General features: G+C 36.6%; 14 protein-coding genes across 14 annotated transcripts; 5 read left to right on the top strand and 9 right to left on the bottom strand.

The window, feature by feature from the left end:
- Window positions 1–2,021: 2,021 nt before the first annotated feature.
- Window positions 2,022–3,693, bottom strand: LOC133329120 (digestive cysteine proteinase 1; the record flags this gene model as incomplete). Its single annotated transcript, XM_061537617.1, has 2 exons — window positions 2,022–2,632; window positions 2,694–3,693. Coding segments are annotated over 2 exons (1,611 nt in total), but the record flags the coding sequence as incomplete, so codon positions are not given.
- Window positions 3,694–11,879: 8,186 nt separating this feature from the next.
- Window positions 11,880–15,546, top strand: LOC133329117 (CDAN1-interacting nuclease 1). Its single transcript, XM_061537614.1, has 4 exons — window positions 11,880–12,148; window positions 12,224–12,506; window positions 15,050–15,261; window positions 15,339–15,546. The coding sequence occupies exons 1-4, from the start codon at window positions 11,880–11,882 to the stop codon at window positions 15,544–15,546; spliced, it is 972 nt and encodes a 323-aa protein (XP_061393598.1).
- A 358-nt stretch (window positions 15,547–15,904) lies between these two features.
- Window positions 15,905–21,170, bottom strand: LOC133329116 (gram-negative bacteria-binding protein 1). The gene is made up of 5 exons (XM_061537613.1): window positions 21,044–21,170; window positions 20,356–20,980; window positions 16,603–16,763; window positions 16,189–16,532; window positions 15,905–16,090 (listed from the first exon to the last, which is right to left on the bottom strand). The coding sequence occupies exons 1-5, from the start codon at window positions 21,168–21,170 to the stop codon at window positions 15,905–15,907; spliced, it is 1,443 nt and encodes a 480-aa protein (XP_061393597.1).
- Window positions 21,171–22,119: 949 nt separating this feature from the next.
- On the top strand, window positions 22,120–29,543 carry LOC133329115 (gram-negative bacteria-binding protein 2). Its single transcript, XM_061537612.1, has 4 exons — window positions 22,120–22,138; window positions 28,007–28,753; window positions 28,981–29,285; window positions 29,343–29,543. The coding sequence occupies exons 1-4, from the start codon at window positions 22,120–22,122 to the stop codon at window positions 29,541–29,543; spliced, it is 1,272 nt and encodes a 423-aa protein (XP_061393596.1).
- Window positions 29,544–32,941: 3,398 nt separating this feature from the next.
- LOC133329114 (cilia- and flagella-associated protein 45) lies at window positions 32,942–40,928 on the top strand (the record flags this gene model as incomplete). Its single annotated transcript, XM_061537610.1, has 5 exons — window positions 32,942–34,547; window positions 37,767–38,130; window positions 38,854–38,943; window positions 39,007–39,337; window positions 40,884–40,928. Coding segments are annotated over exons 1-5 (2,436 nt in total), but the record flags the coding sequence as incomplete, so codon positions are not given.
- LOC133329098 (SAGA-associated factor 11 homolog) lies at window positions 37,711–38,378 on the bottom strand. Its single transcript, XM_061537597.1, has one exon. The coding sequence runs from the start codon at window positions 38,374–38,376 to the stop codon at window positions 37,711–37,713; it is 666 nt and encodes a 221-aa protein (XP_061393581.1). The 5' UTR covers window positions 38,377–38,378.
- Window positions 40,929–41,643: 715 nt separating the features above from the next.
- On the bottom strand, window positions 41,644–42,488 carry LOC133329097 (charged multivesicular body protein 1b). Its single transcript, XM_061537596.1, has 3 exons — window positions 42,383–42,488; window positions 41,834–42,299; window positions 41,644–41,767 (listed from the first exon to the last, which is right to left on the bottom strand). Exons 1-3 carry the CDS (start codon window positions 42,402–42,404, stop codon window positions 41,644–41,646), a joined length of 612 nt encoding a protein of 203 aa, XP_061393580.1. The 5' UTR covers window positions 42,405–42,488.
- A 2,793-nt stretch (window positions 42,489–45,281) lies between these two features.
- Window positions 45,282–46,415, top strand: LOC133329102 (small ribosomal subunit protein eS12). Its single transcript, XM_061537600.1, has 4 exons — window positions 45,282–45,364; window positions 45,465–45,507; window positions 45,724–45,858; window positions 45,939–46,415. The coding sequence occupies exons 2-4, from the start codon at window positions 45,491–45,493 to the stop codon at window positions 46,204–46,206; spliced, it is 420 nt and encodes a 139-aa protein (XP_061393584.1). The 5' UTR covers window positions 45,282–45,364; window positions 45,465–45,490; the 3' UTR covers window positions 46,207–46,415.
- Window positions 46,416–46,494: 79 nt separating this feature from the next.
- LOC133329113 (zinc finger MYND domain-containing protein 10 homolog) lies at window positions 46,495–60,908 on the bottom strand. Its single transcript, XM_061537609.1, has 4 exons — window positions 60,460–60,908; window positions 59,910–60,327; window positions 59,384–59,832; window positions 46,495–46,552 (listed from the first exon to the last, which is right to left on the bottom strand). Exons 1-4 carry the CDS (start codon window positions 60,906–60,908, stop codon window positions 46,495–46,497), a joined length of 1,374 nt encoding a protein of 457 aa, XP_061393593.1.
- A 2,421-nt stretch (window positions 60,909–63,329) lies between these two features.
- On the bottom strand, window positions 63,330–65,236 carry LOC133329112 (Golgi reassembly-stacking protein 2). The gene is made up of 3 exons (XM_061537608.1): window positions 65,161–65,236; window positions 63,714–65,083; window positions 63,330–63,339 (listed from the first exon to the last, which is right to left on the bottom strand). The coding sequence occupies exons 1-3, from the start codon at window positions 65,221–65,223 to the stop codon at window positions 63,330–63,332; spliced, it is 1,443 nt and encodes a 480-aa protein (XP_061393592.1). The 5' UTR covers window positions 65,224–65,236.
- A 2,576-nt stretch (window positions 65,237–67,812) lies between these two features.
- LOC133329101 (probable prefoldin subunit 6) lies at window positions 67,813–68,352 on the bottom strand. Its single transcript, XM_061537599.1, has 2 exons — window positions 68,219–68,352; window positions 67,813–68,122 (listed from the first exon to the last, which is right to left on the bottom strand). Exons 1-2 carry the CDS (start codon window positions 68,289–68,291, stop codon window positions 67,818–67,820), a joined length of 378 nt encoding a protein of 125 aa, XP_061393583.1. The 5' UTR covers window positions 68,292–68,352; the 3' UTR covers window positions 67,813–67,817.
- A 3,021-nt stretch (window positions 68,353–71,373) lies between these two features.
- On the top strand, window positions 71,374–74,506 carry LOC133329099 (26S proteasome non-ATPase regulatory subunit 2). The gene is made up of 4 exons (XM_061537598.1): window positions 71,374–71,495; window positions 71,567–72,687; window positions 72,754–73,581; window positions 73,645–74,506. Exons 2-4 carry the CDS (start codon window positions 71,602–71,604, stop codon window positions 74,470–74,472), a joined length of 2,742 nt encoding a protein of 913 aa, XP_061393582.1. The 5' UTR covers window positions 71,374–71,495; window positions 71,567–71,601; the 3' UTR covers window positions 74,473–74,506.
- An 849-nt stretch (window positions 74,507–75,355) lies between these two features.
- On the bottom strand, window positions 75,356–77,380 carry LOC133329110 (matrix-remodeling-associated protein 7). Its single transcript, XM_061537607.1, has 3 exons — window positions 77,245–77,380; window positions 76,823–77,166; window positions 75,356–75,473 (listed from the first exon to the last, which is right to left on the bottom strand). Exons 1-3 carry the CDS (start codon window positions 77,374–77,376, stop codon window positions 75,356–75,358), a joined length of 594 nt encoding a protein of 197 aa, XP_061393591.1. The 5' UTR covers window positions 77,377–77,380.
- Window positions 77,381–83,073: 5,693 nt separating this feature from the next.
- LOC133329109 (protein Exd1 homolog) lies at window positions 83,074–84,345 on the bottom strand. The gene is made up of 2 exons (XM_061537606.1): window positions 83,479–84,345; window positions 83,074–83,400 (listed from the first exon to the last, which is right to left on the bottom strand). The coding sequence occupies exons 1-2, from the start codon at window positions 84,343–84,345 to the stop codon at window positions 83,074–83,076; spliced, it is 1,194 nt and encodes a 397-aa protein (XP_061393590.1).
- Between the last annotated feature and the right edge of the window lie 37,551 nt (window positions 84,346–121,896).

Genomic DNA, 121,896 nt, shown 5'->3' with positions numbered 1-121,896 from the left:
AGTTGTAGCGAGCGCGAAGCAGTTGCCTGCTTCGGTTGGGCCTGTCTCTGCGGCGATTGTGACCCCTGGGAGCCGAATCTCGATCACAGCTCACAGCTGTGAAGAGAATGAGGTTCTCGGAGGAACAACAACCTGCTGCTAAGAGACCCACGCAGTCGTCAGTTGCACAAAGTTCTGTTTCGTTCGCGTCGGTAGTAGTGTCGATGGAGAAACCTGCTAAGAGCGGTGAGGGTGTGGTGAAAGCCAAAACCGCTGTCTCGAAGCAGGTAGCCCAGAAGCCTACAACGGCGCCTAGCGATCATGGATCGAGCTGACCCTGACGGGATTATCAGCGAAGATAAACGGTTGCTAGTCGACAGCTATTTGAAGGACCTCTTCCTATCCGACGAAATTTATCGACAGAACCTACGATTTGGCCAGATCACCTTATACAAATGGGTCAAGGTTGTTAATTGTCTAACTCAGAAGTCTGCGGGTTTCCTTAGGAAGACAATTAACAGCTGCGACCCTCTTTGAGAAGGTAGCAGCCTGGAAGCCGTAGCGGTCCACGAAATATAAAGCGGAATGGTAACATCTGTGTGGATCCCACCTCTGTGTGGAAGGACCTCTTCCTATCCGACGAAATTGATCGACGGAACCTACGGTTTGGCCAGATCACCTCATACAAAGAGGTCTAGTTAGTTACTTGTCGAACTAAGGAATCTGCTGACTTCCTTAAGAAGACAATTAACAGCTGCCACACTCTTTGAGAAGGTAGCAGACTGACAGCCGTAGCGCAATGGTGGATTTCACCACCTTTTAAGGTACTGGAGAATACACTACGGTAGTGGAAAAGCAGAACGACGGTTTACAGATGAGAAGGTGGATAATCCTCGCCTTATTTGAAAGGAACGGCGTTATGGTCGCAAAGTTCCCTATCTGCTGGTGAGCAATATTTAGGGAGGAACAGGGGGGAGTTTACGATTCACTTCATCCCTCTGGATGACGTTCTTCAGATTCAATCGACTGACAACCAATTACCTTCACAGATACACCCATCATGATCCCCTCCGAAATCCGTTAGAGATCATTGACCACTGCTGTGGTTGTTGTTCATGAGAGAAATGCATCTACTTCACTTTGGTGGTAGATTAATCATATATTTGTTCAATGGGAAAATTTTCGGCAACAACATCCAACATTATCGACTTACCACCTGCAGCCATGGAGTTCGGTTTTCCATCTCTGCCCTACCGCCCTTTCATGATTCATGGGGGATTTTTGAATTAGGGGAGTCACAGCGATTACCGTTGTGTTAACCACAGTAGCAGCCATGGCGTCATCCTCGTCCGTCAAGGGCGAATCATCCCAGAGGTAAGTCGGAATTATTTCCACTATCTTTAATTAGATTTTCTGAGGAATATGAGATATTTGGTAAGGTAATTTAGCTGCTAAGCCTAAAAAACCTTATTGAGGCGTCAAGGTATCATGAAGGGTGCATTCTAATATATTTGGTAACCTGACTGCAAACTTCGAAACACTAATGGATCCTCAGGTTACATTAGGTGGGAAGTGATAAAAAATGTTATTTAGGGGGCGCCCCGACAATCTTGGGATAATAAACAGTCGATAATTTCCTCCAAGTCTCTCAATCAAACCCCTCTGGCTGTCCATGAGGGTAAGTCTGTTTTTGATAGTAGTCTTCTTTTTTACTTGGCATAGAAATTTCTATTTTAAAGCTTTCCGATATATTTTCCTTTCTTTCGAATCTCTTAGTCACCAAAGGAGTTTCGAAGGCAATTATATTTTAATTCCATGCACAGCAAATAATTTTGAATTTAATTTATTTATCAAATGAATCTGTAAGTATTAAAAAAACAACAATTTTATTTACACATGTATTTCAATCTTTATTCAATACAAATTCATATATTTCATATTATGAATAATAATTATAAAAACTTAGTAGATATTCAAATAACAGAAAAAAATGCCGGCATTTTTTGTCGTGCATTAAATGTTCACCGCATTCCTCCTTCCGCTTACATTTCTACATAAGTTGGCATTGTCATAACACCACAATTATTTTTACGTGCTGACATTAAAATGTAACCATCATTACCCCAATATGTTGACCAGGAATTCTTCACAAGCCAATAGTCTTCACCATTTATGGTGCCATAACCCACCGCCAATACGGCATGATCTAGTTCATCTAAACCATTTTTACATGTGGCCTCATAATAGACACCATGTGAATAGAAACTGAATGTTTTGGGTGAGGCATCAATGGCCACCGACAGGGGGCCATGTTTAAGTAGGGCAATTTTAAAGGCTTCTGGATCGTTGGAGGTAACATTTACGAAACCTTTAATTGGGGCCACAAGTGAAACATTTTTGGCATGACAATATCCATCTTGACCCAAATATGGACCATATTCCTCTTCAGTGGGTACACCACCCATTTCCATAATCCATTGATAGGCACGGAAATCCTCACCACCATCACAACCATTGTTGCCATATTGCCAGGAGCAATCAATTAAAGCTTGTTGTGATAAACGCACCAAGTTGCCGCCATTCTTAAGGAAGTAGGCACCCTCAATGTGGCCAATGGTGCCAAACGACCAGCAAGAGCCGCAAACCGATTGATCTGTAATTATACAAACAATTTAATTTCAAAATGTGAGAATAAAAATGTAAATTCCCTTTACCCTTAACTGGAGTCACAGCACCAAATATACGCCAATCATATTGTTCGGGAATTTGATCCCTCAATTTGGCCGTGTTGTAGGGGAATGGTTTACCGGTATTGTAAACACCCGTTGATCTAAAACCACGACGTGCCTTCAACTCCTCATCGGTCTTATCAGCCAAATGATTTACAGCCAAGGTGTAACTTAATTTTGCACGATTCTTGGAATTGATGAATCTCAAATTCTGCCTGAAAACATTCTTCCTATATTCATGTTCATGCTCAGTCCTGTAGTCAATGTTGTGTTTGTTTTTAAACTCTTCAAAATGATGATCCACATGATGATCAACGGCAGGATGGACAAATTCTTTCATTGGATTAAATGTGGCATAATGACCTTTACCGGGTCCCGGGAATGCAACACACTGCATATCATCATCCAATTCGAAAACTTCATTGGGAATATCATCATGTTCATAGCTATCATAATCCAAATAGTAGTGATCATAATGTGAACCCAATAGAGTGTTGTAACCGCGCATTTCATAACGTACTGGTATTGGCATACGCGATGCGGGATATTTAGGAGATTTCTTATAGCGCACCCACAACGTATACACATTTTTCTTTTGTCCTATCGTTTCTTCCAAACGGAATTTATCACATGTAAAACCCAAAAATGTTTCAGTTCCAATTAGCGTGAAATCCTTGACATATGGTAGTATTGATTGTATCTCAACGGGACTGTCAGCTGTACCATTCAACTGTAGACATGTTACTTTATTCAGCTCATCGCGTGTCGTTATTGGTGCCAATTTCAATGACGTTCCATAGGGATGCTCATTACCCAATTGATATGTTTTCACCATACCACCATAATAATCGATACGTGAACGGTTTGTATTCTTATCATACCAGGCATAGAATGGTTCAGCAATTTCAGCATATGGTATATACAGAGTACCTTTGACAATGTAATTTGGATCCCATCGCGGTGGTTTAGTGGCCAGTGCTGGAAAAGAGAGAAGATAAGTTGGAGAGTTAGATTTTAATCACATATTTTAAGAGAGATAACATGGAAATTTTTATTAACTACGAAAAAAATTGTTGACGGTTTTAAGCTAAGTTTTTATAATTCTTCCCAGAACCGAATATTTTATATCTTACGGACATTTATATGCAATACTGCTTTCCTTCTCTTGAGACTATTGTGCAACGAATGATGTTGGAAAGTGTGGCTAAAACTGTCGGTATAGTTAAAAACGACATTTAAAAATGTGCAGCGTAACGTGAGGTCCAAATCCACATGCAGGGCATGTGCCTAGTATTGGACAGCACCAAAAGTATGATTGATTATAATTGGGCTAAAATCACTCTCGTTTGTCGAGGCATCTAACGCTTTTCTGCTGGTGGTGGTGGGTGGACTTAAAGGATTGTTGATCTAGGGGTTATTTCTTATACCATTAGACCTCTTTCTCCATCGTCTAGTCTAATTCTGGTGATAGGTTTCTATTGTTGTTGTAGCTTAAACCGGGTTCCATAGTTGAAAAAAGCTTAGAGATGGTGGAAAGTGAGCACCCGCTAGTCTGTGCCGTCTGTAGGCCAGTACTGGACAGCGATACAGGAGTTGCTCAATTGTTTCCTTCTCCTCCTCGTCAGCAAAGAGTCTGCAGTAATCAGTAACACCATGGTTCCATTTACTGGTAAGGGCCCTGATATTGAAATGACCTGCCATTAATCTAATTTAAGCTTTGCCCAGGTTCTACAGTGAGTTTGTTCTCTTGGTTGACAGAGTCGGCCAGATAGATCTTGACACATTGCACCTAGGTTCGTTGTGCCAGAGTTCATTGGCACTCGAGGACGACCTCAGATTTGATATTTCAGGATTTGAGGGCTTTAAGAGCCGCCTGACTATCCACAAAGATAGTCACCGGTTCAACGACCTTCCAAATAGTGAAGATTTCAACTTGGAAAACACTACAGTTGCTATTCAGCTTGTATGTAAGCTCAAGGCCTAGCCTTTCACAGTAGACGCCAGCCCCTGTACCTTCTTCCATTATGGAACTGTCTGTATAAAAAGCCAGACCGTCCAGAGGAGGGTTGCTACGATGGTTACAGTCGTCTCTACTAGGGATAACGAACTCTATATCGTCAAAGCTCAGGACATTGGTCCAATGTCATAACTAGTTCGTTCAGGATACATAGCTACAATTTCGGCATAGATTTTGTTCATGCAGACTTAGAGCACTATGCGCTACCTGACACTTAATGCCTTAAGTTCAGCATTCCGTTCAGAGCTGCTTGTGCGGTGCTCCTCGTGGCTCCTGTTATTAAAATCGAGATGTCTCTTTGTACCTTTGTAAATACATGTTAGCAACGTACGAATTTTATAAAGCCATAGCCCTTACAACTCAATGGAAAGGTATTTTTATAACCTTTAAAATTATACCCATTTTATATATTAACCGGATCCGTAGAACCGGATATGACCGGATCCCGTACCCGAACTTCCGGGTCAAATAACCGGGTAACCGCGTACATCCCCCAAGAAAAAAGGATATCCCCATTATTAGGGTAAAAATACCTACCTCTGAAAAAAATTTCAGAAAAATCTGATCGTTTTTACTAAACTAGAGTTGTTCCAATCGATCTTTAATATTGCGAGCTTTATAGTGAGTTCAACAGACGGACATTTCTAAATCGAAATATAATTTGTACCGTGACCATATGTGTTTAATTTACAGGGTCTACGACTAGAATTGCAAAGGAAATAAATTTAATATACACTCCACCTTATGGTAGAGGGCATACCTATATACCCATCACGCAATGGATTAATTGACACAGACTTGTTTGTTGCATTTGTATGCATATATTTGCTGTACTTCTATGAATATGCAAAAAAAACACTCGCCATTTATTAAATTGAACCTCTCAACACTTTTTTCTTGCACACCTTCAAATTATAACAAAGCAATTAATATTAAATTACAATTAAATTTTTATTTACCTGTAGCAGCACAACAGCCAACAATGAAAACCAAAATCAATGCACAACGCATTTTCGATGTTGCCGAAGAACACTTTTGTTTGCTTGCACTTTTATCAGTCTTTTTTTCCTTTGTTTCTCAAATAGATTTTATACTTTTCCTTTCTTGGTGAGTTTTTTGATTTTTTAATTATACAAAAAGCGGCAACAACACCAACTATGACAACACTTTCTTCTATGCCACTGCCACCGTTGGAAATAAAAATGAACCTCTAAGCTTGAGGTTAAGTTCGCTAATAATCTATTGTGCTGGGAATTATTTATTTATTTGCGAATTGAAAGTTTCAGTCAGATTTGGTTTCAGACATTGCTATGCATGTGTGTCACTTGGTTCTTTTTTGTTTTTTTTTTTTAATACAGTTAAAAGGCGGCGAGAGAGATAATGAGAGTCTCTCTCCCATTTAACTGCAACAGTGTTGGGCAATTGAAAGAATTTTTGCAATGCCATTGCAAAGTAGGAATAAATTACAGAAATAAAATCATTTCAAAATAAGAAATTAATAAATAAAATTTAAATATATATGACATTTTTAAAAGGTATTTAATTTATAATTATTAAAACTAAATGTAAATAAAATGCCAATAAAACTAACCTTAAAAATTTGTTTTGCCATCACTGTTGAGTGTTGTGGGCTACACAACACACACACACGCATTCATATTTGCAGTAAAAAATAAACAAAAGCCGGTGAATCGTCGTTTTTTATTTTATTTTTTATATTTTTGCAAATATGAATGTATGTATATTTGTTGTACTATTTATTTTGTGTTCATCATATTTTTTTCTAATCGTCAGCTTTTATCATTTTATTTAATTAAAAGCTGACTCCAACTAAACAAATTTTTCATAAAAGGTCATCTTCGTTGCTCTCTTTGAGGCCATCATTTGGAAATTTGTGAAACATTCGTACAGTAGTGATTAAAACTATGTACAATTTGGCATAACATGAATATAAGACATGAATTCGGATTGAACTGAATTTTTTAAATTATAGTCCAGACAATAGTGAGCTTGAGTTTTATTTAGGGATCGCGAATCGTTTCGAAAATTTTACCCAAATTGACTTAGTGCATTTTAAAAAGCATGCATTTTAAAATAGTCACAGTCGTACTTTGGCCCATATCTCAGGAAATATATACAGTAGATATCGGATATAAGAAACTCAAAAAAAGCCGGAGATTTCGTTCTTATAGGCGGTTTTTTCTTATATGGAATTATTGGATATAAGAAAGTATAACCTCGGTGTTTTGATAATCTTTCTTATATGAGATGTGATTATATCCGATATCTACTGTATTTCTGCAAGAAAAAAATTATGTCGTTGTAACCCTGGCCCAGTTTTGCAACGTTTTATATGAAATACTTCTAACGAAGTCCGTTAATTTTATGCAGAACTATCAACATTTAATTAAAAGGATTAATAGAAAATAGGCCTAAACTATACAATTGACCCGTGCCCGAAAATTCAGATCAATCCGAATATATCTCTATGTTTTGGTACTGCACAACAATGAGGGTATATGATTGTGTTGCCCCAAAATATTGTAACGCAACGAAATGTAGGACCAACTCACATTTTAGTATTTAGTGTGTGAAAAAAAGAAAAAGCGTGAGCCAATCGAGATGTACAGGAGTTAGAATGAAGTCCGGAAATTTCACCAACGAGTAAAACACCAAACCGATGGCTTTACAATCTTAGTGTAGAGATGAAAATTGACAGATAATATAGCGTGTTGAGGATCTGCAAGGACAATGCTATGAAAAGCTTCTGGTATCAAATAGTGGCGGTGAAGAAGATACCCCAGAACCAATAAGAGATGATAGTATAGATTGTATACCACCTAGCCAATAGGAGGTCAGAATAGCAACCAAACGGCTGAAGAGCAATAAAGCAGCAGGAGCCGATGGGCTACCATCCGAACTATTCAAGGCTGGTGGTCAGACGCTGATCAATAGCATGCACCAGATGATTAGTATAATTTGGTTAGAGGAATGCATGTCCAATGATTGGAACCTCAACATCCTGTGTCCCGTGAACAAAAAAGAGACAAGACAACTATAGAGGAATTAGTATTCTTCCCATCGCAATCCAGTGTGGTGTGTGAACGACTGAAGACAATGGTCAATGACTTTATTGGACCACACCAATGCGGCCTGAGACCTGGCAAATCAAACAGTGACCAGATTTTCACTCTGCGCCAAATCCTGGAAAGGACACACGAAAAAGTCATCGACATATTCCATCTATTCGGACACTATAAAACCCTATCCGTTCAGAGGTGTTTAAAGCGATGTCTGCGTTCGGGATTACTGCAAAATTTATACGCCTATGCAGGATAACTTTAAATGGCACAAGGTCAGCAGTTAAATTCGGAAAGGACCCATCGGAGCCCTTCAATACCGAACGCGAATTCAGACAAGGTGACAGTTTGTCGTGTGATATTTTTAACATCCTTCTGGAAAAGTTCATACGAGACGTAAAGGCGAACAGAAATGGCGCTATGTACACAAAACAACACATCTTACTCGCCTACGCCAATGACATCGATATAATGGGTCGAACATTGCGAGTCTGCCATAGTGGGTCTGGCAGTAAATGGCGAGAAGACCATCCTGATGGTATCAACGCTCAAGACGTCCAGTAGACTCGGAACTTGAGAATTACAGCTTCGAGGTATTTTAAGATTTGATATACCTTGGTAACGTCATAAATAAAACAAATGACATCAGTTATGAAACATCATCATTTCCTTATTATCTTTTTTTAGAGACCCTGGTCTTATTTAAGGCACATTTTCATTGTACGGCAGTATTGTTCCGAATTGTAACTCTGCGACATCGTGCATCACTGTTGTGGTCACTCGTATGGAAAAGTTTAAAAAGTCAATGACCTCTAATACGATTCAATAATATTAAAAATACCATATATTCTTATCAAACTATAAATATGAGCAGAGAGAGAAAAAGAAATAATTAAGAAAATAGTAAAATAAACTTCATAAAAACAAATTAATTAAATTGATAAGGACACGATATAGGCCATCGACCACAGAGCAAAATGATGACCAAACAATAATAATAATAAGAGTATAGAAATATGTCGTACATTACAACTCTTTGATAAGGATATGTATTTTTTTAATTGCGTTTCAAGTGTAAGAAAAATAATCAATTTTCTGATATTTATTTAGAAGAAATGTAAAATTGAAAAAGTGTACCATCTGTCTAAAATCCTCACAGAAGACGTAGGTAAGGTTAGGTTTGGGGATATTACAAACTCTTTGATAAGGATATGTATTTTTTTAATTGCGTTTCAAGTGTAAGAAAAATAATTACTTTTCTTGAATCTTCTGATATTTATTTAGAAGAAATGTAAAATTGAAAATCCTCACCGAAGACGTAGGTAAGGTTAGGTTTGGGGATGTGCAGTCACTAGTGTACTTTGAGACCGTCCGGTCCATTGTGATCATCCATGAAAGATATGGAGAGAAAGGGGAAATAAAGTATAAGAAACTAATAAGAAGTATTAGGAGGAAGGCGGGAATAGTTCCGATGGCTATAGAAATTGGACACTTTCCCAACCACTTTAGGTTTCTAATGATGCTGTAGATTAAAGCAGTTTCCATAATTGAAAAAAAGCTTAGAGAATGTGGAAAGTTAGCACCCACTAGTCTGTGCCGTCTGTAGGCCAGAACTCGACAGCGACACAGGAGATGCTCAATTGCCTCCGTCTCCCCCTCGTCAGCACAGAGTCTGCAGTAATCAGTAACATCATGGTCCCATTTACTGGTAAAGGCCCTGATATTGCAATGACCAGTAGTGACTCCTGCCATTACTCTAATTTCAGTTTTGCTTAGGTTCAACAGTGGGTTTTTGCTCTTGGTTGACAGAGTCGGCCAGATAGATCTTGACACATTGCACCTAGATACGTTGTTACAGAGTTCATTGGCTAGTTCGTCGAAGAACTCCTCAAAATTCCGAAAAAGATGACAGATGGGTGGTTTCGATTGCTAGATCTGTAGATTGTGATCCTCGTCTAGATAATCCGTCTGCTTTTTCATTACCCATGATGTCACGGTGTCCCAGTACCCAACATAGCCGATAGCTGTGAGTGTTTTCAAAACTGCTCTGCACTCGAGGACGACCTCAGATTTGATATTACAGGATTTGATGGCCTTAAGAGCCGCCTGACTATCCACAAAGATAGTCACCAGTTGTTTGTTTACTTTTTGCAATTTTCTCCCTTAAGAAAATTCTTACTGAGTAAATGTTACTGGGAAAGTAAACGAACGAACCTATTATTGTAATGTTCAAATGAAAAATATGTGTTTTGACAGATAATAAAGATATTAGTTGTTCCATATGTACTACCTATTTATTGTACCATGGGCCATGGTAGATATATAACATGGTCCAATAAACAGATCGTGTAAGAGGCGAATATTATCGGCCATTTTAGTAGAAAATCCCTCAAACTGTTAAAAATCATGGCCCAAATAGCAGGTCATCCAAAAGACTAAATTTAGGAAATATACAACCATGTATCTATATTTTCAGTCAAAATTTGTTGTTGTGGCGAAAATGCCACTACATTCGATAAACATTTTGTGTATTTTTGAATAATTTTTAAACAAATGGAAAATTTTATCGATCCCTTTGTCAAAGCTAACTGTGGTTATTATTCTGAATTCAATATGTTTTAAAAAAAATTCAGATATCAGATGACCTTAATATATATATATATATATATATATAAACCATGATCCAATTAGCAGGTCGTGTAAGAGGCGAATATTGTCCGCCATTTTAGTAGAAAATCCCTCAAACTGTCAAATTTTTTGTTTACGTTTTCACACGATCAAGGTATATTTAATAAGGTAGCCGCATCGGGCCAGCTGTTGGACAAATAAATGTCAAAAATGTTGTTGTAATGTTGAACGAAAAAATTAAAAAACAAAATTATAAATGAAAATCTCCGAATTTCTAATAGCTTTTTTGGCAATACTTTTATTAACAGTTTCTACAATAATTTGTGTAAAAAAAAATTATTGGTCTTGCCAATCTGTTTTTTTTTTGGCAAAAGGAAAAAAGTGTTATCGTAGTAAAAATTACTAGATTACATATCAAAATACAACAACCGATGTTTGTTGTAGAAATTCGCCGATGCGGCTACCTTGTATATCTACCTTGCACACGATTAAGTCAAATTTTGACAGTTCTGGTGAAATCATTTCGCCTCCACCAATCATGGTGGTCAAGGTATATTTAATAAGATAGCCGCATCGGCTCAGCTGTTGGTGCAAATAAATGTCAAAAATGTTGTTGTAATGTTGAACCAAAAAATTAAAAAAACAAAATTATAAATGAACATCTCCGAATTTCGAAGAGCTTTTTTGGCAATACTTTTAATAACATTTTCTACAAGAATTTGTGTAAAAAAATCATTGGTCTGTTCCCGTACTGCAAGAATCTACTAGTTTTTACTATTTTGTTCGATATCATAAAGGAAAAAAGTGTTATCGTAGTAAAAATTACTAGATTCTTGCACATGTCAATCTGTTTGTTTTGGCAAAATATTTTTGACATCAAAATACAAGAACCGATGCGGCTACCTTGTATATCTACCTTGATGGTGGTTCTATTAGTTCATCTATTCGTCGATGAAAAAATCACGTGGTGTGATCCCGGTTTGTTCTGATCAGCTGTTTTCTATATTTTGTCTTTTCCCATTCGTAAATATTATTTCTTTGCTTTCTTTCTCCCTCTTTCGTAAACATGATGCTATTTTTGTCATTTGCTTTCATCCTTCATTCGTAAAAAGTCATTTGCCACAGCTAGAGTTTGTTCGAACACACAATCACCACCATGGATAATAAATGGTTTCAAGGATATTAACATTCCAGAAAGCCATTAGGATAACACTTAAATGTGTTAATTTATTTAACATTTTCTTGTGGAATTTCGAACAAAAAAACCTCTTCAAATTCATTCAGGCAAGTATGATAAGTCAGTGTGAATATTTTCCCTCACACAATTATAAAGGACGCACATATGACTAATAGTTACCCACTTTTTCTGTTTTATAGAAACCCGATCCATTGGATATTTGTGCAATATTTTTCAAACTCGAATGAAAAAAATAAACCCAGAACAAAATGTGTGATTCCATTCCAAATTGTCCATCACCGTCTAGTATAAACAACAAAAACAAACGACGCATTGTCAAAGCGCCAGAATTTGAAATGATAAGTGATTTTATTGATAGATATAAAGGATTGGCGATTGATTGTGAAATCGAGCTGCTGGAGAAATTTCCACAATTCGAAAAACTTACACTGAAAAGTATTTTGGAAACAATATATACAAATCGTATGCGACATCAATATTGGCGTTATGATGCCAATGCCAAGGCATTTTTAAAAATGTAAGTAACATCCATTAGGGACTATTTTAACTAATGAAGATTTTTTTTTATTTTTTCACCTCCACCCAAAAAAAGGTATGAGGAACGTTGCCAATTAACATATCCAATGGATCGTAATATATTACTTAACATTGCCCGGGAATCAGATATGGGACCAGTTATGATGTGTCGTTCATTGCTAAAGCTTAAATATAAAATTACCAATAAAGTGGAGTTGACCCAGCTGATACGTTCACCGCATTTAATTGAGGATCCCATGCTATCGGCTAATGTTGCTCAATGTATTTGTAGTGATTCCACCGATGGTCCTTTGATCGATTTAAAACGTAGGGTACTTGGCGAAGAATATGAATTTCGGGTAAGCAGAAACAAATTTACGACTTGTCATATTCCTTTATATTTTAATATTTTTTTCGGAAGAGGTACAGGTATTCAAAAACAATGAAAACAAAAATTCCAAGAAACAATGTCTTTGGTTCTGCAAATAAGTGTATAGGCGGTTCATCTGATTATTCGTTTCGATCAATTCCTTTATGATTGGCACCAAAAGTGTAGGTCGGGACATAAAATTCCATTTACAACAACCTGTCCGATACATACCTATCTTGCTTTATGTAGATTCGTACATGGAATGAATGGAGGCAGCTTTCAAATTTAATACTGCCGAGATCGAGGGGTTGAACAGGCATTAACAATGGTGAACCACGTTAAAATTAGTGGAGGATAATAACCGTCATGAATTGTGGCAATCCATTCTAGGTAATGACCAGAGGGAAGCAGGTCTGGTAGAGCAAATAGATAGTTGCACGTTTTGCCCGGTGAATAAGAATGACCTCATCAGAATATGAGGGAGAGTTTCACAGTCCTCCAGATGCAACATGTTTTGATGAATGACACTAAATGACAGCCCATTTTTCTCTAGGAACAGGGGTAGACTCTCGCAAGTCTACAAAGCGAAGGAAGCGTAGAGCTAGTTGACCGACCTACCTGCCGACAATAAACTTCAGAGGCAATCGGCCGCGGAGGCGATGGCCGACGATGGGGAATCTATCGAGACCCCAGCAAAGGACAACGGCTCAAAGTTTGGAAATGCCCGAGAAGTATCAGATGCAAAGCACTACAAACGTGCTGTTTCATATCTTCGCAAATTCGTGGGGCGAGACGCGAATATGCTTTCTGAGAGGGAGGTTCACCTCATCAAGGGCAAGTTGAGGTTCGTAAGGAAGTTCGAAAGAATTTAAACGTTGACCCCGACGGAATCTCTATGATTATGCTGAAACAGCTGGGTAAGTCAGGAATCAAGTATCTGGCAAAAATCCTGAATTCGCCGAATTGACAGCGCGGTACCAAAAACACATGTCCTTCTTGTGGCTTGGACCTCACGATACGCTGCATCTCCTTAACTGACCATCTAAACTCACTCGTCTGTTTCCATAATCTCTTTGGACGCAGCCGATACAAATTGCAACCTTGCACAACCGGAATAATGGAAAAAATACAACAAATATTTAGGCAGTTGCTACAACAACAACTCTTGTGGTATTTCTCCTCCCAGCGTTGTTCGACATCTTCATGATTCGAGGAATAAATCAAACCTTTGAACAAAACAATACCATTCCCGAAGTCAAAAAAAGCTAGCGTGATCCCGTAACTAAAGTTACCCTGTTTGAGGACATCGAGAATTCTTCCCTTCGGCCAAGTTTGGAACGATGGATAATCAATTATATTTTTTGGAGCCAGTCGTATTTGGAGTTCCGGAATAAGAAATACTAATTCCGTAGATTGAAGTAAAATATTCCCCAGGGTGGGTTGATATGTCTGTAGCTATTCAACCTTTATGAGAAATATTCGGTCACACTGCATACCACATGTACTCCGCAGTACATGAATATCCCTCTAAATGTACAGGTGAAGATATATAAAATTGGGACCTCTAACTACCCCAAAAAATCTAGAGAGGCTTGTGGTGGCTACCAATGTAGTTGATGGTCACTTTTACTTTTGTTTTTATCCCCTTACAGCGATTGTTCCATTGTTGAGAGCCTGCAAATATTAGTTTTAATGGTGGTAGCTTTGGCTGAGAACCTGGCCAGAACCAGAACCTGACCGAAGGTTTCGGTACCAAGGCAGTCAGGGACCCTAGGTCTGCGGATCTAGCCTGGCAGTTGGTGTTGACCCTTCGGGCAGCACCGTGCTGGATGTGGTTTATATCCATATTGCGGATAGAGTTTCGTCTTGTTGTGGAGGTGCATTACAGCTACCCTATTCACCTCCTGGACGTAAACTAAATCTAGAACTTGACGATGATAGAATAATTCCGAACTGTCCAACACCCAAAAATCCTGGGTGTTGCGTTCGATAACCTGCTAAATTTCTCCAAAAACGCAGCGTACATTAAATCTAGACAAGAAATAAGGTCCTGAAAGCGCTGACAGGAACCTCTTGGAGAAAAGTCAAGGAAACTTTAGTAGCGATATATAAGGCTCGGTCTTTGGCTTTGATGTCGAGCGTGGATCATTTACATGAGGAGACGAGGATATTGTCGATATGACAATATAATATGTTGCTTGCTAGACAGTTCCTTCAGGCCTGCCATCTACCTAGTCACCCTACGTTGTGATGCAGGATCCTCCCCCACAACATATCCGAAGGACATCAGTCACTTCGGCCCGGACATCTAGACATAATACCAACTGACGTCAACATATTGTGAATAGCGGCAGGTCTGAAGCGCCTACAGCTAGAGACATCTTCCCAGACCTTCCAGAACCATCTTAGCACAAGTCAGGTGTGGATGAAGCAACATTTTATATATATATATTTGTCTTAAAATTTTACCTTGGTTTACAATTAAAATCTTATTATTGCTTTTTTTTAATTATTGATTTTTATATTTTCCAGTTAAAACAAATGGCCACTAAGGCCGGTATGCATTTCTATGACGAAAATGATCTCAGACGATTGGGTTATGATAAGACACCCGATATTAAAATGTTATTGCCGTTTTTCTATAAGGGAGAAATTATCAATTGGATAGAAAGTAAAGCAAACTTTGGCTGTATAAAAACACATAAAACTTATATACAACAACAATTGAGTAGTTATTGTAACAGGTTGGTAAACCAAAAAAAAAAAAAAACCCATACTCAAATGTAAATTATTTTAATTTGCAAACTTTTTTCTTTTTTAGATTTGGTCCCGGAATTGTTATCTATTGGTTTGGCTATCATGAAGATATTGCCACATCAACTCAAAATGGTATAGGCATAACTGTACTCGACGACTTTCCTGCCAATGAAGATATTCAATTATTGGATTTAAGCGAAGCCTGTGAATCTTATGATACAACAACAACAACGACAAAAACTGATGATCCAAAGCAGTTACAAATTACATGATATTTAAATAATATGAATAGTTGGATGATACCATTGTTTCACTTAGTTAGAATACTCATTTGACTTATTTGTAGTTATAGATATTTTTATTTAACATACAAACGAATAATTTTTTTTGTTGCTCACAATGACCTTTTTTAAAATTCATCTCATAAAAAATGTAGTTGTTAAGTATAAAAAAAATGTTACAAGCAAAGTAAAATGTTGTATATTTAAAAGAAAACTCAAACACACATTAAATCAAAGTGTTTCATTTTTTATTTACAAAGGCCTATATAATAAAAAATAAGGTTATATTTTATGTATTTATATATTGTTTTTGTATTTTTGAAGATAAATTAAAATTAATCTAATAATTTTAAATGGCATACACCCTTACATAATCCACTTCCAAGGAAGGTTGTTCCCATGTCCTGGACCATTCATTGCGTTTTTCATTGAAACGTAATGCCGCCTTTGGATCGGTATTCTTCCAGGGTTTATTTGCAACATCCAAAGGAAAATCACCATGTCCACCAGCTGACAAGCCCAAGGTTATGAAAAACTAAGAAACAAATAAGATTATAACCTAAAATAAAAAAAGTTTTTATATTTTTTTACCATATCATCTAATGGCGCATCATCTCCACCCAAACTCCATGCCGGTTCTTGTATCGAATTTTTAAAATCCGTTTTAATACGACCATATTGATAACCATCGACAGACAACAGTAACTCTGTTGGTTTCCAAATCAATGAGTAGACATGATAAGCATTGCCAAAATGTTCTTTAGCACCGTTAACATCATCCAATGTTGTGTTGGCCATAAATTGATGTCTAAGATCGGCATCAGAATTAACAATGGCACCACCATATAAATACGAACCATCAATATCTAAACTATTCCATTTCAGCTGTGTGTTGCCACGAACAAAAGCAATGCGTATTTCACCGCTTTTATAACCGCTATTACCATATCGCTTTGCATTTGGCTGGAGCATCAGTACTGCAAAATAGTTCCAGAATAAAAAGTTAAGATTCAATATTGAATTGTAATAATCTGTAATAGGTCTTACATGGTACCAACCAATCTCCTTTGGGTACTTTTGCCCTTACTTCAATCCTTCCATATTTAAAATTGAAAAATTTCCTTGTATTTATACGGCCCGATACTATGGGTGGTATATAGAAATTGGGCCTAGCTTGTAGATGACATTTGTCATATATGTCGGTACATCTGAAAATCAAAAGATGGAGAATAAAATAAAATTAAAATAGGACAAGTTCTGGTCCACAGTAGAATTATTTCATTGAAAATAGGCGTTCTTTAAATCAGTTCCCCACTACTCGTCTCTAAATTTGCCTGAAATTATATACACAAGTGGTCGATATTTGACTTCCGGAGTGACAACTGCTGTAGAGATTGACCCAGCTGATTCAGGCACCTGCTTCGCGCTGCTACTTTCGGTTTATGCACCAACATGTGCCCAATTGTCACAATCTTAGATTTCGGTTTCGGCACTTCAGCAGAGGTTGGATTTCAGGCACCTGCTTCGCGCTGCTACTTTTGGCTTATACACCAACATGTGCCCAATTGTCATAACCTTAGATTTCGGTTTCGGCATCTCGGCAAAGGTTGGATTTCCAGAGAGAGTTTGTGCTTTATAAGCTTTCATAGAGGCCTTTTTAAGGGGTCTCCTTCGACAGTCTCTTACCTTCAGTTTTCGTGGATGATGGTTTTAGGGATTTCTCAGCGCTCAGTTTACCCTTGCGGGGTACTGAGGGCTCAGACGACCCAGTAACCAACATCCTAGATGTGCTAGGGCCACTAACAGCCTTCTCCTCTTTTGGAGAGTTCACCGTGGTGGTCTCCACACGTTGTTTAGAAATCCTTTTAATCAAGAAAACCCTCGCAATAGCGTTCGAATAGTCCCTGGAGAGCTTCCGAATGAATTTGAGGTTCCTCTTGATCAAAGGGAACTACTTATCTGATCAACCGGTTGCAGTAGTTAACCGCCCTCCGGTACATATTCTTGACAGAGATCTCTTTGTCAGTGGAGCGTCTAACAGTTCCCTATTCTGATGATTGCGATGGGAAGCTCATCAGCCCCAGTCTCCGCTTCGACGGCTAACTGCCTAAGAAGTCTCGAAATTTCACTACAGCCCGTGGAGATGGAATTAGGATCCTCTACCTCGCTCGGGTTAACACCCGGGCTCCATAGAAGTTGATTTTAGTGAAGATTTGAGGTCGGCCATGGCATAGCCTCTTACCATATTAAGGACTCGGCAACTAAGCTTGAATAAACTTGTTGAGGCGCCCAGGTATCAACAATGCTCCGTTCTAATACAGTCGGACCCTGGTTTCAGCCTTGTTAGGAAATACAGCTACTTCCACAGATCTTATGGAGTAAATTGAGAGGGTTTAGCAGGGCAATTGAATAAGTGCAGTGTGGGGCCTGTACCACATGCTGTGCAGACATCCTGTACGTGGTCATCAATCTGTGCCCAATACAAATTAAGAGGACTATGTCATCCTGAATGTAATTGAGCCAAAACTACTCTGGTTTGCTTTGTCAGCTGACGTTTTTCAGTTGCGATGTGTGTTGGCTGAGCTCCGAGGAAGGCATTCACTCTGTATTCATTCAGCGCTGCGGCGACTGTATCAGTATGAATACTTAGAAGCAACTTGATCTACAGGCTCATTTTATAACGTTGGACCTCTCTCTAAATTATGCATATCCTTCCTTACACGCCTGGTTCTTGATGGTTAGGATTATTGCCCTTGAAGCACCCAATTATTATGCTGACATAGGGGAAAGATCTTCGCCTCCTCATAAAGATGGTCCACTGATGTCATGTTTTCAGGCCAGCGTTTCTGACAGGTATGAATACTTGTCCTTTGCGTAAGACTAGTTGCGCAGCATTGCTAGCCAAAGTCTTGATCAAAAAAGGCTTCCTTATCTGCGCCCCAAGCGCTAACAGTAAGGAGGACCCTGTTCCTTCTTTTCAACAATTTGAACATTCTGTCGGATGTGACCGCGAGAATTTTGGGATAGTTGGTTGTCGGAATTGTGTGCCCCTCGACATGTACAGTCAATGGCGTTCTAATCCTCACAGTCCATGTGGTACACAATGTGACAAAAGATATCGTGTCGGATATTTTCATATTCCGCGCGTGAAAGAAGACTGCTAAATCGGCTATGTCGGCGCCCAACATTACACATAAGTACTCAACTGTAGGAAAAGGCGTCGGGCATGATTATACAATCATCTGCATACGTAACGGCCTCAATTCGCTCTGGAGGGCGTGAAATACCGTAAAGGTTCCGGAGATATCACTTCGCCCTAAGGAACTCCCTTCTTCACTCTACGGGGTTTGGACTTATTATTCCGCAACTCTACGTATGTCTGGCGTCCACACATATAATTGATTATCCAACGATTCAAACATGGCCGATGAGAAGTGTTCTCGATATCCTCAAACAGAATGGTATGATTGACTGATTGATCAACGCCGTTCTATGGCACATCCTCTTCGGCTTTATTCCTCGACTTATTTGTGTGACGATGGCGTACAACGCTATTGTATTTTACTACAACAAGATGATCTGCCACTGGACAGCATTCCCTAATTTTGGGAAGGAGTAATACCTCAAGGGTTTTCGATACTAGCGACAATTGACCTTTGCTTGCGTTCTTACCTTGATTCAGAAGCGGGAAAACCATTTCAAGTTGGTGGTTATTAACGAGTTAAGGGGTTTTTCACCTTTGCCATTGAGATATAGTCCTTGTCCAACGCTTTAGATGCTTTAGTGGTTTGAATAACATTTGAAACATCATCCCATCTGTCACCGTTAAATGTGATATGGAGTTCAACAATTTAACTGTTGCCCCCAGTTTACTCACATCGGTTCCAATGTTGCAACATTCAGATGATCTAACCATTTATTCCGCTTATGCTCCACGACTAATTTGATGACCTCCAACGAGAGTTCCCTGACTTTGGGATCTTTTGGGTGAGAACGACTGAGTTCATCATGCTTTTTCCCCAGTCCAACTTTCTCTGCTGGGAAATCAGATCTCAGTTTGGGTATTCGACCAGCAAAAAACTAGCAAATCTCGTCAGATCAGTGATACTTTCGCATAAAATGTGAATGAGAACCTATAACTCTTCTTTCCATGGGGTTGAGAACGACTTAGCCGTTGTACAAAGTTTACTCACACCGGTTCCAACGTTGCAACACATGTTTCTACATGAAGGAGTTGCCAGATCATAACAGAGATTGAATTTTCCAATACACTTAACTTTTTTCTGTTTATATCGCGCTTTATGTGATAGGCTAAGAAATTTCCGAACTTCCCTCGTATGTCCGTCGGCCTATCTGTCTGCCCATGTTAAATTGTGAACGAAGTACAGGTTTCATTTATGATCCGAATGAGATACAATTTGGCACAGCCTACTTACTTGGCCCAAGGACAAGCCCTATTTACAAAATCGGCTCACTTTTAGCTTTAGTTCCCATATAGTTCACACAAGTCAGATTATCTGACCGATCAGATTTATATCCTTGTATTATTGTACCATGGAATAGCAAAGTCAAGACAATTGGGTTGAAAAACAAGCCCAAATGCCAAAAAGTGAATATAGGCTACACCGAAACTTCAGCCAATATTCATAAAGGAGATTTTATACCCAAATAGAATTCGAAATATCTCATCCTAACTCCCCAAAATACCGAATGTATGTATTCCGAGGTGTTGCAAATTCAAAATTTTTTTTCCTTTTTTTCAAATAAATTACAGTTAGAAATTTCACTTCTTTCACTTACCTACTGCCCAAATTAATATTATCTATATTAATCGATCCGCCATACAGCGTTGGAGTTATTCTCAATATACCATTATCCACATACGCAGTTCCATTGTACATAACAAATTCATCATCTGTCGTCCTTATGGGTATACGTACTTCATTTGTCCAACGATTCTCATCAAGGCGGGAATCAAAAGTCTCTTCAAAGAGCAGATCACCCTTACAATGTTTATTATTTCCATGGGGCAATTCCGTTTGTGAGGCATAACAATTTTCGGTCTGTTCGGTAGTAGCATCTACACGATTATTACCAACTTCAATTGGAGATGGTGGAGGTGATGCTGTCGTGGTCGTCGTTGTGGTTGTTGTTGAAGACGTTGTAATGGCCATTATATTCGAATCACCCCGTCGTATGGCAGCAACCGAAAATGGTCCTTGTTTATCACGAAATATAACACGATCATGTTGTATGGCCAACCAAATATAAATAATATCCATATCGGAGAGGGAACGTGTAAATTCATGTGACCACTTGTTGTCTCTGGGCATACCGACCAAACCGGATAGCTGGCCAGCTTCGAATGATTTAAAGGCTTTGTTGATGTTGACATTGAAAGCCACCCATTTGATGTCGGGATCATCTGGTGAAACAAGTGTTTATTTTTTAGAATATTTTCTTTATCCTTCTTTAAATAAAAACTTACTTGGTATCGAGGCTTGAAACTTATCATCAAACACATCCAATTTTACCGTATCCACAGTATAGCCATAATTAAAGACAAATCGATTTAAAAAATATAAAATGCCAACAATTAAGTGCAATTTATTCATTTCTAAGAAGAAGCGCACATCAATCTGACCGTAACCTTAGCTTGATCTTATTTGAGAAGAGACTGCTCGTATCAAGAAAGCATCAATGTATAGATTTGCTTTCTTGGGATTTCCATCAGTGTTATCAGGGTGAGAAGAGAATAAGTTAGCAAATGCTGCAGAGAGAGAGAGAGTGAGTGAGAGGAAGAGTACACAATTGTAATTATATAAACGAAGCCGAATACGTGATACCCTATATAAATTAATTTTATAGAATCGATTATACGAATGATGAGATATTATGGAAAACTTAGGGCTCACATCCTATTTTGGTATTGCCTCCATTTAAAGTTACCTTTCAAAATTCGTTATTTTGGCGAGTCGAACGGGAGATATACTGATGTCAGGTAAATGTTACCATCCGCTGCTTCAGTACTGTGGCGTCCGGTGTTGACAACTCTGGGAAGAGGATAAAGCATACATTTTTGTGATATATTATGCAGGTTCTCGGATGAGAACCCGTATTTGCATGGAAGAGTTGGTAATTTATATTGCTTAATCCAGAGACCTTGTTTTTAATTGTCCAAGGTTCCTAGATCAGTCCGATGTGTCTCGCTCCGATGGAGTTTCAAATTCCAGCATTAGATAATCCTCTCTGAAACCGCATCTATCTAAGTCAACGTTGACGTTGGTTTGACTCGGCTTTCTTTTATTATCGGTCGACGGGGAGCTCTTTTTCTTTTTGACAGTCGCTTGCTCACAGATTTGACAGTCGCTTTCGCAGGAAACTTCGAAGCCAATGTAATGAGGCGTCAACTTATTGTTCCTTAGGTATCGACCTTTCGATAAACTCCTTTCAAACCAAAATAATGAGAGGGCAACTCCGTAAATGTTCCCAGATGACCAATCAATAACCATCATTATTGCAGATCATCGGTATCGTACGCATCGGTAGCTGCTAAGGAGGACAATGAAAATCATACCAAGTGGTAAGTCTTCGCAGAAGCCAAGACAAGGGGGACTTTAACTCGACAAAAGTGGGACCGTAAGCAAAGGTTTGCCATCATTGGGAGTTTTTGGTTGCTACTTGACCGATATCTGAAGTTTTTTTTTCTATTGCTTCCTATCGTGGTTGACAATAAAATCTAACTGTTTGGAAGGATTCTCCTATATAAGTGTGTTAAGGCCATAAACTTCGAGGATAAGGAGTCAGCAGGCCTTCAATCATCTTAGACTCCTTTAGAAGGGTAGTAATCAAGCATTTATATATGCTGATAAGATCCCGAGCAGAATGGTGGCATCTATATTGTTCCTACAACTTTTTGGAACTGGAGCAGATGTAAATGAACATAAACCTCTTTGGGAGAGTATTAATCTAATAAATGAACCTGTTGATTGAATCCCGTGCGTCTTGGTAACCTCTGTCTGCTCCCTACCACCTCGTTTTAAAAAGAATGCAGAGGTTGGTCGAGAAGTAGAACTTCGGTCTTCACATTGTTTATACGCGAGCTTAATGAGTACTGGGGACTGATTTCAAATAAGCCACGGGCATAGCAGGAGGCGAGTTTCCGAGGAGCAGATTTATTTTATCCAAATTCGGTAAATCGATAAAATTGCGCTGTATATCGAACTCATTATCCTGCACCACTGCCCTTTTAAAATAACATAAACCAATTTTCTGGGAATCATAATAGGTTATTACAGAACTAGATTTCATATTTTAAAAAAGTACGTTAGTAAAGTAGACTACTGTCGTCTATGTGAAGATAATATGGACCCAAATATACTGTTGAAAATATACTTAGAAACACGTTTTTGGGTCGATTTACGTGTCCGTTCGGGTTTACAAGTACAGATCGCTTTTAATACCCATTTGCGATTCGAGTCAATTCATTTAATTAGCACAAAGAAGAATACAAATTGGCGAGAATCGATTCAGATTCAGAACACTGAGGACCTAACGCACTGAATTGAGCCATGGAGGAAGCGTGTCAAGCTTTTTAGTCGGTTCAGATTTAAATGTAACTTCCATTTATTATTTCATCTGATTTCTTATAAATGGCACCGAAAAGACACTAAGTATTTCCAATTGACACGAAACTTTCCCTAGCGTATAGAATTGAGTCTACAATGATTAGCAACAAGTTTGCCTTTAATCGGTTCCGATTTAGATATTGCTCTCATGCATAACTTCTACTGACTAGAATTACGTGTGCTGAGTTTCGTTCTAATCGGTTCAGATTTCTATATAACTCCCATATGCAATTCAACCGTTTTTTTATGAATGGTGCCCGATATACTCTACGTCCGACCAACACGAATCTTTAAGGTGTAAAGAAGTCTACCATTTAATAATAGCGACAAAAGCCGAGATAATTTTTACAAACCCGAATTGAAATCTAAAAAATCAAGTTTCCGAATATCATACCTGTTCACATATTACCAACACAATGCAATACACCTCGATTGTACAGTGCATCTTTCAAGTTCTGACTGAGTACACGCTCCAAACAAAACAAAAAGAAAACAAGTTTTGAGAGATCATAACTTTCTGATTCATACTCACAGGTACAATATTTTTTAGTCTGCCAGAATTTCTTATCAGTGAAGCTCAGAAACACGGTTGTGCGATTCAGTTCGGGGTTTTTGTTTGATTGCAAATGTCTTCCTTTTGTTTTTGGAAAATACGACTACTACTACTATTATTTGTTGTCTTGATTATAAAGACAGCATGTTGGTCATATGAGACACCCAACGTAAAATTGGAACCAATAAATAATGGATTTTCTTTAAGTTTGTCAGGTATGTCGGCAAGTATTTTCCAAAGTTTATTCGAACATAAAAAAGAAAAGAACAATTAATAATATCCAACAAAAGATTCAATTTGGGTATAAAGAAATTTGTAAATCCCCTCCAATTGATGACAAACATACGCAAAGAAATCATATATATGTATGTTTGTGTGTATACAAACTGTTCGGCGCCAATTCATTGATTATTCGGAATGAATTTTTGTTTATAATAATAATCGTTTTGGATGATTGCTTTTGATTTTGAAATTATTCAAGAACAATTATACCAGTTTTTAAAGGGTTATTGAATTTGGAATCATGATTTCCAAAACGAAGATTTCTACTAATTTTGAAATTATTAAGGAACTATTGAACGACATTTTAAAAGACTATCAGATGTTGATCTTTCCATCTAATTCTTGGCCTTCCCATTCTGCGGAAGCCATCAGTAGGCTCGCTTTTATATGTCTTTTGTGCTGGGACATCCTCATTCATTCTCAACGTAGTCTCTGCAGCTTGGTCCGTCCGACTATGTCGATGTCCGAGAATAGATGGTACAACTCATGGCTCATTCGGCGGCGTCAACGCAGATCGGTCCATAGATCTTTAGGAGAAATTTTCTCTCAAGCACTCCAAGAGCTGCCACATCTGCTTGCGTAAGTTCCCATGCTTCAGATCCATATAACAGCACGGATAGTATCAGCGTCTTGAAGTGTGTGAGTTTTGTCTGGCGGGAGGTGGCCTTGTTTCTAAACTATTAACTTGGACCATCTGATGGCCCTCTCCCTCTCCGAATTTCCAAACTGATGTCATTAGTTTTATTTATGGCGGTACCAAGGTATATAAAATCGTTCACTACCGCGAAACTGTAGTTGACAAGTTCCACAGTTGGTTCGAGTATACTGGACGTATTGGGCGTGGATACCATCAGCTTGGTCTTCTCGCCGTTTACTGCCAGACCCACTTTGGCAGATTCCTTCTCAATTTGTTCAAAGGTGGCTGTCATGGATGGATGTCATCAGCGTAGGCGAGTAACATGTGTTGTTTGGTGTACAGAGTACCATTTCCGTTCACCTTTGCGTCTCATATGACATTTTCCAGCAGGTCACACGACAAACTGTCACCTTGTCTGAAACCTCGTTCGGTATTAAAGGGCTCCGAAAGGTCCTTTCTGACTTTAACTGCTGACCTTGTGTCACTTAAAGTTATGCTGTATAGTCGTATTAATTTTGCAGGAATGACAAAAGTACTAATCAGTTAGTACATTGTCCTGATCAGCGTCTGAACACCGGCCTTAAATAGTTCGGCTAATAATCTATTCGCACCTGCTGCTTTATTATTATTGTCACATCTTGGTTAGATGGTATACACTGTATACCGTCATCTCTTATTGGTTCTGGGGTATCTTCTTCACCGCCCCTATTTGATACCAGAAGCTTTGCAAAATTCTCCTTCCAGATCCTCAACACGCTGTCTGTACCTGTCACCAGGTTTCCATCTTCATCTCTAAGGAGGATGTGCCTGCGCCAAAGCCTTCGGTTTGGTGTTTTATTCGTTTTTAAAATTTCCGGACTTCTTTCTGACTCCTGTACATCTCGATTTTCTCACGATCAAGTTTGTCTTCTTCTTTTTTCTGAAAATACGTGTCTCCTCTCTCCTTTCCCCCCGATAATTCACAATCGCATTACGTGTTGCTACTGTCTGATTGCCCTACACGCTGCGTTTTTCACATCAGTAGCATTACGACACTCCTGATCGTACCATGGGTTTCTTGATGGAGGTTTTTGGTACCCATGTGTTGCTTTTGGTGCAGTTTCTATGGAATGGTTAATTCTTTCTTTTTAGCAAGGACGTGTCATGCTCATTTATAACTGCTAAAGCAAAATTACGGCCTATTCGGTCCGAAAATGTCCGTATCAGAAAATATTTGAAAACAAACATGAAACACGTCATTGTAGTCCTAATCCAGAGCCTTATCTAAAATGTATTATAAATAGTACAGACATTATGTCTTTTGGGCGCCATTTACATAAAATCTGATGAAATTATATATGAGAACAGTATATTGATCTGAACCGATTTAATATTAACTAGTCTCACATCTTTCTACGAACAGACATAGTGGAAGCTATTTTCAAAACTGAACCGATTTTTTATCTCTGCAGTTTATGTGGTAAAAAATTTGACGAAGATTTTCATATTCCTCGCATGACAACGAGACGACAAGATTTGGTAGAGTTCTTGACGGTAGGCTCGAGATATTTTCCCTGCCTCACTCTATGGAGTTGGAACATCTTATTCCGGAACTCCACTTCAACTAGCGTTCATACATATAATTTATTGCCCATTGTTTCAATCTTGTACGAAGGGAAGTGTTCTCTCCATAACGTGCCAGTATGACATGATTGATTGTATCAAAAACTTTCGGTGGGTCAAGCGCAACCAACTCTGTTCTATTCCCGGCTTGTTCCAGCTGGGTTTTGAAAATCTTATTCCGGAACTCCACTTACCACTGGTGTCCATACATATAATTTATTATCCATCGCTTTAACCTTGGTCGAAGTGAAGTGCTCTCAACTTTTAACGTTTTCAACGTAAAGGCTCTTGATAGATCAAGAGCTATCGACAATGTTTGATGACAGAGCCTATTCCGGTTTAGTCATACAACGCTGTTGTTGTACTGAGTTGCGTACAGAAAATATAATAATAATCCGCAACTGGATAATTTTCCCTAATACTGGAGAGAAGTAATCCTCAAAACTTTTCGCTACTGGCGCCCAACATGAGGCCTGCACGATTCACCTTCGCTAGTACAGTTGACAGACTTCAGAAGTGGGACCACCTAGCATATTGTTAAGACTTCAGGAAGGATGAACGAATTTCATCGACAAATTAAGATACTCGACTTATATAGCGGTTTTAGCATTACCATAGATATTCCGCCAGAAACAAACGATTTAGTGCTATGGAGGCCTCTTTCAACATCACCCAGTGTAGTGGATACCTTCTCGGCGGGAATAGATCTTATATGACGTAGTAGCTCGGTTAAAATATCTCGCGCATCTCTTCGGGTAAGTCACTGATTCGTCGTTAAATGTCACTAAGGCCCTATCATCCATATTTTCCTGATTAGAGAGTAACTTGACCGTTGTCCCCAATTTACTCACATCGATTCCAATGTTGCATCAATATTCAGACGCTTCGCCCATGGATTCCCAAATCTTCTTTCCAAAAAGGATAAATATTCCCCAATTTTCGGGATCGACCCCATTAGCCTATATTATGTTAACTTTTTATAGCCGAGTTGACTTGTATTTTTGGTTGTAAATGGGTAGCAAATTAGTCTAACAAAAATATTGGTTCATTTTCTAAAGTAGTCCCAATACAGCGGTACCTTCCATATTTTAGTAACCTCGCTATTTTGAGGATCTCAGTTATCTTTTTCAAAGATCACGCTTCTTTTTCGGTATAATCAAGGTCCTTGGACTTTCCAGTTTACATTTATAGTACGTTTACATTTAACCGGATTTCGTTAAACCAGTGGGTTCCAATTATAAATTCCTTAGCATATATGTGAAATAAATCCTCATAGAGTATGTTAACCCGGTAAAAAGATCTAATGGATATGCCGTTTTATTTTAAATATCACATACGATCTTTTCCTGGTTATATATTATTCGAGAGCAGTTCGGAAAGTTCTTAGCCTAGCACAAAAAACGCTGTATAAACAGAAAAAAGTTAAGTGTTTTAGAAACGTCCATCTCTGTTATAAACAAATGTTAAAGTTTTTTCGATCTGGCAACCCATTCATATAGAAACAGGTGTTCCGCAATTTTTTTACAATGAAAGCAAGCATTTCTAATTTCTTCCATTGTAATGCCTTTTTTGGAATACTTGTTTCTATATGAAGGAGTTGTCAGATCGAAACAAAATTTAATATGTGTTCTTTTTTCTGTTTATACTGCGCTTTTTGTGCTAGGCTAAGAACTTTCCGAACTGCGCTCGTATATATGACAGGGGTCCACCATATGTAATAATGTGTTTGATTTCATTTCCTCTTTTCAGATGACCCAGGTATTCGCAAAGTCATTTATTACATAAAAATCAATGACAAATGTCCGGGATATATGGATTTAGTTTTGGAAGGAAATCCTGTTTGGAAAATAACTCAGACCTCGAATACTCCCCTCAAAGATAAGGATAAAATAAATATTTCAATATTGGTGGACCACAATGGAGAGGCATATAAAGACAAACAATATATTGTTGTGGGTGAAAATAATAATGTGGCCATAAAAACCCCTAACAATACTCCCACAACACCATGCGGTGGTATTAGTGGTGATGAGAAACCCCAACCTCCCACCGAAGTGTGTGAACCATCTCAAACTATAGTCAAGGGTCTGAAAAAGATTTGCAAAAATCAACTAATTTTTGAAGAGAATTTCAACGATGCCCAAATCGATCTCTCCAAATGGTCATTTGGTATACGCAACCTGTTGACGGCACGTCAAAACGAGGAATTTGTTTTATACGATAATAGTCATGAGAATATTTTCATCGCTGATGGAATTTTAAATATTAAACCCACCTTTACACAAGTCAATGCCAGAATGGCGGCCATTGATTTTGGTAGCCGATGTACTCCCGTGGAAAATAACATCAAAGAATGTAAAGCTAGCACACAATTCCCATTCAATTATGTACCACCCATTAATTCATCGAATATTAATACAAGAAATACTTTTCAATTTAAATATGGTCGAGTTGAAATACGAGCGAAATTACCAAAGGGTAATTGGTTATTGCCATGTAAGTATTAAGAGTTAGGGGGGAGACACATTCGAGAATTCTTATGTTGCCATCGTTTATTGTAAATAAAGGATAAAAGGGTCCAAACTCAAATTTGCCTTGGATACTCCTTTAAAAATTCGCATTTAATAAAATTCAAATAAAAGAAGCATGCCTGAAATCCTAGTATGTGTATCCCCCTTTCCAAATTTGTATTTTTGCTTGATTCAAACTTATCTATTCTCTAGATATAACCTTGGAAAACTATGGTACATTTCAACGCAGACAAATGCGTATTGCCTTTGCCCGTGGCAATGAACAGCTGTTGATTACAAATCCCATGAAGGATATTGGCGGACGTCGTCTATACGGTGGTCTTGTAAAATATTTTGACCAATACGAAAACAATCTTAAAGAATTATATGCCAATGAACATTTTGGAAATGATTTTCATATTTACACCCTGACATGGACAAATAACTCAATAGCTGTTAGTGTTGATGGTCGAACATATGGTGAATTTCAGGAAAATCTAAATGAATTTAATGATGAGGTAAGATTTGGTATTTTTACTTTAAAGAAATCTAATAAATATTTTTCTTTTTTATAGTTTTTCATATCTGTTGGTGTCTCGGCGGGTGGTCATCTGGAATTCCCAGATACTTTAGTAAATCCTGAACACAAGCCATGGAAAAATACATCACCCAAGGCTATTGGTATTTTTTGGCAAAATATCAAGGATGGTCTTATTTCATGGGCTGATGACAATCAGACAATGCGTATAGATTATGTCAGGGTGTATGCGGTTTAGTTAACTTATTAATAATATAGGAACTTTATTATAAAATATGTGTTTTATTATTATTTTGTGTTAAATTAAATTACCATAAATCTTAGAATTTTAATATTTTCTAATTAGAATGTGGATCAGATTGGGTGACGTATGGGATGATAGAAATTAAGCAACGGCTCTGATTGCTTTCACATGACGAAGCCCAGGCTTATCTTGGTCCCTCTTTCATCTCAATTGTGGACACTGACCTCCCCACGGTGTCACCCGGGGTAACTATTTTCATCGTCCATTGAATAGTCAGCTAATATGTGCCGCGAGTTCACCCATAATAACTATAAAAAAATGGGTTGAGGCGTCGTTTAGTTGCCCACATTCGGAAAAAAAATAATACTATGAAAAATCAAGGAAACAGAAAACCAAACCCCCCTAATGTTGACGACCCCCGCAATCGTATAAGGGACCACGATCAGCGAATCTGCACTTGGAATGTGCGCACGTTGTACAAAACAGGCATAGTTTTCGCTTAGGGGGGTGTACTCAAGAAGTACAAAGCCGATATTATTGCCTTACAGGAAATGCGATGGAAAGGGACTGGCGTAAGTAAATCAGATGATTACGATACGTGAATTTGGCTGCGGATTTATGGTTAATAGGAGAATAAAAGACCTCGTTTCCAGATTCACTCCAGTAGACGAGCGAATTGCTATAATCCGCATAAAAGGAAAGTTCTTCTACATCAGTCTCATTTGCGCCCATGCTCCGACCGAATATACAGATGAACAGACCCTGGCCATGACATAACAATTCTGCTAGGAGATTTTAATGCAAAAATCGGAAGGGAACATATTTTCAGAAAAAAGAATCAAGGACAAGTAAAGCGTGAGCAAATCGGGATGTACAGGATTTAAAATAAAGTCCAGAAATTTTACCAACGAGTAAGACACCAAACCGAATGCTTTGTCGCAGGTACATCCTCCTTTAGAGATGACGATGGAAATCTGGTGAAAGATACAGATAGCGTGCTGATGATCTGCAAGGAGTATTTTGAAAAGCTTCTGGTATCAAATAGTGGCGGTGAAGAAGATACCCCAGAACAAATAAGAGATGGCGGTAGAGAGTTATTGAACGAAGAATCTGTTCTTGTTGACGCGGATATTGTCCTCGGAGTGAAAGCACGTCTTTATGTTTTGCTGTGCATTTACACACTAAATATCACAATATGACTTAACCTATCATAGACTAATGTGCAAAAGAGAGAGAGAGAAAGAGTACGTGAACCCATCTGACAAACACATGGAGTGGACACACACATTTCTTTATCTCACATGTGGCAAGCACGCTACACATTCTTATGAGTCTGTTCATTATGCGAAACCCATGTTCGCTACGTGAACAAGAGTGTTTACCACCTAGCCAAGATGAAGTCAGAGTAGCAATCAATCGGCTGAAGAACAATAAAGCAGCAGATGTCGATGAACCAGCTGAACTATTCAGATGATGGTCAGGAGCATGCACCAGCTGATTAGTACAAGTTGGCTAGAGGCACTGAATGTCCAATGATTGGAACCTCAGCATCCTGTGTCCCGTGAACAAAAAAGAAGACAAGACGACTATAGGCAATTAGTCTTCCTCCCATCGCATATAAAATGCTATCCAGTGTGTTGTGTGAACGACTGAAGCCTGGTCAATGTCATTATTGTACCATACCAATGCGGCTTAGGGCCTGGCAAATCCACCATTGACCAATCCCAAAAGATCCACGAAAAACATATCAACACATACCACCTATTCGTAGACTATAAATCCCATTCGGCAGCCCTCTCCGTTCGGAGGTGTTTAAAGCCATGTCTACGTTCGGCATTCCTGCAAAATTAATACAGCAATGCAGGATAAGTTTAAGGGGCACAAGGTCTGCAGTTAAAGTCGGAAAGGACCTATCGGAGTCCTTCAATACCGAACGAGAATTCCGACAAGGTGACAGTTTGTCGTGTGATCTTTTTAACATCCAGCTGGAAAAGGTCATACGATGACATCGATATAATGGGTTGAACATTGCGAGCGACAACAGCCACCTTTGAACAAATTGAGAAGGAGTCTGCAAAAGTGGGACTGGCAGTAAATGACGAAAAGACCAAGCTGATTGTGTCAACGCGCAAGACGTCCAGTAGACTCGTACCAACTGTGGAACTTGAGAACTACAGTTTCGAGGTAGATAAAGATTTTATATACCTTGGTACCGCCATATATAAAATGAATGACATCAGTTTTGAAATTCGGAGAAGGATTGCGATGGCCAACAGATGCTACTACGGTCTAAGTAAGCAGTTTAGAAACAAGGCCACCTCCCGCCATACCAAACTCACACTTTACAAGACGCTGATACTACCCGTGCTTTTATATGGATCTAAAGCATGGGTACTTGCGCTCTTGAACCACGAGCTTTACAATTTATACGCAGACATCGACATATCCAGTCGTATTGAGCTGCAGCGACTACTATGGCTAGGCCATGTTGTGCGAATGAATCAAAATGCCCCAGCTCAAAAGGCATATAAAAGCGAGCCTACTGATGGTTCCCGTAGGCTACGAATCAGACGGAAAGACCAAGTAGAAAGCAACATCTGGGAACGTGGTCTTTCAAATTGGAGGAGATGCGCACAAGACCGACGCGCTTAGAAATCTTTTTAAAGCTCGGCTTATGGAACAACCGTTCTGTAAGAAGCCAGCTAAGTAATTAAGTAAGTATGACAAATGTCGTCTCTATAGGGCAAACCTTGGAAGTTTGGTGCGCCATTTATTTAAAATCAGATGAATATATGAGGGCTATATCTACATTTGAATCGATTTCTATAAAACGATATTCTAGACTGACTTCGGTATACTATGAAAAATGTCGACTTAATCAGACAAACCCTGAGAGTTTGGTGCACCATTTACCGTAAATCGGACTTAAATATATATGGGAGTTATATCTAAATCTAAACCAATTTTCACCTATTTCATTAGGTTTCATCTTTCGGCCAAAAAAATTAGCTGAATCAAATTTGCATATTTTTGTATCGATTAAGACCAAACACAACTTCCTAGTAGAGCCATATTGTTAAAGATCATTTCTAATTTGGAATTTTGAGTGATTTGTAACCCCATCATGTTTTACAGTGTTTATAAAAAATGCTGGACCATTCCCTGTGTATATTTTTTATATATTTCCCTGAAAACAACAACCACTATTCCCAGCTAACAACCAGTTGCTAGATATATTACCATAGTTGCAATAAACAACTATTGGAACTGAAAGTGTTTCTTTTTCTATTACTTTTTTATTGGCAACCAGACAGTCGACATACGAATATAATTTAAATAAAACATATTTATTTTTTATTCACTTCTCTACATATCAACTTTCCCCCCAAAAAATGCCCTGTTTTTCGGCATGTAATCGACGTTCGGTTACACATTTTCCGCAAACAACAAGCAACACAAATCGAGCCAAAACTGCAGTACGTCATCGTAGTTCTGATATTCAATATCCCAGCTATGCTTGCAAACAGGATATATCATTTAATCCATGTTCGGAAGTTTTCTATACCCGAGGCCTAACGCCAAACTATCATAACCAAACTCGTAAGAAACAACCACGCTCAAAGGATGTACGAAAAGTCTCTATACCACCAAGAGAATTAGAACGTCTTAAGACTGCCTCTAAAGTGGTGACAATTGAGGAACGTTTGGATGCTCTGATGAAACGTGAAGAAGAGGCAAAACGTTTGGAAGAGGAAGCTGAGCGTGCCAAACAACGTTTCAAAGAAATTGACGAGGAACGTAAAAAGCTTGAGGCAGAACGTAATAAAACCCTTACACCCGATGAGGGTAATGACCAAATACGTATATTGGAAAGGGCCTTCCTTGCCAAACACGAACAGGAGGAAGAAGTCAAAAAAGCCAATCGTATTATATTGGAAGCAAAATGCCATGCTGTGCGTGATGCACAGGTCCAGGAGAAAACTCAAATACAACGGGAACTTAAGAATCACGAACAACGTTTGGAACGTCAGGTAATCGACAATGCCATAAAGGCTCTCTCCGAGGAAGATGAAAAATTTAATAAACTTCACGAAAACAAACAAAAATATGCCGACGAAATTAAAAAGCAGCTTCACGAAAGAGAAAATTTACGTTTCCTGGAGGCAGAACGCATTGAAGAGGAGGCCCAAATGTTGCGAAAAGCCAACGAAGCCATCAAACGTGATGAAGAGCGTCGCCAAAAAGAATCCCAAGAAAGACGTCGCAAATATCGTGAAGATCTAGCTAAAGTTGTAGAAATGTCCACACAATTCCGTAAAATGCTTTGGCAGCAGGAGCGAGAAGCTGAAATGAAAGTAGCTGCCTATATGAAAGAGAAAGCGGAGCGTCTAAAGGCACTGCACAATGAGAAAATGTTGGCCAAACAGGAATTTGAACGTAAACAACAACGTATCTATTCTCTGGCCGAAAAGATTCTACAATCAAAATCGGATCGTGAAGAAATGTCCTATCTGCGTGAACAGGAGAAAATCGAACGAGAATATAGGCGTAAGGAACGTGAAGCCGCTTTGCGTAAAAAACAAATCGAAAAAGAATTGGCTGAGGCACGTGAACGTCAAATGCAAGAGACCAAACACCGTCAAGCGCTGCAAATAGCTCGTGCCGAACAAGATTTCAATGTACTCATTGAACGGCTTAAAAATGAAGAGGCCAAGGAACGGCGGGCCCAGGAGGAAAGAGATCGTAAGCGAGATATGTATCGTCTTGAGATTATACGACAAATGGGCGATAATGAAATGCAAAGACGTCGTCTGAAAGAATTGGAAAAGAGTCAAGCGGATGCATGGCGTGAAAGTGAAAGGCAGCGAGATGCTAATATACGTGCCGTCATTAATGCTAAATTATCAGCTATGCGTGAGGCCTGCTTGCCGGAAAAATACATTAAGGATGTGGAGAAACAGCTATCACGTATTATTAGTAGTGGTGGTGGTGGTCAAGGTAACAGTCATGTTACAAAGTTACAGTAAATATTCATGCATGTATGAATGACATATATATTTTTTATTTGGAGCTATTAAATATCACTGAAAGCATTAATCATAATTTGTTCCAAAACATTATCACCATGACGATAGCAAAAACACATAGCGAACAAAACAGGGTTTAAAATCAAATATTTACTTGATGTATTTTATTAACCATAACAGATAAATATCAAATTGGAAATCCTTTTTTGTTCCAAAACACTATCGCCATACATTGTTGAAGATTAATCCTTGTCTTGTAATCTGAAGTATTACCTCTGTGTGTAATTTCCTATATTTGGCGAATTTTTAAACAATACGAACAATATTCCTATTATTGCTTAAAAAACATTATTCGTATTGTCTGAGTGAATGTGAATATAGTTATGGTGATAATGTTCTGGATTTTAGAATAACATCTATGTCGAATCTAATGCTATTCAGGCCTATAAAAAATAAACTATTATTAGCGACATTCTTTCGTTTTCTTATTATGCCTCTGTTAGTCTTAATTTTATGCTCACTAGGAAAAAGTTGTACCAGAAGGCTTGATTTTTATTAAGTGAATTAGGACATTTATTTGTAATGAATAGGGGAGAATGAAACAGGACCCTTTAGTATTTCAATTGTCTTAAGAAACACTTTTGATGGTTATATTTATTAAAAAAAAAAATCTTACAAACCTAAAATCCTCAAAATGCCGAAAATCGGAGGGTGGGAGCTATAAAAAACCATGGATGTTATATTTAGCAATGGACCAATATTAACAACTTTTGGTACACACAATAGATGCTCATATGTACAATATTCTGTAGATAGAATAGATATAGCATCTTTTGGGGCAATTGAAATGGAATCGGACGAAATTAACTTTGTGAAGTACAACCCATACACATAAAATTCTGAAATTTATGAAAAATTTGAAGTCAATAACTTGTATGAAATGGTACGTTGTAAACTAATTCGTCCGACAAACTTTAGTTATTTGGTATACCATTTACATGAAATCGAATGGAAGCTAAACCTGAAACGACTTCAATCCAGTACGCAATGGAATATTTCAAATAGCTGGCTTGTGACAGAACTTTCATTCCATCTTATTCGTGGCTTTCCCCTTCTGCGTGAACCATCAGCTGGTTCGCTTTTATATGCCTTTTGGGCTGGGGCATCTTCATCCATTCTCACAGCATTACCTAGCCAACGTAGTCGCTGCAGCTCAATATGTCTAACAATGCCTACGACCGAGAATAGCTGGTACAACTCATGGTTTATTCGCGATATTCACCGTCAACGCATATCGGTCCATAGATCTTTCGGTGTTTTTTTTTCTCTCAAACACTCCAAGAGCTGCCTCATCTGCTTTGTTAAGTACCCATGCTTCAGATCCACATAACAGCACGGGTAGTGGCCTTTCTTTTGATTTGCTTACTCAGACCATAGTAGCATCAGTTGGCCGACACTATTCTTCTACGATTTTTGATGACATTAGTTTTATTTATGGCACACAGAAAATGGCACACATCATTCTAGACCTAATTCAGTATTCCATGCAAAATTTCGTGCAAATCGAAAGATATATAGGCACTTTGGTATACCATTTAAATTAAATCGGACGAAAACTATTTATAACTATATCTAAATCTGAACCGATTTTCACGAAACTTAAAACACATCATTCTAGACCTAATTCAGTACACTATGCCAAATTTCGTGCAAATCGAAAGATATATAGGGACTATACATTAAATCGGACGAAACTATATATGGGAGCTATATCTAAATTTGTACCGAGTTTCTCCCATTGCAATAGGGTTCGTCCTTGGTCCAAATAAGTGACCTGTGGCTAAATTTAAATCGGATCATAAATGCTTTGTATAGAATTAAAAGTGGACAGACGAACGGGCATATATCGAAAGTGATTCTATGCATATTCTAAAAAGGAACAATGGGTCTATCTCGATTCCTTTTACCTGTTACAAACATATGCACAAAGACATAATACCCTGTAACACGGTGTGGTGAAGATTATAAAGAACCTAATCAGAGGACTAATCCAAATAATTTCGGTCTGAAAACTTTACATAAATCTTAAAAACATCGAAAATCGGAAGTTTGGGAAAGAGAATTTTTAATAACCAGCCAATTCGTTTGGAGAACGTATCGCACCATTCTTAATATATCGAAAAGTTAACGCTAAAGATAAATCAATATTTCATATGTCTAACTCTAATCAATTTCGTTTGAAAAATAGCCCTATGTCTTAAAAATGTCGTAAATCGGAAGCTTCAGGAAGCCCTTAACGGGAATATCTAAAATCTTATTGCGACATTTTGTAGAATATTTGGTGGTAAAAAAACTCATCCTGTGGTAATAGCTTTATGGTTTAAAAAATAAGGACGAAAAAATCGCAAAAGTACTCGAAATATGAGGATATGTTTTACAAAAAAAGATTCTCATGACCGAAGACATGTTATCCCAAAAAATCAGCAATAGCCGCAAACAAAGATATAAAGCTTTTCCTTTGTGAACATTAATGTTACCAGCAATAAATTCATCACACCGGATCTACACAGACCATTTTTAGCTAAATTATTTTCGGCTCTCTAAAAACTACGAAAGCTCTACAACAGCCATTTCAATTGGATAATGTGGCCCATCTTCGAACTTTGCATGGTGTGATTACAACGGATGAAATCCCATAAATGGAATCCTCCCATCTAGAGGGGATGTAGGTATAAATATTTTAAAAGTAGTTCTTAATAATTATCTATAAAAATTAAACTAAATATTAAGTATTAATTGGCCCACACCCTATAAATACACCCTTACAATACTCACTACCCATACAGAAAAATATCCCTTTAATAAAAAATAAATTTTACCTTGGCCATCAAGGCTTTTCCATAAAATATATATTAGCCTTTAAATTTCCATATTATTAATAGATATTTTGTTTTTTTTTTATATAAAAAAAGATGTGTAATGAATAGTATCATATTCAAAACTAAATAATTAAAAATACATTCATAAATTAAACTAAAATACGATTATAAAAAAATTGGTAATGAACTATATACTAAAATTAGAGAATCATATAGGAGAATAAAATGGAGTCGTGGTGTCGAGAAGTAGTGCCCTTAAAATGTTTTACCATTATTCTTTTTGGAACCATTGTTACGAGAATTTTGGCTAGACTTCTTGCGACGTTTCTCCGACGACCAATCCACATCGTCTTCATCATCACTTCCGGCATTTGTTGTCTGCAGATATGATGACGACGACGAAGAGCTGGCACTGTTACTCTCCTTGGTGGCCAGTCGACGGCTAGCAATGCGGCTGGATATACGACCCATGCCCATACACTTTTCCAAGTGTGGAGCAAAACGAGCCGCCGACACAGGCCTATCACAGTTGGGGCAGGTGCAGTCCATTGGTTTTTTGGCGGTGGATATGCCAAATATATCGAAATTTGGCATGTCGACAATACGAAATGAGGTTTCTGCATCGTCTTCGTTCACACCGTCCATCGCTGTCAGATTGCCAGTCTTGCGCAAATGGTGAATTTCCAGAAATACACCGACAACGGCATCGTCCAACAGCGACTGATACAAATAGTTGGCAGCTTCGTCCAGGGTTTTGGGGTCGTTTACAATTTCACGATACGATTTGATAATACTGGCAGTTGAGGTATTTGCATTCTGAGAGTTGTTGTTCGATTTTTCGTTGACAGGAACTTTAGATGATGAGGTTGTTGAATTTGTCGATTTGCTGGAAACAGCAGCATTTGCAGTGCCGGTTGACATCTCCTTGCAAATAAATTTGTAAGAGCAGCGGAACAACAGAGCAGCGCTAGAAGAGTTTATAGGCGGTATGGATTGTGAGAGACGGCGTCAAATGGGGTTTTATATATTTGCAGGGGCGTTGAATGTTTTTATACCAAATATATTTTGTGACATCCATGCTGTTTATAACATCGCCATGGGTCAGAGCCGTCGAAGGAGTCCTTAATATCTACATATATGGTCATATAATATAAAGAAATAAAAATTCTTATCCCAAAATAATGTTGCGGCCGTTCAAAATACTTGTGGCGGCTTGGTTGACTTTTTATGGCTTTGTTGTGTTAGGGTAACCTAGGTCGAAATCATTGCAAGGCAATCAGCTGAGAATCATTTCTATTTAACGGCGTTGCAAATAGACAACGGCTGGCTTTTCAATATTCTAGTGTTTATTTTTTTAGCATTTTATTGAAAACAATTTGCAAACAACATGTTACTCAGTGAAAAAGATAGTAAATATAAACAATTTGTGGAAAAATTATTGGCACGATGCCAGGAAATACAAACGGAGAACGAACGATTTGTTTTGAGGTAAGATTTACATGCATATCCCTCCTCTTTATCCCGAATTCAAAATTTTACTATCAATTTCAGAATAAATAATATCAAAAAAATGATAAGGCGACGTGAACGTGATGTTGAAATACTCAAGGCAAGACTCGATAGGCACAATGATGGCTGGAGAAGTTTACCAATGGTGGCACCACATCCCAAGCGAAAAATCGAACAGAAGCGTGGGCCGAAACCAAAAAATAAGGACAATACCACTGCTAATACCACCGAGTCGACACCCAAAGAAAAGAAACCTCGTAAGCAACGGGTTAAAAAGTCAGCTAGTGATGATAAATCATCAATTACATCAACGACCCAGGGAATAAATATGACAGCAATGGATGTACAAGATATGCTCTATCAGGAGAGTCAAGCCCAACAGTTGCTAATGATGCAGCAGCGGCAAATGAATCTTAAAAATGATCAGCTACTGTGATTTAGTTTTTCCATATTTTGTAAACTATCGATTTAAGTTATAGTATTAATCATTTAGGATATTTAATAAATAATAGCAATTATTTTGAAATGAACATTTTTTTGAGAAGATATTTTTAAAAATTATGCAATGGTTAGTACAAAATGTCTCAAATTACCGGAACTTTACAATTCTAGCTTTTATTATCGTTTGTGTAGCGTACATCGCATTAGCAATTCGTCTACTTCAATCCTTAAGTCTGAGCTTCTGATCTCTACGATTCTCTTTTGAATTCCTTCTCTCTTGTCAATTTTTATACCTCTCTCTTCTAAGAACTCAGCAGAGTTACTTACAAAAGTTACATGTATAAACCCAAACTAATGCGGGTCTGGTTCTATGTTTATTTGATTTTAAATGATATTCTTTTTTAAGATTATTCCTTAATTTGTTGGCAGGCACTTAGGTTGAAAAATGAGCCGAAACCTTTAAAATGGTGTCATTTTTATATGCGGGCTTGGAAATATAGAAAATCGGATTTGGTTTTATATTTCACAATATACCATACTAAGACTGAGGGTATAAGAAGATACTTTACACATATTACGCCAACCAAAATTGTGTGCTCTTCCTCTGCTTTATTTGTATTTTAAGTTAAAAAGTAATAAAGAACAAGTGAAAAAATCGTTAAGTTCGACCGGGCCGAACTTTGGATACCCTCCACCATAGGTATAATGACAGATACTTGCAGTGAAAATATAGGGAACATACCAAAAAGTAGGCATATACCGATAATTGTACAAACCGATTTATGTAAATCATTATGTACAACAAATACAAATTTCAGTAAATTTAAAGAGAATTTTTCCTATAATCTGAAAGCTTCAAAACGTGGTCTGATATTGATAACTCATGGTAGAGTATAAAATCCTTAAACTACTGCAATTTAGATTACAATGTTATAGTGTAGCAAATAGCGAATATTTGGGGATATCATTATATGAGGACTATGCCTAATTAGTGACCGGGATATGTCAATTTTAAACCCAATATTTTAATTTTTTATCTCAATTCTTCCCTTCAAGAGATATCATTATATGAAGGAGATGCCTAAATGCCTGCCAATATATTTCATTATTGTCAGGTTTGAGTTTTTTATCACGAGTTTTTATCACGGAATGATTAAAACAAAATGGCTTTGTAGGGTAAAAACTGACTATTCCCAGTAACGACTACCCCCATATTATGGCACAATAGTGGGAAAATTTGTTACCATATACGACTACAAAATACCAAATTTCAGCGAATTCTATTGAAAAAACGCGCTCAAGAGCCCCAAAATAACGAAAATTGACCTATATTTATAATTTTTTGTGGAGAGATTTGATACCCAATAGGAACTCAAAGTACTAAATTACAGCTAATTCGGGCGAAAAATGTGAATAAAACCCCCCAAAACCCGTTATATGGGAGAGAGAGAGATTTGCTACTCAATAAGAACTCAAAGTACCAAATTTCACCGAAGTCAGTTGAAAACGCGCTCAAGAACCTCAAAATACCGAAATTTTGGGGGTACCCTTATATGGGAGCTATGTCTAAATGAGGACCGATGTAGCCCGTGGACAAAATACGACTCTATGCAAAATTTTGGCTATCTATATATATATATATATATATATATCAAGAATATATATTACAAACGGAAAAACGAAAGTAATATACCCTTCATACTATGGTGGAGGGTGTAAAAAACAAGTCACATTAGATCATTTTCCCTTTAAATCTATTTTGTATACGTTTTAATATTAGCTTCGCGATAGTGAATGTCAAAAAAATGTTTGTTTATAAGATCTAATGATTACATAGGTATAACATGTCGTTGAATTTATGTTATCATTACTATATGAGTCATTCATAGTAAAAACAAAAATTAAGATAGCGGGGAATCTCTTCATAAATCAATATCAACAGATTATATCAATACGGAAAAAAATGCCAACACTAAAAAAGTACAAACACAATTTCATAAACAATGCCTAAAAGCATATATTTTTGCCAAATTCAATGGAGTGCGTTGTGTCTAACATGCATTCCATACCATATACTTTTTCAAATTTTATTATTATAGACGGTGAGAAGTGAGCTTAAATTATAAAACTATAAAATATATGTATATATCTTCCCTTGAGGGCTCGAAAGACGACGACAATCATATAAGCATAACAATCAAATATTCCTTAATTGGAGAAACAATATAAACTAACATTTTATTCAGTTTGTCTCAAACGGGCCAATCGTTGAGTCAATTCGTCTTGTTCCTGTGATACCTGTGTGGAGGCGCCAATTGTCGATGATTGTACACCACTGGGCAGTTCCATGTTCAGCTCCAAACTGTAAGCAATTAAATAAAATGTATTTAATTCCACAGTCCGAAATTTACAATTTCTAAGTACATACCCTGCCTCATCGGCCACTTGTTGCAGCAGATTATCAACATCACCTTGTGGCACTGAGGTTGTTGTGGTATCGGACATTGTATTCTCCATGACAGAACTTTGAACATCCAAATCTTCGAATTGTTGTTCGAATTTCTCCATCAATGAGGAGATCTTTTCCAAATTCATACCCTTCATGGCAGCATCCATAGCCTTAACAACTCCAGCCATTGAACCGGTCACCTTACGTGTGGTCAATGCCGATTGAACACGACTGGCGACAGCATCTACTCGGGCGCTCATTCGCAAATAATTCACAGCTTGATTTTTCTGTCGTATTGCATTTTCGGCATGTATTCGAGCCACATCCATATTACCCTTCTGTATGGCCTTCTTGGCTTTGGCCTTTTCCAATTTCTCCTCTTTTTCACATTTTTTGCTATTGCGTTCTAGCTCCTTGACAGCAAATTTTAAATTGAATAAATGTTCTAAGAAAATTGAAGAATCAAAACAAAGACGAGACAACATATAAATTTGTTGAGGAAAATTAGCGACGATGTTTACTACATACTTTCCATTTGTGCCGACGACATTTCGTTCCCCAGTTTGATAGATTTTTAAGAAAAAACAGAAAAGAAGATAAATTTGTTTGTTTTTAAACTACAAGTGTTGTTTTTCAACTAAAAAAGTTTATATTTTTTCTCTTGCAATTTGTCTGATCAATGAATCACTGATGTACGTCATATTCTTATTGCATCTGTAATGGCGACGTATGTCTTGTGTCAAAAAAGTGTTGCCACTTTATGAAATGCCAAATTTCTCCATATAATCAAATTTATTTTGCTGAAAGAATACTGTTCTGGTAAAAATAACATGCAAGAAATTACAATTTTTTAAATTTGTCGATTTTTCTTTCAAACATTAAGAAAATACACGCTAATTGAACCATCCTTTACAAAGTATAACTAGTAAAAGGGCGGAAACAGAAAACTTGTGAGCGTTTTCCAGCTAAAAATTGCAGATTTGGGAACACAACTGTTGCGTTTTACCCCATATAAATTTTCTATATTTGTTCTGTTCCTATACTTAAAAAGTGGTAAAATTATTCAATTTTCTAAGTACAAATGATTTTATTTCATATGTTGCCAAATTCTCTAGTCTTCGTGGAGACTAGTAGTAGGAAATTATGGTATTTACCACCTTTATTAGGTTAAGCATATCATAGAATGGGCCTCATGTTAAATAAAATTGAATTGAAAATATGTCCACCATAGAATGTCATGTTCCTCGTTGTCCTGATCCACTTCTCGGTTAAATTACATGGTGTTAGGTCTATAGGTCTATAGAGCGATTATATTCAGACAAAGATTTTGGTCCATTTAATCCAATAAATATTATCTAATTAATACAGAAAACTATAGGTTCCCCCAGGAACATAATATATTTTGTAACGTTTGGCGCTATATTTGATAGTGGTAAAAAGTTGGACAATAGTTCCCAAATTCGAGTATAAACATCAATATTCTTTGTATAAATTTAAAGATCAATCACTACACTTGGATAAACTGTGACCTTCCGCACTCTACGTTTTTCTGGAGTACATTTTGTCATTTTTCACACAAAAGTTTGAGTCAATTTAACCGGCCAAATATTAAATGATATACAGGAAAACTTCCATGCTTTTTCCTGAGCAGATATCCTTCCCCTTCTTCCGCGACCAGAATAACAGACAAAGAAAAAAGTTTTAGGTGCATTTGAATAGATGGTCTTGAAGCAACATTTCGTTGTTTAACAAACTCTTGGGACTAAACTAATCCTCACAACATAGTAGTGTACAGTAAAAAAATATAGAAAAAATGTATTTGTTCCGGAAAAAAATGTCCTAAATCCGCCCAAGTCCTAAATTTTTCATTTTTGATGCCCACATTCGGCAACACTGATAGGGAATCAAATTCATACCGAGTACAAGTAACAAGAAAGGACACTATTTTTCAGCTTCTCCAGTCATATCTGTTCCTCAAAAATCAAATTTTTTCGTTGCTGATAATAATTAAAACATATTTCTCGTATTTTGAATTTTGACAAAATTATGAAAAAATTGGAATCATGAAGTCATTGTTTTGATTTACGAAATCCACTCGATCTGATATGTCAATTCCATAGCGTATACGTCAAATATAATCCACTATAAGAAGTCACACAGACAAAGTCAGTTTTTTCATGTGGCAATATACTCCTACCTCTCAAAAAGAGAGGTACAATCCCCAACTCGCTTAAATATATATGATGAACATAATTAAGGTGACGTATACGCTATTTAGTAGTCTAAACGAGCTCATATGTCTTCATGACATCAGCTGCGCAAATGTCATAAATACAAGGTAGGAAAGCTTGAGGTGAATAACAAAAACGCAACTATGGAGATAGTGACTTCTTCTGTCAAATATAACATAAAGAAATGCAACGATTTTTTGTGTTGATGTGACATTTTTTCAATACATAACCAAAAAAGAGAAAAATTAATGAAAGATTATTATTTCTTCATAAAATTCATTAGAGAATAACTTGAAAATATTTGTTTCATTCATAAATCTGCTTTTCCTCAGGCAACTTTTTATTTGGCAAATACTGAGTTTGTTGTTTGGGTGCGAGGAAGAAAAAAAAATTTGCCTGTCCAGAATTTGCCGTACACGCAAATTCTGCTTTGCTCTGTTTGTTGAAAACAATTTTGTTGATATTTCCTTTTGAACCTATTCGCTTTACTGACACACAGTCGGCTTTTGTTTACAAACCTGTTGCTTTAATTTGTGCAAGTGAAATTTAATTTTTAATTTTTGCAATTTATATAATAAAATATATAAAAAATAAATAAAATATTAAAAAAATCTTTAAAATGCAAACACTTTTGACTTTTATTTTCTTTCTTTTGTATTTTGATTCGCAAAATTGACAAAGAAAAATTTGCTAATGGAAAAGCAAGCGAAAATTTCAAAAGAGAAAACAAAAAATTTGCCAAATAAAAATCTGCCTGTGGAAAAGCAGACTAATAGGACGTTTACATTTAAGCGGATTTCGTTAACCCAGTGGGTTTCAATTGTCAAAGCCTTTGTATATACGTCAAATAAATCCTCATAAAGTAGGTTAACCCGGTAAAAAGTTCTAATGTACAAGGAGTTTAAGAGGGTAATTAATTTTGGACGAATGCGGTAAAGAACTACTTCTTTTCAATTAAATATTAATATATTTCTATTTAATTTGAATTTATTTCAAATGGTATTCAAAACACGTGAATTGTGAAAATGATAAAAAAATGTTTCATTTCAAAATAACATAATATAATTGTAATAAAAATTAATTAATTGTAATAAAAATTACTTTTTAATTAAATAACATTCATTCAATTCGATACTTTCCTTTCATACCATGTGATCTCCCCGTATACCAACTGAACACAGCTTAACGAAAGTGTCAAAAAATTTAACGAAAATGTCAAAAAATAAATAACATGAAGTTGGCAGCAAAACCACCTTCTTTCTTTCCGGTTGTCAAAAAGGTACGAAAGCAGTGAATTTTTTTCCCGAAATTATTAATAAATAATTTTCAATTATCAACAATATCAATGAAATAATGTGTGAACTTGTTTGTAATTTCAGTGCAAGGACGACAAATACATATAACAATGGCTGACGTTGATGTGTAAGTTGTGGAAATTAAATGTTAATGCAAGTTGAACCAAAAGGAGCCGCCTTTCCTCAAGATGTAAACAATTCCCTCCCAATTAATGAATGAATTGTTGTGGTCTTTCTAAAGTGTTGGACTCAGCTGGCATATAACATGAAAATAGTTTACAAAAATTGTGTTTTCGCTCAGAATTTGATTAATAATTTGTGTGTTTTTCTTTGGTGTTTACAGAGATGTACCCTCCGCTGCTCCCGCTGTTGGTGGCGCCATGGACATTAATCAAGCTTTGCAAGAAGTCTTGAAGAAGTCCCTCATTGCTGATGGTCTTGTTCATGGTATTCACCAAGCCTGCAAAGCTTTGGACAAGTAAGTGTTAACAAAAACATGTGTTTGCAATCCCCAAGTACACGTTTTCATGTTTATTTTTCTTCTTCTTCCTCGTCTAGGCGTCAAGCCGTTTTGTGTATCTTGGCTGAGTCTTTTGACGAACCCAACTACAAGAAGCTCGTTACTGCCCTCTGTCACGAACATCAAATCCCTCTGATCCGTGTCGATTCACACAAGAAATTGGGTGAATGGTCCGGTTTGTGCAAAATCGACAAAGAGGGCAAGCCCCGTAAGGTTTGCGGCTGTTCCGTTGTTGTCATCAAGGACTTCGGTGAGGAAACCCAAGCTTTGGATGTCGTCAGGGAGCACCTCAGACAAAACAGTTAAACTGACCAAATCAGTTTACACTGTGATGGGGTTCAGTTGATGATAACGATTGCTGCTTGTTTTTGTTTTTATCAAAAACACATCAACCAACCAAACCACAAACAACAACAAAGTGACTAAATCCAAAATAGATTTAAAAAAAGTGAACAACATTTTTTATGTGTTGAGACGTTTTTATTAATAAAAAAGCAACAAAAAAACTGAAAAAATATGTATTTGGAAAAAATGTTTTATAAATTAACTAATGGTGGTGAATGTGGACGGCATTGGAATTATGATAGAGATTCCTTATTCGATTTTAATGCATTTGGTTTTGTGTTTAGGCCAGTCATCCAGTTGACATTTCCTGTAAATATGAAAAATGAGAGAAAAATTAACTAAACTTATCAAGCAAAAGAAAATACCAACAAGGCAGGACAGGCATATAATTTCTTTTATATACAAATGTACTATAATAGGTCATCTAGAGGTATATTAGTATATAAACGCTTATAAAAATTATTCTACAAATACCCGTAGAAGGAGCCCAATATACAGTATCAATTTTAAATATATATATATATATATATATATATACAGAATATAATATATATATACAGATGGTCTATGGAAGGTTTTATAGAAGCACTTCCACATTAGGATTTCTACAAGCTTTCCATCCTCCACTATAGTATTGAGTATTTTTCAATTGTATTGTTCCAAAATTATTTTGGACTAAGGCTATTTTGCCAAGTCCATACCATAGGTTGTAATCACGTTATCTTATGACATGGTGTCAGTGTTGCCAATTTAGCACTTTTAGTGCTAGATTTAGCATTTTTTAAACTCGTTTAGCACCGAAAAAAATGACCTAGCACCTAGCATCTTTTTTAGCACTTTTTTCAGGGTTTTTTTTTAATGTTGGGTATTTTTGGATTCATGGTATTAGTTTGATTTAAAAAAAATGTCCGAACATATTTAAATAAATAACATAACCTTAAAGTTCGGCCGGTCCATGTCAATAATAGACCTAATTCGATTTTTTAATTACAGCCACTTCGGTTCTTAAATTGTAAAATTACCCAAATAGGATGGAAACTTTTAATGGGAAATAGGTCCCAACATTGACCTATGTAGAACATTGTCCGCATAAATATGTTCTATCCTACAAGAATGCGGCTAAAACCTTCAAAATATCAAATCTTGATCTAAATTGATAATTTTCTTTATTTTCCCAAAATGTACCGAAATGGTACCGTTATATAGTACCTATAGTAGTATATGGTACGGTATACATTTTTGTAGGAAGTTTTGCCATCCCCTTAGAATCAAAAGTATGAAATTATAGTCGATTCGGTTGAAAATGCCAAAATGCCGAATTATGGGAGTACCGCTCTCTGGTGGCTACTCTGAAACATGGAGCAACATTGATAATTTTTAGTAGAAAGATTTTCTGCAAAATAAGAATGCAAAATATAAAATTGGAGCCATTGAAGCCTTCGTTTGAAAAACGTGCTCACAGGACCAAAATAATGTATAATGGAGGTATCGCTCTATGGAGGCTAAACCGAAACATGTTCCAAATTGATAATTTTTAAAAATGATATTTATCACAAAAATAGGGCTCTTCTAAAAATGAACCAGTATTGATCCTTTTTAGTAGGAAGACTTTCTACCCATGGAGAATGCAAAATACAAAAGATCAGCAAAATATGGAATATTGGCTACCCTAAAATGACCGATATATCCTATTTTCAATACCAAACCTTCTTGAATTAGTAGCAATGTATATGCACAATTTCAAATTCTGACGACGGCTAAATTGACATAGAATTTTATTCCGATTATGAATAAATGGGGTCTTAGGAGAATATTTCCAGGTGATGGAAACAAATTTAATATTCACCCACCCGCCTTGTGAATGGCATAATAATTTTTTAAGTAATATATATCTCATAATGTTGTATAAATACATTTCCCTATAAATTTTTAGCACTTTTATTTGGCACTTTTTAAAAATTTTTAGCACTTTCTAGCATTTTTTTAAACCAAATCTAGCATTTTTTATCAACAAAGTTTTGGCAACACTGCATGGTGTTGAATTTATGAGAATATGTTTATTTTGTTAAGTTTAAAGCTAAAACTTAGGCATTAACAGCATCGAATTTGTTGTAATTTAGCTTTTGCAATTCATAGAAATCAGAAAAATTTCCTTGCAAATAAATATCGATATAAATACACTTTCTTTAGGCATATATTAGATATCTACTGCCAATCAGAGATGTTTGGCGTTCCTGATTACGATGATATGCGCATTTTAGAATATATGGGCCTCCAAAGATCAAGAGCTATCTTTTATTTCTTATGTTTTTTTTTAATTCACAAAGGCATTTGAAGTTCTGATTACAAAAATGAAATTTTGTTATTGAAGAAATCCATATTTCCTGAGACGTGGAACGCAAAAATTCCACGAGGTCCCCTTAAAAAACTCTCTAAAGCAACATGGGTATCAATTGCGAGTGACTGAAGTTCGAATTGTATTTTTTACCAAAAAAGTACAAACGTCCTTAGATATGGGTCTCCAAAATTTCGTAAGTACCTTCCGTGTAATATTAACCAGGACGATGGGTATAATTTACTAAGGCAATTTAAAGCAGTTGAAGTTCTTATGCAAAAATGTAATTTCCTTATGGAAGAATTTTATATTTCCTGAGATATGGGAAGCCAAAATTCCGCGGGACACTTTTTAAAATTCTCATAAGCAATATGGGTATCAAATAAGAGTGACTGAAGAACGGATTACAGAAATTTAATTATTTTTATCAAAAAAGTCCATGCTTGCTGAGATATGGGTCTCCCAATTCGGTAAATACGTTTCGTGTAATATAAACAAGGCAATATGGGTACCATTTTAAAGGTCTAAGAAATTTACCTAAGAATAAATGTATTGATCAGCCTACGGCGAGCAGAGCTGAAGGCTAAGGTCTAAGAAATTTATTTAAGAATAAATGTATTGATCCGCCTACGGCGAGCAGAGCTGAATGCTAACACGGACGCGTCCATAGCTTGCGGATAGGGAAAAGCCCAATATTATTCATTGGGTTGCTACGAATATAAACAGTGGCAGCAGGAAATCAGCGGGTCTTGGGGGAGAGTCACGGTGGAAATGACCAAGTGGCTATAGGTTGTAGATAAAAAAAAACATGTATATGTTGTAAATTATATGCAGCCGATTTTTTAAAATACAAATGCCGATTATGCCGAAATTTAAGATTTTTCATGAAATTTATCTAGCAGCACTGGCCTTGTTGATACCAGAGGAGCTCAACAAGTTTTTCAGGCTCAACTGTCAAGTCCTTACCATGGTAAAAGGTTATGTCATGACTGGCCTCAAGTCTTAACTTCAACAACTTTCTATGAAGCCGACTGCGAGAAAACCGACAGCAGATGGTCGTCGGAATCTGGATGCAGGATTTCAAAAATGCTTTCTCATAGTAAGGGAGAGAGAGATAAAAACCACTGTAAGAATCATAACTGGTCACTGTAGGAAATGGGACATCAATGAAGTGGATTATTGCCGTTTATGTGAGGATACGGAAGATAAATGGTCATCGCTAAGTAGGTTGAAGACATCGACTCTTTGGCAAATATGAAATTTATACTCTAGCATTACTCTCCGTAATAGACCCCAAGAAGATCTTTAGATCTTTTACCTTCCCTCCCTATTTCGTTTTATTCCATTCCTTTTTTTCAGGTACCTTGGATGACTACAACGGACATATGTCCCCGATACGGCTACTAAACAACTGGTACATCCTTTAACCTAACCTTAAAAACCCCGGCCAAAGGGCAACTCCCAAAAAATATTATTCTAATGGAAAGAAGATTATGCCACGTAGCCGGAGTTAATGTCTGTCCATAGGAGAAAGACGTATTTCATATTTTGGAACTCCACATCTCAGAAAGTGTTGAAATTTTTGGAAGAGATTTGAAATAGATCCTCGTTTTTTTGATATAGGACAATATACATAGGTCCATGTTTTTAATTTACCATCTGATTTATGGAGGGTGAGCAATTTGCATTGTTGTTGCATTAGATTTTCACTATATGTCCATGACATATCCACCTTATATAGGTTCAGCATAAATTTTAGATATTTTTAAAGTTTTTATGGCATTTTCCAACCGCATTATACCCTTCACTACACTGCGGTACAGAGTATTATGTATTTGTGCATATGTTTGTAACAGGCAAAAGGAATCGAGATAGACCCATGATACCAAGTGGGTCCGTACTTAACGACGTTTTTACTTGGTTATTACATTCAAGTAGGGTTGAAAATTTCATTGCTAAAAAATTTCAGGAACCCTGTGGTGGAGGGGATAAAAAGGTCGCCATGTTTTACATACAGAATATTTGTGAAAAGTGTCTTGAATATAGTTAATTTATTTTCAATGTAGTAATGATTGGAATTTGAGCCCTCAGAGAGCTTCCAGAATGTACCAAAAATGGTATGGTAATCTTTTTCAATTTATTATTAGAAGTAATTTTAATCTTAAAAGCGCTTTGTATATATCTGATATGGTACAGTGAATTAATTATATAATCTATCCCGTTCGACTTCTGCCCTAATGAATTATAATAATCTTATTAATGACCACCATTTAACGGTCACTGCTTTAAATTTTCCCAATTCAAATGTAACATGCGCCCACCATATGATTTTCCTAGCTGTCAGCCAGTTTGGCATAATGTTTACAACCTGCGCCTGTCTTACAAATGGCGTTATACGTCATCATAATAATCATCATCATTATCCACAGCAGTTTGACATATACAAGTCTCTAAATAATAGGATGGAAACTTTTAATGGGAAATAGGTCCCAACATTGACCTATGTAGAACATTGTCCGCATAAATATGTTCTATCCTACAAGAATGCGGCTAAAACCTTCAAAATATCAAATCTTGATCTAAATTGATAATTTTCTTTATTTTCCCAAAATGTACCGAAATGGTACCGTTATATAGTACCTATAGTAGTATATGGTACGGTATACATTTTTGTAGGAAGTTTTGCCATCCCCTTAGAATCAAAAGTATGAAATTATAGTCGATTCGGTTGAAAATGCCAAAATGCCGAATTATGGGAGTACCGCTCTCTGGTGGCTACTCTGAAACATGGAGCAACATTGATAATTTTTAGTAGAAAGATTTTCTGCAAAATAAGAATGCAAAATATAAAATTGGAGCCATTGAAGCCTTCGTTTGAAAAACGTGCTCACAGGACCAAAATAATGTATAATGGAGGTATCGCTCTATGGAGGCTAAACCGAAACATGTTCCAAATTGATAATTTTTAAAAATGATATTTATCACAAAAATAGGGCTCTTCTAAAAATGAACCAGTATTGATCCTTTTTAGTAGGAAGACTTTCTACCCATGGAGAATGCAAAATACAAAAGATCAGCAAAATATGGAATATTGGCTACCCTAAAATGACCGATATATCCTATTTTCAATACCAAACCTTCTTGAATTAGTAGCAATGTATATGCACAATTTCAAATTCTGACGACGGCTAAATTGACATAGAATTTTATTCCGATTATGAATAAATGGGGTCTTAGGAGAATATTTCCAGGTGATGGAAACAAATTTAATATTCACCCACCCGCCTTGTGAATGGCATAATAATTTTTTAAGTAATATATATCTCATAATGTTGTATAAATACATTTCCCTATAAATTTTTAGCACTTTTATTTGGCACTTTTTAAAAATTTTTAGCACTTTCTAGCATTTTTTTAAACCAAATCTAGCATTTTTTATCAACAAAGTTTTGGCAACACTGCATGGTGTTGAATTTATGTGAATATGTATGTTTTGTTAAGTTTAAAGCTAAAACGTAGGCATTAACAGCATCGAATTTCTTGTAATTTAGCTTTTGCAATTCATAGAAATCAGAAAAATTTCCTTGCAAATAAATATCGATATAAATACAATTTTTTTAGGCATATATTAGATATCTACTGCCACTCAGAGATGTTTGGCGTTCCTGATTACGATGATATGCCCATTTTAGAATATATGGGCCTCCAAAGATCAAGAGCTATCCTTTATTTTCTTATGTTTTTTTTTTTTTAATTCACAAACGCATTTGAAGTTCTGATTACAAAAATGAAATTTTGTTATTGAAGAAATCCATATTTCCTGAGACGTGGAACGCAAAAATTCCACGAGGTCCCCTTAAAAAACTCTCTAAAGCAACATGGGTATCAATTGCGAGTGACTGAAGTTCGAATTGTATTTTTTACCAAAAAAGTACAAACGTCCTTAGATATGGGTCTCCAAAATTTCGTAAGTACCTTCCGTGTAATATTAACCAGGACGATGGGTATAATTTACTAAGGCAATTTAAAGCAGTTGAAGTTCTTATGCAAAAATGTAATTTCCTTATGGAAGAATTTTATATTTCCTGAGATATGGGAAGCCAAAATTCCGCGGGACACTTTTTAAAATTCTCATAAGCAATATGGGTATCAAATAAGAGTGACTGAAGAACGGATTACAGAAATTTAATTATTTTTATCAAAAAAGTCCATGCTTGCTGAGATATGGGTCTCCCAAATTCGGTAAATACGTTTCGTGTAATATAAACAAGGCAATATGGGTACCATTTTAAAGGTCTAAGAAATTTACCTAAGAATAAATGTATTGATCAGCCTACGGCGAGCAGAGCTGAAGGCTAAGGTCTAAGAAATTTATTTAAGAATAAATGTATTGATCCGCCTACGGCGAGCAGAGCTGAATGCTAACACGGACGCGTCCATAGCTTGCGGATAGGGAAAAGCTATTATTCATTGGGTTGCTACGAATATAAACAGTGGCAGCAGGAAATCAGCGGGTCTTGGGGGAGAGTCACGGTGGAAATGACCAAGTGGCTATAGGTTGTAGATAAAAAAAAACATGTATATGTTGTAAATTATATGCAGCCGATTTTTTAAAATACAAATGCCGATTATGCCGAAATTTAAGATTTTTCATGAAATTTATCTAGCAGCACTGGCCTTGTTGATACCAGAGGAGCTCAACAAGTTTTTCAGGCTCAACTGTCAAGTCCTTACCATGGTAAAAGGTTATGTCATGACTGGCCTCAAGTCTTAACTTCAACAACTTTCTATGAAGCCGACTGCGAGAAAACCGACAGCAGATGGTCGTCGGAATCTGGATGCAGGATTTCAAAAATGCTTTCTCATAGTAAGGGAGAGAGAGATAAAAACCACTGTAAGAATCATAACTGGTCACTGTAGGAAATGGGACATCAATGAAGTGGATTATTGCCGTTTATGTGAGGATACGGAAGATAAATGGTCATCGCTAAGTAGGTTGAAGACATCGACTCTTTGGCAAATATGAAATTTATACTCTAGCATTACTCTCCGTAATAGACCCCAAGAAGATCTTTTAAATCTTTTACCTTCCCTCCCTATTTCGTTTTATTCCATTCCTTTTTTTCAGGTACCTTGGATGACTACAACGGACATATGTCCCCGATACGGCTACTAAACAACTGGTACATCCTTTAACCTAACCTTAAAAACCCCGGCCAAAGGGCAACTCCCAAAAAATATTATTCTAATGGAAAGAAGATTATGCCACAGCCGGAGTTAATGTCTGTCCATAGGAGAAAGACGTATTTCATATTTTGGAACTCCACATCTCAGAAAGTGTTGAAATTTTTGAAGAGATTTGAAATAGATCCTCGTTTTTTTGATATAGGACAATATACATAGGTCCATGTTTTTAATTTACCATCTGATTTATGGAGGGTGAGCAATTTGCATTGTTGTTGCATTAGATTTTCACTATATGTCCATGACATATCCACCTTATATAGGTTCAGCATAAATTTTAGATATTTTTAAAGTTTTTATGGCATTTTCCAACCGCATTATACCCTTCACTACACTGCGGTACAGAGTATTATGTATTTGTGCATATGTTTGTAACAGGCAAAAGGAATCGAGATAGACCCATGATACCAAGTGGGTCCGTACTTAACGACGTTTTTACTTGGTTATTACATTCAAGCAGGGTTGAAAATTTCATTGCTAATAAATGTCAGGATCCCTGTGGTGGAGGGGATAAAAAGGTCGCCATGTTTTACATACAGAATATTTGTGAAAAGTGTCTTGAATATAGTTAATTTATTTTCAATGTAGTAATGATTGGAATTTGAGCCCTCAGAGAGCTTCCAGAATGTACCAAAAATGGTATGGTAATCTTTTTCAATTTATTATTAGAAGTAATTTTAATCTTAAAAGCGCTTTGTATATATCTGATATGGTACAGTGAATTAATTATATAATCTATCCCTGTTTTCTGCCCTAATGAATTATAATAATCTTATTAATGACCACCATTTAACGGTCACTGCTTTAAATTTTCCCAATTCAAATGTAACATGCGCCCACCATATGATTTTCCTAGCTGTCAGCCAGTTTGGCATAATGTTTACAACCTGCGCCTGTCTTACAAATGGCGTTATACGTCATCATAATAATCATCATCATTATCCACAGCAGTTTGACATATACAAGTCTCTAAATAATAATAAAAAAACACAATAATAATCACAAAAAATAAACTATGCCCAAAAGTAAATCCGGTATTAAACGACCTATTATGAATATTGAAAGTATAAATTCTGCAATTTTGGACATAGAAAAAGGAATGACCATTGAGATGGCAGCAAAAAAGAATATGATTGCAAAAACTACACTGTGGCGGCATTATAAGAAACGTAAACTACAAATAGGAGTCTGCTCGAGTGGTCGTGTCGGTGGTGGTGGTGGCGTTGTTGTGGTGCCCAATGTCGTCACAGGTACCCCAACCACAAATAACAATGCTAAGGATGCTGTTTTTAATAATGAAGAGGAAATCTTTTTGGCTGAATATATCAAGACATTGGCCCAATTAAAATGTGATCTTAATCGTAACGATGTCATGAAATTCGCCTATCTAATAGCACATAAAAATCAAAAACAAATACCATTAACATGGACGACAAATGGCACAGCCGATGAGCAGTGGTTAAATGGTTTCCTTCAAAGGCATCCCAATATACCAATTGAAAAAATCGAAGAGAATACCATACAAAAGGCTAAGGAATGTTTATCGTTGCTATTGTTTAATCAAATTTTCAATTATTTAAATATGACAGTGAATAGTGGTGGCGGTGGTGGCCATATTGGTAGCACAAAATCGAAAAAGGAGTAAAATGAGGAGGAGGCAATGTGACTGCTTGCCCATATGCAAAGTGTGTACAAAGTTTAGTATATAAAAAAAATATGTGAAGATATATTATCATATCACTGTGTAGAAAGTTAGTTTTAGTATCAGAAGATAAAAAATAAGATATCTTAAGCCGGCCATTAAGATTATAAACATATTTTGAAATGAGAGGAAATGTACGGAACAGGTTGCAATTGTTACAAAAAGTCTTGTGTGCTATTAAAATGTGTCGCTCCAAGCGGAACAAAAGGGATGTTCTTCTTTCTTACAGTAACAACTTCTAAAGACTATGGAATGTAAGAGTGGATTAAAATAAAATCTACTGAGAGATCTTCCAGCTTTGGCAGTTTGATATGAAAGCCTGAAACTTATGCCATAGAAAGCTATAAAGAATGCATTTATCAAGGACAGCTGTTTCTGAAATATTATTTACCTTTACAGGACTTAAAAGGGACATATTTTCTCCACTAACTGTATCTACAAATTTGATTAAGAAGAAGGTTTTTCATTTGGCTTTGGAACTTATTGTATTGTGGACCTTATGGATAATTCAAAAACTAATTTTAACAGAATATCCTAGGCCATCAAGTCGAAAATGGATTATACTATCATAAGATCCCTGCAATATATGCGTTACGTGTGTCCTATTAATTCAATATAATTAATTCCACAAGCTCGATTAAACTTTGCCTGCAGGAAGTTTCTTATTTGGAACTTAAATTGAAGATTTGAATCGCCTGCAGGAAGTTTCTTATTTGGAACTTAAATTGAAGCTTTGAATCGTGAATCCGATAGCAGCAAAAAAGATTCATAACACAACAAATATAGTTGATATTAAGGCCAATTAAAATTATATTAAGGTCAATTAAAATAAAAAAATTAAAATGAATGGCCTAGCAGTCGAGTTAAATATGGAAGATATCATTATGGGATCTGATCACTGGAACATATGAGTTACTTGTGGGTCAGGAATTCAATATAATAGTTAATATTTATGATTACAAGCTTCCGATCAGACTTAGTCTAAAGGTAAAACCTGTTCATTTTTTAGTTGGGAGGTACTCGCCGTATTTTTCATACGAAGTGACTGCAATCTTTTCCGTGACTAGGTTATATCAAGACCGAACTTCTCACAAAAAAAAAAAAAAAATACTCAGAGTAGTTTTTAGTTTCGATATCTTCCACAAAATATAAGGCTCCGTTTTTGAAGATCTCAAACTGGTTTTACAATCAAAAAGGGTGTAACTTTTTTTTGCAAAATAGTTAGGCTGAATCCCAGTTTGTTGTTTTTATAAAAAACAACTATTTTTATTACTTATGTATGTAACTTTACATAAAGGAAGCAGTACAGATTTTCTAGATTGTGTTTTGAAGTTGAGTATAAAGTTTTGTCATCCTATATGGCTGTAATTTACATATTAAGTCCTTTACGGATGAAGAATTTGATGCAATAAGTATAAGCCTACCTTTTGTCCTGAAATAAGGAAATTGATACAATTTCATATTTCGAATTTAGAAGGTCATATCCACATTTTTCAATGGAATTGGTTATCGGTAGCTGATTACAGATTTTAATGCTGAATTCTTCAGACTAAGTGTAAAGTCAGAAAACTATATATTTCTATATGTCTTTCAAAAATAATCCTTCAAGACAGAATATAAGTTCTGAGAAGGTTCTATTTATTCAATCAATTATAAAAAGTTTGTACAAATGATTATTTATCAGTTTAGTAACAGGAAGTGAGGGGAAAATATTTTTTCACATTCAGACTTCAGGTCTGTCATATTTTTACTGGACAAATTTCCATAGTAAAATTCAACTGTCAAAACCGATTTCCTACTATGCTCAATTTGGACTTTTGAAGATTATTCAATATTCTTCAGTAAGCATGTATGGACCTATAGACCATATCTCTTAATGGATAGGATTTCTTCCATAAAAAATTAACTTTTCAAATTCTCTCTCATTTCACTCTCTTCTAATAACAGCCGAACATTCGAGATTTATCTACAAAGAAGGTAAGCCCACAACTGAATATTTCAGATAAATAAAACAACTTTTTCGGTTCGCCTTCCGACGGCTCACAAGAAAGACACATTTAAAGAGTTATTCACGCCTACGAGCTTAACAAATTAGAAAATGGCGCTGTGTTAAGCGTTCGCTTAACTTGCCACGGGTTCTATCGAACGAAACGAAAAATATAAGAAAATCTCGTTCATATGGTGTATAGTCCTATACCTTCTATTCTAATAGAAAGTGGACTAGCTGGAGGAGGACCAGCCTCCAATTTTTAAAGAGAAAAAAACTTTTTCTTAACATTCCTCGAATGGTACAAAAAATGTGTCACCGTTATTAGGAGATGTTACATGTATAGTGTGCAATCCTCGAATATTAAACATGCAAATAAAACAAAAATATTTTTAAATTGAATATAATTTAAATAATATACAATATTAATAAATTATTTTACTATGTATATAAAAGTATTTATTTTAAATAGCTATAGTGCACTTTAGATTATAAACCATTAAATATCATGGATTATATTAAAAAACTGTAAACGTTTATTGATCCTATTTTAAATATATAGAGAATATATGATTCCATATTGAAAAATAAATTAAAAAACGAATAAAAAACATATATAAACTTTTGAAGTTTTAGTATTATTTGATGAAATAAATAAAATAATACTGGGGCCTATATGGTTTTTTTTTTCAAAATTAGTACGTGTTTTATTTTGCCAAATTTTAAAAACTGAAAGCACTTTAAAAGTTTTTTCCTTATCAAGGCCAAATCAGAATGGTTTCTTTGAACGTATTCCTAATTAACTTAAGAACAATATTAACCGAACAAGTTATTTAAAGTACTTTTGATTGTCTTCAAATAGTTTTGCTTCAAAGGCAAGGGTATTGCCGAATATTATTTAGTAATTCCTCCTCGAATAAAATTTTCTAAAAGGATGCTAAATATTGCCGCCATATTCTATAAAAATATTCTAATGAAATATAAATAAAAAATGTCAGCAACTGTTTCACTGTAATAACTTTGGTTCAGGTTTTTTATACCCTTCACCACACTGTGGTACAAACAAGCAAAAGGAAACGAGTTAGACACATAGTTCCTTTTAAGAATATGCATAGAATCGTTCTTATTACTGTTTGCGTAGTCGTGTTGAAAATTTGGCACTGCCGTATTTATACGACAAATCGGTATTATACAAATTGTTACAATACTCAAAATTTGTCGTGAAAGATCCAGTTGACGACAGCATAAAAATAACTAGGAACGTATTATCGCAAGAGAGTAAAAAAGGCTTACTCTCTGAACTGGAACTTACAGAATAAATGTTACTGGAAAAATAACTAGACACACCTATTATAAAAAAATGCGGATGGTAGTTTCCAAAGCACTTAACTTTTTTCTGTTTATACCGCGCTTTCAGAGCTAGGCTAAGAACTTTCCGAACTGTGATAAAGATCACATATTTTAGTTCATCCAATTTTATGTTACTGTTCCTTCAAAAATGTGACTTCTGTTTAATATACCCATAGTTATGAAGGATATCATGTAGTCGGCCCGGCCGGTCTTTACTTCTTCAAGAATATTTTTAAACGAACCATTAGTTTTATAGGCTTGATTTTTTTTATATTTTTTCAATGTTCATTAGTTATATAGGCTTGGTTTTTAAGAATATATTTGTAAAGACTTTTGAGAGAAATTGTTTTGATGGACCATTTTTTTAGGCGTGGATTTTTACACGTCCGACATCACTCATGACATGAAACAACGCTTAACGCTTTGGCATTTGAGATCATAAAATATTCCTTTATGCTACACTGCCACTGCTTTACTATTTTTTCAAAATTTTGAAATCAGAAATGTACATATAACTTACCTCGAACAATAATAGACCGATTTGCATTGTGAGCATTTTTTCTCAGCATTTCCATGACAATTGCCACATGTTTGTTGACCGTTTTTATTCGATTCCACATTGGAAGCTTCTTTCTTCATTTCTTTAGTTGCGGCTACCTTTTCTTCTAATTCCGCCATTAGATCCGTATTATAGGCTATATTAAGACGCTGGGCTACATTTAAAATATGATCCTTATCATTGCAGAGGAATATCTTTTCTTGCATTTGTGCAATACCCAAGAAACCACCATATTTTTCCGTTTCAGCAATTAGATTTTCTTTTATTTCCGGTAATTCTTCCAAAACTAGATTGGATTTTTTGGAAGGCGGCGACGTGTTACCCGACATTGAAAGTTGACATAGATATTGTTTTAAATCGATCAGTGGTGGTAATTGATCCAATAACGATTCATGCAATAAACCGAGGCACTTAAAAGTAATTAACAAAATTATTAAAAAATAAGATTTAAAAATGTTGGAATCACATTTGAATTTTACTACTATACCTTTCCCAAATGTTTCCTTCTCTCATCGTTCAGTTCATACGACTGCATAACATTCGGATTGAACAGTAATTGCCGCAAACAAAACCATGCCTGAGCTTCATGCTTCACCACTTTTGCCACATTTTCACCATGGACCACTGTCCATTTTTCATCCAAATATTTTTCAAGACCTTTTTTGGTTTTTCTTTGCCATGGTCGAAATTGTAATAAATCGGCCATTAACCATATAATATCGTGGGTTACAATCATACGTCGCATAGCACTTATTGGTAAGGAATTTAAATTATCGGCCAAATAACTGAGAATGGATATACAACGTATACCGATTTTATAAATTAAATCCCGCTTTTGGCGTTCCAATTCTGTGAGTATTGCCTCATCGACATCAATGTTGTCCTCATTCTCATGATAGCCCATGCTGTGGGGGGAAATAAGAAAGGCGTTAGGTTTAAAGGTATGAGGAGTTTGAAGGGTAGATTATTGTATTATGGGGTCAGATGAACAGACCCCCTACAGCTTGCCTGTCATAAATCTGAATTCATGCACTTACCTTACCAAACCGATAACTTGTGCCACACCTTGGGCGCAATAATCAATTAAATCCAATGACGTATCCTGTAAAGCCTCACAACCACTCGAATGATATAAAGCAACATCGAGCAGTGTAATAACAGCACCCTCATGATATAGCACAGTATAAATTAAAAATGTGGCCTGTGGATTAGGATCGATGTCCAAAAGATGCGGCAATACCTTTGTCTTCCATAAATACACACAATACGCTTCGTGTATTAGAATTTTTAATTTATCACATGATATTAACATTTCTTTCACTTCTTCTTCACGGTGTTCGGCAGCCTCCAATATTGCCTGCTGACTTAATTTTATAGTCATTTCATGGACATCGAGCCATTTATCAGAGCCCACATCACGAATTTCAAACGGGCGTATACTTTCAACGAAAAAACTCAATTCTTCGGGAAATACGAAATTATTCATTTCGAAATTGGGAGGGATAGGTGTGATCGCTTATTGGGGTTTAGAAATAAATGAGAAGCTGGTTTTATTTATTTATTATTATTATTTTTTTTTTTTTTTTGAAAGATAAAATATTGTTATTTTTTAAATAAACAAAAGTGTGTTTGGTTGCTATGGTTTTCTTATAACGATTCTTTTAGATAGCAGGGTGGGAATTTTACTCAAGTGGCGATGCAAGGTCAGCAGGTGCAATATAAATTTTAATTAATAACATTGTGATTAAGTAAGGGCAGGGGGACTATGTGCTACTCTACTCCACTTAATATTTTCCCCAACAACCATCAGTTTTATAGGAGTGGATTTTTTAACAATCTTTTTCCAAGGTCAATGTTTTGACATAGACTTCTTGTAAAGGTCCTGGCCCCATTTCCAAGGTCAATACTGAACTTAAAGCCTCTGGGTCTCAGCATTAAGTGTCAGCCCTAAGGCTGCCTGAACAAAATCTTTGGCAAAGTTGTACCTTTGGGCATGGTTTAAACTTGAACGAACCAGCTATGACATTGGACCAACGCGTAAAACTAAGCGACTATAAATCACCAGTTCTCAGATTTGACGATGTAGATGTCGTTATTCCTAGTAGAGACGACTGGAAACGGAGTAACCCTCCTCTGGACGGTCTGGCTTTGTATACAGATGGATCGAAGATGGAAGAAGAAGGTACATTGAACCGCTAGCTATATTTTTGTGTATAGTCAAGTTCAAGGCTCTTTAAGCCATTAAATCCTGTTACATCAAATCAGAGGCCGTCTTCATGTGTATAACAGTTTTGTGATATTATGGAAAATGAATGAGCAGACGAATTAACTAGACGAGGATCCCAATCTACAGATCGAGCAATTGATGGCTTAATCAAACCACACCTATGTCATCTTTATCGGATACTGTAATCTACAGCATCATTAGAAGTCTAAAGTGGTTGGGAAAGTGCAACCTTGGCACGTAATATATTTTCTGTCCGAACTCTATAGCCAACGATACTCTCTCATACTTTCTTGTTAGATACTCATCTCTCTCTATCCCCTCTTTTTCTGCTCCCATAGATCTCTCCATATATTTTTCTTTTCTGACTGGTCTGCGGTCTAGGTGGGGGCTGCCATCTATCGTTACATAGAAACAATGTCACATTGTGTTTGGCGCAGTGGTTGTGGTTCTTTTGTATTGCATTTTCCTCTGGGTGGCGCTATAACTGACTGGTCATAGGCAGCTTATTCTAGGTGGTGCGACCGACATCTATCGGTGCATAGAAACAATGCCTCACTGTATTTGGCACCTTGGTTAGGGTCCTTTTGTATTGCATTTTCCTCTGAGTGGCGCTATGACTGACTGGTCATCGGCAGCTTATTCTATGTGGTGGAACCGACATCTATGGCTGCATAGAAACAATGTTGTTGTTGTAGCAGCCCTATTGCTCTGTCGTAGAAACAATGTTTCATTGCGTTTGGCGCCGTGGTTGTGGTCCTTTTGTATTGCATTTTCCCCTGGCGCTATGACTAACTGGTCATTGGCAGCTTATTTTAGGCGGTGGGGCTGCCATCTATCGTAGCATTGGAAGAATAACTCATTGTATTTGGCACCGTGATTGGTGTCCTTGCTTATTTTGTGTTGCCATTTTCCTCTAGGTGGCGCTATCAAGAGGTCGGTAATTATAATGTCAGGAGACTTTGGGTACATTTTATCTGGAGGGGAATGTAAGCCTCTTTTTACAAGTATGCGAAGAATATTTGATAATATTTTTCTTCCTTTGCTGGGATTTAAGCCCCAGTCACATTTATTTGTAGTCTGGCAAACTATCTACTGCATAGTATTTCGCTCATTTCTCTAACATACCGTCCCACAAAAATATTTAAGTTTGTTATATTTATATTTTAACCTATCTTCACCAATTTCAAGAGGATTTATCCATGAGCCAACTTTGAGATTTTGCTTCTAAATATAACCCCAAAGATATAAAGGAGACTAGTATGTTTGAAACTAATTCACATAAATATGAAATTTATACCACAGTATGGTGCAGGATATTCAAAATTCATTCTGAAACGCTATACTTGTTAAAATAATAAACAATATGAGCAATAAAAACAACACTTAACTTCGGTTAAAAAGTGACGTGTTAATTTTGACTTAGCTAAGCTCTTAAAAATATGAGAAATAAAACTTAAAAAAATATTTTGAAACCAATTATTGGAATAACAAAATTTTAATAAATCATTTCATTTTTTTTTTTTGTATAACGATAGCCATATATTTATTTATTTATTTTTAGGTTTATATAAATTATAAAATTTTATTTTTGAATATTGCATGTTATTCTTTGTTATTACATGAAAAAGATTTAATATATTTTCTTTTTCAGTCCAGATAGTATACCAAGCCGATGAAATATCATGGTAAACTGGAAACATAGAGAGAGAGAGTTAAAAATAAACGGAGATAACTCTATTTTCCTCCACATACATATACTAGGTATATCAACTACAAGTTGTAGTAGACTAATGAATCCAAAATCTAAGTAGAGGAAATAGGCAATGAGACATACATACATATAAGAGCAAACAATAATATTGAATCGTAAAAGAAAGAAAAAATGTAGAAACAACAAAAAAATTATTTAAATTTATATCACTAAGAACTTAATTATTAAATGCTGTCGAAGCGGATGTAGGTGGTGGTGGGGGTAGATTAGAAACAGAAGTTGGTACTGCTGATGGTGTCATAATGGGTGCTAGAGGTGAATGTTGTTGTTGCTGATGCTGTTGTAAATGTTGCTGCTGCTGATGTTGAAGATATGCAGCCATTTGTGGAGGCATAGGTGTTGGTTGTGTTGGATAAAGACCACCCATTGATGGTTGTATTTGGGGATAGCTGGCAACAGTTTGAGCTGCTGGATATGATAGTGCAGCTGGAGACGACATATATTGTTGTTGTTGTTGACCAGTAGTGTACATGGGTATCGTATTCTGTGGAATAGCCATATTAGTCGGCATTTGTGGTGGTTGTTGTTGAGGAGCCGTAGCTTGTGGGTATGGGAGTTGTATGTTGCTAGTTGTGGGTGCCTCGATTACTCCGGGTATGTATAAATTCGTTGGGGGTGGTAATGTTGTTGCTGGGGCTGGAACTGGAACAGTTGGTTGAGAAGGCGACGAAACTTGCACAGGTTCTGGTGATGGCACAACAACTGGTGGTACAGTTATTTCAGGAGCCGCTGTTTCTGCCACCTTTTCAGGTTGTTCCTTTTGTGTATCTGTTGTTGTCGTTGTTTGGGCATTTTCGTTAGTATTGCCACGAGTCGAGTCTTCAGGAGTGGTTATCAATTCAGGTGTATTATCATCGGGATTAAAGTATTGTTTGAACACACTTTGCTGTTGTTGTTGTGTCTGCTGCTGCTGCTGAGTTGTAGATGTTGTTGTTGCAGCCGATGTACTGGCAAATGTATTGCTCAATGGAGGCACATATGGCAATGTAGGAGCAATAACAGTGGTGGTCGCCGTAGCCGGTATTACAGGTGTGGTAACAGATGCTGGAATTGTTGGTGCTGCTGTAGGAATGCTCTTAGGTGGCTGAGCAACCGTACCAGGATTTCCAGCTTGTAATGGTATACGATGAAGATACCCGTAACCAATACCACATCCCAAAGCTCCCTCTCCACCCCAATTCGAATTGGGTTTAATGGTTACCTCGCGACAGGCATCATCATCGATATTGTAAACATACATCTTGAGCGGCTGTTGTTCATGTGTCATTATCAATGTAAACAAGTCGTCATTTTCATGACGAATAGCATCGGCACCAATGACATAATCTGAATAGGCCCGCAGACCAGCCAACTGGGCTGGGGAGTCTGGATACACTTCCAAAATATGCCAAACATGTTCGTTGGCACCCTCAAACGAACAGAAACGTATGCTTACCCCCAACAAGCCTTGGCCACCCCAGCCCGTGCTAGGGGTCAGTGTCAGTTCACGAACACTTTGAGTTTTACTTGAGTATACCACCAGTTTGACCGGCTTATCAACATTTTGTTTTAACAACTCTTTCAGCATATCATTATCCTGATCCAGTCTAGTGCCAGCAATGGCAATAATAAAGTCGAAAAATGCCTCAAGACCAGCTTTCTGACCGGGTGAGTTATCTTGAACCTTATGTGAATGTTGGAGAAAAATACAAATACGAAATAGTATCCAATTATATTGAGTATATGTGAAATTATAATTACCTTTAGTACATGATATCCCTCGGTACCACCACCAGGAATTTCGACACTGTGTCCTGATCCCATTTCAAATTAATCGACGTTTTTTCGTTTCTTCTCAAGATTCCAGAAATTAAGATGATCTGATGTGGCACTATCAGAAAAATAAGCAAATAATTCTAACTCTGTCACTCCCTGTCAGATGTGTCGTCACTGTACAGTGAATGGAAAGTGTCAGTGATTTCATGCAAATGCAGTTACGATTTATCGTACGACAAATAAAAAACCTCTGTGGAAGGGGTCATAGGCGGGTGGAAGCGACTTTTTTATGCCCTACACCACGATTAGTATTATATGCAGGGCATACTCTTAATCATCGTTTTAAAACCCATAATAAAATAAAGAATTGGGTATCGTCCATTAGAGCAATATCTGAATTTGAAATCATTAAAAATGACTCTACTAATTCTTGAGGAAATTAGATAGGTCAGGAAAAGATCCCCCTTTGATAAAACGTATAAAGAACCCGTAGAAACCTTAACATGAAATCTGACGGATTTAGGGTCAATATGACTGCGGATCTTTGGTACACCTAATTTCAACCAGATAAACTTTTTTAGATGATCAAACAGGAGTAGCATTTTTTTGTATATAGGAACTGTATTAAAATCTGGGTCAAATTAGACCAAAAAGGCCCCTTGTCTTTCTTGGCTCAATTCGGATGCCAATATTCAAAGATACTGAATAGTTTTTACTGGAAAAGAAATTGATAAACTGTATATATATTCTCAAGTTTGATCCGGGCGATCAAATATACACACCTTCAGTTAAAGTCAGGACCCTTGAATTGGGGGCTATATCAATAACATAGTCCTACATTGTAGATTATCGACCAGAAGGTATTTCCTACCCGAAATTAGCAAATTGCTGACTTTTAGGTTAAAGTATCGGTTAGAATCTACAACATACCGAAAATAGGGTGGAACCTTTAAATGTCATAACATGGAAGTATATCGACTAATTTCTGCGAATAAATTTGGGTGAGGGTCACTCTTGGTCCAAAGGTGACAGATAAGGCAGGGTTTTTGTAAATTCGTACTAGAACGTTACGAAAAGTACTAAATATGGTATCATTTGTATTTGGCGAACAATTAGAGCTAGAACTCTGATATTTGGATTGAGGGTCATTGATATAATGCAGGATATATATACCAAAGGGTTTTTTGGAAATTCAAACTATAAGTATCCGAAAAGTATTAAAAAAAATGTTGAGAAGTAAGGTCGATAAAAAGAGGTGGTTTTAGAAGTTTATACGAAACGTTCTAACAGTACTAAATGTGGTATAATTTGAGTTTGAAGAAACTGATGGAGCAGAAATTTTGAAATCACATTTCCGTCGCAGTGTAGGATTAGAATATGTAAGTCGTTTTGGAATATTTTTACTTATGTGTACAAAACTAAGTCGTACTATAATTGGTACAATTTTGATTTGGGTAAAGTGTAAAATGAATACTTGAACAATTTCGAATTGGTATGGATGTAAATCAAATCAGCTGGGACTTGCTGTTACCTTTTATAATTGTACCATGGACTTGGGTATGGAAATTGACACTAATGAGTACTAAATTTGGTACAATTTGAATTTTTGGTGGACCGATAGAGGTGGGAGTTAGGATCATTGTTGTGCGATAGGAATGGGGTTATGTAGGAAGTTTCGGAAATTCATACTATTGAGTATTAAATGGTACCAAATTTGGATTTGGGTGAACCGATAGAGCTTGAACACTGAATTTTGGAAATACGGTTACTGTTGGAGTGTAGAATATGGATGTAGTTTTGGAAATTGGAAAGTATACTCAATTGCACTAACATAATCATGTAGATGCAAAGAGTACACATATCGTATTATTTTTCTGAATATTTTTTCTATTTTATCAATATTATATGACCAAGTACCTGAATAAATTTCAAGTAGATATGTACTTTAACTTTCTGACAAATATTAGAAATGTTTAAAGCGATTGACAAATGTAAAATTAAAATATATTTAAATGTATAAGACCAAAAGAACTTCTATACGGAATCCTCTTTATTTGCCTTAGACAGATTTTCGAAAATTTAAATGTAAGAGTTGATATTCCAAAACTTATTTCCGTTAGATTTTTTTTATTCGAACGTTCCTACGCCTCACTTTCCCTTCCCTGCCAACGGAGGGGGCGACCTCTCCTTTCGTAGGGATCGCGTACACATAATATATACCAGATCGAAAAGGAAAATTTTTTCTAATAGGTGAAATTAGGAAATCAAAGGGTATATAATCATTTTATATTTTTGGTACCATCATAGTGTTCAACACAATACGTCTACTTTTTAATGTAGGTAATCGAATTAATTTTAAACTGCTAGTGTAAGAAGGCAACACAAAATCACTATTCTAATGTAAACCTCTCCGCTATAAGAAAATAGAATATCTTCTATAGACCTTACAGACAAAATACCTTCTATAGACATAAAAGAGCTATTGCAGTAATCAAAAATTATTTCATTTGAGCAATTAATACATTAAATATTTTTGTTTATTTTATTTTTTAAACATTTTTTCACATTTGCCAATTATATGTGTAGCTTATTTTAAATACAGACTGGTGGTGGTTTGAATGCAGCAGCAACACACATTCAATTTATTTCATGGCCAAAGCTACTTGATATTGTTGTTGCAACTTTTGCACAGATTCCCGATGTTTAGCCATATCCTTTTCCATACTTTCCAGAGTGTCGGTGGAGCTCTTCAATTCTTTGGAAATGTATTCAATACGTTTACCAACATTTTGACGAGATTCCTCGAGCTCTTGTTTTACCAACACCGGTCCATATAATTTGTAGACTTTATTGTCGGGGCCCAAAAGATTCAATTCGTCCAAGACACATTTGTTCTCATTCAATTGGCTTTCCAGCAGTGTACGTTGTTTAACCAATTTCATGCATGCTGAAGGAATACAGACACACAAACATTAGTATTTTGTGGTTAAGTTAGTTTGGAGGTGTACCATAGCATGGAAAACCTCTCGTTAGGAATACATACTTTTTTGCAAGTTTTGATAGACTTCCAATTCGGATTGTAGTTTCTTTACCAAGGCAGCACTGTTTTTATCCATTGTGTTGTGTGACTTTTAGGTATTCTAATTGATTTTTTATAAAATATAAAGCAGATGCTTTGCTACAAAAAATTCCTCCGAAGAGAATTGAGTGTTTTTTGGACAAACACAGTTGTAATAATGTGGAGTAATATTTCTGTGAATCATCATCTGTTCCGCCGCCTACAGAACATATGATACACTGAAAGAAATTAATGTTAGAAAAACTGCTATTATTTAATTAAGTTATGTTTACATTAAACAATTTGGGAAAAGTCTAGTATAGGATGCGGATTACCATAATATATTTGTTTTCAAAGAAATCAGAGGTGACCAGACATCCACGCGATAAACTTTTTCGATATGGAGGGAAACTTAAGCAAGTGGCCGGTCAACAACGGATTCTGATCATACATGTGTGGGATCTAGATGGTTAATAATTTACATTTTTTTATTATTTTTTATTATTATTTATTTATTTAACAATTCCAAAGTCCGAAGACCACATTTAAGAAATTGACAATCGACAGAATATACTTATAACAACAATAAAAAAATTTAAATTAAATCTATATATGCAAGAACAAGAAAATTAAATTCAACATTTACTTATCACAAATAACCAAAAGGATAAAAAGTGAAAGTAAAGAGAAAAAATGACATAAACTCTGCTAGCAGTCTAAATAACTACTCGGTTTGCCGAGCAGAAATAGCTCATCAACAGGCATTGCAACAAAAAAAAAACATAATTTACAAACTTAGCATCAAACCCAGCATTAAAAAATAATATAACAGCTTAAAATAAAGATGAGGATTGTAATTACTACATCGATTTTTTAAATCGTGAATATTTAAAAATTTATTACAGAATTAATAGTTTTCGATTAAAAGGGTTTTTTATCTCAAAATATTGGCTTAAAAAATCTTCATATGAAAGCTGTTTTTATGTTAGTAACTGAACCCCACATTTTGCTCTCTCTGCATGTTTAAAATTTATAGTTTTTCGATATATGATTTGCACCATTAAATCCTGTATTTTGATATTCTTTTCTGGACATTCAGTGGGATTTGGGGGAGAGTCTAGGAGGTGCCAATGATCCCAAGATCAAAGAGCAGTATTACTTACTTACTTAGCTGACTTGTGACAGAACTTTCGTTTCATAATCCGAGTCTTAAGCTTAGGCGCGTCGGTTTTTTGCGCAGTTTTTCAAATTTGAAAAACCATATTCGGCAATGTTGTCTTCCACTTGATCTTTCCAACTTATTCGCGGCCTTCCCCTTCTGCGTGAACCATCAGCTGGTTCGCTTTTATATGCCTTTTGGTCTGCGGCATCTTCATCCATTCTCGATTTCCGAGAATAGCTGGTACAACTCATGACTCATTCGACGGCGATATTCACCATACGCAGATCGGCCCATCGATCTTTCGGCCCATCGATCTTTCGGCCCATCGATCTTTTCTCTCAAACTCTCCAAGAGCTGCCTCATCTGCTTGCTAAGTACCCATGCTTCAGATCCATATAACATTACGGGTAGCATCTGTTGGCCAACACTATCCTTCTCCGAATTTCAAAACTGATGTCATTAGTTTTATATATGGCGGTACCATGGTATGTTTCAAGTTTCACAGTTGGTCCGAGTCTACTGGACGTCTTGCGTGTTCATACCATCAGCTTGGTCTTCTCGCCGTTTACTGCCAGACCCACTTTGGCAGACTTCTTCTTAATTTGTTCAAAGGTGGCTGTTACCGCTCTCAATGTTAGAGCAGAATTAGCGACCTTCAGTAACCAATTCCTAGGTCTGATGTCTTTCCTACCTATTTGAGAAAACCGACTCTTGACGTCTTAGCCAAAAGAGTATCCCGAAGAGGATGACGCTATGGGGATGATGTGGACGTGAGGTCGTCAATCTTACCGCAGATTATAGAATCATCTCCATGTCGGTCGATGGTAAATTGGTGCTTCCAAATTCATTGGAATGGATGGCGCCTATTGTTGATTCAATCAGCTGGACTTTCTTGTAACCTTTTTATAATTGTACCATTGGTGGTGATATAGACCTATTATAACATTTCAGGTCCAGCATGGCGTCTGTTATAATAACACCAGCTTCTAAACGAATTGAGATAGATCGATAGATCCCATTTCCCCATTTTCAGTATTTTGGGGTTCTTCTCTAGTCGCTACTTTTACGATCTTGTAATCATTTGGCCTTCTAAGGATATTGAGATAAAAAACTCGAACTTGACGATAATTAAGTATATCGGCCAGTATTTAAGTATCTTGCCCATACCTCTTGAAGGAAAGAATTGAAGATACAAAACAAAAATATATATAGAAATTGACATTTATCGGTCATTAATTAGGCATAGCCCTCATATAATTATAACCTCAAATATTCGCTAATTCCTATACTATGTAATCAATATTGGTCCCTCTTTTGACATAGCCTCACATAATTTTGCAAATCTAAATTGCAGTAGTTTGAGAATTTGAATACTCTACCATGCGTTATAAGTATCAGTCCACGTTTTGGGGTATTCAGATTTTAGGAAAAATCATCATTGCTGAAATTTATATTTGGTGTATATAATGGTTTACATGTAGAATTATAGGTATATGTCCACTTGTTGGTATGTTACCTATATTTTCAATGCATGTATATGTCAATATATGGTGAGGGTATCCAAAGTTAGACCCGGCCGAACTTTACGTTTTTTTTCACTTGCTCATATTTTGAACGTTTCAGCCGTATTTTCTGACCTATAATTTGTCATTCCATATTTTTCGAGTTTAAACATGTGTTGACAGAAAATACAGTTTCATGTTTTTGTCCTAGTGTCATTATAAAACCGAAGTGATTATTATTAGGCAATTCGAGTGATTGTAGAAGAAAAAACTTCTTCGAAATTTTTGCACATTTATTTAGCCTCCCCATATAACGTTAACGGCCCATATTAGGTATTCAGGTTCTTGAAGAACGAATTTTGAATAAATTTGAATTTTGCTCTGTGTAGATTTAGACAGTTTCCCCTGTGTATGTATTGCTATCCCTTTCTACATTGCAATACCGATACAACACTGTTTGCGACTCAGCAAATTTACTGCCAAACATTTGAGGCTGGCAACACCAAACATTTCTGACAAACGAAAACTTGCACTGTAATTGTTGAAAGAAACGCGAATTTTTGCAATACAATTACAATTTGTAATTGAAAAATTAAAGGTAATTTCTTTGTCTTTTCACAATAATCATCAATAGATTTGTTCAATCTTTACTTTTCCAACAATCGACAGATATTCAAGAACATCAGTCGAGATAATCTATCAAAATGCCAAGCGAAGCCGCAAAAGCCGAAAAGAAACCCACTGCTGTTAGCACAAATGAAAAGAAGGATGACAATCCCAAATCGGCGGCAGCTACGGACAAGAAAGATCCCAGCAAAGATGAAAAAGAACAGGAATTGTCCGATGAAGATCAACAGCTGCAGGAGGAATTGGATATGTTGGTGCAGCGCCTACAGGAGCCGGATACTAAATTGTATATGCCTGCGCTGGAAATGATGGCAAAATTGATAAGAGCCTCCACCACATCAATGACATCGGTACCAAAGCCATTGAAATTCATGCGGCCTCACTATGAGACCATGAAAACTCTGTACAAGCAGATGCCCGACGAGAAGACCCGCTATTTGTGTGCCGATATTATTTCCGTTCTATCCATGACAATGGGTAGCGGTAAAGATTGTTTGGCTTATCGTTTCTTGTGTGACCGATCACAAAAGATCGGTGAATGGGGTCATGAATATGTTCGCCATTTGTCGGGTGAAATTGCTGCCCATTATTTGGACACCTCAGGGGAGTTTCGGTCACAACTGATTGAGTTGGTAAAACAAATCATACCCTATAATATGGAACACAATGCTGAGGCCGATGCATGTGATTTACTCATTGAAATCGATCATTTGCATTTATTGCAAGATTATGTAGATGAGTCAGCATATCCAAGGGTCTGCTTATATCTGCAATCATGCTATCCCTATGTTCCCGAGCCAGATAATACAATTATCTTGGAAACGGCTTTACAATTGTCGAGGAAATTTAATCAATACACCCAGGCTATGCGTTTGGCATTGATGCTAAACGATATGGATAAGATTACGGAAATCTTTAAGGAAACCAAGGATGCTGCTGTACAAAAACAATTGGCATTTATGTTGGCACGTCAACAAGTTTGTTTGGAACTGGATGAATCATTCCCCGACTATGATGATTTAATGGAAATAATGTCCAATGCCAATTTGAATAAACACTTTTTGAATTTGGCTCGTGAATTGGATATCATGGAACCCAAGACCCCTGAAGATATTTACAAATCTCACTTAGATAATGCCAGGACACGGTTTGCTTCTATCCAGGTAACATTTATTGCTAATTTTCCGTAAAAACATAAATACTGAAATTTGATTTTTCTATTACCTTAGGTCGATTCTGCCAAACAAAATCTAGCTGCCAGTTTTGTAAATGGTTTCGTCAATGCCGGTTTTGGTGTTGACAAACTCCTCTCCGAAGATGGCAACAAATGGCTGTACAAGAACAAAGAACATGGCATGTTGTCGGCCACAGCCTCATTGGGTCTGATTCTGTTGTGGGATGTTGATGGTGGTCTGACCATGATTGACAAATATTTATACTCCACTGAGGATTATATTAAATCTGGTGCCCTGCTGGCCTGTGGTATTGTCAATTGTGGCATCCGCAATGAAGTCGATCCTGCCCATGCTTTGCTCTCTGATTATATTCACAATCAGAACACTTCCATGCGTATTGGAGCTATCCTTGGTCTGGGTATTGCCTATGCCGGTTCAAATCGTTCCATTGTCATCGATACATTAAAGACTGTTTTCTCACAAACACCAAGTGTGGAAATAATGGGTATTACTGCTCTGTCCTTGGGCTTGATTGGTGTTGGCTCCTGCAATGCGGAGATCACAGAGATTCTTTTACAAACCATTATGTTCTTAACAAAATCCGATTTAAAGGATACCTTTGCCCGTTTCTTGTTCTTGGGTTTGGGCCTACTCTATCTGGGACGTCAAAAGGCCACGGAGGCGGTTATGTTAACTTTGGAGGTTGTTGAGGAACCCTACAGATCCATGGCCATGACCATGGTTGATATTTGCGCCTATGCTGGTACCGGCAATGTTTTGAAAATTCAACAATTGTTGCATATTTGCTCGGATCATTATGAGACCTCAAGCAACAGTGAAAATGAAGACAAGAATAAGAAGGATAAGAACAATAAGGAAAAGGTAATGTTTAGAGAGTGGAAGGAGATTTAGAAAATATGGCTAATTAAATTTGCTTTCTTTTAGGAAAAGGCCGAAAAGGAGAAGGAGAAAGAAAAGGATCTCTCTGCCACCCAATCCATTGCTGTTTTGGGTATTGCCTTGATTGCCATGGGTGAAGATATTGGCGCCGAAATGGCCTTCCGTTCCTTTGGCAATTTGTTGCGTTACTGTGAACCCTGTATACGACGTGCTGTACCCCTGGCCTTGGGTTTGATATCTGCCTCCAATCCTAAGCTTAACATTTTGGATACACTGAGTAAATTCTCACATGACAGCGATGCTGAAGTTGCCCACAATGCAATTTTCGCTATGGGTCTTGTTGGTGCTGGCACCAATAATGCCCGTTTGGCCGCCATGTTGCGTCAATTGGCCCAATATCACTCCAAGGATCCCAGCAATTTGTTTATGGTACGCATTGCCCAAAGTTTAACACATTTGGGTAAGGGTACTCTGACCCTCAGTCCATATCACAGTGACCGCCAGCTAATGAATCCCATGGCAGTGGCTGGTCTCATGGCTACATTGGTGTCGCTGCTCGATGTTAAAAATCTCATTTTGGGACGTTCACATTACCTGCTCTACACTTTGGTGCCCGCCATGCAGGCTCGCATGTTAGTTACCTTCGATGAAGATCTTAATCAATTGCAAGTACCCGTACGTGTCGGTATGGCCATCGATGTGGTGGGACAGGCTGGCAAACCGAAAACAATTACCGGTTTCCAAACACACACCACACCTGTACTCTTGGCAATGGGTGAACGTGCCGAATTGGCTACAGAGGAATATATCGCCCTGACACCAATAATGGAAGGTTTCGTTATACTTAAGAAAAATCCCAATTATGTTAAATAAGAGTGCAGTTATAATTAAAAAAAAAAAACAAAAATATGGAAATTAACAAAATGTATTTGTACTAATTATTAAAAGAAAAAATAATTGTATTGTGCTTTTCTTCTACAATTTTTAATAATAATTTTTCGATTTTCTGAAGGCTTAATGCATTACAATATTTAAGTGGTCTTGTGAATAGCCAGCCCACAATGCTACAGTTAAGTCGAGTGAGTCCTTTGCTAGATAACAGAGAAAAGGACATTAAAATAAACATTTTTTAAAATGATCAAACAATTTTAGTCGTTTATTTGAAATGGAGGAAATTATAAGGAACATATTTAAGGGGATATAAATACAAAATCGAATGATATTTATTAAAAAAGTATAGAATTCTGATTTCATTTCAAATTTCTTCCATTTTCAATCCATTTTTTTTAATTCAATCATCTCCAAATTAATAGAACACGATTTGAAACCCCATAAAAGACCCTATACAAATAAAACTTTGGTTCTTCTAAAATTTTATTTTCAACGTTTTTTTTTTTTTTTTAGTTTGCAACAATATTGTTAAATGACTAAACAATTCTAAACTAATAACACATTCATACATTTATCTAATATCACTGAATTAACATTAAATTAAACTAAAAAAATCGTTGACATTTTTTTTATCATTTTCAAGAGATAGATTTGTTTTGAGGCCACCCTAATGTACATCGTATTTATTTTACACAACAATCTGTTAAGGTACTTCTTAATCTAAAATAGTACGCTGTTATAAAAAATAGAACACTGCTATAACATTATGTCTAAAATGGTCTAAAAACTGTAAGGTGGTTTATGTTCATTTTCTTATAGTACTTTTCTTTGGACTTTGTGTGATTTTGTGCGGACATGGTTTCTTTTAACGATATAGACTTAATTGGGCATTTAATTCGCTCTCGTCTATTTCTTTCATATTCAATTCGGCTTCTTGTTTTTTCAGCAGCTCAAATATTGCAGCCAGTTGTTCTCTTTCAATTCTGGAAAAAGGTAAGAAAATAATGTTAGAGATAAAACCTTGAGTAGCAATTAAAAAAATCTTAATTCTCTATTGAGATGACTTTAGTTTATGTTAAATTGCCCATCTGTCATATAATTTTTATTTTCGATTACATTTTTGCGATTTTTTCCCTAGACAAACCCTAATTTAAACCGCCAAATTAATATTTTCTAAAAAGAGCCCTAATTCAGCCAAGCAGAATAAAGGTTTTCCTACAGGAAACCTAATTCAGCCAAGCAGAATTAAAGACTTTCCTATAGGAAAGCGAATTCAGCCAGCCAGAATTGAAGTTTTCCCATAGGAAACCTTATACAGAATTAAAGTTTTCATATAGAAAACCTAAATCAGCTGGGCTTAATTTTAGTTTTACTATAAAAACCATAATTCAGCCGTACATAATTGAAGTTTTTCTAGAGCAGCCGGGCAGAATTGATTTTTTCTCATATGAAACCTAATTCAGACAAGCAGAATTAAAGTTTTTCCCATAGGATACCAAATTCAGCCGTGCAGAATTAAATTTTTCTTATTGGAAATCTAGTTCAGCCGGGCAGAATTGAAGTTTTCCTATAGGAAATCTAATTCAGCCGAGCGGATTTGAAGTTTGCCTAAAGGAAATCTAATTCAGCAGAACAGAATTGAAATTTTCTTACAGGAAATCTAATTCAGCCACGCAGAATTGAAGTTTTCCAATAGGAAACCTAATTCAGCGGGGCTAAATTGAAGTTTTCTCATAAGAAAACTAATTCAGCCGAGCGGAATTAAGGTTTTCCTACAGGAAACCTAATTCAGCCGGGCTTAATTGAAGTTTTCCTATATGAAACCTAATTCAACCGGGCAGAATTGAAGTTTTTCTTTAGAAAATCTTATGCAGTTTTCTTATAGGAATCCCAATTTAGGCAGGCTATATTAAAGCTTTACAATAGAAAACCTAGTTCTGCCTGGCTAAATTGAAGTTTTTCTGTATGAAATCTTATTTAACCGGCGTAAATTGATTTTTTCCTGCAGAAAATCAAATTCAGCCACGATAATTACAAATTTCTTAAAGAAAATCTAAATAAGATGAGCAAAATTTATTTTTTATAAAATTTCTAAGTTTGAGGTTAGGGGCTCATCTGGGATTTATAACTTTTATGGGTGAAGTCTATACTAGCTTTTGAAGGGGCTTAATTAAAAATTTCCTATAGATAACGTAGACTGAATTGAAATTTGCCTATCAAAGCCCGGCTGAATTGAAGATTTTCTATAGGAAACCTAAATCCTTGAGAAAATCTAATTCAGTCGTGTTGAATTGATTTTTTTATAAAATATCTCAGGTTGATGTTAGCATACCTTCTCTCTTCCTCTAATTGATCCCTTGTCAGGTTGGCCTCCAATTCCTTAACACGATTCGATTTTATTTTACTAACCAACCCGTCCTTATGTATATCATGATCAACATCGATCTCATCATCGGTATTCGTTTCTGTCGATGTTCCATAATTACGTTTAAAATATTCCAAATCTTCATCATCATATTCATCACTGCTCATTTCATCAGCCGAATAGGTTTCCATATAACGTTCATCATTGTTGGTATATAAAAGTTTTTCCATTTGTGATTCCTTGGACAAATATTCATCTTCTATATCATCACCTTCATGATAGCTACTACTAGCACTTTGGACAACTATACCCTGGAAGGTAAACAAAATCAATTAGGATAGTATAGGTATCGGGTTTTGGCTATATGCCAACATCATTTGTTTACTTACATTTTCATCTTCCTTGAGTAAATTGCTAAAGTACAGGGCAATAATAACCGCTAAAAGGGCTGTTGCAATGCTTACCAAATAAATATTGGATACACCGCTTAAAATTGAATCGGAAGCAGCATAATCATACATTTTTCGAAAAAAGATTACTTATATTTTACTCCAAAACAAAGTTAAAGTGTCAGCTAACTTCTCCAGTTGTTGTCGTTTAGCAATGAACTAGTTCAACTGTATTATTCCATGAATGGAACCTTCGGAACTATTTGCAGACCTTTTTCTTTTGTTTTTTAATTTGAGCAAATTTTATTTAAAAATTTAAAAAATTTTTTTATAAAATAAATCATGAAATATAATAAAAAGACAAACGAACAATAAAACTTGTTCTATTTATTTAAGGGAGAATAATAATAGTCGAATAATCAAAAATAGTTTTTTTGGAGATTTTCGTTTTTAAATTAGAAGATTACGAAGTGCACATTTTTGTACTAAAATCAAAATTTAAGGTAAAAATGCGTCAAGTTTTCATGAGATACTGGCCTCCAATGATCCGCTCGGATCCTCTCATGCCTTAAAAAAATCCTAAACCAATATGTAGCCTTGGAATAAAGGTAGCCTATGCCGAATGATGTAGTCTTGGAAATTTCTAACGACCATTTCAGATATTATGGAGGGCGCCCCTTCAATTATGTCTAACTGTCTCCAGGCTCGTCGGTCTTGTGCGCATCTCATCCAATTTGGGAGCCCTTGTTCCGAGATGTTGTCTTCTACTTGATCTTTCCATCGGATTCGTGGCCTTCCCTCGCTTCCTTCTGGCTCGCTTTTATATGCCTTTTGAGTGGGTTAATCCTCTTCCATTCTCACAATATGACCTAACCAACGTAGACGTTGCAGTCCGAACCGTCTGACTATGTCGATGTCCGAGAATAGATAGATGGTTCCTTCGACGACGATATTCAGCATCGACGCAGATCGGTCCATAGATCTTCCAAAGAAGTTTTTTCAAACACTGCCTAATCTGCTTGCGCAAGTAACAATGCTTTAGATCCATACTACAGCACGTGTAATATAGGCGTCTTGTAGACTGTGAGTTTGGTCTGTCGAGAGGTGGCTTTGTGGCTTTTAAGTTGCTTACACACACCATAGCAGCATCTGTTGGCCAACACTATTCTCCTCCGGATTTCAAAGCTAATGTTATTAGTTTTATTTATGGCGATAAAATCCTTCACTACCTCGAAACTGTCGTTTACAAGTTCCACAGTTGGTCCGAGACTACTGGACGTCTTGCGCGTTGATACCATCAGCTTGACTTTCTCGCCATTTACTGCCAGACTCACTTTGGCAGACTCCTTCTCAATTCGTCAAAAGGTGGCTGTTACCACTCGCAATGTTCGATCCATTATGTCGATGTCGCCGGCGTAGGCAAGTAACATATGCTGTTTGGTGTACAGAGTGTCATTTCTGTTCACATTGGCATCTTGTTTGACCTTTTCCAGCAGGATGTTAAATAGGTCACACGACAAACTGTCACCTTGTCTGAATCCTCATTCGGTATTGAAGGGCTCCGAGAGGTCCTTTCCGACTTTAACTGCTGAACTTGTGCCACTATCCTGCATAGCCGTATTAAATTTGCAGGAATGTCGAACGCAGACATGACATTAAATACCTCTGGCTGACGAAGTTTGAAATCAAGAAATGACATTTTTTGTGTTCAGTTCATTGTTCGTTTTTTTATTTATTTATTGTATCATTTTTTAATAGGTATATGATAAAACAATATTTTGTTGTCATATAAACATTTTAAATTAACAATAAAATATTTCAAATTATAAAACTAAATTAAAATTCATTAAATAATAATTTTATAGTAATAAATCATTTAATGATACAGTCTTTTCTTCAGTAATTATTAAAAAGTAGTATTATCAATAAATTGCATTCAATACATATCAGATTTAAACATAAATAATAATAAACAAAAAATATTGTTAATACAAGAATTAAAGGAGAAGCTAAAAAAATAAATGATAATCCATGTTTACTAAATTTTAAAATTTATAAATCAATTAATTTGTATATGATTTTTAGTTAATTCATTTTGTAATATTATTAAGGCTTCAGCATGACACAACTGCCAATCAGAAGTAGGCATTCCTGTTTACCATTTTTACTCGGTCAAATTTCTCGAGTACAAAGTTTACAAAGAGAAAGCCATTTTGTTTTGTATTCTCTTCAATTTGGTAGATCATTTTACTAGTTTTGTGGGTTCAGGAACGTTTTTCGAGTAAAAAAGTTGGAAAACTTAGTAGAATAGAAAAAATTAGTAGAATCTTTTAGGTTCTGGAGCGGAACTAATGAGAATCAAATGTTTGAGTACAAAAAAACCCAGCTAGTCCCAGTTCATCTTCGGACGGCTCACAAGAAGGACACAATGTAAAAAGTATAATACGCCCACGGGCTGAAAAATAAAATTTACACTTAACTAACAAGTGTTTCAATTATCAAACGAATAATCAAGTCTTAGTGGGCCTGCACAAAATATCAACTTATTGAAACTGAACACGTTTTTTTAAGATTTTTAGATTTTGTCTAAGCATGATATATGGTTATATACCTTCTCAATTCAATTCAAGTTATTTCATAAACGAGAACACTAGCACAAAGGGCCTTCTATACTAAATAGAAAGTGGACTAGTTGGAGGAGAAGTAAAGCGAAAAACCCGCAGCTAACAATTGTTGCCGAGGTCTCTGATATCACATTTCTTTCTGAGATTTCTAAAGTTTTTTGCCGATTATTTCCCGAGTTATTTATACATATTCTGAAGGGAAATTTCAATGTGTGTATAATGTTGACAGAAATAAAAAAAACAGTGAGCGGAGCAGTATAGTCGGGTGGGGCCGACCATACTATATCCTACAGAAGTACCACGGAACTATAACTGTCTGCGGATGTTTATTCCGAGCCTGGGTAATATTTCGTGATATTTGCACCATCTTGTCCGATTAGAGTCAACTACATCTCTGGCATATTTTACGAATATTACTAATATTCAGTAATGCCCTTCTAATTACTTGGCAAGATTCCCTTCACCGTGGATTGGGTTGTGATGTCCGGCTTATAATTGTGGCATATAGATCGACTCGATAATACAGAAAGAAATTAAGTTTTCCGTCCACTTCATCCCAAAATTATTTTCTGATAATTTCCGAAAATTATAGGCGTTGTCCTTGACCATAACTGGAACCTCATGGAACATTCCAGAGCGATTAGCGCTATATTTTCGCCCTACAGTATGATAATAGGTTACTAAATAATATATGAATACGTCCGAGTACATACGACAATATAATTGGTACCAACATAAAGGTCAACCACTCTTCTTGTCCTTCAGGATTAAATATATACACCATAAAATGCAATTTTTGTAATTTTTCACATTTGACCCGCTAAATATTGACCGATTTTTATCAAAACAGGCATATTCTAGCAATTTGGAGATATTCTAGCATTATGAAGGCAGTAGATATAGTCAAGGAGTTATATATATAGATAAAAGCCACAAAAGAGCGGTCACTCACGCGACTTCAAATATACATGACTTTAGACATCACTGCTAATAATGGGAAAACTCTGCGAATTGTGTTAATATTTTGAACTTTTTATATTCTTTACATGCATAAGAGATATCAAGCATTATAATTGCACTTTCAAAAGGTTTTTTCTCGGTCACTCACGCGACGTAACTCACGCGACATTGTTGATTTTGCAGTTTTTATTTCTGCAGTCTCTGATTTATAGTCTTTAAGTTAGTACTTATGCTAAGAACAAGAAGAAAAAATGACAAATGTGGTCTTTCTTTGTATTTTTTGCCTTTACGAATTTAAGCTCATATAAAGAAACAAATTCTTTGACTTTGGTTTACCTTTTTGCGGAAGTGCCCATATATATACATATGTGAATCGCATTATCAGATGTCTCTATCCACAATGATATATTAATGATGTGGAATACTGCCGTCTATATGAGGATGAGAAAGCTGCCAACCGATGGCCAGCAGAAGATTTAAAGAACTATCTGCCTCATGGTAAGAGGGGTAAAAATGATTGTAGGGATCATAACCGGTCACGCCAGGATTAGATCGTTCCCATCCAAATGGGAAATTAACGAAGTGGACTATTGCCGTTTATGTAAGGATGAGGAAGAGCTGGAAATAATTGAAAATATACTCTGCAGATTTCCATCATTATGTAGCAAAAGTCATCGAAAATATGAAATTTACACTCTAGCTTTCTTCTCCGGAGTAGATCCCAACAAGATTTTTAGCTTTGTAAATATTTTGACATGGCTAAAATAGCCAACAACTATGCACTTTATAAAATTCTTCTATCTCTCTTCCGCTTTTATTATTTTTTGAAACTGAGAATGGGTAGGATCCCCTTAAATGACAATATATGTATATATTCAAAATAAATTATATACCCTACATCATGGTACAATTATACAAGGTAACTACAATACACATCTGATTTGATTGTATTGTAATACTCGTCTCAAGTTTCATATGACATTTTTGATTTATGTAAAACGACCCAGTAGGAAAACTTTGTACACATTATATGTGAAATAAATAATAGGATAATACAATATATAGGGAACCAGAAAAAAAATACAACACAATTTTGTGAAGTATTTGACATTTATTTTTGATATATTCCCAAATCTGCAGACGATGGAAACATATAGTATCAGCGTTTAATTTTTTCTGAAACGGTTTTCAACCATGAATTGGCATGAGACTTCCAATTATATTAATTAAAAAGTTAAATTAATTAAAAAGAGTATTAATCGCGCGTTAACTATTATATATTATCAAATCAAAGAAATCGCAACAGAAGTCCGTTGCCCTCTGATTCACAATTTACTTCAATTTCCTAACGGGAAAATGTGAAGCAGCAAATCCTTTTCCAATGAAAAAAATCCTATTTTCAACGCCATTTTAGCGGTTTCTGTATGAGTTACCTCTACATATGGCAATGATTCAATTGCAGTAATGATCTGGAAGCTATAGAATTAAAAATATGCAAGATTTTCATTCATGTTTTTCAAATTTATTCTGAAAATTCAAAAAAATTACATTTTGAATATAAATAAAATTTATTGAAATTTTGTATTTTTGTTTACATTTTTCGACATATCAGACTGACACTATAGTGTTACATACAATAATAATTTTCAATGTGGTTGTTGTTGAATTGTATTTGTTGTAGTTTTGCAGTTACCTTGTATAATTGTACCATGGGTTAGATATTCGAAAAAAACATTTTTGTTTTGTTTTTCTTCGAAAGGGAAAATAAATGATCAGTTTACCCTCTTCATGGGTTTAATATTCAAAACCATAATAATTCAGTATTTAATAAAGGGAATAAAATAAGCAAATAATTCAATTCTTTGTTGAAAAGCTCTCGTATTTGTGTTAAAATTGTTTCATTTTAAAATATAATAAAATGATTAGCTACTAATTTGCTAATTGTATCATGCTGCATACTTTTTAAAAAAATAAATATTCTTTTTTTTTTATAAAATACACTTTTTTTAAAATTTCAAAGGTATTTAAGCTGCCTTATGACGATCCTTTGGGATTTGTTGTTTGGCGTTAAAAGAGTATTAATTATCTTGCTTTAAATAAATTATATATTACAGAAAAGAAAATAAATTGATACTCTCTTTGAAATTTGAAACTCAAAATGTCATTACTAAAATTTTGAGATTTTAAAAATCTTTTAAAAACTAGTAAAAATTCTTCTAGTTAATAATATGAGAGAAGCATTTAACTACTTGATTACTTTTTTCTTGAGTGTTATTTCTTGAGTGTTATTTTGTTGAAATTCAAAATTACTTTCTAAAATATCTTTCCAATTACCCTGAGGTTGTATATGTTCGTGTCCGGTGGTACATTTCGTATGCAGCTGTTGAGCTACATCATAATCATCTTCATTGTGCGCCAAGGTTTGGGAGAATTTCTGACATTGTTTGTAGAAATTTCGCAGCATATGTTCGTGTAATAAATGTTCATAGAGTTTGAGTTGAAAGGCAACCAATTTTGCCAGCCTTAAACGGTATTCGGGAGATAAGGGACGGCAATAGGCATTTGTGGTAATCTTCAAAAAAAAAAAAAATAAATAAATAAATAATAATAATTACAAACATTTTAAACATTTCTTTAAAGATCTTCTTACATTTGTATCCTTTTCCCCATCTCCAATATGAAAATAAACATTGGAAATATTGAAAACTTGTTGTATGGTCTGTTCCAGCGATTTGTTGGTTTTGTCATCGCTTACCAAACAATATGCCACAAATGTATCAAATATACCTGACAATTCTATGCCGTGGCGATTTTTAAAATGATCCACAATACGATTGCTAAAGTGCACCACTTTTCTTGGCCTCTCCGCCGATTCGAGGATTAGACGCAACTCTTTGAATATCTTACCCAAACTTAAAATATCAAATAAATATATTGAACTCGCAGTGGAGATGGCAATCAATGATGTCTTACGATGTCTGGCACATTCCAGGGGATCGATGAGTAAACCAATAATTGTTTGAGATTTAATATCCGCAACAGCTTTGTGATATTTTTGATCTGTTTGTGTTATATACACCAGCGAATCGTATTGAGTTTGCAGCAATTGAAAATCCAATGCTGAGAGTTGTATACTAAAACCCTCACATTGTTCTTTACTGCTAACCGAATGATCACGTTGCTCTTTTGTTTTATTTTTGCTGGGTAATTTAATTTCTTCTTCTTTTTCTATGTGGGGGCTATTTTTCATTTCATCCGATTCGGTTGTTATATCACTTGAAGTGTCGACTGATGATTCTTCGGCAACAATTTTAATGCTTTTCATTTGTTGATATGCCAACATCTGTGGTGATTGATATGTAAAATTTGTTTTCACATCTCGCGCGTTGTCCAGTTCCAACATTAAATGTTTTATATCGATATAGGTTAAGGTGCCCATTAATAGTTCACGATTTGTTTCGATCAGCAAAGTCTGACCCAGACTTAGGCTGTTGATTATATTATTTGGTGATGTCATTTTATTCGGTGATTCTAAACTGTAGGAAATGATATAAAATTGGATATTAGATTGAATATTTATCAAAAATAAAAGAGAGTGTATTTTTAAAGATAATTGTTAGATAAATAAGATAACTTAACCCTCCTCCTGTAGGATCGAATTGTGATCTGGAAGGGAAAGGTTTTCGATTCTTCAATGAAAAATCCCTGATTGGGCTTTCCTAATAGATGGGAGCCATATGTGTAGGTTAGGTTTGGAGATGTACCGTATTTTCCGTAAACCGTATACACAGATAGGCACGAGGACGACACCCCAGCGTTAGATAGTCATCCATTAGAGTAGGAGACTGAAAAACTACGTCGTTTGTTTATTTATAGGGCGTGCAAAATCTTCTCCTTGTCAGTCAAGAAGTTCCATGGCACTCGCTCATTTCCTCCTCACTCACTTAAGAATTGCCGAACAGACGGGCGTTTAATCGGGGTTCTGCTTCGAACTCAAAAACTGTCGCGATCTGTGGATCCACAGTGAAAATGGTGTTAGTGGGGTGGGTTTGGCCGGACAATTGAAGAGGTGTAGCGTGTCCATCAGTACTACTTACTTAGCTGGCTTGTGACAGAACATTCGTTCCATAAGCCGAGCATAAAAAAGATTTCCAAGCGCGTCGGTCTTGCGCGCAGCTTTTCCAATTCGAAAGACTATGTGCCAAATTGTTCTCTTCCACTTTATCTTTCCATCTAATTCGTGGCCTTCCCCTTTTGCGTGAACTATCATTAGGCTCGCTTTTATATGCCTTTTGAGTTGGGCCATCCACTTTAGTCGCTGAAACTCGATACGATTGACTATGTCAGCGTATAGATCGTAAAGCTCATGGTTCATTCGACGGAGGTCGGCTCGTAGAACTTTCGAAGAATTTTTCTCTCAAACACTCCAAGAACTGCCTCATCTGCTTGCGCAAGTACCCATGCCTTAGATCCATATAACAACACGGGTAGTATACCAGCATACTTGTATCAGTACTAGCTATGCGCGCAGATATCGAGCAAAGCTATTGTCCTACTATACTGCTTCCGATATATTTAAACCCATTTTAAATAAGACAGTATTTTCTATTTTTTTAAATATCCTGCCCTCATTTTCACCTCCCAATGGACCTCCGTTGGAAATAAGAGAAGTTATTCGCGTTTAAAATTGAAAATCTATGAAACCACGTTTTTCTCTACATTTACCGTCATAAAATTAATTTTCGAAGTGACCCAAAAAAACCAAAGGTATTTTCGTGGTCCTGGGACTCCAACTAAACAGAATTATTACATTAGAACCCCTGAATAATTTTCGTGTCGCACAGTGTTATTAACGTGTAATTTTGGATCTATGAAAGCGCCAAAGATCAGCGAATGAGTCTCCAATTGATAAAACCGAAGTGTTAATATTATATTGTCAAAAATTAGATCTGGAAAACGACATGTTTAAATCAAAATCCATTGTTCTGATTAGTAATTTACCTGTTATAATTATAACGGCACTTTTATCTAATTTATCGAATAAATTCATTAGGTATTTCATTTATCACAAGAAACCACACCTAGTTGAGAGAATCGCTTTTCAGACTGAAGAGCCAAACACTGGAGCCGTATAGTTTACCATAGACCGACCTATTTATATTGTTTTAAGCTGCCATCAAGATTTCTTTGTCTGCTCACCAAGTACTACCGATTGTTTTTGAGGTTATGTATTGGCGTTACATGCAACAATTGCTATTGTATATGGTATAGAGCACATTTTTGATGAATGCAGGGAAAAAAGAACTGTCAAAAAGGTTTAAGCTGTATTCCAAATGAAAATGTATTGGTACGAAGAGAGAGAAGAGGATAAAAAGGAAAATAGGAGGAGATCTATCAACAATAGAAGTCAAATATTGTGATTGAATTTATTGCACACCACAACAGCATTACCGCGTTGATGAGAAACGGTTGGCTTATGTTCTCGTTGTGAAGATATGAGAGTTCTACATCCTCGTACATCGCTCTTATTATTCGGATTATTTTCTGGGGTACTCCCTTTTTTGCTCAATGCTTCACATATGACAGTCTGATTATGTCGAAAGCTTTCTTGAAGTCGATGAACAGAAGATACGATTGATTATTCTATAGGCTTCTAATTGGTCTGAACTCTGTTTGTAAATTTCTCAGAACGTTTTCTACTTTTATCTTCATAAAAGACAGACATTTCTACATAGTACGATAAATCAAGTTCGATTTATAACTGATCGTCGCAAAGATCAAAATCTAGACAAACTAATTTCCTATAGCAAATCTTCTATGCTATAGAAGCAATAACTTTCAAAACTCTCAAATCCAAGCTCTTCATGAGTGCATAAACACAATTAACTAAGTTCACCCAATGCGGACTATGGGTAGGTACTGGGTTACCCAGAAAAAATTAAAAAAATCTGTCCTCGCTTAGAAATAACCGAGTCAAAAGTTGGGCTATTTTCTAAATTTGATACCCCATATTTCCGGTTTAATAATATAAAAAAAAATGTTGTTATAATTAGCTGCAATATGTACTTGTACTTTTGGGTCAAATAATCGGGTACGTCCCCCAAGAAAAATATCCCCCTAATTATGCTAAAAATCAGGGATGGTCCGTGTGACGAATTTTTAGGTTTACGACTGTCAAAAAGGTGTAAACGTCGAAAACGTCATATACCTGTATAAAATGTAATAAACGTAGTAAACGTCATTTATATCAATATTATCAGCATATACAGTTATTTTCACGAATATATATTATTTTTACATATATCTGACTATTCCTTACTAGAATTGATAAAAATTTTGAAATTTTATATGGATTTGAGTAAAGCATGCGTAATTTTCAAATTGATTAATGGCAATAGCTATTTTGTCAAAAACGTAATGGATTTGGGTAGGTTTCCGACGTTTCTGACGTATGTACTATACGTCGGAAATGTATGTCATTTAAAAATACCTACCTCTGTAAAAAATTTCAGAAAAATCCCATCGTTCTTACTAAACTAGATTTGCTCCGCAAATGGTTTCCTTTATGGTGTCTCCGAAATATATTCAGGTATTGCAAACGGAATGGCAAATTTAATATACATTCAAAATTATTGTACATTAAGTTATAGTTATTCGTTTACTGTTTCAAAACACTGTCTTCGAATATTAGCACTCGTACTATTGCGTTTTTCCAAAGAGCTTTTCCATTGCATGCTGAATCTTGTTTTTTACGAATGCTGTTAGATTTTTAGATCAGAATGGTCTTTCTGACATGTTTTTTTAATGATTTAGCATTGTTTTTCTAAATTATACATTATTTTTTTTATTAATATTTTAATAATTATTAAACTGACTAACCGGCCAAACACACACTGCAAATTTTGTAAACAACGTTTTAGGGATCTAATGATCGAAAACCGACTGAAGTGCGTGGTGGCATATCAAACCATGAAATGAATTAGTACTGTTCCAGTACAACAGGAATCTACTAACTGAACCAATTTAAACCCACAAAACACTACAATGCACCCCAAAAGGAGTTCAAGGTCATTCGAATCCTTTTCAAGGTTGCCATCGGACTCCCTATTTTCATTGTTTATGACCTTGAGCCAAGCTGCCTCGTCCTTGGCTTCGAATCCTGCGGGGATTTGCCAATGAAGGTATCAGGGCAACAACATCCGTTTCAGTTGAAAAGTTTTGTTTTTTGAGGACTTTGTTTAAAATTTTCTGAATTTATTCATCATCGATCTCATGGCCTCGAAAATATAAAATTACAATCAACTTGGTTGAAAAACGTGCCCAAACTCCCCTTAATACCGAAATTTCGGATGTACCATTATATGGGGACTACTTTTAAAAAGTTGATAGTCGATAGTTTTTTGGTAGGAAGAACCTAAATTACATAAATACATGCAGGGGGCTTGATCAGCCCAATTTTTTCACAAATCCATTTTTCTTACATTCGAATTCTACACTTCAAATTTGGAGAAGTTAGCTTATCGGGAAATATTTTATCCCGCTAAAATCGCGATTTCAGCCATAGTGTGTCACAAGGACTTGGTAACTGAACCAATAATACGCTTACATTGTACCAGATTTTGTTAACCCAGTGGGTTTCAATTGTGCATTCCATGTCAAATAAATTCCTAATAAGAAATCAATGTACAAAATTTCAGCGAATTCGGTTGAAAAATAATCTCAAGTACCCCAAAATACCGAAATTTGGGGGGTATATGGGATAAATATGGGAGCTATGCCTTTACGTGGACCGATATAGCCCATCTTCCAACTTGATCTGCCTGCAGACAAAAGACAACTCTATACAAAATTTTGGCGATCTATCTCAATTCGCTAGACAGACGGACATGCTTAAATCGTGATTGAATTTTATGCTGATCATGCATATATATACCTTATAGGGACGGAAATGATTATTTCGTTTACTTACAAACGGACAAACAAAATTAATATACCCTCCATTCTAAGATGGGGGGTATAAAAAGCGTTCCAAAACCAGATATTGGAGAAGGATTTATTATTTGGTCAAAAATATATTCATATCCAAAGAAAATGTATGCGGGGATTACAGCATACCTTTGTTTGGGATTGTCTTTCGTCACCTCTAAAAATTTCCGCATTGGTTGTAGCATTGACTATTGCTTTAATAAGTTAAGACAATTACCATTTCACTATCACACATTTTAATTCGTTATTTACACAGCAGATGTCATAGCTAACTAAAAATTAGATATTCTTTGAGAATACTTTTTATACCCTCCACTATAGTATGGAGTGTATATTAATTTTGTCATTCTGTCTGATGAAATTATTCATATGATGTGGTTGTAATTAGAACTTGAATATTCTTTTAGGTTGGGAAACATTATTGTAGAAATTTGTTTATATAGGTCCATGTTTTGACATGAACCATATAAAGGTTCGGCACCATTATCAGTGTTTTTGGAAACTAATAGAAGCATATTTCTTACCTTATAACACATTTCCCCATCGAAGAGGCTGAAACCGTTTTTTCTTGGAGGTGGTGAAACATATTTGCAGGCCATGTTTTGACATATCCCCCATATAATGGTTTCTTCTATTTTCGACATTTAAATCAGTAAGGAAAGTAGTAAAGTCGGACTGGGCCGACTATATGATACCCTTCACCACTTTGTGTATATTCTACATATGTTTATTAAATCGATTTTATTTAAATAAATTTAATCTCAATCAGATATCTGTTTGTAATATAAATGGAAGCTGTGGCTGCATCTGCACCGATTAAAAAAGCTATAACGTCATTCTAGTCTCAATTTGATACGTTTCGTGTCAACCGTTGCAACATTTACCTAAAATCCAATGAAAATATAAATGGGAGCTATATCTAATAGTACGTTTACATTGTACCGAATTACGTTAACCCAGTGGGTTTCAATTGTCAATGCCATTGTATACATGTCAAATAAATCCTCATAGAGTAGGTTGACCATGTAAAAAGTTCTAATGTAAATGCCGTTTAAATCTGAACCGATTTCAAAAAAATGTGTGTCAATCGTACAAACTTTGGGTCCTTAGTGCTCACTTTTCATAAAATCGAAGGAAAATATATATGAGAGCTATATCTAAATCTGAACCGATTTTCACGAAATTAAACACACATTATTCTTGACGCAGTTCAGTTAAAATCTGACGTAAATATACACGGAAACTATATCTAAATCTGAACCGATTTTTATGCAACTTAAAACGAATGATATATAGGGACTTTGGTGCACCATTTGCATCTAAATCCGAACCGATTTTCACGAAACTTTCCACACATTGTTCAAGACTTAATTTAGTACGCTATGCCAAAATTTGTGCAAATCAAAAGATTACCAGGGACTTTGGCGCACTATTTACCTATAATAGGGCGAAACTATATATGGGAGCTATATCTAAATCTGAACGGATTTTCAGGGAACTTAACAGATGATGTGTGTTAGACCTAATTCATTACGCTATACCAAATTTCGTGCAAATCGAATGATTTTCAGGGACTTTGGTGCACCATTTACCTAAAATCGGGCGAAACTATATATGGGAGCTATATCTAAATCTGAACCGATTTTCACTAAACTTAACACACGTCATTCTACACATGATTCAGCATGCTATGCCAAAATTCTTGTAAATCGAATGATTTTCAGGGACTTTGGTGCACCATTTACCTGAAATCGGGCGAAACTATATATGGGAGCTATATCTAAATCTAAACCGATTTTCACCAAAACTTAACAGACGTCTTTCTACACTTAATTCAGCATGCTATGCCAAAATTCGTACAAATCGAATGATTTTCAGGGACTTTGGTGCACCATTTACCTAAAATCGGGCGAACCTATATATGGGAGCTATATCTAAATCTGAACGGATTTTCAGAGAACTTAACAGATGATGTGTGTTAGACCTAATTCATTACGCTATACCAAATTTCGTGCAAATCGAATGGTTTTCAGGGACTTTGGTGCACCAATTACATCAAATCGGGCGAACCTATATATGGGAGCTATATCTAAATCTGAACCGATTTTCACCAAAACTTAGCACACGTCTTTCTACACTTAATTCAGCACACTATGCCAAAATTCTTGTAAATCGAATGATTTTCAGGGACTTTGGTGCACCATTTACCTAAAATCGGACGAAATATATATGGGAGCTATATCAATATCTGAACCGATTTTCACGAAACTTAGCACACATCATTCTAGATATAATTCAGAACGCTATGCAAAAATTCGTGCAAATCAAACGATTTGCAGGTACTTTGTTTACAATTTAACATCAACGGACGGACGGACATGGCTAAATCGACTCAGAAAGTGATTCTATGCATATTCTCAAAAGGTTCCATGGGTCTATCTCGATTCCTTTTGCCTGTTACAAACATATGCAGATAGACATAATACCCTGTACCACAGTGTGGTGAAGGGTATAATAAGGAAAATCTTCACCAACTGGCTTTATCCTAGTTCATATGAGAGCTATACACTCCCAGAGAAACGTGTCAAAATTTGGAACCGATTGCGTTATTAGTTTTTGAGTTATCGTGCCATTCGTAAAAACACTGCTTCGAGAAAAAGTTTGGGAATCACTCTTGCCTTCCTTAAGGATCTCAGAGTTCTTCAATCTAATCTATATCCATATTTTTATGAGTAAGTATTAATTCCACAAAGAAGTTAAAAATCCATCGACTGAATTTAGCCTAGTCTATTTTCGGATTCAACTTAACCTACATTACATTTCCATATAATAATAGTTTAACATAACGCATTCCATTTAAATATCATATCACCATATGTAATTGAGTGCCATTTAGAACAAAATGTTACAAATTTGTAACTACATATGTAACGACGTCTGCTGCAGAACATTAGCTGCTACTTGTACGAGACTTTGATAATATCATCAAAAGACATTTAGCCACAGACATTATGAATTACATATTCAAGACGACTACGCTTTGCCTTTTTTTGTCAGACGTCTCTTATCCTTGTTCCATGTACCAAATTTCTTTCATAACGGAGAAGGAGGAGGAGACAGAGCGGAATAGTAGTAGTAGTTGGTGTAACACGATTTGGATTCCCCACTGTTATGTTTGTTTAATTCGCTTGTCTATTTTACACCATAGTTTTATTTTCTGGTACATGTTTAGTTTGTTTTTGGGAAACTGGATTTTTATTGAGCCGACGTGACATGCAAATTTTGTTGGAACAGTAAGAGAACTTCATAATAAAAACACAAGCCATAAAGAGCCATTCCAAGTAATTTCAATAATTTGTTTAGGCCACTAATTGGACGTGAGGATGTTTTTACGAATTTTATGAATGAGAATTTGAATAGTTAAGAGGGATATAGTGAGTAAGATTATTGCAAGTTAGGAGGGGAATCGGGAACACTTTACGATTTTTTTGATTGTGGTAACCGGACCTTTAACGGTCTTTTATAATTTTCAAGAAATAACCTCTGTGTGAAACTAGACATGCTAGTAATGGATACAAATCGGACTGGACCGATTGTAAAATGCCCTACGGAAAATTCGCATAAATTGCCGATAAACTGCCACACCCACTTTGGCAGACTCCTTTTCAATTTGTTCAAAGGTGGCTGTTACCGCTCGCAATGTTCGACCCATTATATCGATGTCATCGGCGTAGGCGAGTAACATGTGTTGTTTCTGTTCACCTTTCCGTCTCGTATGACCTTTTCCAGTAGGATGTTGAAAAGATCACACGACAAGCTGTCACCTTGTCTGAATCCTCGTTCGGTATTGAAGGACTCCCATAGGTCCTTCCTACTTTAACTGCTGATATTGTGCCACTTAAAGTTATCTTGCATAGCCGTATTAATTATGCAGGAATGGCGAACGTAGACATGGCTTTAAAAACCTCTGAACGCATAGGGCTGTCGAATGCGGCTTTATAGTCGACAAATAGGTGGTATGTGTTGATGTGTTTTTCGTGGGTCTTTTCCAGGATTTGGCGCAGAGTGAAAATCTGGTCAATGGTAGATTTGCTAGGTCTGAAGCCGCATTGGTATGGTCCGATGATGTCATTGACCATTGGAGACTTTCCTCTATAGTTGGCACATATCGTCTTGCCTCCCGTTTTGTGCACGGGACACAGGATGCTGAGGTTCCAATCATTGGACATGTATTCATCTAGCCAAATTGTGCTTATCAGCTGGTGCATGCTCCTGACCAGGATCTGGCTACCAGTCTTAAATAGTTCGGCTGCTTTTTTGTTATTCTTGAGCCGATTAATTGCTTTTATGACCTCATCTTGGCTAGGTGGTATACACTCTATACCATCATATCTTATTGGTTCCGGGTATCTTTTTCAACGCCCCTATTTGATACTATAAGCTCCTTCCAGATCCTTCCAATCCTCAACACGCAGTCTGTATCTGTCACCAGGTTTCCCTCTTCATCTCTACAGGAGGATGTGCCTGCACCAAAGCCTTCGGTTTGGTGTTTTACTCGTTGGTAAAATTTCCGGACTTCATTCTGACTCCTGTACATCTCGATTTGCTCACGCTCACGTTTTTCTTGCTCTTTTTTTCTTTTTTCTAAAAACACGTTTCTCCTCTCTCCTTTTCTCCCGATAATTCTCCATCACGTTACGTGTTGCTACTGTCTGCAGGGTTGCCCTATACGCTGCGTTTTTCACATCAATAGCATTACGACACTCCTGATCGTACCATGGGTTTCTTGGTGTTGTTTTTTGGTACCCAAGGGTTGCTTTCGCTGCAATTTGTAAGGAGTGGGCAATTCTTTGCCATTGTGCTTCTATACCATTATCGGGACAAGAAGTGCTTTCTTCAAGCAGATGGGTAAGTTGAGCGGAGTAGGCCTCGGCTACCTGTTGTGTTTGCAGCTTTTCGACGTCGAGTTTCCGTGTTGTGTTAGATCGCACCTTTGCTGCTACATTAAGACGGGTGCGTACCTTGGCTGCCACAAGGTAATGGTCCGAATCGATATTCGCTCCTCGGATCGATCGGACGTCTAAAACACTGGATGAATGCCTTCCGTCTATCACAACATTATCAATTTGATTTCTCGTTGCTTGATCAGGAGAGATCTAGGTGGCCTTGTGTATATCGAGATGCTTGAATCTGGTTCTGCTAACTACCATGTTTTTTGCTGCCGCAAAGTCAATCAACCGCAAGCCGTTGTCGGATGTGTCTTCATGAAGGCTGAATTTTCCGACGGTGGGGCCAAAGATATTTTCCCGTCCGATTTTTGCATTAAAATCTCCTAGCAGAATTTTAATGTCATGGCCAGGGCAACGGTAATATGATGTTTCTAGGCGCTCGTAAAATATGTCTTTGGTCTGTTCATCTTTATTTTCGGTCGCAGCATGGGCGCAAATGAGACTGGTGTAGAAGAACTTCGCTTTTACTCCAGTAGATGGCAATTCGCTCATCTACTGGAGTGAATCTGGAGACAAGGTCTTTTATTCTCCTGTTAAGCATAAATCCGCAGCCAAATGTATGTCTCGTTTCATGGCAGCTATAATACAGGACGTAATCGTCTGATTTACTTACGCCTGTCCCTTTCTATCGCATTTCCTGTTAGGCAATAATATCGGCTTTGTACTTCTTGAGTACATCCGCCAAAGCGAACAACGTGCGCATATTCCAAGTGCAGATTCGCAGATCGTGGTCCTTTATACGTTTGCGGGGGTCGTCAACATTAGGGGGGTTTGGTTTTCTTTTTCTTAGCTTTTTCATAGTAGGTTGGGTTTTCCGAGAGTGGGCAACTAACCCGACGCCTCAACCCATTATTTTATAGTTCTTATGGGTGAACTCGCGGCACATATTAGCTTACTATTTAATTGGGCGATGAGAATAGCTCCCCAGGTGGCACCACGGGGAGGTCAGTGTCCACAATTGAGATGAAAGAGGGACCAAGATAAGCCTGGCATTCGCCATGTTAATGCCAATCAGAGCCGTTGCTTGGTATCTATCATCCCCTATGCCACCCGGTATTCTTCAATAGGAAACTTAAAATTCCAACATTTCGCTTATCCACCTTGGTTGAAGTGATCTTAAACCTCTCTTTATAAGCTAAATACTTCGGGACAATCCTCGATTTCAAATTAAGGTGGTAAAGCAATATGAAAGAGCGCACTAGGTATTTACTCTTGCAAGAGCTCCAGCTGGGATATTAAAATATTAGAACTTTTTACCGGGTTACCCTACTTTATGCGGATTTTTCTGACATATATGCAAAGGAATTGACAATTGAAACCCACTGTGTTAACGAAATCCGGTTAAATGTAAACGTACTATAAAGGAGGTCTTATATGCTGGCAGACGACTGTAATTACTTTGCACGATTTACTACTAGTCATTAATTTTTTCTAGGTTCCAGGACACAGTGACATAAATGGGAATTAACTATCCGATGACTTTGTTCAAGGGGGGTCACAGTCGTCTGATATATAGATTGAGGGATCTGTACAACCACATATCGGCTATTACATTCGCGAAATTCTTAACAGATGGTCTGAGGAAACAGAATGAAGAATTTCAAAAATCACTTGGCCTGAGTTTTCAGACCTAGAACTACTTCGTTGTAAGGATTATAAGTGGCCATTGCAGGATTACATCCAGATGGAACATCAATGGAGTGGATTATTACCGTTTATGTGGCAAAGAGCTTTAAACAATTGAGCATATACTTTGAAGATATCCAGCGCTAGGCAGCAGAAGACATCGACTGTTTGGTATATATGAAATTGATATTCTAGTATTTTTTTCGGAATGCATTCAATTAAACTATTTAACTTTACCTTCTCCTATTTCGTTTTCAGGATGAGCATAATGGATTGAGGGTCTTCAAGTGATTAGATAACCCTTCAGAATTGACCTCCTACGTTCAATAAAAAATCGAATCACTTATCTAAATGGCAACACTAAAGAAGCAAGGACACCAACCACAGCACAAAGTTCAAGAAGACATTGTGTCAAGGCTACGATAGATGGCAGCTCGATTATCTAGGACAGGCTGCAACAGACCAATCATCTATTTAGTCAGAATAAAACTGATTACAGAAAAAATATTTAAAAGACAACATGACCAACAACAGGATCTTATGGCAATGACCTTTTTTTCGCACGAAAGAGGATCCGCAATGGAGTGTACGAACTTTTAATAAATGCGATGGTGTAAAAAAGATTAACTTCCTAACGAATGTATTATACAGTGTAAGAGAAAATTGTGTTGAAATCTGAATTGGGATTATAATGTCGAAGAACGTTAAGAGATCGTTGAGAGAGAATTCAATGGGAATGCATCTTATTTCTTATAGGTGACTTTAAAGCGGAAATATGGAGCGATAACAACTCCTTCAGTTCAACAATGGGAAAGTATATATGTCGAGTTAAAACCAATAACTGTGAGCAACTCATAGAACTGTGTCAAACATTCCAGCTGGTTATTGGTGATACCATCTGTTTGTGATAGACGGAAGGAACGCAGGGGGAATCTGAAGTCGAAATGGAACGTCTCTTGAGCCAGTGGATATAAAACAGAATCCCAACTCGAGAAAGACTTGTGGACAATGTTTTATTTATGGCACATACCAAAACTCAGGAGAATGGAAAGAAACAAGAAGACAAAACAAAAAACACATTAGGATTCTTGTGATTTGTTTAGATTTATTTGTTCTGGACTTAGATCTTACCAGTATGGAAACTACTTTCGAACAGACAGAATATATGGTTTTTTTGACGGAAGTTGCGCTAGACATGATTATTAAGAGCACGGCGAAAAATTATGTGTTGTGATCGATAATCATTGTTCGATTTGTTGGTTATATGTTAAACGATATGTCGTAAGAAGTAATAGGTTTCAAGATTCATGTTACGTTTAGGTTTAGGAATTCATATTTAAGAGCTTCAGATTTATAGTACAATAGAAAAATAGGTTTAAGATAATTCATGTTTATTTTGGAATAAACATTGCCGCCTCCCTTGCAGCATGTCTGCAATAAAACGATATTCATATCTAGCCACATTCCGTTTACAATTCATTTTTAGATTCAGTTGTAAATAATAAAGGAAATTAGTAATTCAAATATCTTATTTAGTTTAGGAATAATAATCTACATAATCCATTTTTTGTAATTGTATGAGTATATATAATTTAAAGATGTGTTTACATGTATTGATTTTGTTCTCATGTTAGTGCGAATTTAGAAAGTTTTGAGTGGAAAGAAAAAATTATGATGGAATCATGCCATAAATAATCCACCCAAATATCGTATTTTGGCAGGTAGGTAGGCCATCCCTGTTGATTACACCTTCGGTAATTATTTTACTGTAAGCATCCATGCCTAAAATTATATCTATAGGTGCTGATTTATAAAATTTATCATCGGCTAACATTAGATTTCGGAACTTGGTTTTATAAGATTGGCATACTGATTTCATCGGTGTAATCGTCGATATTCTATTATGCATTTTCAGGACAACATCTAACGTTATTTGACAGTCATGAACTGAAATTAATGTAAGTGGACATATGGTTTCATTATCGAGAACCAATGTGGTGAAATCGAATTTATCGACTGTCTTCGAAGATATGCAACTACTTCTCGAGCCCGAGTCTAAAAGTCCTCTAATAGTAACATTTTTATTCTTTGTCGCCACATTGACTAATACAGTGGGAAGTAACGCAACTGTGTTCGGTTTCAACAGAGCACACAGTGATATGCTCTTGACGTTTTGGTGTTCTTGGTGTGAATTTGTATCCTTTGTCGGTCTATATTCCTCAAGCTTCTGTTTCTGATCTCTCGGCATCGGCAACATTTTGGGTGACTCTGATTTTGAATTTTTCCTGGGAGATTTACCGAGTTTAACATTAAAATGGAGAAGGGTATGATGGTTTTTATGACAAATTTTGCATCCCGTCGTCGTGAAACACGTTCCCTGTGAGTGGGTATGTGCTAAGCAATTCTGGCAATATCCATATGCTCTTACTATTTCTAATCTCTTTATAGCATTTAATTCTATAAATCGATAACATTTCTTCAGGGGATGGTGTTTTCTACACACTCTGCATAGAAAGGAATATTTACTATTTCCCACACGTGATTGAGAAGCTCCAATCGATTTTTTACCGCTACGCATTATTCTATAAAAGAGAAACATGGAACCATCAGATACGTAGAAAAGTTTCATATTTAGGTACTACACGCTAGTCGGAACAATCAGATTCCAAAGGTAAAACTACCAACTTTGTTATAGGTCGTTTGATGATTCCCTTTTCCGTGTTTATTTCAGCCACTCGGACCTTATTGTCTATTCCGGGAAATACTTTAGTGACCCTTCCTAGTCTCCAAGCATTTGGTGGTAGGTTTTCTTCTTTTATAACAACCATCATTCCCTCTTTGAGATTTTCAGTAGGTTTTTGCCATTTATATCGTTTGTGCAATTCTTTTAAATACTCTTCCTTCCAGCGGTTACACAGTTGCTGGTGAATAAGTTTCAATCTTTGCCATCTATTGAGAAGAGATATCGGAGCTTCTTTTATGGAAGGATCTATTGGTTGCAACAAGGGTCCGCCAATTAAAAAGTGCCCTGGTGTAAGGACTGCAAAGTCTGTCGGATCATCTGAGATGGGAGATAATGGTCTTGAATTTAAGCATGATTCTACCTTGGAAAGCAGGGTTTGGAACTCTTCGAATGTATATTTAGAATTAGAGGCAATTTTGCGAAAATGGGCTTTAAAGCTTTTTACACCCGCCTCCCATAGACCGCCCATATGGGGAGCACCAGGGGGAATAAAATGCCACGTAATATTAGCATGGGAGTAATTGGACATGATAGCAGAACTGGACGTTTGGATGAATTCTTTTGCTAAAACTTTGGAGGCACCGATAAAAGTGGTGCCATTATCCGAATGTAGGTGTAATGGACAGCCCCGTCTAGAGATGAATCTGCTAAATGCTGCTAAGAATGCAGGCGTGGTTAGCTCTGACGTGGCCTCTAAGTGTATTGCTTTAGTGGAAAAGCACACAAACACACATACATAGCCTTTTGTTATTAGGCACGCCCTTCCCGTATAGTTCTTTATTTGAAATGGGCCAGCAAAATCTAGACCTGTGTGAGTAAATGGACGAGATATATCGCATCTCTCAGGTGGAAGAGCTGCCATTATTTGAGATTGACATCTATGTTTGTAAATGATGCACGGTTTGCAAAGATTTATAGTTGTCTTAATTAAATTCTTGGCTTTTGGGATCCAAAATTTAGAACGCAGTAATCTCAACACTAGCTGATTTCCACCGTGTAAGGAAATTTCGTGTATAAATCGGACAAGTAAACGAGATAGTTGACAGTTGTATGGTAATATTATCGGAAGACGTTCGTTATAAGTCAAAACTGGAGAATATGCTAATCTGCCACAAACACGCATAATACCATCTGAGTCTAGAAAAGGATTAAGACTTAGTAACGAACTCGACCTCATAATTTGTTGTTTTGTTGACAATGCCAGGAATTCGTTTGGATAATGTGCTTTTTGGGATATAGCTATCAATCGGTTTTGAACAGTGGTAATTTCGTCCTGGGAAATTGTTCTGCTAGTGTGGTTGTAATTAGACTTATATTTGAGATGTGTGGCATAAAGGAATCTTAGAGAATATGCAATAACGCGTAATGCTCTTGGTAACGAAGAAAAATTATCCAGAATATCTTTGTATTCGTCAAAGTATGCAAAGTTTACTTTAATTATTTTTCGTTCTAAATCAGTGTCAACTTTGGACGTTTTCTTAAACCAACTGTTTGGATGATTCCTTAGCCAGCTAGGTCCTTGCCACCATAAGTCACAATTTATCAGCTCGGATGGACACACCCCCCTACTTGCCAGATCTGCAGGATTACTTTCGGAACTGACATGAAACCAATGAGTTGCATCAATTATTTGTGTGATTTTGGATACCCTGTTGGCTACGAATGTAGTCCAGTGACATGGAGCCTTAGCCAACCATGAAAGGACTATGGTTGAGTCAGTCCAACAAGATATAGAATATGAATCTAATTTCAATTGTGGAATTATCGTATCGATCATTTCGGATAGTAACGTCGCACCACACAACTCCAGCCTGGGGATGGACAATGTTTTGATAGGAGCAACCTTTGTCTTGGAAGATACTAGTGACACACAAACCGAATCGTTAATTTCAATACGGATGTATAAAACTGCAGCGTATGCTTTTTCAGAAGCATCACTGAACCCATGGAATTGGATGTTACTTTCAGGAACAAACTGGAACCAACGGGGAATTTCAACCGAGTTTAGAATATGGTAGTTTGTTTGGAAGTTTTTCCAACTGTATAGAACATCTGGTGAAATTACCTCATCCCAACCAGTACCATCAATCCAGATTCTTTGCATTATAATTTTGGCTACAATAATACATGGAGATAGCCAGCCTGCAGGATCAAATAATTTCGAAATTTGTGATAGAACTTCACGTTTAGTGTACAAGCAATCATCAGAGAATGGTTTAATGGAGAAATAAAATGCATCAGACATAGCATTCCATCTGATGCCCAGTGTTTTGGTATTACTAGCATCGTTTAAATCAAGGAAATCGTGACAAAGAAGATCTTCTGGAGGAAGACCAGACAAAATATCTTTAGAGTTTGCCGTCCACTTTCTCATGCAAAGACCTGCGGAACGTAGTGCTGTAATTAACTGATGTCGTGCATGGAGAGCCTCAGATACCGAATGAGCCCCTACTAAGGCATCATCAACATACATACAATCACGGAGAATTTCACTAGCAATTGGATTAGTTGGTTGTATATCATGAGCAAGTTGAATAATTGTGCGGATCGCCAAATATGGTGCACAATTGACACCGAATGTTACCGTTTTCAGTTCATAATCTTGAACAATATCGTTTGGGGTATTGCGGAAAAGGATACGTTGGTATGGGGTATCCTCTGAACGAACTAAAATTTGGCGATACATCTTGGCTATATCGCCATTGAAAACAAATTGGAAAAATCTCCATCTGAGAATGAGGATCGTGAGATCATTTTGTAGGACGGGTCCCACATATAAAATGTCATTTAAGCTGGCTCCGCTAGATGAAGCCGCGGACGCATTAAAAACGACACGAACTCTTGTGGTTGTACTTTCCGGTTTGATAACCGCGTGGTGTGGGAGATAGTAGTGCGTAGAGACAGTGGAGTTATGAATGGGTTCTACTCTAACCATGTGGCCTAATGAGATATATTCCTCAAGGACGCTGTCATATTCGACCTTGAATTGTGGTGATTTAAGAAGACGGGCTTCATTTCTGAGGAACTGTGCCATAGCTGAGCATCGGGATTCTCCAAGACCACGGTTTCGTTCACACTCATCTTTAAAAGGAAGAGATACTATATATCTTCCTTCTTCGTTGCGTTTGGTAGTCTGAGAATATAGATTTTCACAGAGCATATCGGCATTGGACATAAATTGTTTACGCGGTAGCTCCTCCACCTCCCAAAAACGAGAAATCTTTTTGTCTAAAGCGATGTCACAAAAGAATGTCATAATCGGGTTTAATACGGTAGTGGATGGAGGGAGAACAGGGCCGGTAAGAATCCAACCAAAAATTGTCTCTTGGGCCATTAAGGACCCACAGACTTTATGTTTAATTCCAGGTTGCATGATACCCGGTAGGACATCACTTCCAAGAAGTATGTCAATAGGGGAACATTCATTAAATCGTGGATCAGCTAGGGGTATATTAGGAAGATGAAGGAAGGAACTTATCTCGACAGTTTTAGACGGAAGTCCTCCGGACAAATGGGGAACAACTAGCGCACTTATAGGAACTTCAATGCTATCATCATTGATCGACCCCAATGTAAGGAAACATTCTTTACATACTGAAGCAGAAATAGTGTTATTCAATCCAGATATTTGGGCACTTGCGCGCTTAAATGGTAGTCTTAATTTATTGAATATCTTTTCTGACATAAAAGTCCCTTGAGATCCGGAATCAAGCAATGCTCTAACTCTGTATGATAATCCGTTGTGATGGACAACGACTACGGCGGTACCCAATAAAATTCCTTTTGAATTCGATGCAAAACAAGATTTTATTTCACCGCTTTGATGTGGAGTAGTGGACTGTATTGATTTTGATGTCGGTGAGGATGTAGCCGAATTCGCAGTAACCTCAGAATATATTGGAGTGAGGCTATTTTGTGGAATATCTTTATGTAATAAGGTGTTGTGTCTCTTTTTACACTTGAAGCAAGAATGTTTGCTGGTACAGTTTGCAACTGTATGGCCTTTTGAGAAACAATTAAGACACACATTGATCCTCCTTATCTCAGAATGTCTCTCATTTGCATTCATTTTCAAAAATTTAGGACACTTTCGAATTATGTGAACTTCTTTTGGACAAAGATGACATTGAATACCATCGACATTATTTTGAAAAGATCGAATGCTATTGGAAACCAGCTTATTATTGGGTTTTCTTTGATCAGACACACATTTTTGGTTAGATATTGGAACTGGCTCAGACGGTTTTCTAATTTCAGACACGGATTCCAGTGTCCTGTGACGATTGGTAAGGAACTGATCAAATTTGGCCCATGATGGAATGAGAGTTTTATCGGACAATGTTTGCTCCCATAACGTTAGTGTAAGGTTTGGAAGACAATTTGAACATACGAACACGAAAATTGGATCCCAATTTTCCACTTGGATTTCGTAAAGTTTCAACAATGATATGCAAGTGTTGATATCTCGCTGCAAAGATTTTAGGGTTTGAGCAGTTTCAGAAGATATAGATGATAAACTGAACAGCTTTTTGAGTTGAATATTAACTAACACTCTCTTATTTTCATATCTGGAAGTAAGGGTTTTCCAGGCTAAATTAAAATTTTCATTTGTCAAAGGGAATTTTACAACAATGTCATGGGGCTCACCGTGTGTTTTTTGGTATAAATGATATAGCCTTTCGACAGCACTAAGTCTGGGATTTTTTATACAGACGGCTGTAAACATGTCCCGAAAAGTGGGCCAAATAGTGTAGTCTCCATTGAAAGATGGGATTTCGCATGGTGGCAACTTAAACCCATATTGAGAATTTTCACATTTTGGAACGGTTGGAGTGGAAGGGAAATTCGACGATGTTGCAAGTTCTTGAGATAGCTCACAAAGGTGTGTATAACATCTACAATATGATATGTATGCGCTTCGATATTTGTTTTTTACTATTTCGAGATCCGAAGTATCTTCCTCGTCCACTTGGTCTTCACCGTCTTGCTCAGTAGCGGAAATATGTAACAAACATTCATCGTATGATAATTTCAACCTCTCCCAAATTGATTTTACTTCTTCTTTATGTGCATCAAGTGCATGAACCGATGATAAAGGGATCTGTTTGTCATTTAACCCAGCTTCAAATTCGACTAAATTATCAGCAATACGAATAAACCTTTCTAGAGACATATTTTAAGAGGATCGTTGTTCGAAGTTCACAAAATAGATAAATTCATAAATCGGAATCTATTATGGAAATAATAATAAACGTACGAAATAGTTTTGGAGCGTAAAATCGCAAAGTTTCGGAATATTCTATAATGTTTTTTTTTTATTGTGTTAGATATCAATGCGAAAACTAACATCCATTAAAATGTTCACTAGGTTGTATCCAAAACAGCGATGATCGAACAGCTGATTTCAAAATGTAGGCCAGACCTTGACCTAGATTCTAATGAAACAAAGTGGAATGTGAACTAACAAAATTAGAGCGGACATTCACCTTCTAATGAGCGAAAGATATGGAATTAAAAAACTATGAGAGGATTTTGAGTGTTATATTAAAAAAAAAGCCGGGAAATATCATATGTTAGGGATTACACTTTGCCTTTTTTTTAGAGTGGGGGGAGTTTGTTATTCAATTTGAATTGCAACATTAATATTTACGTTGAGCTGTATATATATATATATATATATATTTATTTTATAAATTTTTAACTCCTGCAGTATTGTTTTTACATATGTCACTTGTCCACTTTAGAGTCACTCAATTGTAAAAAATCAACTGGAGAGATTCAATGATATGAGAATATCGCTCATTTACTCAATTACAGAGTGATAGTTGTGGAACGTAACTTAGATAGAGTGTTAGGGAGAGATTATGTGTGTTTACAGCAATGACTCAATCGTCGTGAACGTAATGTTAGCAACCTACGTTAACATAAATTGTAAGTGAACATGTGGTGTAGAGACATTGTATGAAAAAGAAACACAAAACTATATTATGGCAATGTGCAATATGTTAATTTTGTAGACTCTGTTTTTAGATTTAATATTAGACGCTCACCAGAAACCGCTGTATATCACCTCATAGTATTTCTAATAATGTTTGATTTTCCTTGGATGTTTCCCTTGGAATCAGATTATACTTTCCACCAATATTTTTTGTTGAACTATGTTTCTATCCAAGATTTTCAAGTCGCGTGTTAAAATAAATGAATATAGCACTTTTTAAAAAACAGTTCTACGTGTCGTATTTAACCATTCCGCTATCGCACTATTATTAACACTAACAGAGAGAACAAAATACAATGTAAACCAACCTGTTTAAAAGTCTGGATTGTTTGAGTTTTTATGTTGTTGGCGTGTACAGAAATCTCTGAGAGTTCCCCAAATAGTTGTTGTGTACTCCAAATTTGCGAATCCGGCTCGTAACTGGACCAAAATGTTTGTGATAGACGGAAGGAACGCAGGGGGAATCTGAAGTCGAAATGGAACGTCTCTTGAGCCAGTGGATATAAAACAGAATCCCAACTCGAGAAAGACTTGTGGACAATGTTTTATTTATGGCACATACCAAAACTCAGGAGAATGGAAAGAAACAAGAAGACAAAACAAAAAACACATTAGGATTCTTGTGATTTGTTTAGATTTATTTGTTCTGGACTTAGATCTTACCAGTATGGAAACTACTTTCGAACAGACAGAATATATGGTTTTTTGACGGAAGTTGCGCTAGACATGATTATTAAGAGCACGGCGAAAAATTATGTGTTGTGATCGATAATCATTGTTCGATTTGTTGGTTATATGTTAAACGATATGTCGTAAGAAGTAATAGGTTTCAAGATTCATGTTACGTTTAGGTTTAGGAATTCATATTTAAGAGCTTCAGATTTATAGTACAATAGAAAAATAGGTTTAAGATAATTCATGTTTATTTTGGAATAAACACCATCTTCTCGCACTAGGTGGCTCAGAAATATACATGGACATCACTGAGCGAAAGTGCCTCCAATCAAATAGATCACAATACGTTTAGAAAAATGCTGGCGTCCTTCCGCTTAGTTTGGCCCGAATCTCTGCGATTCTAACTTCGTAGAAGTTTCACCCCAGTTGGCAACAGCGACATGTGAGATTTCCCTGAGTTAAGGAGATTTGAGGAGTATAGCTTGCGATGTCCGGAACAACCCCGAAATAAATACGCAAACATTCGTGTATATCGTATATATTTTATAAAATATTTGAATCGTATTTGTAATTATAAAATCTTTATCCTAAGTTTGTCAATTTCCGTTTTCGTACATTTCTGCAACATTTGTTCGGACACGAAACATCTTTGCGAAAAAATTTGAAAAATCATATTTTATGTCCAATTAAGTGAATAATTTTCATTTTACATTTTTTGCATATAGTTGCAGATTTTTTCCGTGTAATATCTATTACGCATATTCATCATTTACGGCACACTTTAATTGACATTTTGTTACTTGGCATAATATTTTTTTTTCCAGTTTAAATTTTTTCGCGCTGGACCCTTGAGCTTGTGAATTTGACAGAGAAAAGAAAAAAATGTCATACAATTACATTTAGAGTGACAAGTTTTTGTATGACGAAGCTGGAACAAGAAACTTGCAAGCTGGACCAAAAAAGTTTTCTTAACCCTTAGATCATAAAGGTAGATATACTCCGCTCCCTTGACATAGTCCATTTGTTCTCAGTTTCAGTAGTGGGAGTGGAAGTAACAGTTGGACGTTGAAAGCCAATGCCACAATAATCAGCAATACGGGCTTTTTGAGGAGATGTAGATCTCGTTCGATCGATCAAATGATCAAGCTATCTAAAATCGGCCGGGATCAAAACATGGACCTATAATGTAAATTGATTTCGAATCCTAGCGGGGAAGGAAAACATATTTTCAAAAGGTTTTGGAATATTTATAAAAAATGATGCTCACATCCCCATCCAGATGAAATGCATCCCAAGACGCCTGACATTCTAATAACCAACTTCGGCATCAACATAAGGATAACAAAAATAAATAGGAATATCAGTATATAGAGCCACCTAGAGGAAAATGAAAATATTCAATAAATACGGACCACAACCATCGCACAAAATTTAAGGAGTCGTTGTTTCTGGCCAACGATAGATGAAATCTCCATCATCAAATATCTACTTAGCTAGAATAAAAACAATGATAACGAATTTGACACAAGAAGTGATCGGATTAGATGACAATGCTTTGGTTCAACATCAACACATGAGAATAAGATAATATAGGAACGGCGGGAGAAGCGCCACCCAGAGGAAAATTGCAACCCTAAATAAACAAAGATCCCAACCGCCAGCGCAAGGATGCATTGTTTATTGGCAATGACTGGGACATGCAACAGAGGACCAATCATCTACTTAGCTCGATAGAATGAATAACACAAAATATATACGAATGACAGAAGATAACCCCACCAAGAGGAAAATAACAATATTAGTGTACGAGGATCCCAACCATTGCAAAAATTCAAGGAAGCATTGTTTCCAGGCAACGATAGATGTCAGCCCCATCACTTTAGATGTCAGCGCCAAACTAACACAGTGATTAATCGAATAACATGGCAATGCTTTGGGAAAACTCTATGCTCCCAAAAGGTTAACAGGAGGAAAAAAGTATCCCTCAGATCAGATACTGGTTTATTTGGAACCTATAGACCACTTACACATCCCTCCTTTCTTGAAATGGAGGGAATATTATTTCAAAATGAATTTCGAATATTTATAAAAAAGGGATGGAATGAATCCGAAGCCCCTTGGCATCAACACATAAGGATAACACAAAACCAGTAAGGAAAGTCGGACTGGGCCGACTATATGATACCCTTCACCACTTTGGGTATATTCCACATATATCTCCTAACAGACTCCGCCTTTTTGAAAGAACATTGACGAAGCTTAGCAGACATCATTCTAGACTCAACTCAGTACGCTTTGCCAAATTTCGTGCAAATCGATAGATATATAGTGACTTTATGCACCATTTACATAAAATCGGACAAAACTATGTATAGGAGCTATATCTAAATCTGAACCGATTTTCACGAAACTCAGCACACATCATTCTAGACCTAATTGAGTACGCTATGCCAACCATTGGTACACCATTTACATAAAATCGGACGAAACAATATATATGGGAGCTATATCTAAATCGGAACCGATTTTCATGAAACTAAACACACATAATTCCAGGCTCAATTGAGTACGTTATGCCAAATTTCGTGCAAATCCATAGATATATGGGGACTTTGGTGCATAACATAAAATCGGACGAAACTATATATGGGAGCTATATAAATCTGAACCGATTTTCACGAAACTCAGCACACAACTCACACATCAGTCTAGACTTAATTGTGTACGCTATGCCAAATTTCGTGCAAATCGAAAGATATATAAGAACTTTGGAACACTATTTACATAAAATCGGACAAAAATATATATGGGTGCTATATCTAAATCTAAACCGATTTTCCCCAATTTCAATAGGGCCAAACAAATGAGCTGTACCAAATTTCATCCAAATCGGATAATAAATGCGACCTGTACAGGGTTGCCCATATTCGACGGACCCATCTGGCAACTTTTGACAGAGATGTCACATCGCTTAATGACATACCGCGTTTGAAGCGTCAGTCCAAGCAGATTTTTACCATGAACCAATACACGTCACGCGAGAGAAGTGCGCCTTCTAAGAACACCATTAAGCGTTTATACGAAAAATTTTCGACTGGTAAGGCTCTTTCTAATCCGAAGAGGCCATATAAAAGTCGACCAAGGCGATCAGCCGAAAATATCGCTGCCGTACGAGCCAGTGTTGAGAGGTCCCCAAGAACATCCCAAAAACGCCGTTCTCAGCAGTTGGGCATGGCTCGGTCCTCTTTACAACGGATTATTCGCATTGATTTGCATTTGTTCCCGTACAAAATTCAATTGACGCAAAGAATGTTGCCTGCGGACAAGCCTCGTCGATTGGAATGGACCCAATGAGTCATCGAAATGGCCGAAGATGACGAGCAATTTTGGAACAAAATTATCATGTCCGATGAAGCCCATTTCACATTGAATGGGACCGTAAATAAGCAAAATTGCCGTTTTTACGCCACTGAAAATCCTCAGGAGATTCAAGAAGTGCCTCTTCCTGACGAAGAAGTCACAGTTTGGTGCGGCGTTAGTGCGAAAACGGTCATTGGGCCGTTTTTCTTCCAAAATGAAAATGATGACCAATTTTGTGATGCCAATTACACGTCGAAAGCGTATGAGGCAGTTCTGGTTTCAACAAGACGGCGCTCCACCGCACACAAGTCGCATAGCAATCGATTTTCTGAAGAATTTGTTTCCGGGAGGTTTGATGTCGAAAAGTGGTCATTTGGACTGGCCACCGCGTTCGCCCGATTTGACGCCGCCTGACTTCTTCTTCTTGTGAGGATATTTGAAGTCAAAGGTTTACGTTAACAAGCCAAGGACTGTAGAAGAGCTCAAGGACAACATTTGTGAAGAAATAGCCGCTATTCCTGCCGAAATGTTGGCAAAAACGATGGAAAATGCAGCAAATAGGCACAATACGTCATCAACGCCAGAGGCGGCCATTTGAGAGATATCATATTCAAAAATTGATGTAAAAAAACATGGGTCCGTTGAATATGGGCAACCCTGTACTTTGTTTACAATTAAACACCAACAGACGGACGGACATGCATAAATCGACTCAGAAAGTGATTCTATGCAAGTTATCATGATTCCTCTAAATCACTACCTTAATACAGCTACGATGTCCTAACTTTATAGAATTGAAATGTCTGCCAAAGGGTTGGGGACAAAATATAGAAACAGTTACTGGTTAAGGCAGAAGAAGCACTAGATTCATTTCTGAGACCAGTATTACATAAATTTGTTATATGTGATTTACCAGAACCACCTGCCGGAGCTGAATTTATTTTATAAATCAAATGAATTAATAATATAAATGAAAACTGAAAAAGCTTGCCTCTGGAATCAGAAGGAACTAGATGAACGAAAGTTCCGGACCTAGTACTGATCAATTCACTTTGCAGAATTGTTTTTTTTTTGAACTAGCTCGTTCAGGAACTATCAAACTATATCGTCCAGTGACTGAAGATGAAGGTATTACCCGAAGATCAGAAATCATGAATATCAACAGCGTTATTAACGTGATGTATGCATGCTAATTTTTTTGGTGAATCATTGAATAGACATAATGGAAGGGTTAGGATACAAACAATGGACAGACATTCGGAAAAATTGAGTCTGTAATGAAGAGTATTATGTCTAATAGAACTTGGTTACTACGTTTTAAAGTTTATGCCTCACAATCTCTTCCAACATTTATAAATATCAGCATAACTTCTCTCTAAGACCCAAAAGTTCCCCAAAACCTGGAAGGGTTAAACAAAAAAATTAACTGCATGAATGCAGAATAATTTTCTTTTTACACTTTATCAAAAAAAGATGATTTTTTAATGCAAAAAATGACAACGAAGCTTCATTAGTGTCGTTGTCACAAAAAGGACACAGGTGACTGCTGTAGCAGCGAACAATGCAAAAAAGTGCAAAACTACAACTGGAAAATCACTATAGTCCGTGAGGGCGAGTAAGTGAATGCTAAATTGCAACAACAACAAAAAAATATTACGCTTAATTAGAGAACTGAAGAGATTCTCTAATTTTGTAAAAGAAAAAAATGAAGAGAACAACTTTTTTTGTCAATAGAAATGGAGAGAAAGAGACATAATTGAGAACAAAATTCAGCTATTTTTTGTACAGTAGTTTCTGACACCATCGCCTGTTTGGACTTTTATTCCTAGAATCTCCCGAAGGGACAGTGATTCAGTACGCTGTGCCAAATTTCGTGCAAATCGAACGATATATAGGGACATTGGTACACCATTTACAATAAATCGGACGAAAATATATATGGGAGTTATATCTAAATCTGGACCGAATTCAGGAAACTCAACACACATAATTCTAGACATAATTCAGTACGCTGTGCCAAATTTCGTGCAAATCGAACGATATATAGGGACATTGGTACACCATTTACAATAAATCGGACGAAAATATATTTGGGAGCTATATCTAATCTAGACCGATTTTCAGGAAACTCAACACACATAATTCTAGACCTAATTCATTACGCTATACCAAAATTCGTGCAAATCGAAAGAAATATAGGGGCAATGGTACACCATTTACATTAAATCGGACGAAAATATATATGGGAGCTATATCTAAATCTGGACCGATTTTCAGGAAACTTGACGCACATCATTCTAGACCTAATTCATTACGCTATACCAAATTTCGTGCAAATCGAAAGATATATAGGGACTTTGGTACACAAAATTTAGCGAGTTTTTGTACAATAATTTCTAACAGATTCGCGCGATCTCCTGAAGCGACAGTGGTGATGGAATAATTCCATCCATCAATAAAACAATATTGAAAAACTGGGTCTATGCTCCTCATAACATAATTGTGTAGGGTATAGAAAGACAAGAGGAGGATCAGAAGTTGTGGTCTAACTGGTGTCTATCATAGTTCTGTTCCTGTTTGTTGATATTTATAACCTACACAAATATGATTTCAGAGTATTATAGCTTTTATGTGGCCCCAAAAGTTTGTACGACCGCGAAATCTTGGACCTACACCTACATTTTAGTATATTGATCATCATCTCTCTACTAGCTGAGTCGGGTTTTTGGCAATGATCCGTAAATATTTAGGGGATCAAATGGACAATAATCTTTATTTTTATATGTTTTTCTGGTCGCTCTAGAGACCATAATTATGATCGGATCTCTACGATATTTTGTACGCCTAAGGGAATAAGAGTAACTCTTCACAATAATCGGCTAATATTTAGCGGGTCAAATAGGCCGATACTTTTGTGTGAAAATGGCATGTTTTGTATTCAATGGCGTATATATTTTCTCCGGAGAAGTTGGCAGCATATCTAAGAAGAGTGGTTGACATTTAAATTGATACCAAATAATTTTTTGTGGGAGTTATACGTAAATATATACCAGGGTCTACCCGGTCTAATATTATTTGGTATTACCATTACGAAACTAAAGGGCTAAAAGGTCGCGCGGATCTTTTTGAAAATTTAAATGAAGAGTGTTTATGGCCAAGGACGATGCCCTTAATATTCGATGTTGATAAGATGCTATTTAGGGGGAGAAATGGACCGGAATAGTTCCTTTTGAGAATATGCATAGAATCACTTTCTGAGTCGATTTATGCATGTTCGTCCGTCTGTTGGTGTTAAATTGTAAACAAAGTACAGGTCGCATTTATAATCCGATTTGGATGAAATTTGGCACAGCTCATTTGTTTGGCCCAAGGACGAACATTATTGAAAAATCGGTTCAGACTTAGATATAGCTCCCATATATATTTTCGTCCGATTTAAGGTAAATTGTGCACCAAAGACCCTATATATCAGTCGATTTGCACGAAATTTAGTATAACGTATCGAATTGAGCTTAGAACGATGTCTGCCAAGTTTCGTGAAAATCGGTCCAGATTTATATATAGCTCCCATATATATTTTCGTCCGATTTAAGGTAAATTGTGCGCCAAAGACCCTATATATCTGTCGATTTGCACGAAATTTATTATGACGTACCGAATTGAGCCTAGAACGATGTCTGCCAAGTTTTGAGAAAATCGGCCCAGATTTAGATATAGCTCCCATATATAGTTTCGTCCGATTTCATGTAAATGGTGCACCAAAGGCCCTATATATCTGTCGATTTGCACGAAATTTATTATGACGTACCGAATTGAGCCTAGAACGATGTCTGCCAAGTTTCGAGAAAATCGGTCTAGATTTAGATATAGCTCCCATATATAGTTTCGTCCGATTTCATGTAAATGGTGCACCAAAGTCCCTATATATCCTTCGATTTGCGTTTTCTAGAAGTACAGGCATAGTCCAACGGATGACCTATTCATATTTGTTTGAAGTCGATTTACATACATACATATTTGTCCCATTGTAACAAACGAATGATATGTTTATTGATAGATCTAGGTAGATTCACATTTAGATAAATATCATCAGCGGTTTAATATACCCATAGTGGTGAAGGGTATCATATAGTCGGTCCCGTCCGACTTTACTACTTTCCTTACTGGTTGGACATATAAAAGTTCTGTCTCAACTTTTCGAAAGTTTTAGCTGCATGTTCCGATCGAAGTGGCTGGGCTTTGGCATCTCTGGTTTCTATCGTATAAAAAAAACTTCTTTCCAGAATGTTCCTGTCCCGTTTTAACAATTTTAATGGTCATAGTCGCCTTTTCCAATCGATGTGACTGTAATTTGTCATTTCGAGTTATTGGCCGGTACAAAACGGCACAACCCCACTATAATGTTACCGTACCATTCTCGGGTTATTCAGGGTTTTAGCCGCATGTTCCCACGGAACTGGCTGCAATTCTACATACCGGATTCATGGCAAATAAAGTTATTTCGGTGCTCTTAAGAGCATTTTTCAAACGAAGTGACTGTAATTTCACATTGTGAATGGTGGTCGGTACAAGATATTTTCACCAAAGCATTCAATATAGCTTCATGTTTTGACATATAAAGATCTTGAACTTATTTGGGTATTTTTTAGGTTTTAGCTGCATTTATCAGCTAAAGAGGCTCTAATTTGCCATTCCGTATTCGTGACGTATAAAAACTTCTCCCAAAAAAGGTCCCGTCCCATTTTAGTTATTTTTATGTTTCTAAGAAGTTGATGTAATTGCATTGCTGGGTATTCGAGAGTCGAAACTTAAAAAAAGAAGAAGTACGCAAAAAATTTAGTACTACGGCTTCTTGGAGGATGAAAAACTTATTCGTAAAAAGTGATATAGGTCTATATATTCTGATGTAGCCAGCATATAATGGTCCCGTCCAACTTTCAGTATAATGAAGTTTTTTTCTGTAATTTTCCACCAAAGTGAATTTAATTTTGCATCCCGGATTCCTGGAGGGTGAAAACATACGCAAAATAAATAATTTTTGACGCAGCCCCTATATGAAGATCCCGACTTAGTTTCGCTATTTTTAGTCAAATTTTCTCACCGAAGAGCGCTGTAATTTGCCATTCCGGCTTCTTTGAAAGGGGAAAATATTTGCATGGCCACACCATAATAAAAAATGCCCACAGCATAGCCAGAATGGCTCTTAAATGAAATTCCTGAATATCGATTAAGGGCTTCCGATATATATTTTCGGTCAATTTCATCAGAATGGTGCACGGAATATGCAAAGTTTGTCCGATTGCGATGATATTTTATACAGCGACCGATTTCGTCCGATTTGATATAAAAGGTAGACCAAAATCTAAATGTTTGCCTGAAAATGTTTAAAAGCATATCTTATAGAATCTAGAATGGCCTGTGCTAAGGTTTTTTGAAAGTTTAGATTTAGATATAACTCCCATATTTATACCCTTCACCACACTGTGGTACAGGGTATTATGTCTTTGTGCATATGTTTGTAACAGGCAAAAGGAAAGGAGATAGACACGTGGTTTCTTTTGAGAATATGCAGAGAATCACTTTCTGAGTCGATTTACGCATGTCCGTCTGTCCATGTATTTCTGTGAACAAAGTACAGGTCGCATTTATGATCCGATTTGGATGACATTTTTAGATTTATTTTAGGGTAAATTATACACCAATGTCCCTGAAAATCATTAGATTTGCACGAATTTTGTCATAGGGTACTGAATTAAGTCGACAATAATGTGTGCTAAATTTCGGGAAAATCGGTTCAGATTTAGATATAGCTCCCATATATAGTTTCGCCCTATTTTATGTAAATGGTGCACCAAAGTATCTTTCGATTTGCACGAAATTTGGCATACCGTACTCAATTAAGTCTAGAATGATGTGTGCTGAGTTTCGTGAAAATCGGTTCAGATTTAAATATAACTCCCATATATAGTTTCGTCCGATATTATGTAAATAGTGCACCAAAGTCCCTATATATCTTTTGATTTGCACGAAATTTGGCACACCGTACTCAATTAAGTCTAGAATGATGTGTGTCGAGTTTCGTGAAAATCGGTTCAGATTTAGATATAGCTCCCATATATAGTTTCGCACGATTTTATGTAAATATTGCACTAAAGCCCCTATATATCATTCGATTAGCACGAGATTTGGCATACCGTACTCAATTAAGTCTAGTATGATGTGTGCCAAGTTTCGTGAAAATCGGTTGAGATTTAGATATAACTACCATATATAGTTTTGTCCGATTTTATGTAAATGGTTCACCAAAGTCCCTATATATCTTTCGATTCGATGAAGTTTGATAAGCTGCGTAAAAATCGATTCTGATTTAGATATAGCTCCCATATATATTTTCCTTCGATTTTATTTAAAGTGTGCACTAAACCCCCAATGTTTGTACGATTGACATATACTTTTGTTGAAAACGGTACAGATTTACATATAGCTCCCATTTGTATGTTCGTTGGAGTATTTTATCTAAACTTGCACCGGTTGACACAAAACGTATCATAAAATTGACTTATAAAATTTGTCCGAATGAAATGAAATTTAGCATAGGTTCCAGAAACATCACATATTGGATATGGTGAAGGGTATCATATAGTCGGCCCAGTCCGACGTTACTACTTTCATTACTGGTTTCTGTCTGGTTTTATGTTCTATAACGTACCGTAAATTTTGCACTGCGTACCGTATTGAGTCTAGAATTATGTATTATAAGGTTTGCTAGAATCGGTTCAAATTTAGATGATCAGCTTTAGATCTAAGTGGTCCGCCAAAGACCCATACCTTTGAGAGAGATTTCATACTAAGTTCACTAATACCACTATTTTTCATAATACGGAAATCACTGTATCCAATTTTTTTTTTCTTTTTCATTCATCGCAAATCTTGCTCTTGAAATAGTTACCACCAGGTGGAAATCGCAAAGAATAAGTACCCACCAATGGCACATACCAATAAAGTTTAGCTAGGACAATTGTTATGCATCGCATATTAAAATGAAATTCAAAAAAGAGATATATGTTCTATGTACGTTTGTAGAGTGGGGGTGGGGGGATGCCGAATAATTTCGAGAGTCTTCGCTACTACTAAAGAATGCCATCCACCCATAGCTTAGCATGAAGTTGTGGAGTTATGATTGTTTAAAGTCACGTATCTTTGGTTCTACTATTCTGGCAAAGCGTGCTTGTGTGCAATTGAAAAAAATAGAACTGTTTCCTTTGAAGAATTATAACAACAGCAACGCCAACAAATAATTGAACTTTTATCCAATCTATTTGCATTTAATTATGATATTTTGGTAAAAACATGTTTTCACGTTTCCACCTTTCACACACATGGGATGTGTGTGTGTGAAAGGAGGAAGGGGGTAATTGTTAAAATTAAATTAATTTTAAAAGTACCTGCAGGAAATGAGGAATTAATTTACAATAAACCAGTAAGGAAAGTAGTAAAATCGGGCTGGGCCGACTATATGATACCCATCATCACTTTGGGTATATTCTTCTACATAACAATTTCATGTCAATGTTCCTTCGAGGGAACATTTGAAATATGTGCACGCAAATATGTGATCCTTATCTATAAGTGAACCGACTAACACCAATCCATACACATGCCTTTCTGCAACCTATGCTAAATTTCATTTTATTCGGACAGATTTAGATTCGTGGCGTAGGGATGATAGATACCAAGCAACGACTCTGATTGGCTTCAGCATGGCGAAGCCCAGGCTTATCTTGATCACTCTTTCATTTCAATTGTGGACACTGACCTCCCTGCGGTAGCTATCTTCATCACCCCGAAATAGTGAGCTGATAGTTGCCGCGAACAGGCGCAGTTTTCGCTTTGGCGGATGTACTCAATAAGTACAAAGCCGATATTATTGCCTTAAAGGAAATGCGATGGAAAGGGACAGGCGTAAATAAATCAGACGTTTACGCACTATATTATTGCAGCCATGAAACGAAACATGAATTTGGCTGAGGATTATGGCTAACAGGAGAATAAAATACCTCGTCTCCAGATTCACCCCAGTAGATGAGCGAATTGCTATAATCCGTATAAAAGCGAAGTTCTTCTACATCAGTCTTATTTGCGCCCATGCTCCGACCGAAGACAAAGATGAGCAGACCAAACACATATTTTACGAGCGCCTAGAAACAGCATATGACCGTTGCCCTAGCCATGACATTAAAATTCTGCTAGGAGATTTTAACGCAAAAATCGGAAGGGAAAATATCTTTGGCCCCACTGTCGTAAAATTCAGCCTTCATGAAGAAACATCCGACAACGGCATGAGATTGATTGACTTCGCGGCAGCAAAAAACATGGTAGTATCAGATCCAAGCATTTCGATATACACAAGACCACCTGGATCTCTCCTGATCAAGTAATGAGAAATCAAATTGATCATGTTGTGACAGACGGAAGGCATTCATCCAGTGTTTTAGACGTCCGATCGATCCGAGGAGCGAATATCGATTCGGACCATTACCTTGTGGCAGCCAAGGTACGCACCTGTCTTTATGTTGTAGCAAAGGTGCGATCTAATACAACACGGAAACTCGACGTCGAAAAGCTGCAAACACAACAGGTAGCCGAGGCCTACTCCGCTCAACTTACCCATCAGCTTGAAGAAAGCACTTCTTGTCCCGATAATAGTATAGAAGTACAATGGCAAACAATTGCCCACACCCTACAAACTGCAGCAAAAAGAATAATTGGGTACCAAAAACCACCACCAAGAAACCCGTGGTACGATCAGGAGTGTCGTAATGCTACTGATGTGAAAAACGCAGCGTATAGGGCAACACAGCGTATAGGGCAACAGTAGCAATATGTAACGTGATGTCGAATTATCGGGAGAAAAGGAGAGAGGAGAAACGTGTTTTCAGAAAAAAGAAGAAAGAACAAGATAAACGTGAGCGTGATCCAATCGAGATGTACAGGAGTCAGAATGAAGTCCGGAAATTTTACCAACGAGTAAAACACCAAACCGAAGGCTTTGGTGCGGGCACATCCTCCTGTAGAGATGAAGAAGGAAACCTGGTGACAGATACAGACAGCGTGTTGAGGATCTGGAAGGAGCATTTCGAAAAGCTTCTAGTATCAAATAGTGGCGATGAAGAAGATACCCCAGAACCAATAAGGTATGATGGTATAGAGTGTATACCACCTAGCCAAGATGCGGTCATAAAAGCAATTATTCGGCTCAAGAACAACAAAGCAGAGGGGGCCGATAGGTTACCAGCCGAAATATTCAAGACTGGTGGTCAGATGCTGCTCAGGAGCATGCACCAGCTGATTAGCACAATTTGGCTAGAAGAATGCATGCCCAATGATTGGAACCTCAGCATCCTGTGTCCCGTGCACAAAAAAGGAGACAAGACGATATGTGCCAACTATAGAAAAATAAGTCTCCATCCCCTCGCATATAAAGTGCTATCCAGTGTGCTGTGTGAACGATTGAAGCCAATGGTCAATGACATCATTGGACCATACCAATGCGGCTTCAGGCCTGGCAAATCCACCATTGACCAGATTTTCACTCTGCGCCAAATCCTGGAAAAGATTCCACGAAAAACACATCGACACATACCTCCTATTTGTCGACTATAAAGCCGTTTTCGACAGCCCTATCCGTTCAGAGGTGTTTAAAGCCATGTCTGCGTTCGGCATTCCTGCAAAATTAATACGGCTATGCAGGATAACTTTAAGTTGCGCAATGTCAGCAGTTAAAGTAGGAAAGGACATATCGGAGCCCTCCAATACCGAACGAGGATTCAGACAAGGTGACAGTTTGTCGTGTGATCTTTTTAACATCCTACTGGAAAAGGTCATACGAGACGGAAAGGTGAACAGAAATGGCACACTGTACACCAAACAACACATGTTACTCGCCTACAACACATGTTACTCGAACATTGCAAGCGGTAACAGCCACCTTTGAACAAATTGAGAAGGAGTCTGCCAAAGTGGGTCTGACAGTAAACGGCGAGAAGACCAAGCTGATGGTATCAACGCGCAAGACGTCCACTAGACTCGAATCAACTGTGGAACTTGAGAACTACAGCCATAAATAAACGGAATGACATCAGTTTTGATATTCGGAGAAGGATTGTGATGGCCAACAGATGCTACTATGGTCTAAGTAAGCAGTTTAAAAAACAAGGCTACCTCCCGCCAGACCAAATTCACACTTTACAAGACGCTGATACTACCCGTGCTGTTATATCTGATCTGAAGCATGGGTACTTGCGCAAGCAGATGAGGCAGCTCTTGGGGTGTTTGAGTGGAAAAATCCCCGATAGATCTACGGTCCGATCTGCGTCGTCTGTGAATATCGGCGTCGAGTGAACCACGAGCTTTACAATTTATACGCGGACATCGTATTGAGCAGCAGCGACTACGGTGCCTAGGCCATGTTGAGTGAATGAATGAGAATGCCCCGGGCATATAAAAGCGAGCCTACTGATGGTTCACGGAGAAGGGGAGGGCCACGAATTAGATGGAAAGACCAAGTGGAAAACAACATCTTGGAACGTGTTCTTTCAAATTGGAGGAGATGCGCACAAGACCGACGCGCTTGGGAATACCGAAATATGGAACATCCGTTCTGTAACAAGCCAACTAAGTAAGTAAGTAAGATTTAGAGTCGTTTGCGTACAATGGAAAAAATTATGTAAGTCGATTTATAGCACTCTTGATACACGCTATTCGGTATGCTGCACTGTTCAAAATTTAATCTCAATCAGACACCTGTTCGAATTATATATGGAAGCTAAGTCTGTATCTGCACCAATTAAAAAAAACCCAATAACGTCATTCTAGTCTCAATTTGATACGTTGTGAAAAAAATCGTGTCAATCGGACAAACATTATGAGTTTGGTGGACCATTTACCTAAAATCGGACGAAAATATATATGCGTGCTATATCTAAATCTGAATCGATTTTCCCCAATTTCAATAGGGTTTGTCCAAATAAATTATCTGTGTCAAATTGTCTCCAATTCGAATCATAATTGCGACCTGTACTCGACTCAGAACCAATGTATGGTGAAGGGTATAACAACAGGACAAAAACCGGAGAGGACCGACTTTATGATACCATTTATTATACCTTATAATAGGAAATGTTGTAAAAAATCCTCTTTGATATTCTATGGAAAATAATTTTTAAAACTCCTCTGGTTTACTTGATCTCCTTAAGATAACCCTTTTATTGGCCCTCCCGTATGTATTACATACATACTTTTTGCATATAAATTCCACACCTATGGAATCCAAGTGGTTGATGTTGTTTCATTTTATATTTAATTTGAGTCTGTATATGTATGGGTGTGTATGAGTGTGTATGAATGACACAAACACTAACAAATGCATATTTTTAATTTCACTCAATTTTTCAAGAGTTGGTTGGTCCACTACTCTGGATACGTAAGTATATTTTTATTGCACACACACACCAGCCAAATCTACATATTCATATGATGATGTTGGTATACGTGTGTGTGTGTGTGTGTGCGGCTCTGGAACTGGATTTTAATCAAAAGTGACCCACTTAATGAAATACAGATGTGTTTTACCAATGACCAACATTTTGCACTGCACTATGCCAGTTCTGATATGTTTGTATGTCAATAAAAGTATGCATGAATGTGTCTGTGAGTGAGTGGGTGTATGTGTGTGTGTTTGCTTTTGTAGATTTGCATGCGTATACCGTTTTGCAATTATTGCACAAGTATGTTGCAAACTAGTAGAATTTGTTTTTTTTTCTCTCCACTCTTGTTCTTCTTTTGTGTGTCCAGCAATAATACATTTGTATTTGAGGTAGTACGATACGAGAGCATCCGTTTGTTGGCCATAGTAGTCGATGGACTATTTAGGGGGTACTATTTGTGAAAGAACTACAGGTTCTCTCGGTGGCATTATGTGTTTAGGTGTGTCAATGCAATGTGTGTGTGTTTGGTGTGCATCCAATTTGGATGCCAATTAAATAGTGTAGCAAATATTTAAAAATTAGATAGAGTGGCCAATGTGTGCGTGCGTCTGTTGTTAGAGAATGGGGTAACTGCGTAGGGGGCATGATAGGAAATTGAGGAGATTGGGAGTTTTGGTCATCCAATGGAAATTGGAGATCTTTCTATGGAAAGACTTCTACTTAGACCCTATTTCACTAGTTTGAAGATTTTAGATGGATTTTGGATCGGGGAAGCATTTTTGGGCATATACCCAATATGGAGTTCACAGGTCTTAGACAAATTTTCGAACCTAATGTGATAATTCGTTTTTGAAGGGCATAAACAAATTCTGGTAGATAAATCCCCATATTTACAGAAGACCAAAAATGTGGACCTATAGAAGGCCTCAAGAAAACCATCAGCATTGGATAGTAGGAGTTCTGTATTTATAACCAGTAAGGAAAGTAGTAAAGTCGGACGGGGCCGACTATATGATACCCTTCATCACTTTGGGTATATTCAACAGATTAATACTAACGGACGTCGCATTTCTAAACAACAGGTTATTCTGCAACAGATACTAAATTTTTCATTTGGTCAGATATAGAAGCTATATCTAAATCTGAAACGATTTCAGGAAACTTAATACACATCATTCAGTACCTAATTCATTGTGCTGTGCCAAATTTCGTTCAAATCGAAAGATATACAGGGACTTTGGTGCACCATTTACATTAAATCGGACGAAAATATATATGGGAGCTATATCTAAATCTGAGCCGATTTTCAGGAAACTTAACACACATCATTCTATACCTAATTCATTACGCTGTGCCAAATTTCGTGCAAATCGAATGACATTTAGGGACTTTGGTGCACAATTTACATTAAATCGGACGAAAATATATATGGGAGCTATATCTAAATCTGAACCGATTTTCAGGATACTCAACACACATCATTCTAGACCTAATTCATTACGATGTGCCAAATTTCGTTCAAATCGAAATATATATAGGGACTTTGGTGCACCATTTTCCTAAAATCGGACGAAACTATATATGAGAGCTATATCTAAATCTGAACAGATTTTCTCCAATTCGTTAGGGTTCGTCCTTGGGCCAAATAAGTGACATGTGCCAAATTTCATCCAAATCGGATCATAAATGCGACCTGTACTTTGTTCACAAAAATACATAAACGGACGGACGGACGAACATACGTAAATCGCCTCAGAAAGTGATTCTGTACATATTCTCAAAAGGAACCATGGGTCTATCTCGATTCCTTTTATCGGTTACAAACATATGCACAAAGACATAATACCGTGCACCACAGTGTGGTGAAGGGTAAAAAGAGCTAACTAATATCGTTGGCCTAAAGATCGAAATTTTACAGTCCACCTAGGAAAGTTGACGAAAGCCTTCAGTTTGTAGAGGACCTGAGGAGGCTTTTGAGAGCAGCATTTTTTTAGAATTTCTTCAATTTCATTAGAAGACCATAGAAGCTCTACTACCTTTAGAAGGCCTTAAAAATGGAAACTTAAAAGACAGGAAGAAAACCTACGGTTAGTAATCTGAAAATAGTCTTCATATTAAAGAAGACCTGAAGGTCATCTCTCTATCGATGATATGAAAAAGCCCTTCGTTATAGGGAATATCTAGT

The sequence above is a fragment of the Musca vetustissima genome, unplaced genomic scaffold (genome assembly GCF_032173495.1).
Source record: "Musca vetustissima isolate MV318-11 ecotype Yass unplaced genomic scaffold, APGP_CSIRO_Mvet_v1 utg4710, whole genome shotgun sequence".
Lineage (NCBI taxonomy): Eukaryota > Metazoa > Arthropoda > Insecta > Diptera > Muscidae > Musca > Musca vetustissima.
This window is presented reverse-complemented; position numbering and strand designations above follow the sequence as displayed.

Coding starts and splice junctions, on each gene's coding strand:
- LOC133329117 (XM_061537614.1), top strand. CDS start 11,880: ATGTGTGATTCCATTCCAAATTGTCCATCACCGTCTAGTATAAACAAC. Junction 12,149..12,223: donor GCCAAGGCATTTTTAAAAAT/GTAAGTAACATC, acceptor ACCCAAAAAAAG/GTATGAGGAACGTTGCCAAT. Junction 12,507..15,049: donor GCGAAGAATATGAATTTCGG/GTAAGCAGAAAC, acceptor TATATTTTCCAG/TTAAAACAAATGGCCACTAA.
- LOC133329116 (XM_061537613.1), bottom strand. CDS start 21,170: ATGAATAAATTGCACTTAATTGTTGGCATTTTATATTTTTTAAATCGA. Junction 16,764..20,355: donor AATATTAATTTGGGCAGTAG/GTAAGTGAAAGA, acceptor TTTGATTTTCAG/ATGTACCGACATATATGACA. Junction 16,091..16,188: donor AAAATTCGATACAAGAACCG/GCATGGAGTTTG, acceptor TTTGTTTCTTAG/TTTTTCATAACCTTGGGCTT.
- LOC133329115 (XM_061537612.1), top strand. Junction 28,754..28,980: donor GGGTAATTGGTTATTGCCAT/GTAAGTATTAAG, acceptor TCTATTCTCTAG/ATATAACCTTGGAAAACTAT. Junction 29,286..29,342: donor TAAATGAATTTAATGATGAG/GTAAGATTTGGT, acceptor TCTTTTTTATAG/TTTTTCATATCTGTTGGTGT.
- LOC133329098 (XM_061537597.1), bottom strand. CDS start 38,376: ATGTCAACCGGCACTGCAAATGCTGCTGTTTCCAGCAAATCGACAAAT.
- LOC133329097 (XM_061537596.1), bottom strand. CDS start 42,404: ATGTCGTCGGCACAAATGGAAA. Junction 42,300..42,382: donor GTCGTCGGCACAAATGGAAA/GTATGTAGTAAA, acceptor CAATTTTCTTAG/AACATTTATTCAATTTAAAA. Junction 41,768..41,833: donor CAAGTGGCCGATGAGGCAGG/GTATGTACTTAG, acceptor AATTGCTTACAG/TTTGGAGCTGAACATGGAAC.
- LOC133329102 (XM_061537600.1), top strand. Junction 45,859..45,938: donor GCCTGCAAAGCTTTGGACAA/GTAAGTGTTAAC, acceptor TTCCTCGTCTAG/GCGTCAAGCCGTTTTGTGTA.
- LOC133329113 (XM_061537609.1), bottom strand. CDS start 60,908: ATGAATAATTTCGTATTTCCCGAAGAATTGAGTTTTTTCGTTGAAAGT. Junction 60,328..60,459: donor CAAGTTATCGGTTTGGTAAG/GTAAGTGCATGA, acceptor TTCCCCCCACAG/CATGGGCTATCATGAGAATG. Junction 46,553..59,383: donor TCGGTCTATTATTGTTCGAG/GTAAGTTATATG, acceptor TCATATTTACAG/GAAATGTCAACTGGATGACT.
- LOC133329112 (XM_061537608.1), bottom strand. CDS start 65,223: ATGGGATCAGGACACAGTGTCGAAATTCCTGGTGGTGGTACCGAGGGA. Junction 65,084..65,160: donor AGGGATATCATGTACTAAAG/GTAATTATAATT, acceptor CATTCACATAAG/GTTCAAGATAACTCACCCGG.
- LOC133329101 (XM_061537599.1), bottom strand. CDS start 68,291: ATGGATAAAAACAGTGCTGCCTTGGTAAAGAAACTACAATCCGAATTG. Junction 68,123..68,218: donor CTATCAAAACTTGCAAAAAA/GTATGTATTCCT, acceptor GTATTCCTTCAG/CATGCATGAAATTGGTTAAA.
- LOC133329099 (XM_061537598.1), top strand. CDS start 71,602: ATGCCAAGCGAAGCCGCAAAAGCCGAAAAGAAACCCACTGCTGTTAGC. Junction 72,688..72,753: donor CACGGTTTGCTTCTATCCAG/GTAACATTTATT, acceptor CTATTACCTTAG/GTCGATTCTGCCAAACAAAA. Junction 73,582..73,644: donor ATAAGAACAATAAGGAAAAG/GTAATGTTTAGA, acceptor GCTTTCTTTTAG/GAAAAGGCCGAAAAGGAGAA.
- LOC133329110 (XM_061537607.1), bottom strand. CDS start 77,376: ATGTATGATTATGCTGCTTCCGATTCAATTTTAAGCGGTGTATCCAAT. Junction 77,167..77,244: donor TACTCAAGGAAGATGAAAAT/GTAAGTAAACAA, acceptor TTTACCTTCCAG/GGTATAGTTGTCCAAAGTGC. Junction 75,474..76,822: donor CAATTAGAGGAAGAGAGAAG/GTATGCTAACAT, acceptor ACCTTTTTCCAG/AATTGAAAGAGAACAACTGG.
- LOC133329109 (XM_061537606.1), bottom strand. CDS start 84,345: ATGACATCACCAAATAATATAATCAACAGCCTAAGTCTGGGTCAGACT. Junction 83,401..83,478: donor ATGGGGAAAAGGATACAAAT/GTAAGAAGATCT, acceptor TTTTTTTTGAAG/ATTACCACAAATGCCTATTG.